This window comes from Gossypium hirsutum, chromosome D10, assembly GCF_007990345.1.
Source record: "Gossypium hirsutum isolate 1008001.06 chromosome D10, Gossypium_hirsutum_v2.1, whole genome shotgun sequence".
Classification (NCBI taxonomy): Eukaryota; Viridiplantae; Streptophyta; class Magnoliopsida; order Malvales; family Malvaceae; genus Gossypium; species Gossypium hirsutum.
Window position 1 is genome coordinate 7,676,091 of NC_053446.1, and position 144,179 is coordinate 7,820,269.

Below are 144,179 nucleotides of genomic sequence, written 5' to 3' on the forward strand. Positions count from 1 at the left end.
TCATACTATTTAAATAATAGGCATGAAGATTTTACTGGCACCCTGTGAACATCTTGTTTGGTGTTAGTTGTTGGTGATGTTGATTTACCAATAAGCTCATGTAGACGGCCTTTCGTATTTCAGTTTGTACCAATGAAAATTAGATCCAAGAGAACACCATCTCCTGGCTTAATTAAAAGCTTCTGAAATTACCAAGTGTTACTTAACCCCTTCCTCTTGATACTTATGCTTTAGCTGTACCTGTTGGTTACCTTGTTTTGACCATGACTGGAACTCGTAGAATTCACTCCACCCCTGCGCCCCTAACACCCCCCCAAAAAAAAATCCTTGTTCCTGTGATTCTGGCTTAGATATTCTAACCCGTGTTTACGTGGAAGGCCAAAGCACAAGGGTAACCAACCAAGTAAACTTAAACTCATCTTCACACTCTTTTCCCTCTTGTTTCATTCTGATTCACTTGTGTATAAAGATCGCAGCATCATGGAGTTGTAGCATTAAGTAATGGCGATCAGGATAAGCAAACTGCTGAACAGGCCAAACAAGCCCCATGCTTGTTTGCTCGGGGATGCAAGCATTGCAGAAGCATCCTTAGCTAAACGAAGTCAAATGAGCTGTAATGACGGCATGTGCTGGACAGGTTTGGAAGTTCAACTAATATTAGAAATACTAGAAAATATGGGTAGTTGATGTTGAAGAGAGTGAACTCGAATTTGATGGTTATAACATTGATGTATGGATATAATAAGATATGATAAATTTATGAGATGGAGCACATGCTGGTTGATTTATATTATTGAACAACAAGGATGAGGATAGGATGTTGTCTGCTTCCTGAGCTAGTAGCAGAAAATCAAAAGTATAGTAGATGGGTCCTGTTGGTCCTGATCGACAGTCTTTGGCAAGAGAAACCCAGGCTCATGTTGATGTGTCTGTCATGATTTGAGAGGGCGTGATGGATGCATGTGGGATCAGAATATTTTAACTGTTCAGGCTTGTCTATAAGTGAGTTTGGCCACGTTAGGGCTAGATGCTGCAGAGGCAAAGGAACTGAAATGCTAGCAGTTGCTGTGAGGATCCTAATTATGTAGAATAAATTGGTCAAGTAATCTCATGACTTGCTGCATATGGATATTTTTTCTGGTGACAAAATGTCTTAAGCTTCATCAGATCTATGCTTGTCTATACTTTGAAGTCACAATTAAGGGCAGTTCTTTATTGCTTAAAAAAACACTTCTAACTCCAAAAACACTTTTGAAAGAAAAGCTGTGAAGACAAGCTGCTTTTAGTTGAAATTTTTAGCTTTTCAAGAGTGCTTTTGAGAGCACATCTGAAAAAGAGCTGAAAAGGAGCTGCTAAAAATTTTAGCTTTTCCTCTTCCAAAATCATTTTTGGTGCTTAATTACTTTTTCACCCCTCCAATAACATAATATTTTTCTTTTTTTTTCTTGATGCTTAATTACAATTGTGTTAAAATCATTAATTAAAAATAAAAAAATATTTTTTAAAATACTAATTACAAATATTTAATGGTTATATTTAAATATTTAAAATATAGTTTATATATTCTAATTAAAATTTATAATTAATTAATATTTATTGTTTTAAAATATTTACAATTTATATTTCATATATTAAAATATTAACAACAAGTTATAATAATTTTTTATATTATTACTAATATATAATAATATTAACTAATTTAAATATTATTTAAATGCATATTTGTTACTTAATAATAACATGTCTAAAATGAACATTTTATTTCTCAAAAGCACTTTTTGACAGCAATGCTAAACACTCAAATTTTAAACTAAATTTTTCAAAAGTACTTCTCAAAAACACTTTTCCACAGCACTTTTCAAAGATAATAAAGAACTAGCCCTAAGTCTTCTCAGTAGCTAACGGATAAGACCGGGTGAGTCTATTCGGCTAAACAGAGGGGAGGTGAACGAAACCAGGGTTTGTGAGCTTATTGATGAGTTGAGTGTTGGCTGGAAGGAGGAGAGGGTTTGGGAGATCTATGGTGACTACATGGGGGACCAAATCTGCAAAATTCCCATTCTTCATAATGGCCCTGACGATCACCGTATTTGGTTTCATAATCCCTTGGGGTCCTACTCTACAAAATCCGCTTATTCCTGGATGACTCTCAAGCATGTGGGTTTCGGTCCCCATCGGGTCTTTTGGAGGCTTATCTGGAAACTTCATACCTTACCAAAAATCAAGGTTTTTTGCTGGCGTATTGGCCATGACATTCTGCCAACGTACGAGAATATTTCAAAAATCAGGAGGGATTTTAACTGCATGTGCCCGCGTTGTGGGATTGAGAAGGAAACCCTTATACATGTGCTTAAAGATTGTCCGTGTTGAAAAGACAAATTAAAAGGGGTGTTGAAAAGTCAAAAAAATGGGAGGTGCAAGTGGCACCGAAAGAAAAAAATGGTAGGCAAGTTGTTTAAAGTTGAATGGGATAATTGCAATTTTGGTCCCTAATTTTTAGGCCATTTGCAAGTTAGTCCCTGAACCTCAACTATAAATAGGCCTAACCATTTCTCATTTACACCATCCCAACCAATCTTTCTCTCTTAGTTTTCTCTCTTCTCCCATTTGAGAATTCTTAAGGAATTCTATTTGTTTGTAATATTTTGGAGATAGTAAAGTTATCATCTGGTGTTAGTGCCCGAGGACGTAGGTATAATTTACCGAACCTCGTTAAAACTCTTATGTTCTTTTTGTCCTATTTTTCTTTCAATATTTGAGGGTATAATAGTAGTATTTAATTGTGCTATTAAATTACGTTAGAAGGAATATTCTGATTAAGGAAAGACTTGGTATTTAAGAGATCCTTGTGATCCACCTCTCTTCCCTGGGAATTGAACTTTGTGTGATTTTTTAGTACAATAATTTACACGCTTCCGACCCTATTGGAACAACAAGTGGTATCAAGAGCCGAAGGTTAATCGTAGTATGCTCTGTGGTTGCAGTTTAAACTGATCTTCCACATCAGAAAAGATTTCCTTAGGTATATTGAAAGATTATGGAGAAAACGGTCGGTGTAGGAGCTTCAACATCGTCCATGTGGACAAGACCGACAATTGCAAATGCAAGATTGGCCGTGGAGATCTTTGATGGCACGGGCCATTTTGGTATGTGGCAAAGTGAGGTTCTAGATGCCCTTTTTCAGCAGGGTCTAGACATTGCCTTTGATGAAGAGAAACCAGATGATGTACAGGAGAAGATTGGAAGGCGATCAATCGGTTGGCATGTGGCACAATTCGATCATGCCTTTCTCGAGAGCAGAGATATGCTTTTTCAAAGGAGACTTCTGCAAATAAGTTGTGGGTGGCACTTGAAGAAAAATTTTTGAAGAAAAACAGTCAAAATAAGCTCCACTTGAAGAAAAGACTGTTTCGCTTCACATACGTCCCAAGTACCACAATTAATGATCACATCACCAAATTTAATCAGTTAGTCACTGATTTGCTGAATATGGACGAGACATTCAAAGATGAAGATTTGGCTTTGATGCTGTTGGGGTCACTTCCTGAGGAGTTTGAGTTCCTAGAAACTACTCTACTTCATGGCAGGAGTGATATATCTCTGAGCGAAGTCTGTGCGGCGTTATACAGTTATGAACAGAGAAAGAAGGACAAACATAAAAACTCAATCAGAGATACAGAAGCTTTAGTAGTCCGAGGTCGTTTATACACTCGGAAGAAAACTCAAAAGGGGAGATCAAAGTCAAAGTCCAGACTCGGGAAAGATGAATGTGCTTTTTGTCATGAGAAAGGCCACTGGAAGAAAAATTGTCCAAAGCTGAAGAATAAGGGAAAAGCTGCTGTAGATGCTTGTATTGCTAAGCATGATACTAGTGACTCTGAACTATCACTTGTTGCATCATCATCGTCGTTCCATTCAGATGAGTGGATATTGGATTCGGGTTGTACCTATCATATGTCCCCTAACCGGGAGTGGTTCTCTGATTTAGTAGAACTAAATGGAGGAGTTGTTTATATGGGCAATGACAATGCCTGTAAAACTGTTGGGATAGGTTCAATCCAATTAAAGAATCAAGATGGATCAACCAGAGTTCTGACTGATGTTCGGTACGTGCCCAGTTTGAAGAAAAATCTCATCTCATTGGGAGCCTTGGAATCCAATGGTTCAGTTGTTACTATGAGAGATGAGATTTTGAAAGTGACATCTGGCGCACTTGTGATATTGAAGGGCATCAGGAAAAATAACTTGTATTACTACCAAGGTAGTACAGTTATTGGAGCAGTCGCTACAGCATCCGGTAACAAAGAATTGGACTCAATGCAGTTGTGGCATATGAAGTTGGGACATGCCAGCAAAAAATCCTTGCAAATTCTGGCAAAACAAGGATTGTTGAAAGGTGCAAAGGCTTACAAATTAAAATTTTACGAGCATTGTGTTCTGGGAAAGCAAAAGAGAGTGAAATTCGGTACTGCTATCCATAATACAAAAGGTATTTTGGAATATGTTCACTTAGATGTGTGGGGGCCTTCCAAGACACCTTCATTGGGAGGAAAACACTACTTTGTTACTTTTGTTGATGACTTTTCCAGAAGAGTTTGGGTGTATACCATGAGAACTAAGGATGAGGTGCTTAGAGTTTTTCTTAAATGGAAAACTATGATCAAAAACCAGACTGGCAAGAAAATCAAGCGGCTTAGGACGGACAATGGAGGGGAATATAAAAGTGATCCGTTCTTCGATGTGTGCCAAGAGTATGGTATTGTTCGACACTTCACAGTTAGGGATACACCACAACAGAATGGATTGGCAGAGCGTATGAATCGAACATTGCTGGAGAAAGTTCGATGTATGTTGTCCAATGCTGGGTTGGGCAAGCAATTTTGGGCTGAGGCTGTGATATACGCTGGCCATCTTGTTAATCGTTTGCCATCATCTGCATTAGAAAGAAAAACTCCTATGGAGGTATGGTCTGGAAAACCGGCTACAGATTATGATTCCTTACATGTGTTTGGATCCACTGCATATTACCATGTGAAGGAGTCAAAGTTAGATCTGAGGGCAAGGAAAGCTCTCTTTATGGGAATCACTTCTGGAGTGAAGGGATTTCGTCTTTGGTGCTTAAGCACAAAGAAAATGATCTGTAGCAGAGATGTTACCTTTGATGAATCTGCCACATTGAAAAAGGTAGCAGATAAAGATATTCAGACGAGCAATACTCCACAGCAGGTGGAGTGTACTCCAAAACAGGTGGAGTTTGAGCAGATGGGGATTTGCCCAGTTAATAAGTCTAATTCTCCAGCCACAATGGAGGAATTAGAGGTTGAAGAGGTTCTGACCCAAAAACCACTAAGTACACCAGAACCAGTTGCAGTTGCAAGGCCACGGAGAGAAATTCGTAAACCTGCTCGATTTACTGATATGGTAGCCTACGCCCTTCCCGTTGTTGATGATATTCCTATCACTTATCAAGAAGCAATGCAAAGCTTAGAAAGTGATAAATGGAAAAGCGCCATGGATGAAGAAATGCAGTCTCTCCTAAAGAACAATACTTGGGAATTGGCGCAATTACCGAAAGGTAAAAGGGCAATCGGATGCAAGTGGGTATTCGCAAAGAAAGATGGATCTCCTAGCAAGAAGGATATTCGCTACAAGGCAAGATTGGTAGCTAAAGGCTACGCTCAGAAGGAGGGAATTGACTACAATGATGTATTTTCCCCTGTTGTGAAGCATTCCTCCATTAGAATTTTGTTGGCCTTGGTAGCACAGTTGAATTTGGAGCTAGCTCAACTTGATGTTAAGACGGCTTTCTTGCATGGTGAGTTAGAAGAGGAGATCTATATGACTCAGCCCGAAGGATACACAGATGCTGGTGGTAGAAATTGGGTTTGTAAGCTGAACAAATCGCTATATGGATTGAAGCAATCCCCGAGGCAGTGGTACAAGCGATTTGATAGCTTTATGAGAAGGCAGAAGTACACAAGAAGCAAATATGACAATTGTGTATATTTGCAGAAGCTGCATGACGGATCTTTCATTTATCTACTCTTGTATGTTGATGATATGTTAATTGCTTCGAAGAGCCAAAATGAGATAGATAAGCTGAAGGCTCAGTTGAATCAAGAGTTCGAGATGAAAGATCTAGGTGAGGCCAAGAAGATTCTCGGTATGGAGATAAGTAGAGATAGACCGAGAGGCAAGCTCTGTTTAAATCAGAAGCAATATCTGAAAAAGGTATTACAATGTTTTGGTGTAAATGAAAACACAAAACATGTAAGTACCCCACTTGCTTCTCATTTGAAACTTAGTGCTCAATTATCTCCGAAGACTGAAGATGAAAGAGAATATATGGCGAAAGTCCCATATGCTAATGCAGTTGGGAGTTTGATGTATGCGATGGTGTGTACGAGGCCTGACATTTCACAAGCTGTTGGAGTTGTGAGCAGGTATATGCATGATCCTGGAAAAGGACATTGGCAAGCTGTGAAATGGATTCTACGGTATCTTCGAAAAACCGTAGATGTTGGTTTAATTTTTGAATAGGATGAAGCACTTGGTCAGTTTGTAGTTGGATATGTTGATTCCGACTTTGCTGGTGATTTAGATAAACGTCGTTCAACTACGGGGTATCTGTTTACTCTTGCGAAAGCCCCAGTGAGTTGGAAGTCTACCTTACAGTCTACAGTAGCTGTGTCTACTACAGAGGCAGAATATATGGCAGTTACAGAAGCTGTTAAGGAGGCTATTTGGCTTAATGGATTGTTGAAAGACTTAGGAGTTGTTCAAAGTCACATAAGTTTATATTGTGACAGTCAGAGCGCTATTCATTTAGCGAAAAATCAAGTCTATCATTCAAGAACCAAGCATATCGACGTAAGATATCACTTTGTGCGGGAAGTCTTTGAAAAAGGAAAAATTCTACTTCAGAAGATTCCGACAGCATATAATCCCGCAGATATGATGACCAAGGTGGTAACAACAATCAAGTTTAATCATTGTTTGAACTTGATTAACATCCTAAGAATTTGAGCACCTTTAGGTGTATGGCGCTCGAGAGCGCATTTGGAGGCACTACAAAAGATAGCTTTATCGAATTTGGAGAGTTGAAGGAAGTATGTGAAGATGTGATTATCCTAATCAAATCTTCAAGGTGGAGATTGTTGAAAAGACAAATTAAAAGGGGTGTTGAAAAGTCAAAAAAATGGGAGGTGCAAGTGGCACCGAAAGAAAAAAATGGTAGGCAAGTTGTTTAAAGTTGAATGGGATAATTGCAATTTTGGTCCCTAATTTTTAGGCCATTTGCAAGTTAGTCCCTGAACCTCAACTATAAATAGGCCTAACCATTTCTCATTTACACCATCCCAACCAATCTTTCTCTCTTAGTTTTCTCTCTTCTCCCATTTGAGAATTCTTAAGGAATTCTATTTGTTTGTAATATTTTGGAGATAGTAAAGTTATCATCTGGTGTTAGTGCCCGAGGACGTAGGTATAATTTACCGAACCTCGTTAAAACTCTTATGTTCTTTTTGTCCTATTTTTCTTTCAATATTTGAGGGTATAATAGTAGTATTTAATTGTGCTATTAAATTACGTTAGAAGGAATATTCTGATTAAGGAAAGACTTGGTATTTAAGAGATCCTTGTGATCCACCTCTCTTCCCTGGGAATTGAACTTTGTGTGATTTTTTAGTACAATAATTTACACGCTTCCGACCCTATTGGAACAACAGTCCGAGAGCTAGGGCGGTCCTGATTTACGGGGGCCTTGATAACGTTTTGGTGGAAGGCAACTACCGTAGATGCGTGGACTGGATAGAAGATGCGGCGCGTTCGCTGGACAAGAAGGCACTTTCAGACCTTGTTACGGTGCTCTGGAATATTTGGAACAGTAGGAATAATAAACTGTTTAGTAACAAGGAGGAAAAGGCGAAGGTTATCTGGGATAGAGCTGCTTTGTTGAATAGGGACTTTCGTATCTTTAATCTTGTGGAAAAACCGATGATTCCCAAGCCGGTCGAAGAGAGAGGGTGGCAGAAACCTGGAGCTGGGGTGGTTAAAATAAATTTTGATGCTGCTGTTGTTGGGAGAATGATGAGCTTCGGGCTAGTGGCTAGGGATCACGATGGTTTTGTGCTTGGGGGGCGTGCAGGTGTTTTGGATATTAACACTGGAGCTAAATGGGCCGAGTTGCAGGCGTTGGCTGAAAGCATGGAGCTGGCGCGGGAGAAAAGGTGGCTCAAGCTGGAGCTGGAATCGGATTGCGCAAATTTGGTGAATCGGCTAAAAAGAGTGTCCGTTGACTTGTCTACCTTTGGTTTCCGTATCCGGCAGCTTTTAAATTCTTTTGACCCATGTTTTGTTTTTAATTTTGTTTGGACCCCGCGTTGTTGTAAATAAAGCGGCGGATCAGCTTTGTAAGTGGGCCTTTAAAAATAATTGTACTAAGGCTTTTGACATGGACTATCCGATTGAGATCCATGATGTAATTTTGAGAGATGCTATTAATTGAGCTTTCGACCTTGGGTCTTTCCTTCAAAAAAAAAAAAAAAGCTAACGGATAAGACAGGTTACCATAAGTTCTCTTCAATTGTTTCTCATTTCTGGAAACATTTGGGTAAAGAATATATTAGACTTTCAACATCTTGGCATATCATACATAATCCTTCACCTGCGCTTATCAGCTATAAATAGGTGGGTTATTGAATTATCGTCACATGGTGTGTGTTTTTGACCATCTTGACTCTTTTGTAAACTCCAGTTTATTCTAGATTGTGTCCTGTCTGAATGTTTCCATTGTTGAATAAACACCTCAATGCAATCTCATAAGCAGAAAATATAGCCCCATTGACTACAAAAGCTCGAGCGACAGCAGTTCCTAGCCCTCGCCATAGGACGCTATATCCTTCCTGTTTTACACTTTTGTGGAGGCAATCAATGATGCCATTGTACTTTTGTGGGGAGGCTGGTGACTGAGCCTGCAGTCTAGTCTTTACAACATCCAAGGGATAACAGCAAACCCAGCTAGCAACCCCTGCTAAACCTCCTGCTATTAGCATTGTTCTGAGGGTTTCTTGGCCACTCTTTCTGCACCCCGGATGAAGCTGTTCTCGCATGTACTCGTATGTCCAAAAGTAGAAGCCGTGAGAAGGCGCATCTCGAAGGGCGGTGATGGTAAAACCCCTGTATATCCCCCTTAAGCCTTCTGTTTTCAGTATGCTTTTAGCTACACTAATTGGTCCTGTATGAGCACCGACTGATTGAGAACCTGGGAAACTTGTGTTCTGCAATTGCAGGCGGATTTTTATTAGTTCTACCGGAGTGAGCATGACGCTCTGTAAGGCACCAGTTCCAACTCCTCCTAGAGCGACACCTTTGTAGGATGGTGGATCGGTGGCAGATACAGACGAGTCAAATGCTCGTGAAAGAATGGCGTATATCTGGAAAACCATAGCATTCTGCAATGCACAAATCACTCTGTCAGCGCTACCCTTATCCAGCTCAGGAACAATAGGAAAAAAAAAGATGGGAAACATCAACTTGAGCTTTAATGGTGCGTTTGAGCAGTCAAATTCTAATATACAGCGAAAGCCCCGATTTCCAATTACTTCACAAATAATTGATGTTTTCATGCAAATTTCTTACATACACTATGATTTGCGAGTTCCTTCCCCTTCTCTTCTGGTTTATATATTAGACTGTTCCTTAATGAAAAAAACTTGCAGAGAGATTAATTCTTGTAGGCAGGTAACTCTTTTTTTTTAATGATATCGACCTTATTTTAATTAAAACATCGGTCACGAGCAATGATAATACGGCCAAACTCCTTTAACGAAAGTGAAGTCAGTGTCTCATAAAGATCAAAATCCTTTAACGAAAATGATAATACGGCCAAACTCCTTTCATAATTTCTAGGCTATCAAGGGGGAAAAATTAAAGAGATTATTAAAAATATGATATCATATTTTATGAAAAAATAGACGGTTCAAAAACGTGTTACACCTAAACACTAATATATATAAAGATATTAAACGATAAGCTATAGGGAGTTGGGCATCGTATCAGGCCAAATTCATGGACAGTGACTTGCACCAAAAAGCAACAAATGTCTAATCAGCAAAGCACCACAAAACTTGAATAAACATAAAAAAGGAAATTTGGGGGAGGGCATAAGATTGACGATGAGTTCACTTGGTTAACAAATATTTCATCAGCTACATCCTGATAAGTGATAAGGTTCTAAGAACCCTCCATGTGATTCATTTTAATGCACTTTTTTCCACAAAAGAAGAGATCTTAAAGCATAAAACAACCACACCTAAATCATGAACAACAAATAGAAACCTTTAGATTGAAACAATTCATTGAATCACCAACACAGTAAAAATGGAGAAATGAGAAAAAGAACCTGAAAGGTGACTGATGCCAATGGCGCAGCCATGCCTCTATAGAGAGCACCGGGTCCTTCCGTGGCTACAACCCGGCGTAAGATCCTAAGGGCAGAACCTGAATCGGTGCTTTGTTGCCGGATTCTAAGGGTGTCAAGTGGATAACCGGAGATGATACCAGCCATTCCACCAAAACCTCCAGCCACAAATTCTTTTCCCCAGCTACTTGCAAGAAACTCTGGCCAAAAATCCATTATATGCTCTAAATTTCAATAATCCAAAACAAAACAATAGAGAATATCAAGTTTTGGAACCTATTCAGTTCCCTACTTTTTATAAACAAAGCCACTTGAACAAGACAACTCTAGTGTTCTTTTCTTGCACGACTTTGAATCTTCTGTCTCTGCTCCAGCTTGGAAACAGATTTTTCACCTTTTTTTGGTCAGGAAAAAGCTTTAAAAGGTCGGAAATTTAAATCATCCTCAAGCTTCTCTAACTCTAGTCTCTAAGATTACAAAAAAAGAAAAGAAAAGAGGCACTTCCTAGGCATAAAAAAAGGCAATATACCTAAGATTCCTTAAAAATCCGATTCTGTATCTTATCTGTCCCTTCAACTTATTTATCTGATCTCCTAAGTCCTACCAACCAGAAGTAAAAAAAAAAAAGAAATAGAAAATTTTCTTGATGTATCCCAGAAAGAGCAACACTAAAGAGAAAGAAAGTAAGAGGAAAATAAAAGAGAGAAAAGAAGGCAAATGTAGAGAAAGCAGGTTTTGGTTATGATGACGGGAACAAATGGCACCGGTGGCAGTTTTGTTGGGAGCGTCGAGTGTGTCCAGTAGGGGGAAACAGCCAAGCTCTTCTTTTCGGGTCCCCATTAGCGGCTTCTCCAGTGGCCCAACCATATCTCTACACGTTAACTTGCCTTGGCCTTCTTCGGTGCTGTTGGATCAGTATTCCATGAATCCTTCGTTACTTATTATTTGTCCCAAATACCAATGCAAATTGGTCTCAGTGGTGGAGTGACGCAACCCAATTCTTGCCCATATGTTTGTTTGATTTTGATTTGATAATACGGTGATTATGCACTACTACGTACATATAGCACAAGCACAAAATAGTTTTTTTAGATTTAAATTTTAGGTTAATACTATATATTAATGGTCGAGGCGAATTGCAGCCTGGCAGGTCTGCCGTTACTTAGAATGAATTTTTTTTTCATTTAAGTATTTAAAGTTTTTAAATTTTTAAATAATAAAAGTAAAATTATATTTGATTTTTTAAAAATGATAAATTTTTTATTTAATTTTTTAAAATTTATATTTTTATTATCATAAAAATTACATTTCAATTCTTTTAAACAAAATTTTTGGCTTCGCCCCTTAAATAAATTTTAATTTAATTGTTTTTTATTGTTAACTTTAATTGGAATATATTAATTTTTCTAGACGTCTTTATTACTCATATTTCGAGTTAAAATACAATATTATACTATTACTTAATTATGATTCAGACTTCTTTTATCCACCACACAAAAAGGCAAGGCAACATGACTCCAAATATGCTATAAACCTTAATTACATGCTAATTGTATCCTAATATTTCACTAAGTCTATCAAGAAAGATTATAGTTACGATTAACATATATCCATGAAGCCCATTAACACACACATATATATGTATACACATGTCATATAAGAGCATTTTAATACTTTTGTTTAAATTCATATTAATAAAAGCTTTATGAATATATTCTTTTTTTTTTAACATGGTTCACATAGGGAGCAATAAGTTCAATTACTAATAATATTTTCCAAACAATATTTGAGAAAGGTCGTAATGACCTCAAATTTAACCAAACTTCTAAATTTCATCACTATACATGTTTCTTCACTTCTAATATAGTTTTTAGTTATATGTTGATTTTATCGGCCACTTAGCAATATTGTTACATATTTATCAACACTTTTCACTCATTAATTAACACATTCATATCTATATATATATAATCATACAAACTGAATCATTTTCATTTTTCATCCCCTAGCAATTCACAACTTAATAGCCTTTATAATTATAGCTTATTTAGACTTGTTTCCCAACCAATTATTCTAACACATTTAGATTATGGAAATTACACGTAATCTTTTATCATCCATTTTCACATTTATTATATATTTCTAATCATTTTCGTATTTATTTTTAGGTGTTTTTAAACACAAAATTAATTCTTCATAAACTTAGACTCATCAATAACTTACCATTAAGTTATTATTTGTGCATTCAAAGTCGATATTAGCTTCTCTTGGTCATGAACTTTGAAACTCGAAGTCGTTATTTACTTATGAGTTTGTAAATGTATAAAAAAAACCTTCAATTAAGAGTTGAACCCCCAACACCCCAAGTATTGTTCTTAATGGAAGTTTTATTTCTTGATTTGCTAAGGTGAGTTCACAAAGTGGCTGTACTGAAAACTAGCACAAGTAGTTGCATTGTTGCTTATTAATTCCCCATAAACTATAGGGCAAGGGCAGAGCTAAAGGGCTAGTAGGGCCCTGATCTCCTTAAAATGAAAAATTTCACTTTTAGTTATTTTATAAATTTTAAAAATTTAAATTAATATATGATAAAATTACATTTTGTCCCAAAAAAAGAAAAAAAATTAAATTAATCTTTTAAAAATTATAAAGATATAAACTATTAAAATGATAAAATTTCACTTTTGTTATAATAAAAATATATAGCTTTATTCAGCCCTCAAATTTTTTTTGGCTCCACCCTTATTATAGGGTGCGAGTAACTCCTCTTCAAATCTTCTTTTCATACACTCAAAAGTTCCGAATAAACTTTATAAATCCAACGAAAACTGAAAGGCAAAATCCTCCATCGGGGTTGGAAATCCTACCCCCAACAAGTTCCATCTAAACATCCATGTTAAATTTTGTGATCATCCTGGTCATGCTCAGTCACGCGTTTTTGAAACTTTTACATTTTCTACAACATTCGAACTTAAGCTCTGCCGCTTAGTTTTAGTTGGCATGTGACTTCAATTAGTCAAGGTCGTCTCAATATTTTAGCATCTCTTGGTCAAAAAATAAATTGGTTTAATGGTCAGCAGTCTTCGAAAAGGAACCATGTGAGGAAAAGTTGACTCGGAAATTAAGGTATGTATGCATTGTAAGTAAAGTAAAACAAGACGATGTTGCTGAACATCTACTTAGAAATAGAAGAGTACGACGTCAAGGTTACAATATCTTTAGGATTGAATAGGTTGTATATGATTGTCTGTATCCTATAATGTTAACCAAAGTTAACGTCTTTAATTGATATAAGCCATCAAATATGAGCGAAATTTGTAGTATCTGAAAAAGGTAGCGAGCCAAAACTGGACTCTTCCTTAATGGCAAACACAACAAGAAATCTTCTTCTCTTTAGTCTTTCATGTTTTATCCCCTTGCTTTTTAGACCTACATGTTCTCAGATAGCCACGATATCCCATGGCCAACAGCTGAAACAGGATCAGCAGTTGGTTTCAACTTCTGGAATGTTCAAGTTAGGATTCAAATCTGTGCACAAGGATAATTCCTACTTGGGAATATGGTACAATGGGGAAGATGACAATCTACTTTGGGTTGCCAATCGGAACACCCCAACATTTGGCAGTACCGGGATTCTTGAGATAGATGATCGGGGCAGCTTGAAAATTTTACATCAATCGGCAGACCCTGTGGTACTGTACTCTGTTGAAGAACCAAGTAACACCAGTGCTACTCTAGAGGATTCTGGCAATTTCGTGCTACATGAACTGAATAGGGATGGGTCTATTAAGCGGCTTCTATGGGAAAGCTTCGATTATCCTACAGATACGCTTCTTCCAGGGATGAAACTTGGGTTTAACTCCAAGACTGGTCTCAACTGGGCTCTGACATCATGGAGAAGTGATGAGTCCCCTGCATCAGGGTCTTTTAGCCTTGGGTTGTACCCTAGTGATTCAACTCAGTGGGCTATATGGTGGCGAGGGGAAGTCTACTGGAAAAGTGGGTCTTTTCAACATGGGTTTCTCGAGGTCTTCTTATCCAATTGTTCCTACGATATCTTTTACGTTTCCAATGAGAATGAAACATACTTCAATTATACTGTGAAGAAAGCTGTTACCATTTTCCCAAGGTTGAAACTGAATTCGGAGGGTGAACTCGTGAGTTACAAGGCGGATTCTGTGGCTTCACAAGTTTCATGTACCAAAAACATGAGCATAGGGTGCATGAAACTGAACGTACCTAAGTGTAGTAGAAGCTTGGGAAATAACGTTTTCCAGCGGCATGTGGGTTACATGTCCTACACCGGGTTTAAATTCAGTGAGACCGACAACCTGTCTCTAATTGATTGTCAGGCCAAGTGCTTGGACGATTGTACTTGTGTGGCATATGCTTCGAAAAATGATGATGGGACCGGCTGCGAGATTTGGCACACTGGAGTCGTTTTTAGTCAATCATTTACCGGAGATAATGCGCCTGATGTCAAGCGTGAAGTATTCATTCTTGAACCAAGAGGTAAGACTTAATTTACATTGTGAAAAATTGGAGCATGCATGTCTTAAGTTTCTACTTATGTTAGGGGAATTAGCAGTTAACAGAGATTCTCAAGGAATCTGAATCCAATGATAAGTTGATACTTATGACACTACGAATTAATGTTTTCTCATTTCAGAGAACAAGTGGTGGATATGGCTGATCGCATCGGTTGGCGTAGTTATGATTGTACCCCCAGTATGCTCAATATGTTACACAATATGGGAAAACAGCAACAGAGGAGGTAATTATATCCTTAAAAGGGAACTGAAATGAGGATCTCAGTTCCTTTTATGCCTAAGTTATCAATGATCACCTGATGAGAACATCTTAAATTCCTGTAACTTGATTATTAGGGGTTGGAAAGATGAACCAAAGGGTGCTGTTTGATGAAATTGGAGGTGGTGCAATGGCTTCAACCAAGAATGACACTTTGATAAGTCGCAGAACAGATGGACATGATAACCAGTTGGCTGTGTTCAGCTTTGAAAGCATTGTTGCTGCTACAAACTGTTTTTCAGTAGGAAACAAGCTAGGAGAGGGCGGCTTTGGTCCGGTCTATAAGGTAATAAATGGTGTCCCGGAACCAAGTTTAATATTCATTTGCAAATTACTAATGAGATAATTTCAGGGAAAACTTGTGGATGGGAGAGAAATAGCAGTGAAGAGACTTTCAAGTCATTCAGGGCAAGGATTGGTGGAGTTCAAGAATGAAGCCATACTCATTGCAAAACTACAGCACACCAATCTGGTGAGACTTTTAGGATTTTGCATTCAAGTGGAAGAAAAGATGTTGATTTATGAATACATGCCTAACAAAAGTTTAGATTTCTTTATCTTTGGTAGGCCATCCTTACCACCTTAACAGTTTCATATTCGGGAATCCTTTAACATCTGCCATTTCATCACAATCATCATCTGCTGAATTGTTCTCTATATGACACAGATTCCGAAAAGAAATCCATGTTAAATTGGAAGGAACGCCTCAATATAATTGAAGGGATTGCTCAGGGACTAATTTATCTCCATAAATATTCAAGACTCAAAGTGATTCACAGAGACTTAAAGGCTAGCAATATTTTACTTGACCATGAGATGATCCCAAAGATATCTGATTTTGGCATGGCTAGAATATTTGGATTAAATGAATCTGAATCAAATACTAAAAGAGTTGTTGGAACATTGTAAGTATAGTGAGTAGGAAAAAAAAAACTATCTTTTCTTTTCTTTTTCCCTTTTTCTTTTGTGAATTTTCAAGTACTGAAAAGCATCCTCTGATTGTTTTGACCTCAAGTGGCTACATGGCTCCAGAATATGCCATCCACGGCATTGTGTCAACAAAAACTGACGTGTTTAGCTTTGGAGTCCTACTACTAGAGATTGTGAGTGGCAAGAAGACCAATAGTTGCTATCATCCAGAACATCCATTGAATCTTATAGGTTATGTATGTACACTTCTCATCTTTCTTTTTTTTTTTTCCAAAGTCGAAAATGAGCCATTGCGGAAGCTGCAATCGAGTTCTTCTTCAGTTTTCACGCATACATATATGTATATATGTTTCTGATTTCTATACAACGATTTCTATCAGGCATGGCAACTTTGGAACGAAGGTCAAGGTACAGTGCTTATAGATCCGATATTAGATGAATCCTGCAATCAAAATGAAGCACTGAGATGCATTCATGTAGGCCTCTTGTGTGTGCAAAACCATGCAATAGATAGACCCACAATGGCAGATGTTGTTTCAATGCTTTCAAACGAAACTGTACAGCTACCAGCACCCAAGCAACCAGCTTTTTTCATTTATGCAACAGAAGAAGAGGCAGATATACGTGAAACCAAGTGGAACAACTGTTCCATAAATCATGTTACAGTCTCAGTGATGGAAGCAAGATGACTATAGTTGTATAAATAAGAGTTTTTTCCCTAAATGAAGGTAGTTTATAATCTTATTTCCTTAAAATATGATTTCCCATGTTTCTCTTTAGGATTTATTTGAAAATTCTCTCATTTTAAGCTTCTTGATTTGGGATCAGTTTCATGTTCCAATTGTTAGTTTATTTCATTGCTGTTAAATAAGTGCGTATGTGGTATTGGGGAAAACTAAGTTTGACACTGATCAGGAATTGAGGAGAACCATGAACAAAGAAAAAGAAATCTCAATGAAATCCTAATAATATTCTCATCTCATATTGGTTAGTGCTAAAAGTACATCTTATTCTTAATCATGATTATTCAATGTTAATCGTAAATTTTATATTTTTAGTTCTTTAAATTTATGTTTTTATACTTAGTAGAGCATTTGGGAGTAAAATCAGAAAATCGAAAAATCGAAGTAAGATACAAGAGCCACAAGGGCTGACTTATTCGTCAAGATTGAAGATTTTCAGTTGATTTATTAAGAGATTATCATGAGTTTTTTTTTGTTTGTTTCGGTTATACGGTTTCTTTGATGTTTTTATTTTAAGTATGAACTAATTTTCTAAATAGCTACGGGGGATGAAATCTATGATGAATTCTGTCTTTTGATTTTTATTTTATGCAATAAATACTTAGATATTTTTTTCAATTATGTGTGCTTAATTATTGGTTTAATATTTTTAGATTATTGATCAATGTTTGATGAACTTAAATTAGAGGAGGAATAAACCCTGTTTAAGAGTAGGTCTTGTATAATTGAGTAGAGTTGCATGTAATCTTAAAAATAAGACAACATAAATCTACCAGATTAGAGTAAAATCTAATAGGGGAATCCAGAACTTGAGTTAATTCAATAATAAATGTTTTAATTAGAAAGAAATTTCAATTAATTAACTTGAAGTCAGTTGCTCTTAGTCATGAAAGAGATATTAGTATAATTTAGGGATTTTTACGGATCAATTTACTAAGTAAAGAAATTGCGTAATTTAGATTGATAATGACAGATTAAATCTAGGTGAATTCTTTCCTTCCCGGGTATTGTTTTGCTTATTATTTGTTAATCGATTATTTCCTTATTTGGTTTTTTATCGTGTTTGTTAGTTAATTAATTTAGTAGCTATACTATTAATTGGTAGGTACACTTGTCTTAGTCAAATTTTTAGTTAGCTCACGACTTATTACATATTGATAAAAATGAAATATTCTCTTAACTTACTACGTTTTATTTAGAATGCTATAAAGGTGTTCATGAACTGAGTTCGGGTCAGGTCTAAGTATGACATTAGTATATTTTATGCTTGTCCAAGCCCAGCTCGAAATATGAGCTTAAAATTTTACTCAAACTCGCTCATATTTATAAAAGACTAACCAAAGCTTATTTTAGGTCCGCCCATATTATTTTTAAATATTTTTAAAAAATATTTATATTATTTTACTTTAATATTTAATAATTTTATACTTTTTATTTATTAAAATTTTTTATATAGTCATCTTGACATTATTTTAATGTTTACATTAGAATAGTATTATATATTTAGTGTAAGTTTATTTTTTATTGTGTTCTAAATTACATAATATATAAAAATAACATAACATAAAGTATTATGAACTTAAAAATAAGTTGGGTCGGGTCGGGATCAGACCTTGAATGTTCAAGCCCGAGCTCGACTTATATTTTAAACGAGCCTAATTTTTTTCAACACATTTTTCGAGTCTAATATTTTTTCTCAAACCCTCTCAAATTTTGAGCGAGCCTTTAGGCCTAAATGGGTAGCCAACCCATGAACAGGTTTAGTGCCTTGTAAGATTTTGTTTTATTGAGCCAATTTTATTTATATAAAGAAATGGAGAAAAAATCAAGTAAATAAATTAAGTAATTGCATCTAAAAAACATAAATTAAGATAAAATAACATATAAAAAGAGAAAATAATAATTAATAAATCAGGAATTGTCGTGTCACCATTTGAGTGGTTCGACAATTGATTTTAACGGTTAATATGGTCAAAGATGAAAACAATTAACGGAGAGACTTAATTAATTATTTTTGTTAAAGACAAGAGCTCAATTAGGTGTGAATTTAGTGTAAGGACTCAATTGAATTTTTTTCGTTCTTTTTTTCTTAAGGCCTTTTGTACCTATAAGCTTTTAAATAAAATAAATTAGTTTAAATTGTGAGTGAAAATAAATTTAAATAGATAAATACATGTTACTAAAAATATTAAATGAGCTCCAATTTCTTTCTAGCTCGTATTGCCATTTTCTATAGCACGTTAAAATGTCATCATGTTAGGAAGCATTATCTAAAATTTTATCAAATGCCAAAATTTTTATCATGTTGATTGTTTCAAAATTTAACATTAAAAATAAAGTAATAAAATATTTATTTAACAATTGAATAATGGATAAAGTGATAATTTAGTTAACAAATTAAAATAAAATTTTGGTTGAAATGATAAAGTTGAGGTACTATTGATGCTGATGGCATGAGATCAAATCTTTTTATATGCAAATGTTTTATTAATTTTCTTAAAAATATAAAAAGACAAAGTATCCTCGTAATAATATAATATATTTTAAATATGAAGGGGTTAATTAGTAATTTAATCAATTGAGGCATGCAATATATACAAAATTAGAATAAAACAATCTAGTTTAAATTGTGAATAAAAATAAATTTAAATAGCTCAATCCATGTGATAAAAATATTAAATGTATCCTAATTGTTTTCTGACTCGGATTGTCAATTTTTTATAGCACATTAAAATGCCAATCATGTTAGGTAATATTATTTAACATATTATCAAAATGCCAAAATGTTATTATGTTGGTGAAAGAAAAATTTAGCATTAAAAATATAGTTGTAAAAGATTTATTTAAGAATTGAATCATATGTAGAATGTAAACTTCATTTAAAAAAAAAACCTCTCATCAATCTTGAGTTAGTTTTGATTCAATTTACGATATTATTAATAAAAAAATTATATATTGAGTGAAAAGTAATAGAAATTATTGAAAAATTAAAAATTAAAAATTAAAAAAATATTAAAAAATAGAAAAGAAAAGGAATTATTTGATGGTTAAAAAAGTGTTTAAAAATATGAAATTTTTAAGTAATTTCATTTTAATAAAAAATGATAGTAAATAAATTCTAAGTTGTTACCTATTGTTTAGGTGTTCACCTTTCGAATGCTTTGGTTTCGGAATCATTGTTGTAAAAAAGAAGAAGAGTAAAGCTAAAGGAATCATAATTAATATTAAAATGTACAAAATATATCATAATAAAGCTATGGTTGTAATAACAAATAATTTCTAATGTTATGAGTTTAAATCTTAATATTTTTTTTGGTTTTTATTTTTTTTAAAAAAGACAAAAACTAACACTGTAATAATATAATTTATTTAATATATGTAAAGTTATTTTCGTCATTTCATCATCTGGATTGGTATCATTTGACTGTGATATCAAACTCAATCACGACTTTAATCATAGTAGACATAGTATAGATGAGTTGGTGTCGCTTGACTTGTGACACCAAACTCATTTAGGGCTTTAATCATAGTAGAGATAACAACAATGTAGGTGAACTGCAATTGTAATAGGCCAATTTAGGCCTGGCTAAAAAAACCCATTTACATAGCTCAAATAATTCGGCCTAATAAGGCTCAAAATGCTAACCCTAATCTGTTAGCCCAAAAAACAAAAAAGGGTATAGCAAAAAACCCTAGCCGCATATTCCTTAGTAGCCACCAGCAGACCCCAATCGCCGCAGAACTCGGAGGGCCTCCTCCACGTACGCTCCACTAACACCTGCAAACACGGACTCAGAGAGCCCATTAGAGAAAATATAGTGAAAAACACAAAAAAGAAATCAGTTTAGAGGCTATAAAAAGGCCGTTTTGTTTTGTATTAAGGGATGACAAAAAGATATACAAAAAATAGAGAGAAAGACTAAGAATACAAAGAAATTTTTTGAAGGTGAATCGGGTTTCTATTTTTTTATATTTTCTATTCTTTTGATTTTTTTTATTTTATAAGGAAATAATATAAAAGAGGAGAGGGGTAATACCTTCGAGGATTCGTCGTTGAAATCACGTTCGCCTCGCTCAAATTGGAGCTTGGTGGAGCGCTGGGGATCGGCTCGCCTGAAAACGGCGACAATGAGGGCTGGGGTTGAAAACCCTAGCAGAGAGCATTTGTTTTTATTTTTTTATTTTTTTCTTGTATTGCAAACATTCTGTTTTAAAAAAAAAAACTGTTTTAAGTAACGTTGGCAAAACGACACCGTTTAAGAGGCCAGACCCGCGTGTCGACCCGACCTGCAAGCAGGGTCCGCGCGTTCTGGCCTAGAGGGGAAATTTGCGCATTTAGGCCCTCTCTTTTGCGATGCGTTTTAATCAAATTCATTGCCTTTTTTCTGGCCCAAATGTTTTACCCGCGTGTCATTTTAATCCAGTGCTGCGCAGTGTTTTGGGGAGCGGGATTAATTTCCCTTTTGGTCCTCCATTGTTGCTTGTGCATACAAGTTGGTCTTTTTTATTTATTTCGAATTTTCCCCCATTTTTTTTCATCTTTAGCTCAATTTAGTCCATCTTTTTGAACTATTTTACTATTTAATTATCTTTTTAACGTCATTATCATTATCATATTATACTATTACTTGTTTATTATTATTATTATTATTATTATCTACTATTACTATTAATATTATGATTGTTATTTTCATGTACATACATACATATTTTTTAGTATATATACTTTTATATTTTAATTTCAAAAACGATTTTTTACTTTTGTGAACATGTACATAAACATATACTTCTATATATATGCTTTTTATATATTATTCTTCATAATCTTTATAAACGTATATACATACACATTTTAGAATATACATATACTTCCCATATTTTATAATTTAAAATATACATTCATTTTCTATAGCATATATATATACATTTTTTTTAAATTATTATAAACATTTTTTATTGTTCTCTATATTCCATTATTTTATACATATTGTACATCCATACATATATTTAAATATATACATATTTTCATGATTTACCTTTACATATACCTATACATTTTTATTTTTTTGTAAATATATGTACATATACATACTTTTTATCCTATTTTCACAATTTTCACATACATAAATACATACATTTTTTTCAGAAATTATTATAAGTTTCTTTGTTTTATATATTTCATTTCTTTTCTTTCATATGGATACTTATATATATGTTTTTTAATATATGCATACACATATCTTCAAATTTACTTATATTGTACTTATATATACATATTTTTTAAATACATATACATATATAATTTGTATTAAAGTGTTTGTTTCATATTGTATATTAACATTTTATCATTTCTTTTTAAACAAGAAGATATATTTTAGTTTCGTCAAAACATTAAAATCATTTTTTATTCAAAGGCTTTTAAAATAAAAGCGATATTCAAGGTTCGGGATTTTCGAGGAAATTGAGCCCTAACGTATTGGGTTCCGATTTTCTTTGTTAATCCTAGATAACCAAGAATGTTCTCTATTTTAAATGCATAAGTATAAAAATCATTTTCGGGAACTTAACTTGTTGTGTCCTAATGTATTGGGCATGACATATTGCTTACTCGAAATGAAGATTTTCTTATAAAACAAAAGTGATATTCAAAGTTCGGGGATTTTGAGAAATTGTACCCTAACGTATTGGGTCTTGATTTCTTGGCCTGACTTGAACAATTGATTATCCTTTTCAGATTCCATCATTTGAGTTAAAAAAAATCTTTTTAACCCTCGACACTAAGACATTAAATAGTCAATTTGGTACCGATTTTTGGGCATTACGAGGGTGCTAACCCTTCTTCGTGCGTAACTGACTCCCAAACTCGTTTTTCTCAAATTTTGTAGACCAAAATAATTTTTAAGGTGAGCCGATCACACCTCAATAAAGGGTCGGTGGTGACTCCAGTTTTTTTTGTTGACCATTAAATTTTTGTTTTCAAAAGATGGTTTCGACAGATTGGCAACTCTGCTGGGGAAATTAAAGAGTCGAGCCATATTTTGATTAATTTTTTGTCTTTTGATCGAAAAATCAAATTTTGTTTTAAAATCTCGATTTCCCTTCGCATTCATTGATTTTCATCATGATATGTTTGCATTAATTTGTAGTTGCATTTTGCATTGCATTGGTTAGTCAAGTTTTACCCCTTTAAGTGGGAGCGAGAAACTAGTCCTTCGTGAGGTTTTCACCTCCGTGCAGGGTAGTGGACCGCTTCCGGGATACATCCGTACCTATGTCTTCGTGAGATTTTCATCTTCGTGCAGCCATAGGGAAATGTATTCCCCTGAACTGAACTCGATCTATATGAGCCTATAATGGGCGAGGATCGAGGAATCTGCTGGTTCGAGTATCTTTGCTCTAGAAACTAAACCTCATATAGTGAGCTTTAGGAACTTGCCCTAGGTAGAACTATACCAAACCCTAGTGGAATCCTGAAGAAGTGCTTTTATTATTTCATGTTCGTGCTGAATTATGACTTTATGCGTGATACTAACTTGGGTTTATTTTTCTTTGATTGCATGACATTACGACTACATAACATTTCATCCTAAAAGGCGTTAGTTCATATTCGGTTACTAGATAGAAAGCTTATCATGGAAAGGGGATTTCTTGATAAGGTGGAGGATAATGCGGCTGTCTAAACTTGGTCTGAGACAATACAGAAGGAGAAAGGTGACAATTTGGCTAAAGGATATGTGTCAGAGTTGTGGAACTTTACTCGTATTAGTGTAACCCATAATAGTCTACAGGAATTGAAAAAAATCTGGGACCAGTGGGATAATGAGGTCAAGCAGCTCTTTTACTCTAGCTATGGAGATCTACCTTATTTGCTTGACGTAAAGGTGGATAAACACTTGTTTCGTGCCCTCGCCCAGTTTTAGAATCCTGCTTACAGTTGTTTCACCTTTGGAAGAGTTGACTTAGTACCTACAGTGGAGGAATATATGGCCTTAATTCATTGTTCGAAGATCCAAGTAGATAAAGCCTACTCGAGAGCTGCTAATGTTCCAACTCTTTTGAAGAAATTGATGAATATTACTGGGATGAATGAGCAATGGGTTGCAGCACGAATCAAACAAAAAGGGGATAGCAAATGCATTCCTTGGAAGAACTTGAAAGATCTAATTTTGGCACACCCAGATACGAGAAAGAAAGTGGATGTCTTTGCCTTGAGTATCTACGGCTTAGTTGTCTTCCCCAAAGCCTTGGGGCATGTTGATGAAGCAGTCACTGATCTTTTTGACTGACTTGATAAGGGGGTTACACCAGTTCTAGTAATTTTAACAGAAACTTTTAGATCACTGAATGAATGCCGAAGAGCGGGTGAGGGTAGATTCATTGGATGTGCGCAACTTCTCTTAGCACGGTTTCACAGTCACTTTTAGAAAGTTGATAAGGTTTCCTATCGGATTTTTTATGAAAATTATTCACCCTTGAAAGAAATAGTGTCTATACCGAGGCAGGGTGATATTTCAGAAGAAAGATGGATGGAAATCCTTTAGAATCTTTAAGAGGAGGATATCAAATAAAGAGCTCCTTAGATGCTGTCAGATGAGATCTTATATAGGTGTGGAGATTTTGACTAGGTCCCTTTACTTGGGATTTAGGGAGCCATTGGCTATGAACCATTGTTTGTACTGAGATAGTATAGGTCAAGGCAGTTCGTACCTACAACCTAAGGATTAGCTCAATGCGAATTCTCGTATAAAGGCGACAGTTACAAGAAGAAGATTCGAGACATGACTAATGCTTGGAGACAGACTCGACGGATGAAGAGGTTGGCCGTAGGTTTGTCGATGACTCCTGAATATATCAAGTGGCTGGGCAGGAGAATCAATGATAATATACCTGTGCCAAGTCAGGGAGACAATCACCCAGCAGGAAAGCATGTACGAGTTGTCCTTTTCGAGCTAGAAATTATAAGGCAGGATTATGAAAGAAGAAATTCAGAGCTCAAAAAGAAGATAGAACAAATGGAAGAGGAGAAGATGAATCTGAAATTGGACATGGATGTTCAGAAGCTGGAAACTGAAAAACTAAGAAAATGAAAGCATAAAGCCGAGGAAGATTTGAATAGCTTGAAGACATATTATAAGAAACTACGTCTGTCGGTGAGAACTGCTGGGTTGAGAAAAATTTCAGAGCAGTGGTGTCAAGAAATTCAAGAAGAAAATATCAAGGCTGGTATATGGGAAAAGAAATTTCAGGAATCTCAGATGCAAAATGGGTCCCTTGAGAAGAGTTTGTCAGAAAGCCAAAATGAAAGGGATGAACTAAAGGCTAGAGAGGCTGATCTTGAGAAAAATGTTCATCAATATCAAAATCGTAATTCTGTGGTGGAGTTGAAAGCAAGCTTAAGCAGGATCGAGCAGATGAAAAGAACAGTAGAAGGATTAGAGATGACATTACAGAACTGTGAAGCCAAGATCGAGTATCTGGAAGTAAAAGAAGATTATCAAAGTGAACAGCTTCACTATTTCCAAAATGAAGTTGCAAAAAGGGATCATATTATGGGAGAAGCTATGGTTCAGATTCAAGAGGTAGCTGAGCAACTGCAGACTTTGGCAATACAAGCTGATATACTAAGTGTGAAGTACGAATTAGAATCAGATCGGGGGCAGAAGTTGGCCTCGTTAGTTAGGGAGATTAAAGTTCTAAGTATTAGGGCAAAGCCTTATTTATAGCCAGTTTATGAAAAGAAAATTTTTCTCTAGTAAAGTTTTCTAAGTGGAATTGAATTAAAATTAATGCCTTTCTTGCATTCATCTCATGCATCGCATCATATGCATTAAAGACCATTAAATGATTCTAATTAATTAAATCATTGCTCAGTTAACCTAGAAACCAACCAACCAACCAAACACCGATACGGCACTCGAGCAAAGACTAAAGACATGGATCAGAGATTGGAAAAGCTTGAACTATACCAGAAGGATATGCAAGACCGACTCCAGCTACAAGTACAAGAACAGTTAGACAAAATGTAGCAGGATATGTCAGAAAAGATGCAAGAATCCCAAAAAGATATAATGGCAAAATTAACCCAATTGTTAACTAAGGGAAGTGATAAAGGAAAAGGCCCCATGGCAAATGTCGAAGAGGGAAATGATGATGAACCTCTCTATCCTCTAAGCTTCACTTCTCCACATGTGCGAACTCAAGCTAAAGTATACCCGTACAAATCAACTATTACAATCAGGCCTCAACAGTTCTAGGCTGGTGCTTCAAACTTCCAAGCTAGATCGGGCTCTAACCCCGGAAACCATCCTACTAACTCTGCCATTCCTGACTTCGATGAAGTGGCTGAAAAGGAAAAAATAAAGGAAGAGTTACCAAAGCAGCTGAAAGAAAGGTGCAAATGGCTCGAAGAGAAGTTTAGGGCGATGGAGACCACTGAAAGCTATCATGGGATTGATGCTAAAGAGCTGAGTTTAGCCCCAGATTTAGTACTCCCTCATAAGTTTAAGATGCTAGAATTCAAAAAGTACAATAGGACAAGTTGCCCAGAGGCTCATATCATTATGTTCTGCAGGCGAATGGCCGGATATGTTAACAATGACCAGCTGTTGATACATTGTTTCCAAGATAGCCTTACAAGGGCAGCATCTAAATGGTACAATCAATTGAGTTGTACCACGATTGGTTCATGGAGGGATTTAGCACAAGCGTTCATGAAATAGTATAGTCATGTAACAAGTATGGCTCCTGATAGAATCACCCTTCAAAATATGGAAAAGAAGCCGAACAAAAGTTTTAGGCAGTATGCACAAAGGTGGAGGGAAGTTGCAGTCAAAGTTCAGCCACCGCTCTTGGAAAAAGAAATGACTATGCTGTTCATTAACATACTGAAAGCACCGTTCATTACACATATGTTAGGGAGTGCTACAAAAAGCTTTCCTGACATAGTCATGAATGGTGAGATGATCAAAAATGCCATAAGGAGTGGGAAGATCGATGCTAGAGAGAGTAATAGGAGATCGGCCCAGAAGAAGAATGAGAACGAGGTAAATAACGCAAGTATATACAACAAGGGTTACTCGAAGTTAATAATGGTGAATCAGCCAAGAAAGGTGGCTGCTAACCAACAAAGCCCGTCAAGACAGGAAGCTGGTGCAAGACAAAGCACCGAGAGCCCTCAATTCATGCCAATTTCGATGTCGTATAGGGAGCTATATCAAAGCTTGTTCAATGCACATGTAGTTTCCCCTTTCTATTTGGAACCCTTACAACCCCTGTACCCCAAATGGTATGACATGAATGCATAATGCGACTATCATGCGGGAATAATGGGGCATTCCATAGAAAATTGTACTGCCTTTAAGAAGTTGGTTGAAAGGCTCATTGGTATGACTGTTGTCAGATTTGATGATTCGACCAGTGCAGAAAACCCATTACCGAACCACACTGATAGTGGGGTAAATATGATAAGCGAAAACAGGAGAATTAAGGTAGACATTACAGACGTAAAAACTCCTTTGATCTGGGTCTAGAAGGAGATGGTGAAAAAGTGACTGATCGTTTCGAAAAGAAGTTACGAAAAGAAGGGGAACTACTGTGAGTTCCACCATGAAATAAGACATGAAATCCAAGAGTGTGTGGAGTTCAGAACTATGGTTCAATGTATGATGGACAACAAAGAGATAGAATTCTGTAAGGGAATTAAGGAGCAGGGACATGTATGCGCGTTAGAGTCAGCGTTGGAAGTTTCAAAGGCTAATTATCCTGTGGTCATCATTTCGTGACCTAAGAATAGTAAGGCTGGAGCACGAATAACACCAAAGGTTGTCATTCAAAAACCTACTGTTTTTGCTTATAAGGATAATAAGAGGGTTCCCTGGAATTATGATTGTAATGTGACAATTCCAGGGAAGGAGGATGTAATCTGCATTTCAAAGGAGGATCAGGATGTGAGCTCCTATACTCGTAGTGGAAAGCGCTACGATCAAATAAGAGCTCGAATAGAGCCAGTAAAAGAAGCTTTGGCCGAAAAGAAGGAAAACGTGACCGAACCTGAACTGATGGTTAAAGAGCCAATGAAAGAGGAAGAAGTTAGAGAGTTTCTGAAATTTCTAAAACATAGCGAGTACAGTGTTGTGGAGCAGTTGCACAAACAACCAGCTTACATATCTGTGCTAGCTTTACTTTTGAGCTCAGAGGGGCATCGAAATGCATTATTGAAAGTACTAAACGAAACCTATGTCCCGATGATAAATCTGTCAACCAATTAGATTGACTGGTCAGCAATATAAGCGCTGATAACTTTATCTTTTTTAACGATGACGAAATACCACCTGGAGGTATGGGGTCTACTAGAGCTTTGCACATCACTACCAGGTGCAAAGGGTACATATTACCGAGAGTTTTGGTAGATAACAGATTGGCATTGAATGTATTGCCCCTGTCCACAATCAATAGGCTACCTGTGGATAGTTCGCATATGAAGTCGTGCCAGAACGTAGTGAGGGCATTTGACGGTACTGAAAGGAGAGTCATGGGAAGAATTAAGATACCCTTGTTAATTGGCCTAGCTACCTATGAGGTAGATTTCTTAGTGATGGATATCAAGCTTTCCTATAATTGTCTATTAGGGAGGCCATGGATACATTCAGCGGGAGCGGTACCGTCATCATTACATCAAAAGCTGAAATTAGTGTCAGAAGGTCGGCTAGTGATGATAAACACCGAAGAAGATATCATTGCAGCTGTAGCTAATGATACGCCATATTTGGAGACAAGTGATGATGCAATTGAATGTTCTTTCCGATTTTTAGAGTTCATGAATGCTACATTCATTACCGAGGAAAACAAGATCCCGATACCGAGGATATCAAGGACCACAAAGATGAGTCTACAGTTGACAGTTGGAAAATGAGCCTTCCCAAGGAAGTGATTGGGGAGATATCTTCAGGGCTGAGTTGAAGCCCCAGTGTTGAAGGACAAGCATGACCGTTTTGGCTTAGGTTACAAGCTAGATATTAAGTAAATGAGGATGGAGCAAGAGAAGAAGCGAGAGAGAAGAAGGGCTCGGTTGACAGGTGATGAAGTTAAATGAGAACCTATGACCTTTCCTCACCTATCCAAAACTTTTGTATCGGGAGGATTTATTTATCATGGAGTGCCAAGAGGCGGAGGTATTAATGAGGAGTTGAAAAGTATTCATGCTGTTGGTGAAGAAGCATCGGAGGGAGGAACTTTGTTGGATATCCGCCCTTACGAACCAGGAAGTATGTTAAACAATTGGACTGCAGAAGAAATACCTGTAGTTTTAAGGACTTCCTTAGAGTAATGTCCAGAACACCCTTATTTCTTTTAGCCTAGAAGCGATAAGGATTCCTTTGTGAAATAGGCTCATGTCCAAATATCGTTATTTTAATAAAGTACATCTTTGCAATCATTTTTGAGTAAATTTTCTTTCTTTCCATATGAACAGTTGTTTTGAATTTTCTTTCAAATTATTCTTGCATCTCATTCATGACCAAATTGCACAAATAATTATTCCTAAATCCATATTGTTTTTCATACCTATAGCAGGTCCCTCAATATCAATGATATGAGTGTCGCTCTTACGAACTCAGAATCTCCTTTTGAACGAGACATGTGTTTAGAGGGATCGCATGATTTTGAAGATGACGAAGACTGTGGTTTATCTCCTGACTTGTTGAATATGGTAGAACAGACGGAGAAGCAAATCCAATCTCACAGGGAATCAATAGAAATTGTGAGCTTGGAGGAAGGAAAAGAGGTGAAGATCGGATCTGATATCTTTGCAAAGACAAGAAGAGGCCTCATTGGATTACTCTAAGAATTTAAAGATGTCTTTACATGGTCATACCAAGACATGCCCGGGTTAAGTATTGACATTGTAGTCCATCGCCTTCCTATAAGAGAAGATTGCAAGATAGTGCAGTAAAAGCTCAAGAGGATGAGACCTGATGTCGTGCTAAAAATAAAGGAGGAGGTCAAGAAGCAGTTTGATGCCTATTTTTTACAAGAGGTCAAGTATTCTGAGTGGGTGGCCAACATCGTACCAGTTCCTAAGAAAGATAGGAAAGTACGAATGTGTGTGGATTATAGGGATTTGAACAAGGCTAGTCCAAAAGACAATTTCCCATTGCCTCACATTGGCACATTGGTAGATAATACAACATGCTATTCGTTGTTTTCCTTCATGGATGGTTTTTCTGGGTATAATGAGATAAAGATGCATCCCGAAGACATGAGAAAGACTACGTTTATTACGTTATGGACGACGTTTTTCTATAAGGTGATACCGTTCGGATTAAAGAATGTGGGAGCGACATACCAAAGAGCCATGGTAGCCTTGTTCCATGACATGATGTACAAAAAAACTGAGGTTTATGTTGAGGATATGATCACAAAATCTAAAACAGAAGAGGAGCATGTGCGGGTCCTAAGAAAGTTATTCTGAAGATTGGGAAAGTTCCAGTTCAAGCTTAATCCAGCGAAATGCACTTTTGGGGCCAGATCAGGAAAGTTGCTAGGCTTCATAGTCAGTGAAAAGGGAATCGAGATTGACCCAGTCAAAGTCAGGGCAATACGAGATTTACCTCCACCTCGCACTCAGAAAGAAGTTCGAGGTTTCTTAGGAAGACTGAATTATATTGCTCGGTTCATTTCACAATTAACTGAGAAATGTGACCCCATATTTCATCTTCTGAAGAAAGATAATCCTGGTACATGGGATGAAGAATGCGAGGAAGCTTTTAACAAGATAAAACAGTACTTGTCTAATACTCCAGTGCTATCACCACCTAGCCCGGATAGGCCACTGATATTGTATCTAACAGTGTTTGATAATTCCATAGGGTGTGTGCTAGGTCAGCATGATGAAACAGGAAGGAAAGAAAGGGCAATATATTATCTCAGTAAAAAATTCACTGACTGTGAAATGAGATACTCGCCTGTTGAGAAGTTGTGTTGTGCCCTGGTGTGGACAACCCGGAGATTAAGGTAGTATCTGTTATACCATACGACTTGGCTAATTTCAAAATTAGACCCTTTAAAGTATATGATGGAGTCGACTGCTTTGAATGGGAGGATGGCTAGATGACAGATCTTACTCTCTGAATTTGATATAATCTATGTGAGTCAAAAGGCTGTGAAAGGAAGTGCGATAGCTGACTTTCTTACTACTAGAGCTTTGAAGGATTAAGAGCCATTGAGTTTCGATTTCCCGAATGAAGACTTGATGTATATAGCAGCTACTGAAGAAAATCCCCAAAAAGGTCACAATTGGAAGCTAAACTTTGATGGAGCCTCGAACGCTATGGGCAATGGAATTGGGGCAGTCTTAGTGTCCCCGAATGGTGATCATTATCCTTTCACTTGAAAATTGGATTTTGATTGTACAAACAACATAGCCGAGTACAAAGCGTGCATCATGGGCATTCATGCAGCTATAGAGCGTGAAATCAAAGTACTAGAAGTCTATGGAGATTCGGCATTGGTGATATACCAACTTAAAGGTGAATGGGAAACGAGAAATCCCAAATTAGTCAGTTATCAAAAGTTGGTCCTTGAATTGATTAAAGAGTTTGAGGACATTACTTTTTGCTATCTCCCACAAGATGAGAACCAGATGACTGACGCACTAGCTACTCTAGCTTCCATGATCAAAGTGAACCAACAAGAGGACATGAAGCCTATCCAGATGAGAATCTATGAAGGCCGGCTCATTGTTACAATATTGAGGAGGGAGAAATCGATGATAGTCATTGGTATCAAGATATACTACGATATGTAAAACAGCGTGAGTATCCTGACCAGGCAACTGAGAATGATAAGAGGACTCTGAGAAGACTGGCCATTGATTATGTCTTAGATGAGAAGATCTTATATAAAAGAGGAAAGGATAAGGTACTATTAAGATGTGTGAATGTCGTTGAAGCTAAGAAAATCTTGGAGGAGGTCCATAAGGGTATCTGCGGAATGCATACTAGTGGGTTCACAATGGCTAGACAGATTATGAGATTCGGGTATTACTGGTCCACTATAGAGGGAGATTGCATCAACTATGCCAAAAAGTGCCATAAATATCAAATTTATGGTGATAAAATGCATGCACCTCATTCGCCTTTTCATGTCATGACTTCTCCATGGCCTTTTTCTATGTGGGGTATGGATGTCATTGGACCAATATCGCCGAAGGCTTCAAATGGGCATCGTTTCATATTTGTAGTTATTGATTACTTTACTAAATGGGTAGAAGCTACTTCGTATGCTAATGTCACAAAGTCAGCGGTCAGCAAGTTCTTGAAAATAGAGATCATATATCGATATGGAATGCCCGAAAGAATCATATCTGACAATGCCTTGAATTTGAACAACAACTCAATAGCGGAAGTTTATAGTCAATTCAAGATTAGACATCACAATTTGTCGCCTTATTACCCAAAAATGAATGGTGCAGTGGAACCGGCCAATAAAAATATAAAAAAATTGTGGGGAAAATGACCGAGACTTATAAGGACTGGCATAAAAAAATACCGTTTGCCCTCCTTGCTTATCGAACATCAATCAGGACTTCCACCGGGGCAACACCTTTCTCGTTGGTTTACGGTATGGAGGCAGTTTTGCCCATTAAAGTTGAAATCCCTTCTCTCCGGGTGTTGGCTGAGCTAAATTTGGATGAAGCAGAATGGGTCAAATCTCAATACAATCAGTTGAACTTAATAGAGGGAAAGAGGCTAAAAGCTATTCAGCATTGTCAAATGTACCAAAAAAGAATAATGCGAGCCTACAACAAAAAGGTCCGTCCTAGAGAATTTCACGAGGGGGACCTAGTGTTGAGAAAAATTCTTCCTCTACAAAAGGATTTTAGAGGGAAATGGATGCCAATTTGGGAAGGACCTTATGTTGTAAAAAATGTCTTTTCTGGGGGAGCCCTGATCCTGGCTGAGATGGATGGAAGAAACTTGCCTAATCCAGTAAATTCAGATTCGGTCAAGAAATACTTTACCTAAGAAGGACGAGGAACCAAGGTGAAAACTCGCAAAGTGCGCATTGAGTTCAAAAAAAATGGAGAGGTTAAGGTGAAAACTCGCAAAGGGCACCTTAAGACCAAAGGGGATTTGAGTTGAAAACCCGAAAAGGGCAACTCAAATTATGTTTAAGGCATGTGGTGAGCTTGTTATACCTAAATCAGTAGGAAGGAATATACGACATCTTTAAGCATCAACAAAGTGCTGTGAATCTCCTAAGCACGTGTTGAACTCAGAAGGGTCTTCAGAAAGTTGTATAGAGAAATTCAAGCGGAGATATTTGGCGCACCTGTCCATAGTATTTATATTGAATTCGTTATTTTTAGAATACATCATTCTTTTTCAATATAAATATTCCAAGACAATTCCTCTATCATTGACAATTTATTGTGAGCTACGCTCCCAAATCAATTTTGCTTTATCCATCGTTATAATCTTTTCGCAAGCATGTTGCATTAGAATAACGATTAATGAACTAATAAAACTTTTACAAGGGAAGTTTTTCATAATACTCTAGAAATTTCTAAAAACCAGGAACCTGAAATAGGACTATTGTTTAGAATTTATCGAGTTAAAAGATTGGAGATATCTAGGAAGGAAAAGTCTAGATTAAGAATTTTTGAGTTTTGTCGAAGCGTTGTTGACATAAAGGAAGCCTTAATGACTAATGAGTAATAACAACTTCAACATTAATGAATCATTTTCATGACATTGCATTCAAATGTCATTCATAGACGTCTAGTTAGGAGCATTTGATTCATTTGATCATGACATCCTATTCATTAGGCATAATTAGGTTCATGAAATGAATCATACAGGTCATGTTTCACAGAGAACAGATCAGTGAAATCATAAAGCCTTATCTCCTTGAGCAACAGTAGAGCAGGTTGAAAAGCGGTAGATCTTGTCTCCCCATACTGGTGGCGAAGTAGATCGAAGATAACGGATCTTGTCTTCATGTATTGGCATGAAGTAGATTAGAGATAGCAGATCTTGTCTTCCTGTACTGGCAGTGAAGTAGATCAAAGATAACAGATTTTGTCTTCCCATACTGGTGGCGAAGTAGATCGAAGATAACAGATTTGTCTTAATGTATTGGAATGAAATAGATCAGAGATAACAAATCTTGCCTTCCTGTACTGGCAGCGAAGTAAATCAAAGATAACAGATCTTGACTTCCCATACTAGTGCCGAAGTAGATCGAAGATAACGAATCTTGTCTTCATGTATTGGCATGAAGTAGATCAGAGATAGCAGATCTTGTCTTCCTGTACTGGAAGCGAAGTAGATCAAAGATAACAGATCTTGTCTTCGCATACTGGTGGCGAAGTAGATTGAAGATAACGGATCTTGTCTTCATGTATTGGCATGAAGTAGATCAGAGATAGCAGATCTTGTCTTCCTGTACTGGTAGCGAAATAGATCAAAGATAACAGATCTTGACTTCCTATACTGGTGGCAAAGTAGATCGAAGATAACGAATCTTGTCTTCATGTGTTGGCATGAAGTAGATTAGAGATAGCAGATCTTGTCTTCCTGTACTGGCAGCGAAGTAGATCAAAGATAACAGATCTTGTCTTTCCATACTGGTGGTGAAGTAGATCGAAGATAACGGATCTTGCCTTCATGTGTTGGCATGAAGTAGATCAGAAATAGCAGATCTTGTCTTCCTGTACTGGCAGCGAAGTAGATCAAAGATAACAGATCTTGTCTTCCCATACTGGTGGCGAAGTAGATCGAAGATAACGGATCTTGTCTTCCTGTACTGGCAGCGAAGTAGATCAAAGATAACAGATCTCGTCTTCCCATACTGGTGGCGAAGTAGATCAAAAAATAGCAGATCTTGTCTTCCCATACTGGTGGCGAAGTAGATCGAAGATAGCAGATCTTGTCTTCCTGTATTGGCAGTGAAGTAGATTGAAGATTTTTCTTATCTCTCTGAAGTAGCAGTGGAGCAGACAGAAGTAACAATCCTATCTCCCTGAAGTTACAGTGGAGTGGATTAAAATCACAGATCTTATCTCTCTGAAGTTGCAGTAGAGCAGATCGCATCCAGTCTTATTTCCCTGAAGTTGCATTGGAGCAGACTAAAAAATAGCAAATTTTATTCTTGGAGAAGTTACAAGGTATTAGATCCTATCGCCCTGATGTTGCAGTGGAATGGATCGAAGTACCAATTCATACCTCTGAAGATGCAGTTGGATGGAATGAAGCTACTTGAAGGAAAAAGAGCCTCGAAGTTTAGCATGGCCAGACAAAATTGGCCATTTCTAAAGTCTTTGCTCCGTTCTCGTTACACAATAACGAGCAAAGAGGGGCAGTTGTAATAGGCCAATTTAGGCCTGGCTAAAAAACCCATTTATATAGCCCAAATAATTTGGCCCAATAGGGCCCAAAATGCTAACCCTAATCTGCTAGCCCAAAAAACACAAAGGGTATAATAAAAAACCCTAGTCGCATATTCCTTAGCAGCCACCAGCAGACCCCAACCGCCGCAGGACTCGGAGGGCCTCCTCCATGTGCGCTCTACGAACACCTGCAAACACAGACTCAGAGAGTCCATCAGAGAAAATATAGTGAAAAACACAAAAAAGAAACAGTTTAGGGGCTATAAAAAGGCCGTTTTGTTTTGTATTAAGGGGGCGACAAAAAGATATACAAAATATAGAGTGAAAGACTGAGAATACAAAGAAATTTTTTGAAGGTGAATCAGGTTTCTATTTTTTTATATTTTCATTTCTTTTGATTTTTTTATTTTATAAGGAAATAATATAAAAGAGGAGAGGGGTAATACCTTCGAGGATTCACCGTTGAAACCACGTTTGCCTCACTCAAATCGGAGCTTGGTGGAGCGCTAGGGATCGGCTCGCCTCGGAACGACGGCAATGGGGGCTGGGGTTGAAAACCCTAGCAGAGAGCATTTGTTTTTTTTTGTTTTTTTTTTCTTTCTATTGCAAACATTTTGTTTTTTTTTTAAAAACTGTTTTAAGTAATGTTGGCAAAACGGCGCCGTTTAAGAGGCCAGCCCCACGCGTGGACTCGACCCGCAAGCAGGGTCCTCGCGTTCTAGCCTAGAGGGGAAATTTGCGCATTTAGGCCCTCTCTTTTGCGACGCGTTTTAATCAAGTTCGTTGCCTTTTTTTTTGGCCCAAATGTTTTACCCGCGTGTCATTTTAATCCAGTGCTGCACAGTGTTTTGGAGAGTGGGATTCATTTCCCTTTTGGTCCTCCATTGTTTCTTGCGCATACAAGTTGGTCTTTTTTTATTTATTTCGAATCTGCCCCCATTTTTTCATCTTTAACTCAATTTAGTCCATCTTTTTGAACTATTTTACTATTTAATTATCTTTTTAACGTCATTATCGTTATCATATTATACTATTACTTGTTTATTATTATTATTATTATTATCTATTATTACTATTAATATTATGATTGTTATTTTCATGTACATGCATACATATTTTTTAGTATATGTACTTTTATATTTTAATTTCAAAAACGAGTTTTCACTTTTGTGAACATGTACATAAACATATACTTCTATATATGCTTTTTGTATATTATTCTTCATAATCTTTATAAACGTATATACATACACATTTTAGAATATACATATACTTCCCATATTTTATAAATTAAAATATACATTCATTTTCTATAGTATATATATATATATACATTTTTTTAAATTATTATAAACATTTTTTATTGTTCTCTATATTTCATTATTTTATACATATTGTACATCCACACATATATTTAAATATATACATATTTTCATGATTTACCTATACATATACCTATACATTTTTATTTTTTTGTAAATATATGTACATATACATACTTTTTATCCTATTTTCACAATTTTCACATACATAAATACATACATTTTTTTTCAGAAATTATTATAAGGTTCTTTCTTTTATATATTGCATTTCTTTTCTTTCATATGGATACTTATATATATGTTTTTTTAATATATGCTTACACATATCTTCAAATTTACTTATATTGTACTTATATATACATAATTTGTAAATACATATACATATATAATTCGTATTAAAGTGTTTGTTTCATGTTGTATATTAACATTTTATCATTTCTTTTTAAACAAGAAGATATGTTTTGGTTTCGTCAAAACATTAAAATCATTTTTTATTCAAAGAATTTTAAAATAAAAGCGATATTCAAGGTTCGGGATTTTCGAGGAAATTGAGCCCTAACGTATTGGGTTTCGATTTTCATTGTTAATCCTAGATAACCGAGAATGTTCTCTATTTTAAATGCATAAGTATAAAAATCATTTTCGGGAACTTAACTTGTTGTGTCCTAATGTATTGGGCATGACATATTGCTTACTCGAAATGAAGATTTTCTTATAAAACAAAAGCGATATTCAAAGTTCGGGGATTTTGAGAAATTGTACCCTAACGTATTGGGTATCGATTTCTTGGCCTGACTTGAACAATTGATTATCCTTTTCAGGTTTCATCATTTGAGTTTTTAAAAAAGAATCTTTTTAACCCTCGACACTAAGACATTAAATAGTCAATTTGGTACCGATTTTTGGGTGTTACGAGGGTGCTAACCCTTCCTCGTGCGTAACTGACTCCCGAACTCATTTTCTCAAATTTTTTAGACCAAAATAATTTTTAAGGTGAGCCGATCACACCTCAATAAAGGGTCGGTGGCGACTCCAGTTTTTTTTGTTGACCATTAAATTTTTGTTTTCAAAAAATGGTTTCAACAAATCCCCAGTGGAGTCGCCTATCTGTCACTTAGTATTGTTTTTTTTGTCGTTTAGAACTTGTTTTCCCTATGTCGTCACTCTCTTTTGATTATAATGCTGGCCATGTGTGATTTGGGTGTTGATATTGTGTCTATATCTCTTCGTAAGTGCCTTTGTACTCTTCTAAGGGTGTTTATTTATCGGTTCCCCGTGGGAGGTATGTAGTTGTTTGGTTTGGCTGATTAGTGTACAGATGTTAGGGTCTAATTGTTTTGTGTTTATGTTTAGGTGAGGAACGTGTGGCGCACACCCCTAATAATATTTTTGTGTTTATGTTTAACTAAGTATTTAATCTTTTTCTTTAAGGGTAAGTAACTGAATGCCCCAACCATAGTGATTGGTTTGTGTTAGCAATTATAGGGTCGAATGCCCTAATAATTATGTTTGAATGTTCTAAGTGAGCAAGGGCTAAATGCCCTAAATTGGTTTTGTGTGTGGATAGTAATTGGTTGGGGTTTGATGTGGTGTGCATAACATGGACTATTGTTGTAGTGCCGACATCCTGAAAGCAACTAGTTGTGTGTCCGTAATTTGAAAACTCGTAAAATGTGAGTGTAATCGAATGTGTGCAGACATGACACACGAGCGTATGGGCCCATTCCAAATGGTTTGTTAGGGTCGTGTTTAACCGAATGTGTATGAGTGTAACAATATTATTTTTGCTTTGTGGATATGTTCGATACCTCATAAACATAATCCAACATGTATGACATTATGTGTTTATGTTATGAAGGCATGTTAGTTCATGTAGTAATATGTACACTTATTCATATGAATGTGCGTACTAGCATTCTCTGATCTGTTATGTCTGTATATGAGTATGTTTGGTTTAAGTATGCCTAATTGTGTGATGACATATGTATGTGCATTAGGGTTGGGATAGGTGTATGGTATGGAGGAAGTTCTGGCAAACTACAATCTACGATTCTAGCAGTCTACTCACAAATTTGATTTTAGGCAGTTAATCTGCATTATCTAATTTTTGGTGGTACATTTGTGTTATATCTGGCAGCTAGTCTGTATAATAATTTAATGGCTTATGACCAAAATCTGGTGTGTTGGATGGATAGGTTCTTAGTAACTTTGTTTGGTGTAGTGGTTGGTTAAAGATAATGTGTAAGTATGATCCGATTTGTCTGATACTTTGCATTGCTAAGCATGCCATGTCATTTGATATTTGTTTTAATACAACATATATTTTTGTATATTGTGTTTTATTTGATATGCCACTATGTTATGAGGCACACTGGGCTTTTAGCTTACTTTTTTATCTTATTTTTTTTCAGGTAAACATTAGGATTAGGATTGGGCTCGACTCTCGGGAGCTTTGATTCGGATTCTCGTAATAGATTAGTTTTAAATGATTTCTTAAGTATGGACATTTTGAATGATGGTTAACATTTTGGGCTTATACTTTGGTATTTGGACTTTGACATTGGGTTTTAGTAAGTTAGATAAAAATGTGGTGCATGAATTCATTGTTAATAGATTATGAGACCGTTTTCAAAATTTGATAAGCTATTGATTTTTCCATTGCCAATAAAATCGCACGATTGAGTTTTCCAAAAATGCCTAAATTTAAAACATGGTTTCTAAAGTAACTCGACTTCAAAATAATGAATGTTTTGGCAATAAATTGCTTAACATAAGTTTTCTGGAAGCAAAATAAAATGGGTTTTCATAAGACAACTTCACGAGTTCAAACAATATTTTAGAAAGGCACGAGCGTTTTAGCCATCTCAGTGCCTAATGTAACCTCCATAATCCAGTCATAACGTCTAGGCCAGATTTGTCAAGGCCAAATTTGGGGTGTTATGATTGTTGGAACGCCGGCATCCCTACGGTGCAGCGGAAAAATAAAACACCCAATGATCCTAACCATGGATCCATGTGTGAAGAACGAATCGGGGTGAAAAAGGGTTTCGAAATTACCGAATAGTGATTCTGAGTAGATAGCTATGCCTCGGCAATGAGTAATCTGATCTACTATCGAACCAAGTCGAAATCTTTGATGATTCCGACCTCTACATAATCCACCCAGTTGGCTATGAACGGAAGGAATCCCCAAACAGTTTTGGAGAAGACTTTGCTTTGACGGTTGCTAGACCCACCAAGCAAAGAAAAACGAGATTTTATATCTTATTATTTTTTAGGGCTTTTGAAAATTAAATAAATATAATAATGTTTAAAAAACTGAAAATTATAATTACATTAATTATAATAAAGATTTCGGTAAACTATATTTATTTGTATACGAACCAAAATCATATTCTCATTATGTTTATAACAACCTTATACATATAATGTGTTCGATATTTGATTACCCAATTAAATTAATTCTATAATTAATTTAATTCATGCGACAACCAAATACAATACCAATTATGTTTTCTTCCGTTCATTTCAACTATAGGGTATGACCTTGTAGGTTCTTGTAACGTTAGCAGTAATGTTAGAACGACTCCAATGTTTCAAACAATGAGTAGCACCTAGCAATGCATCATTGCTACCTAAGTCACAAGAAATCATGATTCGACATAACATTTTTTATGATTAATCTTTTCATGCACTAATCCTTAAGTCCTTTATCTCTGGATTGAACACAAGTCATGGAATAGTCACACTTGTATAGTCCATTCCACGTTCCTTGATATCTTAAGTAGACTATGATATACAAATATGTATGATATCTCATATCAGCTTATTTGAGCATGGCCATGCATTTCTAGTCTCACTCAATCAAGTGGCCTAAGATATTACTCCAATTATGTAAAAGGAACTTATCCTATATCGATCAACTATATCCCTCTACATAGATTGTGGTATATCCAACATCAGCCTTTATAGAACAACCAGTTACGGTGTACGTTTGGCTGTATCAAAATATACAACTCACGATGTTGGGATTATGATGATCTCAAGTCTGAGGATCATATACATATTAATCACTATGAGTAATGTCGTGAAATTACATAATAATCCAAGAAACATACTCATAGCTGGTCAGTCCAATATGTTGTTCTCTAACACACATATTCATATATCGATTCTGACACTCCATATCAATGATAACTTTTTATCATCAATCAACTACATGTTAGTCTTAATGCATTATCGTTGTCCTATCCAACAATAATACTTGACTAAGGACATTTTAAGAATAATCATATTATTCTCAGGACATTTTTATAGAACAGTTTATTTATACACACAGAAAAGAAACTGAAATAATAATGGTAACGTCTTATATTAATAAACATGATAAATCAAGCATGTTATTACAACAATCTCATGATTGATCTTTGGGCATACTCTAACAATGATGATCGCATGCACGCGTGCATAAAAAAACAAATAATTTTATAGAACAATTTAAAAGTACAGTATTAACTGCAAGTGAACAATGTCAGTTGTAATATTTATAGTGTCAATGAAACACTAGAGTATTCCAAGGTTCAAACCCAATGGATTGCTGATAAATGTTTTTATCAAGTTAATTACAAGTTAAACAATTACTAATCTAATCGAGTCGGAAATTATTAGTGCAAATTCCAAAATAAATTGTTTATAAACTAAATTTTAATTGTCAATAAAACTAACTAATCTAATTTTCTTCCCTATTGCTTTAGAAATGGTAAATGATAAAAAAAAATGGTCGGTTGATTTGTTAATTGCTGGCTAAGCTAATAAACCTATATCGATTATATTGTTTGTCAGTTTTAGCTAAGAATTTCCTCTTGATCTTATCTTAGACTAAAAGATACCACCTAGGTTGTTCTCTTGGTCTTACCTAGGTATATAGATCCCCTTTCAGTCTCACTATTTGGCACAATTATATCGTACTATCTAATAATAAACTCTCCTCTTAGTCTCGTTTATCTAGATTTTCTACTTGAGGCATCAATTCTAGCATATTAAGCATTTCAATATAATTGAACAACTAATTAATCAAGCATAAACATGAACTTAAGCTAACAAATAACTAACCAACCAACCATCAAACAATTTAGCTTATAATCAAACTTAAATTCCAAACAATCATTTTATCAAACACATGGTAGACATAAAATAAAAGTAAAAAGTTTGAGAAAATTTTCATTTAATTGATTGGAATCCGATGAAGCCCAAAAGTTTTATCCTCTTTCTTTTACATAGTCTTCAACAAGAAGAAAGAAATAAAACAACAAAAAGAAAATCTATTCTAAAAAGAAAAGAGAAAATCTAATCTAAAAAAAGTGAAAAGAAAGAAAAACCCTAACCTAAAACTATAAAACCTAAGGAGAGTGTTCAGCCACCAAAATTTGAAAATACAAAGATTATAAAGTAGTATTTATAGTCTACTAACATTTAACCCAATATTGACTATTATGCCTTGAAATGAAAACAAAGACTTAAGCTTATTTGGACATAAAATTGCCCCTGCAGTGCTTTCACCCGTCAAGTCGCGGTAGTGTATCGCGATACCCAAAATAATCTTGAACTTGGGTGGCTTGGGGGTCTTAGTATTGTAATATCACTATAGTTGGCCTCAATTTTCCTCACTTTAGCACTATTAGTGGTATCACAACTTCTATGTTTCGATATCGTGATACACCTCTTCTAAGTGATGTCTTCTTCAAGTTTAGGCCATTATTGACTCCCTATACCACTCAAGCACATTGTTAGGTTTTCTATGGCATGTTTGGCCAATTTGGGTCTTAGAAGAGCATAAAACTCACAAAAAACAATTTATTAACAACAAAAAACTAAAAATTGATAAAAGTAAATAAAAGACACCTAAATTGCTTGAGAATAAAAAGTGTAATGGGGAGCCTAATTTGACGTATCAAATTATGCCAGATCAAATAACATATGCATTATTGAATTGTCAGGAGGTAAATAATATCAATGACTATTCAAAACATGTTATATGATGTCAAATAATCATATTAACATATTCATATTTGAGCATACTATAACAATAGGAAAATTAATCCAATTCACTTATCCACTACCTAACTTTAAACCAATTTCAATTTCAATACATTCAATTCTATTCTCATTTAACACCAATATATCGTTTAACCCACCATCTAATTGTTTTTTGGAGTCTATCGACTCATTCGTATTCATTCACCCCAAGGCTTATTTTCAATCGATACATATATTAGTTTACATACCTTATCTATCTTAACACACATATAAGCATATTGTATCAATTCATTAACATCCCATAACTTCTATATTATTCTTGTCATCCTAGGTTGCCCAGCAACGATAACTTTTGCTATAAAGACTCATTATACCATCCTGGATGGCTCGACAATGATGATTTATTCTAATTTAATATTCTACCATCTCGGATAGCCCCAAAACGATGGCTTTCACTATTCTTACAATTTACCATCTCGGATGGCCCAATAATAATGGTTCTCACAGTTTACCTATCCTACCATCTCAGATGGCTTTCACTACATACACATTGTACCATCCTAAATAGCTCGGCAACAATGGTTTTCTACCTAGGGCATGCCAACTAATTTGATAGTACTCGAGTCTGTTAACAAAGTTGCACTAAATTAGTAAACATCATAACCACATATTGTGCTTTAATCTCATCACCAATTCATCATTTCATCACATCATATAGTATATTTCAACACAAATTCTTACCAAATAACACATATCAATTCAATCATACTATGTTTTATTCTATTCAATTTAGTCCCTGTCTCTAAAATTAAATCTCAATCATAACAATTTAGTTCAAATATCCATTGATAACTCACCTAAATGTTATATCACACAAAAAAATCATAAATATGCAACAATTAAATTGATCCTGAATCATAGAAATACAAATCGGGGTACCACGTCACTCGTCGACAACTCTTGCTTTTGCTTTCCCTCTCGATGGCCCAGCATCAACGTTAGCTATGAATAATAATTCAATAGTAACACAATATCAAATTTCATTCAAATCAAATTCAAATAATAAGTGAATCATAATTTATAATTTATTTAATTTAGTCCCTAAACCCGAGACAAGCCTAAATTTCAATTCGTACTTTCGAATTAAAATCTAATTTCACATTTATTCATTAGGGACCTACTGCTTTCTATTCCTACCAAAATTTCATGATAGTTTTTCATTTTATTCAATTTGGTCCCTTATGTATGAAACCAACAATTAAGCTTTACAATTTAGTCCTTTTCATAAAGTAAGCTTAATTTCTATCAATTTCACACCTAATTCTTCAAGAAATCAATAGTGGAAATTTTCTAAAACTTTAAAAATTTTGCAAATTGGTATCTGAGCGAGCTAATCAAGCTTACATGACCTCAAATCCATAAAAAAAATACAAGAAAAGAACTTGAATTCACTTACCAATTTAAGGCCGAATATTACAAAATTTTCTTAGGTTTTTCTTCTTTAAGGGATGGCAAAGACAAGGATGAATGAAGAAGATGACTTCTCATCCACTAATTTTATTATATATAGTAGGATTAGAGTTTAATTAATTTAGCTTAATTAAGTTAAACTTAGTTTAATTAAATTAAACTAATCATTAAGCTTATTTAGTGGAGATGTTATCATCATCCACTATGCTATTGGAAATTGGTCTAATTTCCATTTAAGACCTTTAGCTAGTTACTAATTTAATCCTCAAGCATTTCATTAATTAAAAATCTATAAAGATTGGAATTTTACAATTTAGTCCCTAAGCCCTAATTAACCTAAATTTCGGCCAAATTACTTAATCGAATTTCAATTCATCAATATAATAACTCCGTAAATATTCCTATTTAATATTTACAGACTTAATTTACGGAAAGGAGATCTTGAAATCGTATTTTTTGACACCACTGAAAATTAAATCGTTACAATTTAAGGATCAATTTTATAATTAAACTGATAAAAACTTATTTAAAAGCTTATAGAAGAAAAAGATAATTCAAGGATTTGTTTCTAGCCAAAAATAAATCAACTTCAACTTTCCATAATGGTTATTTCAAAATCCAAAATCAAGGAGTATGGACTTCTTACTGTACTCATTATTCTTTAATAATAAGTTTGAAAACTTGAATTTAAAATTTAAAATTTGGATTTTAAATTATTATATAAATGGCAAGAATGAAATAAACTAATTTGTTGAGATTAAATCTAATATATATGTATATATTTAAAAAAATATATATAAAAACATGCATTTATCAAATCCAAAAATATTTTAAGAAGAAAATATGTGGATTTGAAAAATGACCATAAATATTACCATTCTAAATAATTTACTATTTAATTTACACTATTTTTAAAATCTAAATTCAAATTCTAAAATATTAATTTCCAAACGCTACTTAAACATTTCAACCCATTTTCTCTACTCGTAATGTATGTATGTATCAAACTCAAAATAAATTTTAGTGTAAAATCCTTTCAATTTGGTGACCGCTGTTAGAAAATATTTTTTATTTTAGTGGCGGATCCATTAATCCATAATGGCATCTGACGTGTCATACCATTTGTTGGTCAAATCCCATTATAAAATACTTTTTTTCACAAGTCAAAACTTTTTGCGCCTATCGAAAGTTTCTCCTCTTCCATAACCCCAGAACCTTCGCCTGCATATATTTGTTGAATCTATTAGCTGTTGAATGAAATTACATAAAATATCAAAATGACATATGATCAGTTTCATTAACTCACTATTTTATCCTTTGTCTTTTGGGGTTTCGTATAATGGGTTACCAAATACCAAAAGCAAACAATGTCCAGAATCTTTTAGAACAAGCCATAGAGCTATGGAGAAAGAAATCTCAAACAAGGTTAATTTGCTCCACCAAAGTGCTGAAGAATGTGAAGAGCAAGGGGTACTATTTATTTCTTCTTATCATTTTTGCATGCAAACAATATATATTTGCATGAAAGGTTCACATTTATAATACGTTCAATGCGAATTCAGACTTTGTTTTTATGTACTTTAATTGTATTTCATGTTTTCGGTGAGCATTGAAGTTAAAATTACGGCTGGGGTTCCCATAAAGAATGTTGTTCTATGAAGCGCTTACCTCAAAGGCAGCATGGGTTGTACTTGATAGGTAAATAGTTTGTGATCATCATTTGCCTTATAATTGTTTGTTTTATATTGAATCAATGAAAATGGTGATTCCTTCCATAATAAAGGTTTTCCATCTCTCCTCTACTTCAATACTTGGCCGTATGAGACTTGTTGATTTTGCTATTTCTCATATACGTACACATCTCCAGAATTGGTTAGTTTCAGTGAACCAGATACTGTACACTAAAAGATGTTTTACTCCATGTCCAAGCCTATACCTCTATCAAACTTTCACTTTATTGAATATATCAATCCTTCAGAAACCTCGTCAAGAAGATACTCTTCGACTCATAACTACAGGATCTGAAGAAAAAAGGACTGGTATGAATACATTTTTCTTTCCTTTTTCTTCACATCCTTCAGTATTGTTGTGTTTATAAACTATTTATTCATTTAATTTATTTTTCTGGTCCAGTGAGGGCTTCTTCACTGGCCAACACAGTTTGAGAGCAGGGAGTAAAGGGGCAGAAGGAAGGTGCGACAAGTTTTGTAGGCTAATCTGGTGTTGGAAAATTCCGGTTAGGAAAATAGTTTTCAGTTATAGAAGTTTAAAAATTTTGAAAATCGAATCGATTTGTGGTATAATAAATCTTTTTCTGAATTATTTTCAGTAAGAAACTAATTCTATTATAATTCCCACAAAATAGAATTTATTTTAAGCAAATAAATTTTGGTTACTTTATGATAGAATAATAATATATTAAACTTATGTTTTAATAGCTCTACCAATATCATTTGTTTATAGAAATATAGAATAATTCTAGTTGAATAAGAATAATATAAATAATATTTATTTAATAGAAAACATTCCCCTAATTTAACTAGGAGAGTGATGAGGGGCACACCCTATTAAATATTACTAAGGTTATCACCTCTAACTTATCATAGGAGGGGATTGAACTTCTCATGTATTGAGTTCAATTATATGTATTTTCTAGGTTTTTAACCTAACACTTATAATTTAATCCAATTCAATATTTGTTTTTTATTTTTCCAAAATAAAGATTAATTAATTAATTTAATTAATCAAATTAACTAAATTAATTTCTTAATTAAATGATTTTCTCAACCCAACTTTGATTCCGTTAAAATCATGACAATTTTACTATAAAAGAATATATGAGAAAATATATTTAATTTCCATATTTAACGGATTCATGATGACTAATTAATTTAATTTCATTTTCGAACTTCAATTATTTAATTATAATTAATTAAATAATAATTCAAAAATTTTAAATTAATTCTTAAGTCATATCTATACTTAGTGAGAAAACACATTTATTTGTGAATGCGACCCATTTCTCTAACGTCATTACTTCCATTTATTTTTGTTCATTTGGTTCTATATACAACTCATTTCTGGTTTCAATGAGCTAACGGAGGAATCGGTTAAACATATATAATTAGGACTTAAATAATTTATAATTAAGTTCCAACTTTTCACTTATTAGTTCTAAATTTATTTAATCTCGAAGACATACCACTATAGTATCGCAACTGAGCTCTCCCAATTACATACCATTACAAAAGCTACTTAATCAGTGATTGTCCAATGATTTTGTCAAAAGTGTATTACTCTCATAGGATATTCTTAATATTTTAGGATAAATTCATTCTCCCGATATGATCTTATTTCATCTCATCATAATCATTACATCTTCTTTCATAAAAAGTCAATTACTATCACAAAAACAAATGACTTCTGGTTGCGTTTACTTTTCATCTATCATGTAATGGCGATGAAAGGATATTATTTACCCATTAGTTTGGCTATGAATTCCACCATTGTGAATGATGTTACATATTGCAAAAGTCATATACCCAACGCACCAACTTTCGGTTCCTTATCTATTTCAACTAAGATTTTTATTTACATCAAAGTATATGAGTCATGCATACATAGTCCATTATTCATTTAGGATTAAGGTATGCCACGCTATGGACGTCACAAGTAAATAAATCCATAAACAAATATAATATTTATTTTACTTGGGTCATGTCTAATGTACTGTCATTCTATAACACCCCAAATCCGGTCTAAACATTATGACCGGATTTGGGGTGTTACATTTAGTGATATCAGAGCTTCTGTTTAGTCGGTTCTCGGACTGAACGTAGCATATATGAGTCCAGCTATACATGCCATATTATGACTCGTGATGGTGTGATATCTCCGGGATCTAACGAAATTATTTTGTTAAGACAGAGATGATTTTCAACTGAGCTATTTTCGATAATACTGAAAATGATATTGACATAAATGAAATATGCTCACGTTATGTTGGAATTTGGAAAGGTAAGAATAAAAATTCGTGATATGTATGTGTTCATGTATGAAAAGAGATGATCATAAGTTGAAAAAAAAGAAAGAAAAAAAAACGAAATGAAAGTTTATGTTGTGATAAGCTCATCCAAGTATGTTGGTGATTATATGATGTTATGTACTCAACATATTTGATTAAGTGAATATGGTAAGTGAATTTACTTAAATAGATGGAATGTGTGTTTATGTACATCTGCTTGAATAAGTGAAATCAGTACGTTCATAAGATAGAATCTTATATTTAATTGTTAAATTAGAGGTAATATGATGTTTTGTTTTATGTCTTTATTATTGAACCATGAATATTATAATAGTATGAAAACTAAATTAGAAGTTAAATTGAGTAGAACGCAGAAATGAGTACTTTCGTTCAGTGATATGTGATGAATTGACGAAAAAGACCATGGTTGGACCATGGCAACATGTGATATGTGATTTTCGTATAAGACCATATCCGGGATATGGCATCGATGTGATATGTGCTACTGTGTAAGACCATAGCTGGGCTATGGAATCAATATGTAAATATGTGTAAGACCATAGTTAGACTATGTCATAGAGAAAACAAAGTACTCAATTCTGTTAGACGTTCTCTTATTGAATAAATGTAGGTAAATAAAATGGAAGCTAAGTATTGGAATTCAATTAGATATTAATATTGAGCTCGAGTAAGTAAATTCATTGTGTGAAATTGTGGGTGACAGAAAATATTCATAATAAATAGATGTCTTAATTTGCTTGGAATGAACTACGTGGTTATGATGGTATTACATTGATGATGAATGCAAAGTCATATATATATGTATCTATGAGAGCAAGTTAAAAGCTTTATGACCTCACCATCACCCCCTTATCAGTATTGTTTTATGACGAAAATTATCTTGATGAGACAGATATGTTTTTCAACTGAGTTAATTCTGATAGTATAGAAGTAAACACTTAAATGTTTGAGTGAAAATGTATTGATTATGAGTTGAAACTCATAAAGGTATGGATCAAAGAGTATAACATTTTGTTATTGATAATGTTATAATTATATGAGCACATGAGTTATGACATTTGGATTATGATGCTATATAGAAATTTTGATTGTGAATTAGTGATTTGAGTTGGCATATGAATTATGTGTTGAGAACAAAAATGATTAAAAGCAAATGTTTATTAAATGCTTTGAGAATGTGAAATTAGTAATGAATTGGCTATTTGTGATAGTATGTGTTATGCGCATTTATGTGTAAAATAAATTTGAGGCTTTACTACACTCACCCCCCATATCAGTAAAATGTTACAATGAAATTTGTAAGATTTTGGTTGAATAAGCTTACGAGTGTAGTGTTACAGAAGTTTGTGTACGGAAGATTAATAATGTGGTTAGAAAAAGAGAATGAATTAGCAAATGAAGACAATATAAAAAGAGAGATATTGGATATTTCTAAAAAATACTCAGATTATGCAAAGTTACTGTCACAATAGAAGTTAAATCCGATTAAATAATTTATTCAGGTATGTTATTTAAAGAAAGAATTAACCGAAAGTTTTTCTGGATCGATTTCTGTTAGTAAAGAGATAATGTGAAAATTCTGATGACAAAATTAGACAATTGAGTAATGTTTGTATTGTATTAATAGCTGAGTATAGTAGCTATAGGGGTAATTACTATGATTCCTTTTAGACATTTTGTGTGTACAATTATCCTCAGAGGTATATGTGACTGTTTAGTTTCAAAAAGAATTCTTATCGTATGAGAAACATTAGCTAAACATATTAATAGATGAAAGAATTATTGGTTTGTTTGGGTTATGTTCGACATTGCCATATATTTTTCTGGTATTTATTCCCTTGTGTGAATATGAAAATCAACGGTAAAGTCTGAGTGAGGCTAATATTTTGTTTCTACTGGTTATTGTTCTATTGAATATACGTGAAGATTATATTGCTTCTTTACTTTAGATTCCATTAATTATGAGTGACATTGATCTTTCTAGACATTTTTTTTATCATCGGAATGGATATCATTCTATATGGATTGTAATTTTTTGATACTTTGTATAGCTTCAAATGCTGAAATATCGCTATCCTGATTTTCTTATGAATCTATGTGATTATCTATAAAAGATATGAAAGTCCAAAATCATGTGTGAATTTGAAATGTACTGTGTGGAAGCAAATCATTAATCTACTTTCTGGTAAGATTTTTGAGGATGAAAATCCCTAAAGGGGGGAGAGTTGTAACAACCCGAATTTGGGGCTAGTTGGAATAGTGGTTTCGGGACCACAAATTTGATGAGAAACAAATTTATTTTCATTATATTTTTATGGTATACGATTTCACAAAATGATTTCTTGAAAATTCCGTTCGAAAATTTTGAAGTTTGGGCACTCAATTTAGTCAAAATGACTAAATTGTAAAAGTGCAAAAGTGAGTTCTATATGTTAGATGTGTCCAATTGTTATGAAATTTTAAATTGGAGGTATTTATATAGTAATTAGACCATTGGTTAAGTTGATGGACAAAAATGGGTATGGTTAGGCATGTTTCCAAAGTTTTTCATTAAGAGCATTTTAGTCATTTAGTTATTAAAATGAATTAAAAACAAAATTAAAAGCAAATTTTTGTCCATCTTCAACCCCTAGGCTGAAAATTACATAGAGAAACCATGGATAGGATTTTTCAAGCTTCCAAGCTCGATTGTAAGTTCGTTCTATCCTCGTTTTTAATGATTTTTACGTTTTTAAAATCCTCGTAACAAGATTTACCTATTTTTACCATTGTTTTGAACTAGGGTTTGTGCTTTTACCCTACTTTTAAAACAAAAAGGAGGATAGTGACACATATAAGAGCGGCATTGAGGCAACGATACCATGATGATGGCATTACTAACAACAACTACACTAACAATAAAACCCTCTCTGATTCCTTCCTATCTGTGCCTTTATTTTGATTCTACGCCTAAATCAAGCTCTTGCATCAAATTTCAACTTCAGGCTGACAGTTTTACTTGCCTATATGTCTCCCATTGGCCTGCTTTTCGTCGAAATATTCTTACGACGAGGAATAGACATGTTTGCATGGCTGCCAAAGTAGAGAAAATGGCTCGTCGCTCTTCTCTCGACTTTCCTATAGTAACTCCTTTCTCAAATCTCTTCATTTTGCTCGTTTCTTTAAAAAAAATCTTTTCTTATTGGAAACAAAAGATTGAATTTATGAAGACCTAGCCCTGGAATATAACCACTTAAGGTGTTTGTGACCCGAAAGAGCAACTTCTAGTTGATGACATCAGATTGAGAGTAACACTAACTCAATTAAGGGTCTGTTTAGTAGTGCTTAAAAAAAACACTTCTGACTCCAGAAGCACTTTTGGAAGAAAAGTTATGCTAAACAAACTGTTTTTGGTTGAAATTTTTAGCTTTTAAGAAGTGCTTTTGAAAAGCATTTCTGAAAACGAGAAGCTAAAATTTTTAGTTTTTTCTCTCCCAAAAGTACTTTTGGTGCTTAATTATTTTTTCACCCCTCCAATAACATAGTACTTTCCTTTTTTTTTCTTGGTGCTTAATTACAAATCTGTTAAAATCATTAATTAAAAATAAAAAATATTTTTAAAATACTAATTATAAATTTTTAATGGTTATATTTAAATATTTAAAATATACTTTATATATTTTAATTAAATTTTATAAATAATTAAAATTTATTGCTTAAAAATATTTAAAATTTACATTTCATATATTAAAATATTAACAAGTTATAATAAACTTTTTATATTCTTACTAAAATATAATAATATTAACTAATTTAAATATTATTTAAATGCATATTTGTTACTTGATAATAACATGTCTAAAATGGATATTTTAATTCTCAAAAGCACTTTTTGACAGTAATGCTAAACACCCAAATTTTAAACTAAACTTTTCAAAAGCACTTTTTCACAACACTTTTCAAAAGTATTGCTAAACTAGCCCTAAGAGTTTTATTAATAATATAAATATATAGATTTTTTAAGGAATAAATATAGAATGAGATTTTCAATTTTAAATTAAATAATTGATATTTTATTTGTATTATTACTAAATTTTTATATAAATTTAAATTATATTTAAGAATAAACCATAAAATTTTTATAAAAATATTTTTGATAATTTTTTAACCTATAATTATTTAAAAAATATTAAAATATGTCATAAATCCTTGTACTCTTTTAAAAAAATTAAACTGCTATTATTTTAGGCATTACAAAAATATCTAAATTTTCACGTAGAATTTGAAGAATTGTATTTGGTGGCTATGGAAAAACACAAATACTCGGTTCAAGGTTAAAAATCATGACTGTCATTCGATTTGCTAATCAATTCCCTTCACGAAACACATGCTTGAGCTCAATTTTCCAATCACAAGCAACTAGTCTTTTTATGTTCCGTAGCACAACATTATCCTAACCTATCGTAGCCTTCATACGGATAAGATTGAAAACATGAGAGTATATATTGAATAAACAAAGAATGGCTATACCAACAAGTGTTGAGTGTTTATTTATAAAACACATTATACTTTAAAGAAAAAGTTTAAGCTCAAACTTTAGAGATAATATTGTTTGAAAATCAATCTTGATTCTCTCTTAGAAAACTTGAATGTCTCAAATTAAAAAGTTCGCGAGTTGTTTATGATGCTTATAATGCTTATGTTAGGCACAATTCTCTCAAATGATATCATACCCCATGATATGGTGCGATAAAACTTGCTCTATTTACATAATTAACATCAACCTTATAATATTTATGTTCACAATCCAAATAGTTCATAGTTTCAATTATAAAAACTTATATAAACTTAATTTGGAGAAAGACTTATACTAGGTTATATCTATTTTTATAACACGTAAATTAAGTAAAAGTTATAAAATTTATAATATATCAACTTTATAAAAAAATGTCTCATAACACTTATTATAAATAATATAATTTTTTGTCATAACTTTAGAAAATTACTTTTATAAATAAGTTATGATAAAAAAATTATAATGTTTTTTTATGAATAAGTATATTAACATGGACATATAAATAAATTAGGTCCAGATTTGGCTATAACTTTATATAAATAAATAAATTACAACATGTAAAATATTTTTATAATAAAATATTTTAGGATTTAAATAATATAATTTTTTTCTATAACATTATAAAATACATAATTTATTTTATAATATCTTTTTAGGATTTATAATATAAGATTTTTTTTTACTATAACCATCCGAAAGGCTCTTATGTGTTCATAACTATAATATAATTTTTTTAAAATAAACCTATAATATAATTTTTATAACTTATATAAAAATATATTTTTAAATTTGGATTTGGATGTAATTACTTGTGTAATTACTAATTCACACTCTCGCTTTAAAACTGAAAAGTGTAATTGAATGCTTTAATTACATCAAATTTAGTGAGATTTACCAATTATAATGTTTATCCAAACATATTAGTAATATGTAAGTCGATTGAGTCTTAGCTCGATTAGTATGGGCATTGTTGCCAGTATAGGAGGATTAGGGTTTGAATGTACTGAAGCGCATTATCCTCTTATTTAAGGGTTGGGGAGGGGCTATGGGTAGACCTGTCCATGGTTTGGGTTATATATATATTTTTTGATATTTTTAATATTTTTGATGTATTATATATATTTTAAAAGGGTAAACTACAAAAATAGTCACTTTTGTTTACCTCAGGTTACATTTTAGTCATTTATGTTTGAAATGTTACGTTTTAGTCACTTAAGTTATTATTTTGTTACGAAGTGATCACTCTTACGTTAAGTTCCGTTATCTCCCTAACGGTAATCCTACGTGGCAGTCTAACTAGATTTTAAGTGCCAACTTGGATTTCCTAATGGGATGAGAATAGATTTTTTAATTAAATAAATTTAATTAATTAAAAATTTTAAACCCTAAATCTTAGTTAAAAAATCGTTTATCTCCCCCTTTTTTAGTTTTCTTTTTTAGTTGACTAAGAAAGCTATTATCATCAGAATTTTTCATTCACCTACAAAAACAAAAGAGGATTCAATGGAGGGTCCAGGTATGTCTTTTTCACCGACAAATTTATGTTCTAAGACTTAAAATCAAGTGGTTGTCGACAAATTTATGTAATAAGATGAACTGCAATGACTGCAGCATGTGAAAAAATAATGTTCCAGTTAACATCCTAGAATGAAAAGCCAAAATAGTTTGTTTTAATGGCTGAACTAGCTTTTGTTCAACTTGGGGCTTTTTCCATTTTTATTTGACATGGGATTGTTTATTCAGAGAAAACTCAAAATTCCTATGTTTTGTTAATTTCCTATTTGATCTGGTTTCAGGTAAAAAAAGACAGAAATGGCAAACCAGCTTGGAGTTCTTAATGCATTGGATGCAGGAAAGACACAATGGTACCATTTCACTGCAATTGTGATTGCTGGAATGGGTTTCTTCACTGATGCTTATGACCTTTTTAGCATCTCTTTTATCACAAAATTGCTCGGTCGTATTTACTACTTCGATGCACTTTCTGAAAAGCCTGGAACTTTGCCTCCTCGTATTGTAGCTGCTGTTAATGGTGTGGCCTTTTGCAGAACTTTAGCTGGACAACTTTTCTTTGGTTGGCTTGGTGATAAATTAGGCTGAAAACGAGTTTATGGACTCACTTTGATGCTCATGGTGATCTTTTCCATTGCCTCTAGACTTTCCTTCGGAAAGTCTCCAGATGGTGTAATGGCAACCCTTTGCTTCTTCAGGTTTTGGCTTGGTTTTCACATGCTACAATCATTGCAGTTCATTTTATTACATAACTTTATCGACAACCACTTGATTTTAAGTCTTAGAACATTAATTTGTCGGTGAAGAAGACATACCTGGACCCTCCATTGAATCCTCTTTTGTTTTTGTAGGTGAATAAAAAATTCTGATGATAGTAGCTTTCTTAGTCAACTGAAAAAAAAACTAAAAAAAGAGGAGATGAACGGTTTTTTAACTAAGATTTAGGGTTTAAAATTTTTAATTAATTAAATTTATTTAACTAAAAATCTATTCTCATCCCATTAGGAAATCCAAATTGGCACTTAAAATCTAGTTGGACTGCCACGTAGGATTACCATTAGGGAGATAACGGAACGTAACGGAAGAGTGATCACTTCGTAACAAAATAATAACATAAGTGACTAAAACGTAACATTTCAAACATAAGTGACTAAAATGTAACCTGAGGCAAACAAAAGTGACTATTTTTGTAGTTTACCCTATTTTAAAATTATATAAAAAATAATATAAAAATTAATATAGGCGGGCCAAGTCGGGCCCGAGTTTTTACATTATTATCTGGGTCAGACATTGACAAAATTTTAGGCTCATTTTTCGGGCCGAGCCAGGTCCAAACCTGACAAATGGACTTAAATTTTCAATTGAACCCGACCCAGCCCATGCTAGAGGTGCTCATGGGCCGGGCCAGGCCCGAAAAAATTTTCGGCCTGCGTCCTAGGCCCGGGCTCGGGTCGTCCCGAAATATGGGCCTGAAATTTTGTCCAGGCTCGGCTCGGAAAAAATTCCTAAGCCCGAGCTAGGTCCATTTTTTAATAAACACTAAAAATTTATTTTAAAAATAAAAAAATAAAAAATAAAAAATAAAAAAATATTTTAAAAATATTTTAAAATTAAAAAATAAATATTTATTATATATTCAGGCTCGGGCCAAAAAAGTGGTGCCCAAAGCCCAAAAACGGGCCTCATTTTTTACCTAAACTCATATTTTAGGTCTATATTTTTACCCGAACCCTTGCATATTTTGAGGAGACCGTCGGGCCGGGAGCACCTCTAGCCCATGCCCTAATGTGAACTTCTAGAATAAGTAATGGAGAAAAACGATTAAATAAACTTCTAGCTAGAGTAAGTAAAAGGCGAAAAACGCTTTTTTGATGTTTTCCTTATTTAAGTCGATCATGCTTATTTTCTTCTTTCTTCAACTTCCTCGATGGCATCGAAAGCACGGCACCGCCTTAAATTATGATGGTTTTTGCCTTCCTGTTGAAGCCTCGTAAGTTATTTATGGAACTTCGCGTACAAAACCAGAAGTAATTGTTCAAAGAAAAGAAAACCCAAAGTAACAAAAAACAAAGGCAAGCCCCCCAATTCACACCTTCACGAACCACGAGCAAGAGCACACAGTTTTTATTTTATTTTTTCTTTTCTAGTTTGCTTTGGTCCCTGGTTGGTACTTGGAAAGAAAAAAAGAAACTCAGTCTGAATAAAAAAAAAAGCAATGGCGAAATCAATTGTTTCAGCCGTTTTGGAGAAGTTGAGTTCCTTCTTAATGATACCTGGAGAGATAAAACGCAACTTTGAGTTGGCCTTAGCTCTCGAAGAGGAAATTGGAAAAGTGATTGCTCATTTTCAGGATATTCAATCAGTACTTCAAGATGCAGAATCAAAACAGGTACATGTTGTCGCTATTCTTTTTTTTTTTTTTGAAGTATTAGTTTGTGGGTTATTTTTGTCTTGTGGATTATTATATATGGCTTTCTGAGTTGACTGTTTCAATCATGGGGCCCTAGTATCCTTTCCTCTCGTACATAGGATTTATATCTAACATGGAGAAGAATAAAGTTTGATTTTAAAATCTAATTCGGGCACCTTCCTCGAAATATCAGTGTAAGCGGAAAATAAAATGGATTATTGAATTTGAAATCCCGTGTTTAGGGTTTGAAATTTTAATTCTGGAAATTAAACGATCAGTGTTAGATTTGAGATCATAGTGGACTTAAGCGGGTTGAATAGTGGTATTCGATTAAGCGGGTTGAATAGTGGTATTCGATTCCTTACTGAAATTGTTGGAATTCAAGATATTAAATGAAATTTATGTTGCCCATCTGATTATCTTAAAGTAAATCTTATCTTACCTTTCAATAGGTAAAGGATGCGAATGTGAGAAATTGGTTGAAGAAACTGAAAGATGTAGCCTATGACGTTGATGATGTGTTGGACGAGTGGAATTCTGAGAAACTGAAATCACAGATTGAGAAAGAACAAAAAGAAGCCAGAAATTTCCCCTTGCTGAAGAAGATGCGCAATTCTATCTCTTCTTTTACCTTTCAAACTATTCTATACTATAAAATTGCATCCAAGCTAAACGGAGTAAATGAACAACTTGATAGTATAGCTACTGAAAAAGATAGGTATAAGTTCGGGTTAGAGAAGGTAGTTGAAGAACCCCGAAGGCTAATAACTGCCTCTTTCATAGATGATGAAGAAGTTTATGGAAGGTGTCAAGAGACAGAGATTCTAGTGAATGTGTTGGTGGGGGAGAATAGTAGTGGAGGAGGGTTGAAGCTCCCTGTCATATCTATCATGGGGATGGGGGGAATTGGGAAAACGACACTTGCTCAACTGGTTTACAATCACAGTGATGTTGAATGTCATTTTGATAAGAGAATATGGATATGTGTCTCAGACCCTTTTGATGAGATAAGGATTGCAAAAGAGATCCTTGAAGCATTTAAAGGCGAAAGTTTGAATTTAGTTGGAAAGGATAACATCTTGCAGGAAATTCGTAGCCATGTTTCAGGGAAGAAAGTACTTCTTGTGTTGGATGATGTGTGGAGTGAAGATGCAACAAGATGGGAGCAATTGAGAACCTCCCTCAAGCATTGCTCTCCTGGGAGTAGAATTTTGATAACCACTCGGAACGAAAAAGTTGCTATAATAATGGGAACAACATCTTCAAACTTATTTCTATTAAATACTTTGTCTCTAGAGGAATGTTGGTCATTACTTAGCCGTAGAGCATACTATGGGAGGACAAGAGAGGAATGTGAAAATTTAGATGATATTGGTTGGAAAATTGCTGAAAAGTGCCAGGGCTTGCCCCTTGCTGCGAAGATTCTAGGTGGTCTCTTGCGGTTCAAGAGAACCAGAGAACAATGGCAGAATGTATTGGATAGTGAAATGTGGGACATTGAAGAGGCTGAACAAGATCTTTTCCCTCCCTTATTTTTGAGTTATTATGAGCTGCCTTTGGCTTTTAAGCAGTGCATTTCATATTGTGCTGTCTTTCCGAAAGGTATGATCTTAAGAAAAGATGAATTGATCAAGCTGTGGATGGCGCAAGATTACTTGAAGGGAGTGCGGTGTGAAGAGATGGAGATTGTTGGTGAGGAATATTTTGATGAGCTACATATGCGTTCATTTTTTCAGGATTTTAGAGGGGATGAACTAGACAGCGGTATTATGAAATACAAAATGCATGATATAATTCATGATTTTCTTCTAGTTTTAATGAAAACCGAATGTGTGATGCTAGTAAACCATGATTCTGAAGAGTTAAAAGTAGACTTGTCATGTGAAAGTGCTCGCTATGGAACACTGATTCGTAAAGAAGCTGCACCAACAGAACCTAATATTTTCCGTTTCAGAAAGTTGCGTAGCCTCCTTATTGACTCAAGCTATCATGATACCTCATCACTAAGACTATATTTGCCCAGGTTGTTTGATCAATTGACTTGCCTAAGGACTTTAAATTTGAGTAACGGTTTATTCAGAAATTCAATTGAAGAACTTCCTGATGAGATAGGAAAATTGGTTCACTTGAGATATCTTAACTTGAAGAACAATAAAAAATTGAAAGAATTACCTGAATCACTGTGTGGGTTATGTAATTTACAGACCTTAAACCTCAAATGGTGTGATAGTCTTAAAGAATTACCGTGTGGAATTGGAAAAATAATCAACTTGAGGCATCTTGAGAATGATCAAACAAACTTGAGCCTGATGGCAATACCAAAAGGAATTGGAAGATTAACGAACCTTCAGACACTAAGTTTGTTTGTTGTAATGGGTAATAGCGATACATCTAGTCTTGGAGATCTTCAAAACTTAATTCATCTTCGAGGACTTCTTAAGATAAGTGGACTGGGAGCTGTGTGTGATGTGACTGAAGCTAAGAAAGCAGAGCTTGAAAACAAGAAAGGCCTTCGGACTTTGATACTAGATTTTACTATTTCGAAGGGGTTAATGTCAAATAGGTGGCAGAGAGATGATGGAAGACTCCTTGAAGCTCTACGACCACCTCCTTGCTTGGAAGAGCTAGAGATATGGTGGTACAATAGCCCCACCATCTCTGCCAACTGGATGATGGGCTTGACCAAGTTGAGCCATGTTTCATTGGGTTATTGCTTGCACTTGAAGTCTTTGCCTCCCTTGGGGAAATTGCCATCCCTTGAATCACTCTATATAGGGGGAATGAGCAGAGTGGAAAAAGTGTCAGTTGAGTTTCTGGGTGTAGAAAGAGAAGAGATATTAGCACCTTCATCATCTTTGGAATCACCTTCATTATCTGTTATTGCCTTCCCTAGTCTAAAACATCTTGAATTTGAATTTTTTGATTTGGAAGAGTGGGAGGATTGGATGCCATTAACAAGCAGAGAAGAACATATTAGCATCATGCCTCGGCTTTGTTCCCTAACTATTAATTCCTGCCCAAAGTTAAAGGCACTGCCCTGCTACGTTCTTCATAATACAAGTCTAAAGCAATTGAACATCAGTCAGAGTCCAACTCTTTCAGAACGTTGCAGAAAGGAGACCGGGGAGGACTGGCTAAAGATTTCTCACATCCCAAGCATCATGATCGACAGTGTACGCATACAAGTAAACTGCTCTTCTGTTGAGGAGTTCGGGGTATTGCAATTTCAACCACTACACAGGTGTTCTTATATTTCATTAATAACAATATTATTATTGTCTGTCCAAATTACAATACATTCAAATATATATTTGCTGAAATTTGTTGTTGGATTGTCTAAAAGTTTTCCAATATCTGAAACCGTTACTCCATATATGGCATGTGATAAGGATTTATCTTTCTGATGTGTTACGTTGTGCTAAAGATGGTACCCTTTTGATCTTTTAATAACATTTGAAGTCCATTCTTACTCCTTTTTCTTCTATTTTAGAGATGATTTTTTCGCTATTATATTTTAGGTTTAATAATGCCCTCAGTCTATGTGCTGCTTGAACTTTTGAAAGTTGTATTTTTAATTCTAGGTTTAATTTAAAAATTAAAGTCCAGTTGATAATACTATTAATGAATATACATTAGATTTGAATATGTGACATTTAATATTCGAAATTCTGAATTAAAAATCAAAGTTTAAATGATAACACGGGTTTAAATTTAACAGGAGCCTGTGTTATCAATTGAAATCAATTTTTAAATCAGGCAAGTAAAAAACTTCTTCGAACCATTAAAGTAGAAGGATCAAATTTCAAAAGTCAGAGTACATGGATTGAGGGCATTATTAAAATCTAATATTTTAACATTTGACTTTTAGCAAAATGAACTTGTGAATTTTATTGTTTTTGTCAGCACAAAAAGAAAAGAGAAGCTGTATTACATCAATGCCCTTATGCCTTTACCTTAACTAATTATCTCCGCTACTTGATTTTTTTGCAGCTCTTCGTTAAGTTCGAAAAATTTTCTCAAAGCGTTCAGCCAGAATTGATGTGTATTACAGGAGAGGTACGTATGAACTCTAGTTATCTTTATGTCATTTGTTGTCAAACGATAATAAAATTTTTGGAGTACATGATCTTTGTTTAACCCTTTCTTTTACCTTCTTAGCAATCAACTTGATGTTAATTTATAGCAAGAAAATCTAGTAACTATAGGAAACTTTTAGAACGTTTGTTTTGTTTTGAGGGCACATTTGTAAAATTATCAGAATGTTTTCTCGCTAACTTCTAATTAGTAGCATTTGAAGTTCCATGTAACATCAAGGTTTATACTTTTGATTTCCAAGCATGTGATGATGAAATTTCATTTGTAAACGCTTAGGTATTGCATGGAACATAGATTTGATAATAATGATATCTTAAATGTTAATGATAAATGGAACCAAGTGATTAGTAGTTTAAAGTTTAGGCATATTAGTTCCGAATTGATGTTCTCTAACTATTTGCCATATTGATGCTGTGAAGACAGGAACTGTGTTTTAAGGCAAGTTACATGGGATGCCACTGGCAAGAAGGAAGGTGACTGGAGCATGTTGTGCCCCTTTGTATCTCACCATTTTTTCTTAGTAGAGGTCGACAAGTTCGTTGTACAAAGGGTTATTGAACGAAGGTGTGATCGCTCATCCTTCTTGGAATTGGTCATTCAGCCTTGTATCTAAAATATTTCTTACTGATCACCTATTTCCTTTCTTCAAGTTACATTTAATTGGTCATTTAATTTTAGAGGACTAGGAATGAAGAAGCTTTAAAGGTGGAGATTACGCTTACACATGACAATATTATGTATTCGTATGTATTCCTGTTCATCCAATCCTGTTGGCGTCATTTTCAACTTGTATATTCCAAATTTTTATATTTAATCAGTTGCAGCACTAATTATTCAAATAGTTTCTCATTACTATTTTTATCCAATTAACAAAACCCATATATACTTTTGACACGAAACGTGAGAAGGGAAAAAGAGGTCATGATTTTCCCTTGGGTCATATACAGTAACCAAATTTCATAGAGTAAGCAAACAAAAAACCCACCTTCCTCTCAACAACACAAACACCTTTTCCTTGCGCGCTATTCTTTTTTAAGCTATGTACTCGTAACCTTTTTTAGAAGTGAAACTTCAACCTAATTTTTTCTGACGATGATATTTTTTATCCATGCGCTCTTTCATGTTATCACAGCTTTGTTTGCAAGCTTTGATCTCATCAAGGATGAATAGAACTTTAAGATTTTCAACTGGATTACAGAGGCGTTGGGTAGCAACAATCTCTTCCCCAGGTATATATATAGCGGAGTATCAGAAAATCTCATAATAAGTATCCCATATTCACATGTAGACAAACACCAGGATCTGATGAAAGGAAATGCTAAACCCGCATTTTGCTATAAAGCAATGTAATTTTCTATCAAAAACGTCACTTGACTCAAGGAAGCCAGTGAGCAATTTAATCTAAAACTGAATAGGTTATTTATTGGTATTAATAAAATATAGATGAAGACGTAGCAGAGCATGAGGTGAAAGTTTTTGAAGCAAAAAATTAAAGAATTATAAACTTTAGAAGGATAGTAGTCCAATAGATATGAGAGGAAAGGAAAGATGCGTTCCAATTTTCAAGAATTCAATGAAGTTGTTTGGAGAATTTCATCGTACATTAAGAGTGTCCAGATACCTGGAAGCACTGTTTTTAACCGGAACAAGTGAGAAAGTACTTTAAAAGGAAAGGAAAGAAAACAATAAAAGGCTAGAATTTTTCAGATACTCAAAGGGCGAGAGAAAAATTCTTTCTTCTAGATTAAGTGATTCATTTTTCTACTCATTGTAACCATCAGACCAAAGCCTAAAGCCAAATAATTCCTTCTGGCAAGCTCCCAATTTCCCTAATTACAAATCTCAGTACCACCAGCTATTGCATCTTTGTTATTCAACAGATCATCTAATAGTATCTTTCTTGCTTCACTATTATATACATAGCAATTCTGATACTCCTTAAGCATCCAGTTAGCGAAGGAAAATTTAAAAATGTCAACTTCACAACAATACATATTAAAACTCCTAATTTGTTGAATTGTAAACTCTGAATGACTAACTTTTGAATTTCTCAATCGTAAAAGGTAAGAAAAAGAACATGAGATTTTTTCTTTCTTTTCACCAAAGCTTTCGGTCAAAATAAAAGCCTCCTTCAATTAATTTCTCTACCTCAAGAATGATCACGCACTAACTTTAGTCCAACGTTTGATCTAGTTGAAGGCTTTAAGATTAATGGAGGTCAACAGGGAGAGAGAAAAGGAGGAGAGGGGTGGTGCCGAATGCTTAAGATTAATGGAGGTCCACGGGGAGATAGAGGGACTTAGGATGAATTGGGAGGGGAGTCATCCTACAATACTAATATTTTAAGTATTTATAGTTAAGTGATCAAAACTTTAATTCAAATAAATAAAAATATTAATTATTTGAACTAATTAATGCATAAGGATTCTCAACAAAAATCCTAGGCCCGTTATATATACCCACCTTTAGGTGTCCCTCCACTCGTATTTTGGCAGGCATATTCAAAATTTCTATCCTAAATAATTGTTTGTCGTTAACATTAAATCTCGTTTCCTTCCCCTTCCTTTAACGACAAAACAATAGTTAAAGTCCAGAGAGCAATTTTTTTATCAGAAAAAGAGGTTGAAGCCTAAACACAAGCACCAGACTTGTTCTTCTCCATCAGCATTCACCCTATATTTGTAAGAATCAATGAGTTATATACTATTTATCCCCCTTGGTGGCACCTATAAAACATACTTTTAAAGTCTCAAGAACATATTAGGGATGAAACGGCCTCTTACTGGGTTCCTCAAATCTCAATTACCCATTCGGCTTAAAGCAAGAAGGCGACGACATTAAATTTGCTGTTGACTACTAACTGGTAGGAAGGGTCAGGTTCCGATTGAAACGAAGAAGGAAACAAAATAATGAGAAGATGAAGCAAAGTTATGAAGTGGAAGCATTAAGTTAGATGATGAATAATAATCTGACTCTTCTTACCAATTAATGGCATTAGCCGAATTGAAAGCTAAGCTGATGGTGGCAGTTTTATTTGAATGCTGCAAACTGCATCAACTTTACGGATCTCTTTAATCTCTCTCACCTATATCTATACATATATACGTACACACACACACACACTTGAATTTCATCTCTAAATCAAACTTAATAAGCTTCTCTTTTCTTGCCTTAAAATAATGGTGGTGTCAACTTTAAGGAATTCTTTTCTTTTGATTTTGTTGGCGTTTATAACAAAGAAAGAAAGCAAACAGAGAATTAGCAGTATAACAAGTCTGCTCTCGTTTTCATTTCCTTCAAGCTTTACAATATATAAGAGTTTCTTAGCCAGAGAACTCAACAAACCCCACTATTATAATCCTGAAACTTGAAATATATTTCTTATACACAAGTAAATTAACCAAACATGTCAGTCATTACCTAAACACATAAAAATATCTACCAACTAAGATTAGTTTTACCGAAAACAAACACGTACTTATCATTGGTAGCGTGCACCAAAACATTTTCATTTTAACTGAGGATCAATTCGCAGACACATTTTGCGAATACACTCCGCAAGTCTTCAATCACGCCATACAGATTGCAGCTTTGTTCTCACTTGGTTAGTCCACCAGGGTTGCTGTGTATGACCCGTCTGCAATCATGGCTGTCCACATGATAGTTCGCATGATCACATAATGGTCCTCATAACTACAGTCCGTGAGACAATTCATCAGATGATTATCCACCAAGTAATTCACATTTGGACTGTTTGCCATTTGTGTGAGTTGTTGCATGGTTGGCCATCTCGCAACACTCCTCCTTGGCCATCATGCTGCGAACACCAATTTCCTTTCTGAGCCTTTCGAACCTTGCCCTTCCCAGAGGCTTACTTAGAATATCTGCTAACTGATCTTCACCGCTGTAATAAATCAAAGTCACTTCCTTACTCTATTCAACTTCTCTCACAAAGTGATACTTTATTTTGAAGTGTTTTGTTCTTCCATGAAAAAAGAGATTCTTCGCAATTGCAATGGCGGATTCATTGTCTCACAAAATATTTGTTGCTTCAGTCTGAACAATATTCAAGTCGCCAAGAAGTTTTCTCAGCCAAATAACTTGATTTATTGTTGCTGCTGCAGCTACATACTCCGCCTCAACTGACGATTGAGCAACAATCTGTTCCTTTTTGGAGCTCCATGAAAATACGTCAAATCCAAGTGAAAAGAGAGAGCTAAAGGTACTTTTCATATCATCCACCAATTCTGCCCAACCACTGTCGATGTAGCCAACTAGCTCAATGCTTCTACCTTTTCAAACCATTCGCCAATGTTGGCGGATCCTTTGATGTATCTTAGCACTCTATTAGCAGTCTTGCATCTCTTCATGCAAAACCTCTTCAAAATCTTCAAGGCAAAACTCTGCTGATTGATAAATATCCCTTCCTGGACTTGTAGCATCTCCATCCCAAGAAAATATCTCTTTTTTTCAAGATTTGACATCTCAAATACTTTCTCCATCTGCAGCTTAAACTTCTTCACCGAGTTATCACTGTTCCCAATTACCAACAAGTCATCAATATATAAAGAAACGATCAATGTTGTGACCTTTTCAACTATCTTCAGATATAGAGTTGGTTCACTTAGGCTTTTCTGAAATTTCAAGTTCTGTAGGTACTCAACTATCCTTGCATACTAGGCCCCTGGAGCTTGTTTTAGCCTGTACAAGGCTTTCCTAAGCCTGTAAACCTTCTCTTCATTTCCTCTAACTGTGAAACCAGGTGGCTGTTCCATATAAATCTCTTCTTGCAAGTAACCATTTAAAAAAGTTGATTTAACATCCAACTAATGAATTTTCCATCACATCTATGCCGCCAAAGCTAGAAGTAGTATGGTTGTATCCAATCTCGCTATTGATGCAAAGGTCTCCATGTAATCAATCTCATATTGCTGACTAAACCCTTTCATTACCAACCTTGCCTTCAACTTGTTGAGTGAGCCATCAGCATTGAGCTTGGTTCTGTTACAGTTGACGCCAATAACTCTCTTGTGTGATGACTTATCAACAAACTCCCAAGTTTGGTTTTTATGAATCATTTTCAGCTCAGCTTGCATTGCTTCCTTCCAGCCTTCTATTAATGCAACTTCTTCATAATTGATGGGTTTAAGAATTGCCATATCAGCCCTTTCATAAATTTTGCTGATAGGTTGAATCCCTCTTACTGAAAAATCATCAACATCGATCTCATCTTGTTCATACATTTCAGATTCATCAGTTATAACCATCTGACTTCCACTGTTTTGTTCTGGTTTGTCCCGATTCCAAGTGAAAAGTAATTGGTAACAAATTGTAGGATATAATTCTTTGTTCCCTATGGATAAATAGCTTGAAAAGCTCGCAGAAGTAAAAAAAGTGTGAGAGAGAGACAACCTTGTGACCATTCCATGCTAGTTGATACCAGCATGAAAGGGTCGGGTCAAAGGCAAATATAATAATGAATATGAAAATTTTGAATAAACTGATTTGTGTTCGCACAACCCCTACCAAATTTTAAGTTAGGAAAATAATAGCATACCTAGGATTTAATAATGAATATGACATAATTTTCATGCAGCATTCGTCAAGTATGTTTAAAAGCATATTTTTCAAGAAGCTCACAGGAAAAAAAAAAGTGGAGAAGTCCATCAGGCATCCTTGTGACCATTTCATGCTAATTGGTTTACAAATTAAAATTATATAAACTGAAACAAATCTATTAAGATTAGATGTCAACTAGTAGAATTAAGGTTTTTAAAATACTGAATAAATTTAACATTGTACATTTATTTTATTCGTAAATGTTTGGGTTTTGACAGAAAAACAAAGGAGAAAAGAAGCAAAGTAACTGATGCAAAGAGAATTGAACAAAATTGAAACCTGAAAACTGATTTCATATTAACTTTCATTAAGATAAAAACATATATGTTACATGACAGTTTCCTAATGAATAACTGCTCCCACTAATTGCTTGACTACCATAGCTTAAATTACACACAAAATAAAGCTGACTTATCAGCTATTACATCACATTTGAACATCATTCAAATCAGCAACTAATCTTACTAACTTTAAATACAAATTACAAAAGAACTAAAGCTAGTTACATATGAACAAAATGTTGCTGCTGTACTGGTTGAGCTTCAATGCTTCTCTGCTGTTGCATTGCAGGCCAAAGTTCAACAATAAGCAATAAGCATTAGAACATAAAGTCTACCTCACCGTGTTGTAATCCCATAAAGTCAAGCTCGTCAAATAAATTACGTTAAATAAATATTAAGATAAATTACACTATTAATTATTGTTACTTAATTTTTAATGTGTTTTTGTTTTGGTCACCAAATTGCAAAAAATTTTAATTTCATCACTAACGTTTTTAACTGGTTTTGCTTTAGTCGATCTTTGTTAAATCCTTAATGAAAATGATGATGTGGCATTTTTAATTGGTATAACAACACAATAAATTATGACAAACAAAACATAAGGGTGGGGCATATAAAGAGAGAGCATATCACTACGTTTAAACATACTTTACCTGGACGGGGTGATCATGGAGTCTCATGGCCTAGGGTAGTGAGTAGTGACATCCATTGCACTTGGGAGGAAACGATCTACACAGTTTCAGTAGGGTTAAAGGAACAAACCAAAAAAGAATAGAAGAATTATATCACGTTCTAATAACAGAGATATGTGCCTTTAGAACAAATATTATTCAAGTAAGGTTATGATAAGTGTTGAAGTTGGCCAGCATGCTGTCTCTGTTGGACCAGGAACAGCCCGAGCAAGTGAAGCTCTAGTAGCAAATCGAGCTACTATTTGATTTTGTTGATTTTGAACTAATGTTTATAACAAAACAAATTGTACTTGATGTTTTAGGTGATGATAAGATTTTGTAAGTAAGGTTTTGTAAGTTACAATGTAATTAGTGGAGTTAGGTAATGTTTTAGGTATGGATTTTACTTGTGCTGACCAGTTCATGTCTGGTATTTGTATTGGCTTATGCCATTGTTTATTTTTAATGAAATCAATTCAAGTTTCATCATCTAATACTTCTCTATTTCCTTTGTTTTTACTTTCAATTTCTGTTTTGAATTCTGTTTTGTTTCTTCTGCAAGTATCGAGCCTTGTTGCTCAAGTCAGCAGCTGAACTTGCTTGCATTTGTTCTTAACACCAACAATTGGTATCTAGAGCTGTAATATCAGTGGACCTGTTATAGTTCAACATTTAAAACGATGGCTTCATCTGGCTTCTCACCAGCTGCACCACCAGTCTTTAATAGAGAGGGCTATCACATATGGGTGGTCAAAATGAAGACCTACCTGCAGGCATTTGACCTATGGGAAGTGGTCAACTCAGATGTCAAACCAGAGCCACTTAGAGCTAATCCAACTGTGGCTCAAATCAGACAGCATGCTGATGAAAGGACCAAGAGGCATAATACCATGTATTGCATTCAAAACTCTGTGTCAAATGTGATCTTTACAAGGATCATGGCCTGTGAGACACCAAAGCAGGCCTGGGACAAATTAAAAGAGGATTTCTAAGGAACTGAGAGAACAATGTAGCAACAACTATTGAACTTGAGAAGGGATTTTGAGAACTTGAAAATGAAGAAGCAAGAAACTATTAAACAGTATTCAGATAGAATTATGGCTGTGGTGAACAACATAAGGCTCCTTAGAGAGCAGTTTAGTGAAGCAAGAACAGTGGAGAAGGTGATCTCAACCTTACCTAAGAGGTATGAAGCAAAAATATCTTCCCTCGAAGACTCAAGGGACTTGACCAGCATCTCATTGACAGAGCTGATCAATGCTCTTTATGCACAAGAGAAAAGAAGATCCAGTAGACTGGAGGAGCACTAAGAAGGTTCATTCCAAGCAAAAACTAAACCTGCCTCGAGCACCTCTGCCTATAAAGGCAAAAAGGCTTGGAGAGATAAGCCTAACTCAGATGCTGCAAGAAGAAGGGATCAACGCTGCAGGCATTGCAAAAGACCTGGTCATCCAGAAGCCAACTACTGGTTTAGACCAGATGTGCAGTGCCAACACTGCATAAAGATGGGCCTTGTTGAAAAGGTTTGCAGAAGCAAAGGCAGACCAAGACAGTATCAACCACAATAGCCAAAGGCTAAAGCTCGAGTAGTAGAAGAGGGTAGTGACCATGAAGAGCAAGTTTTTACAATTTCATGCTCATCTACAAAAGAAAAGGCCATAACTCATAGATAGTGGCTGCACCAACCATATGACACTAGATGCTGTCATTTTCAAATCAATTGACAGAAGCTTCAAAGCAAAAGTGAAAGTAAGTAATGGCCACTTCATCAAGGTAGAAGGCAGAGGGGATGTGCTGATAAGCACTCCCATAGGCAACAAGGTTGTTTCAAATGTGTTGTTGGTGCCTGAGATCAACAGAAATCTGCTCAGCTACTGGAGAAAGGCTATTCTGTTGTGTTCAAAGGCAAGGAGTGCCAAATCAGTGATCCAAGTGGATCCAAGCTCATGTCAGTCATTATGGCTGATAAAAGCTTTGTTGTTGATTGGACAAATAACTCAGACTCAGTCTACACAACTTCTTTAGATGAATCCAAGCTTTGGCACCAAAGCCTTGGTCATGCCAACTACAGATCGATGGACCAGTTAACCAAAGAAGATCTGGTTGAGAACTTCATCAACTCAGTTGAAAAGGAGGAGGTTTGTGAGGTATGTCAACTAGGAAAGCAAGCCAGGTTGCCATTTTCTTCAAACAAGGCCTGGAGAGCCTTAGAAAGGCTACGGCTTGTGCACACTGATGTGTGTGGCCCCATGAAGATTCAATCATTGAATGGCAGTAGGTATTTCATTTTATTCATTGATGATCACTCGAGATTTTGTTGGATTTAGTTTGCAAGCTCAAGACCTTAATGTCTGATAATGGGACTGAGTACACCTCAGTTTAGTTTCAAGTATTTTGTGATGAGGCAGGCATCAAACACCAGCTCACCAACATCTATACTCTTCAACAAAATGGTGTCAGTGAAAGAAAGAATAGAAGTTTGATGGATATGACCAAGTGCTTGATGTTTGATAAGAATTTTCCCATAAGCCTGTGGGCTGAAGTAGTTAACACTGCAGTATACATCCAAAATAGGCTTTCAACCAAGGCTTTGGCTCACAAAACTCCATTTAAGGCTTGGTTTAGGTTTAAACCATCACTGACTCATATGAAAATCTTTGGTTGCATATGTTATGCACATGTCCCAGCTGTGAAGAGGGATAAGTTGTCCAAAAGAGCTTAACCTGGTATTCTGGTGGGCTACAGCACAGTCAAAAAGGGGTATAAGATCTTGGATCCTTCAACAAACATGGTGATTTTAAGAAGGCTTGTGAATCAACCTATAAAAGCTTAGTTGGTTGTTTGCTATACTTGACTGTCACTAGGCCAGACATCATGTTTGCAGTAAGTTTGCTCTCAAGGTTCATGCATTGTTGCAATGAGAAACATTTTCAAGCTGCAAAAGGGGTACTCAGGTACATCAAGGGTACCCTGAGCTATGGAATGTTGTATAGCAAAGCTGAAAGCTAGAAATTGGTTGGCTATACTGATAGTGACTAGGCTGGTTCGATGGATAACATGAAAAACACCTCTAGGTATGCTTTCAACCTTGGTTCAACTATGTTTTACTAGATCTTGAAGAAGTAAATAGTATTTACTACTGAAACTGAGTATGTAGCAGCTGCAAGTGCTGTCAACCAAGCCATTTGGCTAAGAAAAATCATGGCAGATTTGAATGTGCACCAAAGGGAAGCAATAGAGATCTTTTGTGACAACCAGTCTGCTGTTGCAATTGCAAAGAATCCAATATTTCATGGAAGGACAAAACACTTCAACATTAAGCTTCATGTTGTTAGAGAAATGGATCAAGCAGATGAAGTGAAACTGATTCATTGCAGTTCTGAGGATCAATTGGCTGATATCCTAACAAAACCCCTTAGTGTGACAAAGTTTGAGCACTTGAGAATGAGTTTGGGAGTTTGCAGCATGCAAGCCAAGGAGAAGTGTTGAAGTTGGCCAGCATGCTGTCTCTGTTGGACCAGGAACAACCCGAGCAAGTGAAGCACTAGCAGCAAATCGAGCTACTATTTGATTTTGTTGATTTTGAACTAATGTTTTGTAGCTTGGTTGATAACAAAACAAGTCGTACTTGATGTTTTAGGTGCTGATAAGATGAAAAATCAGCTTGTCCATGAGTGCAAGTAAGGTTTTGTAAGTTACAATGTAATTAGTAGAGTTAGGTAATGTTTTAGGTATGGATCTCACTTGTGCTGACCAGCTCATGTATGGTATTTGTATTGTCTTATGCCATTGTTTATTTTTAATGAAGTCAATTCAAGTTTCATCATCTAATACTTCTCCATTTCCTTTGTTTTTACTTTCAATTTCTGTTTTGAATTTTGTTTTGTTTCTTCTGCAAGTATCGAGCCTTGTTGCTCAAGTCAGCAGTTGAACTTGCTTGCATTTGTTCTTAACACCGACAATAAGTGACTCTTGCTCCGTCCTATAAACTCCTCGAACAACTATTATGTTCTTCCGATGTGGGTGTCCATTGTTCCAAAGATGAAATGGTAGAGTAGTTTTAATGAGAGCTAGTGGGCTTATTTTTTAATGGCTTTGATTGATGTTTTTGTTTGGACTATATAATTAATTGGGCAAGGCAAATATCAGTTGGTTTCGATACAATTATAAGTATTTACCCCCCAAAAGGAGCCTCCCAGAAATTTCAAAATGGTCACAGATAAGACTAGAGGAGATAAAGGAAGGCATAAATTGTTTTTAGCTGAAAACAAAATAAATCTAATAATTCAATGTTGAAATATGTCGGTCAAAATAAAGAGATTTTAAGTTGTTGACAGCATCAGCTTCCAACTGATGAGCCCTCCATTTCCTATGAAGAGGCTACCTGTAACAACGTTTTGGACTCAAAGGCAAGTTGATAGCTGTCGGTTTTGTGGAACGTCACCGGACGGACAACTAGGCCTGCTCACTTCTACAACTTTCCTTGAACTGCTGCCAATACCATATCCAGAAGAACTGAGTCTTCTATTATCTTTCCTATCATATCCATCAAAGCAGCTACAATCTTTCTATTCAAAATTATGTCACCTACAATTGGGCTTTGAAACTCTTTTTTCTGAATAAACAATTAATTAATTAATTTAAAAATTAGTGTAAGATATTAATCCATAAGATGTTTTAATTACGGTAAATGTAAAATATAATATATTTTAAGAAATTGTGGACTTCAACAATTCCCAAAGTAAAGATAGAAACCTTTGCAAAAGTATACAAACAGAAATTTCTTCCATGTAATGTAAACCTTACAGTTTGCGACTTCTTCTTTTGTATTTAATAGCTTACCTGCCAATATTGCATAGTTGGAAAGATTGATTGCTTCTTCATCTTTTGACCTATATCAATCTGCAATAAGAGGACTAGTGTTATAATATCCAAAAATTTTCATGTGTAAATTCACCAACATGCAATGTGCTGTGCAGGAAAAATTATACTAATTTTGTCCATAGCAAACTAAAAGTTCCTTCTGACATAGTCCAAATCCCATATCGAGAGGGCAAGCCAAGGCTAAGGCAGAGATGCATTATAAAAGAAATATCAAGACGAGTTCAAGGTCATACCTTTCTCGGCCTTTTGGCTAAGATCAAGTGCAGTATCTGTTCTTATCAGTTCAATATCTGATACGTGGATCATTGATCCACATGATATTAAATCAATATTTTTAGGGGGAGAGCTCATTGACAATAGCTTGCTATTGGGGTCCTCGAGTGTCGTCTTTTTTTTGCACTACTGCATTCTTCTGGCACACCCCTCCGATTGTAGTTTTAACCTTTTCAACCAATAGAAGGTAGCTTCTTATTCTGATTCTATTAATAATTGAGGTGTAAATCTGTCTAAAGACAATATTACAAGGGTTAATGTACTTCAGGTTTAGTCCAAACCATAGGGCTATAATTTCTCACTATTCAGTTCCTGTTTGCCCTCCTTGATTAGGTTTTAATTGTTTAAAGTAATGGATGGTATGTAATCCGGCTACTAGTTTTAAATTTCTAAAGTTCATTGAAAAATTGTTGTTTCAATTTGTAGGTGGCGCATACATCATTGAAAATCTTATAAGCATATTGTTAAAATGGTAGTTAGAATTTTCACACTAATTAAACGCAAAGTTTACATATGCATACACCAAACTAGAGCAGCGAAATGTGTCGACTTTGACTTGAGTTCACAAGCCATGAAAGCCAAGTTTCAATAGATATCAGAAAGCTTGGATTTAAAAGCCAATTGAAACATAATGTCAATTTTTGCTGGCAATAGTGGGCACCGAAAGCTACACAGAAGATATCCTCTTTCAATTGAAAAGCCTTATTAAATGTGGCTGTTGACTTGAAGGTCATGTAAACTAGTATAAATAGGCTTTAGTTCTTAGCTATGAGACACATCAACTTTGAGAGTGAATTAGCTAGTGAGTGGCTAATTAAGAGCAATTGTATAATAGCTCTTGGGTATTTTTCGGGGGCGAGTTGTAAGCTTTTCAGATTGTGCTTTGAGTGTCAAAACACTTGTAATCTTCATCTTCTTGTTATAGTGAAATTTCTTGTTGTCTCTATTAATAGAGGTAGGCTTTAAAGCTGAACCACGTAAATTTTTATGTCTCTTTATTTATTCTTTTTCGCACATTATTTATTATGGTGTGTTCTATTTATTCTTGATAAAATTATTTGTGGTCGTATTGATGTAGTTTATCTGATCCATCTCAACAAACTAGTATCAAATCTCTATTTCGAGTATTTTTATGGTATTTGCAAAGTGGTTGTGCTCGTGTCTTATTTTTGTTGCTTCCATTGTCACTTTAAAAATTGATATGGCTACAAGTGTATCATCAACTAAATACCAAGTCTAGGAATTCACTAGGAAAAATAGTTTCAATCTATGGCGCATCAAGATACGGGCGATGTTGATTCAACAAGTATTGCTTAAAGCGTTGTCTGGTAGAGACAAATTACCAAACACGCTTTCGGAATAGCAAAAGGATGAGATATTAGAGAAAGAACATAGTGTTATTCTACTATCTTTAGGCAATGAAGTAGTACGAGAGGCAGTTGAAGAGACCACAACGTCCAGTTTGTGGCTCCGGTTAGAGAGCAAGTACATGACGAAGTCATTGATGAACCGACTCTACCTCAAGCAATGACTCTACACCCTGAAGATGGAGGAAGTTTCACCTATTTCACAACATCTTGACAAGAGGACATTCAAGCAAAACTCATCCTAGATCGCTGTCCAATAAAAGAATATAGTGTTATTACTTTAAGAAGTTTGGGCACATAAAGAAAGATTGTTTAAAGAAGAAGGACAAAGTAGAATCGTAGGAGCAGCAAAATGATTATGCAAATTTGGTTGATGTAGAAATTTCAAATGATGTCGAGTTCATTTTGGCAGTATCCGACTCCATGTTGGTGAAAGGTGGATTCTTGATACAACCGCTATATTTCACATTAGCAAATTCAAGGATTTATTTTCAGCATATGAGAAGTGTGCTGGTTCAGTGTTAATGGGAGATGACCATGCATGCCAAGTCATGGGGATTGGCATAATTTGTATAAAAATGTTTGATAGTTTTGTCAGAACCTTATCAGATGTTCGACATATTCCATAAATGAAGAAAAACTTAATTTCCTTGAGTACTTTAGACAAGAAAGGCTTTTGATACTCCGGTATAGGTGGAGTGTTGCGCGGAAGCGTGTAAAAGAGTAAAATTATTGTACTAAAAAATCACACTAAGTTCAATTCCCAGGAAAGAGAGGTGGATCACGAGGATCGCTTAAGTACCAGGTCTTTCCTAGCCAGAATATCCCTCTATCGTAATTTAATAGCACAATAAATCACTACAATCACACTCACAAAATATGCAGAATAAACAATAAAGAACACAAGAATTTTAACGAGGTTCAGCAAATTTTGCCTACGTCCTCGGGCACTATCAAATATATTTCACTCCAAAATACAAGTGAAAGTTTACAAATAGAGAGAGAAGAATGCCTTAAGTAGAGAATGGCATTTGTGGGATGATGAAAATGAGAAATAGCTAGGCCTATCTATAGTTGAAGCTCAAGGATCAACTTGCAAAGTCCCTATATAATTAGGGACCAAAATTGCAATTATCCCTAGCCAAATTTCAACCCAAAAATCTATGCCTTAAATGCTTAGATTTTCGGTGCCCAATTTTCTGACACAAATATCTTTAAAAAGTCAAAGATTGTAGGTTGCCAATAATCCCCACCTTGAAGATTTGATTAGGATAATCTTATCTTCACACAATTCTTTTTGCCTTCGACAACAATACTTGATAGTGCCTTCTTCAACTGTTAAACGTGCAGAATATTGATCAAGTTCAAACAATGTTCGAACTTGATTATTGTTACCACCTTGGTCATTATATCTGCGGGATTGTTTGCAGTCTTAATCTTCTGAAGACAAATTTTCCCCTCATCAATAATTTCCCGCACAAAATGGAATCGTACGTCGATATGCTTTGTACGTGCATGATAGACTTGATTCTTTGCTAAATGAATAGCACTTTGACTATCACAATACACGTCAATATGCTCCTGAACCAATCCCAAGGTTTTAACCATACCTTGTAACCAAATAGATTCCTTTACAGCCTCTATTACAGCCATGTATTCGGCTTCTGTGGTTGACAACGCAACTGTAGACTGCAGTGTAGACTTCCAACTTATTGGTCCTCCAGCAAGTGTAAACACATAACCGGTGGTTGATCTTCGTTTGTCCAAATCACCGGCATAGTCAGAATCAACGTACCCAATAACACATTTACCAAGTGTAGTACCCTGCTTGAACAGTAATCCAACATCCACGGTCTTCAGAATATACCGTAGAATCCATTTCACAGCTTGCCAATGTCCTTTTCCAGGATTATGCATATACCTGCTCACTATACTAACTGCCTGTGAAATGTCGGGTCTTGTACACACCATTGCATACATCAAGCTACCCACTGCATTAGAATACGGAACTTGTAACATGTATTCTCGTTTCGTATTCGTCGAAGGAGATAGTTGTGCAGAAAGCTTGAAATGAGAAGCCAACGGGGTACTTACAGGTTTTGTCTGCTCGTTCATATCAAACTGCTGTAGTACTTTATTCAAATACTGCTTCTGAGACAAGCTAACTTTGCCATGAGCTCTATCTCTACATATTTCCATGCCAAGAATCTTCTTAGCTTCACCCAGATATTTCATCTCAAACTCGAGATTGAGTTGAGTATTCAATTTCTCAATCTCAACTTTGCTCTTAGATGCTATCAGCATATCATCAACATATAAGAGCAAGTATATGAAAGTTCCTACTTGTAGCTTCTGAAAATACACGCAATGATCAAATTTACTTCTTGTGTACCTTTGCCCTTTCATGAACTGATCAAATCGCTTGTACCACTGCCTCGGAGATTGTTTCAATCCATAAAACGACTTCATCAATTTGCAAACCCAATTTTCTTTATCAGCAACCTTGAATCCATCAGGCTGAGTCATATAGATTTCCTCCTCTAAATCACCGTGTAAAAAGGTCATCTTCACATCAAGCTGAACTAGTTCAAGGTCATATTGTGCAACCAAGGCTAGCAAAATCCGAATAGACGAATGCTTCACAACTGGAGAAAACACTTCATTGTAGTCTATTCCTTCTTTCTGAGCGTAACCTTTTGCTACCAATCTAGCCTTGTATCGGATTTCATTTTTACCAGGAAATCCTTCCTTTGTATATACCCATTTGCATCCAATTGCCTTCTTTCCCTTGAACAGTGTCACCAACTCCCAAGTCCTATTTTTATGAAGAGACTGTATTTCTTCATTCATAGCTTGCTTCCACTTTACACCATCAGGGTTACTTATTGCTTCTGTGTAAGTAGAAGGAACATTATTATCTGCAATTGGAAGTGCATAGGCCACTATATCATCAAAGCGAGCAGGCTTACGAATCTCTCTTCTTGGCCTCCTATATGCAATTGAATCTTGTTGCTGTTGAAGTTCTTAGGTCGAAACTTCTTCATCATTTGTTCCTTCAGTATTAGCTGGATCATCATTAACTTTTCAAGCTCCACCTGCTGCAAAGCGCCACTGGTTTTGTCATCCTTTTGTGAATCCTTGTTCTTCATCATGCTTGATTCATCAAAAGTCACATCTCTACTGAAAACAATCTTCCTTGTATCAGGACACCAGAGACGGTATCCTTTTACTCCACCAGTTATACCCATGAATAATGCTTTCTTTGCTCTTGGGTCTAACTTAGATTCTTTTACATGATAATATGCAGTGGAACCAAAAACATGTAAAGAATCATAATCAGTAGCAGGTTTACCAGCCCACATCTCCATAGGAGTTTTTCCATTTATTGCAGCTGATGGCAACCAGTTAATCAGATGGCATGTATATGTAACTACCTCAGCCCAAAATTCCTTGCCCAATCCAGCATTGGACAACATACATCGAACTTTCTCCAGTATAGTCCGATTTATACGTTCTGCCACCCCATTCTGCTGTGGTGTATCTTGAACAGTGAAGTGTCACACAATGCCCTCATCTTGACATACTTGTAGAAATGGATCACTTTTGTACTCAGTACCATTATCTGATCGAAGTCGTTTGACCTTTCGACCAATCTGAGTCTTCACCATCTTCTTCCACTTCAGAAATGCATCCAAAACTTCACTTTTTCTTTTCATTAGATACACACATACTTTTCTTGAATAATCATCAACAAAAGTAACAAAATAGTGCATACCTCCTAAAGAAGCCACTTTGGTAGTGTTGGATCGCCGGCACCCCTACGGCGCAGCGAAAAAAATAAAATCGGCGACCCTAACCATGGATCCATGTGTGAGGAACAAATCGGGGTGATCAAGGTTACGAAATTACCTAATATTTATTCAGAGTAGACAACAACACCTCAACAACGAGTAGTCTGATCTGCTATCGAACCAAGCCGCAATCTATCGTGATCCCGGCCTCTACGTAATCCACCTAGTTGACTACGAATGGAAGGAATCCCCAAAACAATTTTGAGAGTTATTTTTCTTTGACGGCTGCTAGGCTCAAACAAAGAAAAACGGGATTATATATATCCTTTTTTAGGGTTTTTAGGAATTAAATAATATAATAATATTTTTATACCAAAAATTATAATTACATTAATTATAATATAAGTTCGCTAAACCATATATTTATTTGAATTCTTATGCTAACCAAATTCATGTCGTCATTATACATACAACAACCTTGTACATAATGTGTTGGAAATTTGATTACCGAATTAAATTAATTCTATAATTAATTTAATTCAGGCGACCCCAAAAACAATACCAACTATGGTTTATTCCGTTCATATCAACTATAGGGTGTGACCCTGTAGGTTCCGGTAACTTTAGCAGTAACACTAGAACGATTCTAATGCTACAAACAATGAGTGGCATCTAGCAATGCATCATTGCTACCTAAGTCACAAGGGATCATGATTCGACATAACCTTTTTTTTAATAATTAACCTTTTATGCAATAATCCTTAAGTCCTTTATATCTGGATTGGACACAAGTCATGGAATAGTCACACTTGCATTATTCATTCCATGTTCCTTGATATCTTAAGTAGACTACGATATACAAATAAGTATGACATCTAATATCAACTTATTTGAGCATGGCCATGCATTTCTAGTCTCACTTAATCAAGTGGCCTAAGATATTACTCCTATTATGTAGGAGGGACTTATCCTATATCGACCAACCATATCCCTCTACATAGATTGTGGTATATCCAACATCAGTCTTTATAGAACAACCAGTTACGGTGTACGTTTGACTGTATCAAAATATACAACTCATGATGTTGGGATTATGATGATCTCAAGTCTGAGGATCATATAAAAATTAATCATTATGAGTAATGTCGTGACAATTACATAATAATCCAAGAAACATACTCATAACGGGTCAGTCCAATATGTTGTTCTCTAACACACATATTCATGTAATGATTCTGACATTCCATATCAATGACAACTCTTTATCATCAATCAACTACATGTTAGTCTTAATGCATTATCGTTGTCCTATCCAACAATAATACTTAACTAAGGAACTTTTAAGAATAATCATATTATTCTCAGGACATTATTATAAAACAGTTTATTTATATACACAGAAAAGAAACTGAAATAATAATGGTAACGCCTTATATTAATAAACATGATAAATCAAGTATGTTATTACAACCATCTCATGATTGAGCTTTGGGCATACTCTAACAGGTAGGTCCCCACACGTCACTATGAACGTAGTCCAGAATTCCTTCCGTACTGTGAATTGCTGAACCAAATTTTACCCTCGTCTGCTTGCCCAGAACACAATGTTCACAGAATTCCAATTTGCAAGAATTTGCACCTTTCAACAGGCCTTGCTTCGTCAAAGTCTGCAAAGCTTTTTCACCAGCATGTCCCAATCGCCTATGCCATAACCTGGTAGCCTCTGAATTTGCATCTTTCGCAGAAGCTGTTGATGTTGATCCAATAACTGTACTTCTATTTAAATAGTACAAGTTATTTCTTCTAGTGCCTTTCATCACCGTCAATACCCCAGCTACTACCTTTAGTAATCCATCTCTCAAAGTGACTGTGAGCCCTTTAGATTCTAGGGCCCCTAATGAGATGAGATTTTTCTTCAAGCTAGGTACATAGCGAACATCTGTCAAGACTTGGATTGAGCCGTTATGATTCTTCAATTTGATTGTACCTACTCCCATTGTCTTACAAGCATTGTCATTGCCCATAAAAACAACTCCACATTCTAGTTCTTCAAGACTAGAAAACCAGTCCTTATTAGGACACATATGGTAAGTACATCCCGAATCCAAGATCCACTCATCCGTATGACATGCCATTGCCATACCAACCAAGCTAAAGTCAGACTCCTCATCATGCTCCGCTATACATGCATCAGAAATAGCCTTGCCCTTTTGTAACTTAAGACAATTCTTTTTCTAGTGCCCTTTCTCACGACAAAAAGCACATTCATATTTGGCGGGTCTCCCTTTAGTCTTGCCTCTTCTACAAGGTTTGTTACTATGTGAACGACCTCTTACTGCTAAGGCTTCTGCAGTTGCATCTCTGTGATCTCTTTTATCTTTCTTTCGAGTCTCAGATCTATACAACGCGCTGCAGACTGCATCAAATGTGATCGTATCCTTCCCATGAAGCAATGTGGTGGTAAGATGATCATATTCATCGAGAAGAGAATTCAACAACAATAATGCCTTGTCTTCATCTTCAAACTTCTCATCCAAATTTAGCAAGTCTGCTAAAATTTTATTGAATGAGTTTACATGGTCATACATCGACATACCGGGTGCATACGTGAATCGAAAAAGTTTCTTTTTCATATAAAGCTTATTTTCTAGACTTTTCGTTAGAAACTTTTCTTCCAGTGCATCCCACAACTTCTTCGCTGATGTCTCCCTCATGACAGAGTACTTTTGCTCTTTGGCCAAACATAGGCGGATTGTACCACACGCCTGTCTATTGATCTTGGCCCACTCCTTGTCATCCATCTTGTCAGGTTTTTCTTCAAGAGCTATATCCAACTCTTACTGACATAAGACATCCAGGATCTCACATTGCCACATACCAAAATTATTGGTACCATCAAATTTCTCTACTTCAAATTTTTTATTGGTCACGGTAGTCTTTGTTGATGATGATGCCTCTGCCATTCTTCTCCTCGATCCCAACTACTGTATACGTGAACAGTACCGTCTACGTGAATAGTGTCGTGGATGAACAATACCGTATACGTAAATAGTATCATAAACGGTCATATTCCCCAAGTACGAATCTAGCTCTGATACCAATTCTTACCCGAAAGCGTGTAAAAGAGTAAAATTATTGTACTAAAAAATCACACTAAGTTCAATTCCCAGGAAAGAGAGGTGGATCACGAGGATCACTTAAGTACCAGGTCTTTCGTAGCCAGAATATCCCTCTATCGTAATTTAATAGCACAATAAATCACTACAATCACACTCACAGAATATGCAGAATAAACAATAAAGAACACAAGAATTTTAACGAGGTTCAGCAAATTTTGCCTACGTCCTCGGGCACTACCAAATATATTTCACTCCAAAAAAATAAGTGAAAGTTTACAAACAAGGAGAGAGAAGAATGCCTTAAGTAGAGAATGGCATTTGTAGGATGATGAAAATGAGAAATAGCTAGGCCTATTTATAGTTGAAGCTCAAGGATCAACTTGCAAAGTCCCTATATAATTAGGGACCAAAATTGCAATTATCCTTAGCCAAATTTTAACCCAAAAATCTATGCCTTAAATGCTTAGATTTTCGGTGCCCAATTTTCTGACACAAATATCTTTGAAAAGTCAAAGATTGTAGGTTGCCAATATGGAGTGCTAAAAGTATTCTCTGGTGCCATGGGTGTCAGCATGGACATTTAGAGCGAAACCTTTATTTCTTGTATGGTTCCACAGTTACAGGTGTTGCAGCAGTGTCATCATCAATTAATCTAGATTCTAACACCACTAAGTTATGACATATACGACTTGGGCATATGAGTAAGAGAGGCTTATTTGTCTTTGAGCAAATGAGGTTTGTTGTTTGACTGGTGTACAGGGAAGTTTAATTTCTGTGAGCATTGCATCTTTGGAAAGAAGACTCGAGTCAAGTTTAGCACTGAGATTCACAAAACCAAACGTACGGTGGATTATATCCATTCTTATCTTTGGGGGCCCTTCTCTTACAATTTCAAAAAGTGGTTACAAATATCAATTAACATTTATTGATGACTACTCAAGAAAGGTTTGAGTGTATTTCCTGAAGCACAAGGATCAAATGCTTGTCAACTTCAAGCAATTTAAGGCCTTGATTGAAAATCAAACAGGAAAGAAGATCAAGCGGCTTCAAACGGATAACAACTTGGAGTATTGCTTGGGTGAATTTATTGAGTTCTATAAAAGTGAAGGAATAGTGAAACACCACATTGTTCGCCATACACCATAGCAAAATAGAGTTGCAAAATGCATGAATAGTACTCTCTTAGAGTGATCTCGTTGCATGCAATCAAATGATGGGCTCGACCAAGACTTTTGGGCTAAAACTGTAAATACTGCATGCTATCTAGTAAATAGATCTCCATCTACAACTATTGAGCTGAAGACTCCTGAGGAAGTATGGTCTGATTCTTACCATTATAGGAATTGAAAAAGTTAAAAAGCATAAGGAGGTGATTTTGAAAAAGCTAAAATAGAAATTTGGTGTACATTATAGGAATTGAGATGAGTTAAATGCTTTGTCCGCCTATTATGTCGTTCTTACCATTTTCACTATGTATGTATCGTTCATCCGTTCTTTTCCTTGGATTGAGCATTAAACTAACAAGGAGAAAAGGGCCAAATCATATCTAATGAATACCATTTTTTACTATATAGACTCTACTTCAATAAAATTTGTTGTTTAGGGAACAAATCCTTTTCAATCAATTTGTTCAAATAAGTACTTTTATTATGAATTAAGTAGGATTAGATAGGTTTATGGTGTTTCTTTCCTTGAAAAAGAGGTTGTATGATGGATTTATACACTTAATAATTTTAAATCGAATTTTATTTAAAAAAGATATTTTTAATATTAAATCACTTAATAATCTTAAATCGAATTTGATTAGAAAAAGGGGTTTCAATCTTAAATTAGTGACGAAGAAAATATCACTTGAATTCAAGTGTATTATACATGGTAACAATGAGTACACTTTTTATATTTATGGATATTTTAAAATATCGATATTTGATATTGAGAAGTATTTAACATATCACTATAAAATTAAGAACAATGTTGATAAAAAAAACTATTACTATTGACAGAAATTAAGATTGGGAAATGTTAATAATTAGTGTTTAGAAGTATTGAAAGGCAAAAATGTTCTAAATCTTTATGCCCACAATGCAACCTGAATCCCACATTGCTAGCGTATGGTAAACAAAACATAAAGGGTGGTGTATAAGGAGAGAGGATAGAGCAACATTAAAACATACTTACCTGGACGGGGTCAATGAGTGATCAGGAAGACTCATGGCCTAGAGCAGTGACCTCCATTGCACTTGGGAGGGGTGCTGCTTTAAGGTCTCCCCAAGAGGGAGAGCCTACGTCATAATTTGTGGCAGTGGGGGCTTGCGTTCACGCAGCCCCTATCAATTTCAAGTGAAAGTAATTGATATCAAATTTTAGGATATAATTCTTTGTTCTATACGGATAAACAGCTTCAAAATCTCGAAAAAGAGTGTAGAAAGTGTGTGAGTGAACATTGTGACCATTCCATGCTTTAGTTGATACCAGCAGGAAACGATCCTCTACAGCTTCAGTAGGGTCAAAGGCAAATATCAGTTGGTTTCGACTGTCAAGCATACTTAAGAACACCTAAGTAGCCTCCCAAAAATTCCAGGCGGGCAGGTAAGAGAGAGACATAATTTCTTTTTTAGCTGAAAAGAGAATTAAGATAATAATTCAATTCAGAATGTTCACAAATAAATATGTTTACAAATCTACCTTTTGAAAATTATGTCATAGTAACGATACCACTGCAATTGGGCTTTGAAACCCTTTTTTTTTTCTTAAAAATTCCTAAAGTAAAGATTGAAGCCTTTGCAAAACCATACAAACAGAATCTAATCCCTTCACACATTACATTTTGCAAATTGTTGTTTTATTTAATGGCTTACCAATACCATTGCGTAGTTACAGGTCTAATCGACATGCTTCTCCTGCTTTTGATTAATTCAAAATTTTCGATCAATTTAACTTGTACTACAGATAACTTTTGTTCACTCGGTTTTTGTTAATTTCTAATTAACCAAATTAATCATTGCAGACTATTACTTACGGAGGTCTGATTAGAGCGGAAGCCAAATAGTGTGGCAACAGAAATAAGCCAATACAGAGAAGAGAAGAAACCAAAAGCAAAAATTTCTATCACTTGGAATCCGGATCTCTTAAAAATAGACCAGTTTTTCGAGAAATAAAATGTGACCTAATAAATATTTAGAACAATTTGTCAATAAAAGGCATTGCGGTTGGTTTGCAAGTTCAATGAAAAGTTGTTGGTAAAAGGTTATTTTAATATCGAAAATTATAAGAAAACAGAAAGAGCTGGCCAGGGATATCATACTATCAGTGACAACATCTCTGCAACTAAGGGTGGATTTGGATGGGCGGTGAGTTTACCTGCGGTTAATTTAAAAACAGCAGTGGCGGTGAGATTAGATACTGTAGCGATACTATAGTGTGAGATAAAAAGTAAACTAAATGCACCGCACCCATTCGCCCATCCAAATCCACCCTAAATTAGCTTGACGCAATGTATGTTTTTTTTTGAATCACGGGTGTTCTTTTTTTTTGTCTAACTTAATTTTTGAGACCTGATTTATTTTTTTAAATGTTGAAGACCTCTAAAAAAGATTGAAAGGACGTTTGTATAGCCTGACAGATTGACCAGTCTTGTTCTTATTTATTCCTTCTCCTTATTTTGATTTAAAAAAAAATCAAACATAATAAATTATTATAAATATAAATAATTAATTACATCAGAAGTTAATACTTTGTAGGGGCAATTTTTTTTGGTGTAAAGAAATTAAATAAACTAGCTACAAAAAATTAAACCATCCCTTTTAATAGGGAGATCTCAAACAAGCTTAAACCATTTCGTCTGTCTTGTACCAATTTAACCAGGTTATCAACATCCTAGTTAGGGGTGTTCAATCTATTAACGGATCAGTTAACCGACCCGAACTATCATTAATTGAATTAATCGACTCTTTCAAACCCTTAACCGTTAATCAAACTAAAATTTTTTCAAAAAAAAAAAACTGAACATAACTTTTTCGGTTAATTCGGTCGGTTAATTGAATTAACCGAAATTTATAGGTTTTTTGCTTTTTGGTTAAAATAAGTATAAAACATATAAAAAAAATTAACCGAATTAACTGATCGATTGATGTATACTTCTAAAAAATCAACCGAACCGACCGACCCCCGACTGAATATTGTAATATTATTTATTAAGTTCGGTTAACCGACCGATTTCGAATCGAATTAATCATTAACCGAACTTCCAAAAATATTAAACCGACCCCGACCAAATTAATTCAGTTAACCGAATGATTAACCGAATTCGGTCAGTTAACTAATTAATTCGGTTTTACCCAAAATTTGCACACCCCTAATCCTGGTTATCTTCTCTAGAGATGCGGCATATACTCCAATGCCCAATCTGCACCAAAAGTTGATGAATTCTTCTGATTAAAGTAGATTTGGAACTCTTGGAAGAATTCTCTTAAATGGCCGCCTTAGTCGCCTCAAGATTATCAGTTTTAATCAAGATATTATCATAACCCCGATCGATTAAGAGTACCAAACCATCTAAGATGCACTACACCAAAACAGGCTTTTAGCGGCGTTTTTAGTGGCGTTTGGATAAAAAACACCGCTAACGATCGATCATTAGTGGCGCTTTAAGGAAAACGCCACTGAAAATAAGCATTAGCGGCGTTTTTGAGAAAGCGCCGCAAAAAACCTAAGCCCAACGACATCGTTTCCCAAGCTTTCGGGGGTTTAGTGGCGTTTTTAAGAAAGCGCCACTAATGCTCAGGGCTTTAGCGGCTTTTTTGATAAAAGCGCCGCAAAAAAACTTAAGCTCAACGCGCCGTTTTGTGAGCTTTCGGGGATTTAGCGGCGTTTCCTCAAAAACGCCGCAAGAAATCCTAAACCCAATGACACCGTTTTGTTAGCTTTCGGGGATTTAGTGGCGTTTTTTAAGAAAGCGTCGCTAATGCTAGGGCTTTAGCGGCGTTTTTGAGAAAGCGCCGCAAAAAACTTGAGCCCAACGACGCCGTTTTCTAAGCTTTCGGGGATTTAGCGGCATTTTTAAGAAAGCGCCGCTAATGCTCAGGGCTTTAGCGGCGTTTTTGAGAAAGCGCCGCAAAAAATTCTAAGCCCAACGACGCCGTTTTTTGAGCTTTTAGGGATTTAGCGGCCAAAAATGCTGGGGGCTTTGGCGGCATTTTTGGAAAAGCGCAGCTAAAAATATTTTATCTTAATTGGTTTATTCATATTAAATAAAATTCAATTTATTTCTAATTGAATATTTAAAATCTTCAGAAAAAAATAATGACACGTAGAAATAATTTGAAATAAACACATGGAAAAATTAAAATACTATTATTTAAAATAATTGTAAAAGAGATAAAATAAATTTGTTTAGGGTTTTTGGTTTAGGGTATATGATTTATTTAAGATTTAAGGCTGGTTTAGGAGTTCATATTTTAAGGTTTAGGGAAGTATGGGTTTAGGGATTATGGATTAGGGGTTGGGATTTAAGGTTTAGGGGTTAGAGGGTTAGGGATTTAATGGTTAGACATGCTAGGGATTCAAGGGTCGAGTTAGGGTTTTGGGTTTAGATTAATTATTTTTTAATTTATATTTTAAATATGTTCTTATATAATTGTAAAAGAGATAATAATAAATTTGTTTAGGGTTTTTAGTTTAGGGTATATGATTAATTTAAGATTTAAAGTCGGTTTAGGAGTTCATATTTTAAGGTTTAGGGAGTATGAATTTAGGGATTATGAATTAGGGATTATGGTTTAAGGGTTGGGATTTAAGGTTTAGGGATTAGGGGTTTAGGGGTTAGATGTTAGGGGTTAAGAGTTAGGGATTTAAGGTTTAGGGATTCAGGGATCGAGTTAAGGTTTTGAATTTAGATTAATTATTTTTTAATTTATATTTTAAATATGTTCTCATATAATTGTAAAATAGATAATAATAAAGCAAATATATTGAAATTATGAGTATAGTTTAAATTATTTAAGAGATATATAATAGATAGACTTTATATGTGTTGAATGGTTAATTTAGAGGGTTTAAGGTTAAGGTTTACTTGAGATTTGTTAAATGATAAAATTTTATACAATTAATTAATGCTTTTATATTTAAAAAAAATTTAATCTAAACCATTTGATATATTTAAATATTAGTTTAAATAGAATTAATAAATAAGTTAAAAAAAGTAATAGATTGATATGGATATTTATGTAAAATTATTTATTTTAGAGAGGACCAAATTATAAGAAAAAAATACAAAAATAAAAATGAAACGGATATATAGGTAATTATTTAATTTAGATAATTCTAACTTAATAATTAATTACAATCATTTTATCATTTATTTTCTTATTAAAATATATAATATTTATTTTGAGAGTACTTGTTTTTTTTTTATTTTATAAGAAATCAATTTATAAAAATAAAAATAAAAAATTTTTAGCATAGCAAAACGGCGTCATTTTGTTCAAAATGAAAAATTTTCTGCGGCGTTTCTCATAAAAACGCCGCTAAAGGTAAGCAATAGCGGCGTTTTTTTAAAAAACGCCGCAAAAAATAAATCAATTTATAAAAAATAAAATAAAAATTTTTTAGCATAGCAAAACGGTGTCATTTTGCTGAAAATGAAATAGCGGCGTTTTTTTTATAAAAACGCCGCAAAAAACAAATCAATATATAAAAAAATAAAATAAAAATTTTTTAGCATAGCAAAACCACGTCATTTTGTTCAAAATGAAAATTTTTTTGCGGCGTTTCTCAAAAAACCGCCGCTAAAGGTAAGCAATAACGGCGTTTTTTTTAAAAACGCCACAAAAAATAAATTAATTTATAAAAAAATAAAATAAAATTTTTTTAGCATAGCAAAAAGGTGTCATTTTGCTGAAAATGAAATAGCGGCGTTTTTATAAAAATGCCGCAAAAAACAAATCAATATATAAAAAAAATAAAATAAAATATTTTTAGCATAGCAAAACGACGTCATTTTGTTCAAAATGAAAAATTTTTTGCGGCGTTTCTCAAAAAAACGCCGCTAAAGGTATAAAAACGCCGCAAAAAACAAATCAATATATAAAAAAATAAAATAAAAATTTTTAGCATAGCAAAACGACGTCATTTTGTTCAAAATGAAATAGCTAAAAACGCCGCAAAATTTAAATCAATTTATAAAAAACAAAATAAAATTTTTTTAGAATAGCAAAACGGCGTCATTTTATTCAAAATGAAAAAATTTAAAAACACCGCAAAAAAATTATATAGCAAAACAGTATCATTTTATTCCAAATAAAATATTTTTTTGCGGCCCAAAAAAATATATTTTCCTTTATAAAATTAGCACCATTTTATAAAATTTCCTTCCCACCGAAATCCTCAATCTTCCCCCCTAAAATCCCTAATTTCCCACCTCCAAGAAAAAAATCCAAAAGCTTATTCAACTCTGTGTTTCTTTCCAACTTGTTTGTTCTTCGTCTTAAAACTCTCAAATGGATAAAAGAGGTCCAAAATCAAAGAACCCAGAACCAGGAAATCAAGGAAACGATTATCTCTGTTTGTTCTTTGTTCTTCGTCTTGAAACTTGCATTATTTTTCCCACTCTTATTCAACTCTGAAATATTCCTTGTTTAATGCATAATCTGTTTTTTTTTTCTTGACACTTTTAGCTCTGAATCTCTGAATCTTTGACTAAATGGATGCGATTATCTCTAGTAAATATTACTTTCTTTCTTTTTTGCTTTATTGAAGCGAATAAATTTTGGGATTGTCAATTTATTAAAAGTTTCATATACCTAAGGATCCAATTATAGAGCCGAAGCACTTAGGTTTGAGACTAACCTGGCTTTTACCGTCTTGCGGGATATTGCTTCAGGAAGAGATCTTAAGAAGTTCCTCTATGTATGTTGTTACTCTCTAGGGCAACTTTGCAGTTCATAAATTTGAATTTTGGATTTTTACAGTTTGCTTCTTGTAAGTAAAAATGATGTTTGATTTTTGTTTTTGGTTCCAAGGAAAAGAAAAAAATTACATCTTTCAGTGTTTATAATTAATATGTTTGATTTAAAGCTTGCTCCTTGAAGCATATCTGCCATGTGTGATGGCTACTCTGTAGCTATATGCCTGCCTTGTTCTGATTTTTTACCATGGTTAGTGTTGTATTCTAGTTCCTTATTTTATTTCATGGAAATGGAGCGCTTTATGCAAAATAGTCTCAAACATTTTATTCACTACTCATCTTCTAAAATGATGAGTGTTTATCCTTTTGCAGTATCGGAGTTTAGTGTGAGCTTCTTCAGCATCAGGATTTAACTAACCAGTTTGCTGTAAGTGATTAAATCTTTGCATGCCTTATTTGTCTTTTAGCCTTTCTTTGATAATCCTTCCAACTTATTGATAAACGGAGCCTGAAGTCTGTATATTAGAAATGCAGTCTACTGGATTGACAGAGGAACCTGTTACCAAAGGTAACTACGATGGTTATGTTTCTGACTTATGGCATGTGGTCTGAAGAAGGGGAAAGAAATTATGTTATCTACTGACAAATGTGAATATCATTTCAAGTTTGATTTATAGATGAGACAATTCCTTTATTTTATCTTACTCAGGTGAAATGTCACATGGTCGAATTATACAACAAGACACAAAGACTTCCAAGTCCTTCCATAAATGCATCAGCTCCTTTTGGAAAGGTAAGTATGAAGCAGAACTATCATAATGAAATAAGGTAATATTTGATCTCTGCTCTTTGGGAGAAGCAAAAATAGAGAAAACCAACATGATATACTCTCAAATTCTAACATTTTATTATAAATTACATGTAATTTAATGCTTAATGGTAATCGTGAACTTTGTTAACTGTGTGTCTTGCATTATTGGTTCATTCAAGCAATATATGTGTGAACTTGGTAAATGATTCTTACAAAAATTGAAGTGAAATTTTCATCCAAGTGAAAAATATCTAGAAATTAAGTACTTAATGAAAAATGTAAACAATTCATGCAAGTATGTGGCCACTGGACTTGCACCACAGCATGGAATTGGTTAATCGATTTAATTATTATTTATGTTTGTTAGTTGCATTATTCAACCTTCAATTAGTAGCTGTCTGTAAGATTTGAAAGGAAAAAAAGAAAGAAAGTAGTAGCTGTAAGCAGTAAGTAGGTATGAAAAAGTAAATTGTGTTTTATTGGGTGACTGGCTCACATGATTAAAGAAAAACTTTTTTATTTAAAAAAACTTTTTTTATTTTATATGTTAATATTTTTTTTAGTTTTAATTTGTACTATTTTATATGTTAATTATACATAATCAGTGAAGCTCAGTTCCTTTGTTTGAATTCTTATGCTTTAGGTAGATAAGGGTTTCTCTGTACTGCCTGAAAACATTTTGTACTTCAAATAATAATATGCCATATGAAAATAAAATATTTTACCAATAAAATAAAATAAAATAAAAAACAAGAATCGAATATCAAAAAATTCGAACATAGAAGAAGTTTAATCAATTTGCTTGCAAAAACTCTTCAAGGTCTATCTCTTTTCATCTTCTTAATTAATTGTTAATCTTCCCAATGGCCGCCTACCAAAGAAAACAAAGTTTTGCCAATCAAACTAGGTATCTGTTTTCTTGGTTTTTTATATATATTCTTTTCTTTTGACAAAGAACTTGAGGTTTAATTAAATTTGACTAAAGACATGGGGTTGAACTAATTTGATTCTTGTTTTTTAATTTAATTTATTTTATTGGCAAGAAAGATAAAATATTTTATTTATCAAATAATCTAAAAGATTTTGAATTCTTATGCTTTAGGTAGATAAGAGTTGTTTTTTAATTGTTTTCTTAAATTATTTATGATTATATTAGTTGCAATAATGAAAAAATAATTTCATTTATGTACTAGTAGGTTAAATGGTAAATTCTTTTATATAGTTGCTTTGGCTCGTAAGCTTACCTAGTTATGTGGTAACTTGCACAGATTCTAGTTTTTCTTTTTCTGAGAATAGGTAGATCGTTTTACATTAGTCAATTATGTATGCCCCTGGGTAGTTTTACCTTAATGATTTGTTTTATTTGTACTCCATTACTTGAAATCAGTTTTTGAGCTGGTTTTCTTATTTTCAGGTCAGCAACACGGATCTTGAAGAAAAAAAAGCTGAAGATCAATGTTCATAGGCCTGTGGGGACAAGGGTTGTCTTTGATGAGGAAGGCAACACACAGGCTCCACTTGCTATGTTGGCTGACAAGATGAGCGGCGATATACTGCTTGACCAAGGTATAATTATTCCTTCTGTTGGCCAATGTTGCTACGATTTTTTATGTTTCTTGAAATACCTGAGTCTGGCACCAATGTTGGAATCATGTTTGGACATGATGGGTATAGAGTTATGACCCTTCAGATTCATGGAAAAACTTGGAAAAATTGAATATATCAATGATCAATTTAATTATTATGGTGTTCTTCTTTTTTCTGTGCCTTAGTTCTCTTTTATGCTATATAAGACATTTCTATATAGCGTTAAACAACAGTAGTGCTGCATGTTTCTGTTCTGTTTTTTGCAAATTAATTCTATTGTTCCTTGTTAAAAAATTGAATAGTTTAGACAATCATTAGAAAGAATGCCTATTTGTGACACATGGAAGAGCTATGATTGAGATTGTTTGTTAGTATGGTTCAACCTGCTACTAAAGCTGCACATAATTGTTTGTTATATTTATTTTTTGAGCCTTAATGGCTATATATATTTTTTATTTTTAACATCTCTGTTGTTTGCCAAGTTTGTTGGTTTATCTGATCATTTGGTTTTGCATCCTTTAGATATTGAAGGTGTAGTGGAGGATTCAATCTCTTCAAGCTGGAAAAGCCAAGGCTTAGCGCTTCTTCAAGTAGAGTGTTATTTAATGTTGCATTCCATGGTCGTTTATCTTAGTTGGAACTTGAATTAGGTGTTATTGAAATAGGGTTTTGTAGCTACCTTGTATACTAGCTTCTTTAACCATGATTGTTAATTATTACTTGTTTTGAACTTCTTTTATATTTGGCCGAGTTAATATAGATCATATGAGTTTGAACATAATATTTTAATTCTAAATTTAAATTCATTAATTTTTATATTTACCTTTAAAGTTAAAATTTTAATAGAAAATTTAATTTAATTAATTTTTTTTATCCTTAAAAGTATATAGTTTAAATTTTAAATATAAAAAATAAAACAGTATATAATATTTATCAAAGAAATAAATATTATTTAATTAAATTTGTTTTAGAAGTTATGTTTTTAGTGGTGTTTGTGAAAAAGCGTCGTTAAAAGTCATTTTTATAGCGGCGTTTGTAATATAAGCACCACTAAAAAAGTTATGACTTATAATGGCGTTTGTGGTAGAAGCGCCGCTAAAGAACATGATATTTAGCGGCGTTTATGGGAAAAGCGTCGCTAAAGGTCATGGTCTTTAGCGGCGTTTGTAGGAATGCGCCGCTAAAGATGATGGTCTGTAGCGCGATTTTCTCACAAACGCCGCTAAAGGTCATGATCTTTAGCGGCGTTTATTTCTGAAAACGCTGCTAAAGTTAGTGACGCTTTCATTAGCGGTATTTTTTGCGGCGCTTTTGAAAGCGCCGCTAAAGGCCTAAAAAAGCGACGTTAAAAACCTGTTTTGGTGTAGTGATGCCCCAAAATTCAGCATAAAAAAATAGAGCAGTTCCTCAAATACCTGTTAAAGCCAAGAATTTACCTCCTATTTTGATCACAAACAATTCCTCCTGCTGCAGCAAAACCTGTTTCATTTCTGACTGGCCTATGCCCACAAACACCACAAGTCGTATCATGCCCAATTCCCTGACGTACTCTTTCCACATTGGTAAGCAAACGCTGCTTAAGAGCGAGCCAAATAAAGAACCTAATTCGTTGGGGTTCTTGGAATTCTAGAGGATCTGCCACACTATCTCTTTTAGGTTTCACAATCTTTCCCGAATTTTCCCATAAGCACTTTTAATAGAAAAAGAACCTGTCAATATACCAACTCAAATGATCTTATCTCCCTCTATAGCCGAATGGGGTGGAGGAATTGTGTAGCCACAAATTTTATTGTTGAGATTAATAATCATAAAGTTAAATTCAACAACCACATTTAAATGCTTTTGCAAATGTTTCACAATGGCATTTAAAGCTGATACGACTAATAAACAAACAAAAAAAATTATATAACGATATTTTATATTTATCATTAATATTATAACATTTAACAACTTATTTATCTTGAAAAAATAGCTTATTTTATCTATTATGTATAAAATTTAAAATGTGTAACGACAAAATTTTATCATTGAGATAAGTACCCACAAATCATATCTAGCAGCAACATCTAACATCTACTACAAATATTTCAGTTTTACACAATTACAACTAATATTGTTGAAAGAATTCACAACAACAAGAAATGTGGTTGCGAAATTTGGATTTGCCCATTTTTCTTGTAAGGACAAGTTCCAAAGAAAATACGTATAACTGTGTTCAAATTGAATTCATTAACGAAAAAAAAAATGTCATTTCGCTTTTCTATTTATTGATCAGATGTTTGAAGGTTTAGCAGGTCGTAAGCACTACTTCATTTAGAGGGTTACTAAAATTTTCACCAGCTTCCGGTAGACTTGTCTGTGTGTTATTTATACTAAATGTTTTACGATTGCTAATCTTAAATTGAATATATTAGAGTTGTGTGATCTGAATCCCGTTTGATCCGATTTAAAAAATTCGATATATAATTCAGTTGTTAAAGAAATAAAATAGAGGCAAAATTGGGGATCTGGGGTGGGTACGACCTCGAGTCGAACCACTAATTTTGACCGAAGGTTCGGGGGCGGAGCTCTTGCAGTACGGACCTGCCGCACAAGTTAAATTCGTATAGGGGTATACTTTTTACCCTAACAAACTGTGCATAGTCGAAAACCTCTTGTATTTTTTCAACAGTGAATTTCTTCTCCTCTGCCTATGATTTTTCCCAATAAAAATTTTTGTGTGTTCTTATTTTTCTTTCTTATTTTTGTGTGATTACTCTTGCTGTCATTATCGACCTATAATATAACAGAATATGATTAAAAAAACAATTAAATCTTTCAAGAATTACATAAGAACAGTCTATTTAATTATTTAAGATGAAAATACCATTTAAATTCAATCGTATTATACATAGGAACTATGAATTATATCTACAGATAATTTTAAATAAATTTAGGGTAATTTATTAACCAGTTGAATCAACCAGTTGCAATTTAATTTTCGATTATTTAAAAAAAATCGATTTATTCAAGAAATATATAATTTCTATAAATTTAGTGTTTAAAATTGCTAGCTGAATAGTAGGAAGAAAATGTACAACATGATAGAAAAGATAGAGCGGAAGCCAAAATCTAATAAGGGAGAAATAAAATTTTTGAATTGAAAAATAAGAAGAAAAAGGAGTGTTAAACCGATATTTGTTTTATGGGCTGAAGTACGAAAGTTGTGAGCTGGTTAAGTAAGGTTATGGCAATGAAACGTAAGAAAACACATTCTGAGTTAGATGATAGTTGGGATTTGTGTTGAAATCTGTTTTTACAAAAGCTTGGTTTTAGTTCACTTTCATAAGAGTCACAACCCCTTTTCCTCTTCATCGCTTCAAATTTTCTACACGTTTGTTTTGTTAGGGAATATAGGGTTTTCTTCTTTAAAACATAACATCTCAGCTTTGACGAGATCCCTAACCTTGTATTTCAAACTACAACAATTCTTGGTTGAGTTCTATAATTTCTGTAACGATGGCTACAATGCTAATTAATTATACTAGCTTTGATGGAATAGGCGTTAAGAGGCGGTTCTGAAGAAAATACGGTAGAAACTCTATGTACATCATAGGAATTTAGATGATTTGATTCCTTATCCGCTCATTATGTCATTCTTATCAATTTTACTATGTATATCTTGTTTATCTACTCTTACTTTCTTTGGATTGTCACAAAATTAGATAGTTAATGCGAAAATAGACAGATCATGTCATATGAATACCATTTTTTATTATGCCATCTCTACTTTAATAAAATTTGTTGCTCATGGAATAAATCTTGATCAATCAATCTATTCAATTATGTACTTTCTATTATGAATCATATGACTTGTACTAAATAAGATTAGATAGGCTTTCATTTCCTCCTAAATAGACGTTGGATGACGGATATAGATATGACTAAAAAGATTTCAATCTTTCAAATAAGATCAATCCATTTGATTAGATAGGATGAAAATACCACATAAATTAGAGTGTATTAAACATGGAAATAATAGGCGTAATTTTTATATTTACAAGCACTTTGAAAGATCAATATTTGATATTGAAAAGTACATCTTTACAAAATGAAAAACAATGTGCGTATAAGCACTAAATGTTAAAAATGTCCTAAACCCTTATGCCCTTAACCTGAGCCTACATCCCTACCACAAACAAAACCTAAGGGTGTTCTGTAAGGAGAGCATATAATAACAGCTTTTGAAGCTGTTTACCCATATGCAAAAAAGAACTATATCCTACAATTGATTACCAATGACTTTCCATAACTTGAAATTGTAGAGGCTGCGCGAACGCAATCCCCCACTGCCACAAATTTTGACGTAGGCTCTCCCTCTTGGGAGACCTTAAAGCAGCACCCCTCCCAAGTGCAATGGAGGTCACTGCTCTAGGCCATGAGTCTTCCTGCTCATTCATTGACCCCGTCCAGGTAAGTATGTTTCAATGTTGCCCTATCCTCTCTCCTTATACACCACCCCTTATGTTTTGTTTACTATATATTAGCAGTGTGGGATTCAGGTTGCATTGGGGGCATAAAGATCTAGAACATTTTTATCTTTCAATGCATTTAAACACTAATTATTAACATTTCCCAATCTCGATTTCTTTCAATAATAATATTGTTTTATTTTATTAACATTGTTCTTAATTTTATAGTGACGCGTTAAATACTTCTAAATATCAAATATCGATCCTTTAAAATACCCATAAATATAAAATTATGTCCATTGTTGCCATGAATAATACACTTGAATTCCGAGTGATATTTTCATCTTAAGTAATTTAAGATTGAAATACATTTTTTAAATCAAAGTCGATTTAGAATTATTAAGTGTGTAAATCATATCTATATTTATAAATCCATTGTACAACCTCTATTCCGAAGAAAGAAAACCAAAAGCCCACTTAATTAATAATAAAAGTACTTATTTGGATAAATTGATTGAAAAAGATTTATTCCCTAGACAACAAATTTTATTGAAGTAGAGTCTACATAGTAAACAAAAATTATATTCATTAGATATGATTTAGCCCTTTTCTCGATAGTTTAATTTATACATGGATGTGCTCAATCCAAAGAAAAGAACGGATGAGCAATGCATACTAGTGAAAATGGTAAGAACAACATAATAGGAAGACAGAGCATTAACTCATCTCAATTCCTATAATGTACACCGAATTTCTATTCTAACTTTTTTCAGACTCATCTCCTTATCGAAGCCTTGTAAATTTCCCTAAATTGGTTGACTGAGTTGGTGTCACGAGTCAACTTGAAATTAACTTAGTTGTGAAAGTACTAAAATACCCCTACTTTAAAGGTAATTAATATTATTATCAGGGTATTTTCATACTTTTTTATAATCTCCAAATAAAACAACTGAAAAATATTATTTAGGAATTGAACACAAGACCAACAAATTTATATAAAAACTCCTTGCTGCTCACAAATAATCATTTGTGGATATATTTTTAGGGAAAATATTTAGTACACTGCTAATGAAGTTTTTAGACTCCACAAGTAGGATTAAGAGGTTGACAAGTGTTCTATAGGGGTATAGCAAAATATTAAAAAAACTTAAAAATAGAGAGATACGTGGCAACTTTTTAAGGCTACTTATAAAATAAAAAAAGTACACTGCTAGTGTATAAAATACTAACTCATATTTTTATAGTAATGTTTTAATTATCAAATATTTTTATTCACCCACATTGTGAGTACGATAAAATCTAACAATATTAATAAGCATTGTAGCTATCATTATGAAAATTATCGGAACTTAGCAAACAATCATTCTATTTTGAAATACAAGGTTAGAAATCTCATCGAGGCTAAAATGTTATATTTTTAGAAGAAAGATCCAAATTCCCTAAACAATCAACCTTTAAAAGAGTCTGAAGTCATGAAAACAGGAAAATATGGTGTAACTCATATGAAAGTGAATTGAAACCAAGCTCACTCCATCCATATGTTCCCAACCATACTCCATCCATATTGCAGCGACCTAAAAATTTGGCACGGGCGCTAGTCGAAGTGATTATTGAAAATTTAAAAATAGAGTCTTCATTTTTTTTTAAAAAAAGAGGAGTTGCCACCGATATTTTTTCTAGGTGTGATCGGACACCTATTAAATTCTCTTTTTTTAAAAGAAAAATAATCTTTTAAAATTTCTTTAAAAAAGAGTCGTTTTTAGGTCTACGTCAAAATCCAGAGAAAATTAGGGTTCAGGAGTCGGTTACGCACGAGGAAGGTATTAGCACCCTCGTGACGCCCAAAATTAGTATCTCGTTAAGCGCGCATTGTCTTAATTTTTAAAAATACGAGTTCAATTTAATATTTAATCGTGATCCGTTAAAAAAAATGATAAGTTACATATTATTATATATCCTTTAAAATATAATTTGATATTTTACAAAATAAACATTTTATTAAAACACAAGGATTTTTGAATTTCTCGATTTTCTAGAAGGGTGCCCCATATTTAACACGAGCCAATGATATTCACCCAACATAGCGATGAAATCAACGGCTTAATGTCAAATCGATTCGCTGCCTTACTTGTTAAAATTATTTAAATTTAAAATTATAAAATGAAATAAACAAAATAATATTTCAAAAATGCCATGAAAATGCTAATTTAATTAAAATGGGATAATATTTAAATACAGAGACTAAATAAATAAAATAAAAAATATCGAGAGTTTATCGAAAACCCAAAGTTATGGTTTTGACTGAATCGAGCTACACTACTTGAGCTTTTTTTTCTTTTTCTTTTTTTTCTTTTCCCTTTTTCTTTTTTCTTTTTTTTTCTACTGTTGGACCTGCTGAACCAGCCCGCTCGGAGCTGCTGGGCCTGGCTGCTGGGGTGGGCTGGCTGTGCTGTTGGGCTACTGCAGTTGAGCCTGCCGAATCCGGGCTGCTGTTGTTTTTTTCTTTTCTTTTTTTCTTTTTCTGCTGACAGGCCTGTTGTTGGGATGCCTACTGCTGGGCTGTCTGGCCTGCTTGCTGGGTGCTGGCATGTTGTTAAGGACTTGGGCTGTTGCTGGACAAGCCTGCTGGGTCTGGTGGATTTGGGCCTACTAGGGGTACTGCTGGCTGCTATCGGGTCGAATCCTGGTCAGATCCAGGTCGGATGGGTTGTGTCGGGTCGACCCGACTGTATATTTTTATTTTTTGCTCTTCTTTTTTCTTTTTATTTTTCTTTCTTTCTTTTGTTTTCTCTCTCTTTCTTCTTCCTTTTTCTTTTTCTTTTTTTTCAAACCCTAGCCTCCTTCACCGCCACCGCAGTCTCCTTGGCCTACGGTGCTTCGGTCGCCAGTATCCCCTTCTTCCCTCCCCCTTCTTTTATTCTTTCCCTCTTTTTTTCTCTTTTCTTCTCTCCCTTTCTCTCCTATTTTGGCAATCCCAAAGTGAAAGGTGCCGCTGTCCGTGCTCATCCTCAGTGGTCGTGGCTCCTCCTCCCTTTTTTGTTTTATTTTTTGGTTGTTCTTTACTACTCTTTTTTTTCTTTGTTTTTTTTCTCTATCGTGGCTTGGTTGCTTGGTTCGGTGATGGTGGTGGTGCGACGGTGCAGACGACGAAAGAGTGATGGTCGCGGTGGCGGTGGCGTGCGGCTTTTGGAGCTGTTTGTTATATATATTTTTTGCTTTTGCTTTGTTTTTATTGATATCTGACCCCTCTCCCTCTTATTTTTTCCTTTTTTATCTTAATAATTTGTCTTCTTTTTCTTTGTCTTTAGGTGGCAATGGAGGGCATCATGAGCCTAGGCCGACTGTCGGAGTAGCTGAAGGTGCCAGTGCACGCCCGGATGCTGATTGGGGTGGTTTGACATACCTAGAAGGACCAAACTGTAGAGGACACAAAACTTTTGAGGTCAAAATGTAATTTTAAGAAAATTTAGGGTCAAAATATAATTTTAAGAAAGTTGAGATGTCAAAATATAATTTTAAAAAGTTAGGTGGTCAAAATGTAAATTTTAAATTTTATATTTTTTCTGATTATTATTATTAAAATATAAAAACCAAAAAATTAATGGGCTAAAGCTTAAAGAACAAAACCCAATCATAATGGGCCCAATCATTGGGCCCATATGAGACCAGCCCGGCCCGTAATTTGGAAATTATCATATGAGGGGATTGAACTTCTCATGTATTGAGTCTAATTATATGTACTTCCTTAACTTTTGACCTAACAATTTATAATTTAATCTATTTCAATATTTGTTTTTTATTTTCCAAAATAAATATTAATTTAATTAAATCAAATTAACCAAATTAATTTAGTGATTACGCATACTATCCAAACTCAAAGTGTGTATTCTTACACTTCATTCCTGTAACCTTATTCAACTAGTTTATTATAATCTCTATAGTTGCGTTTAATACCTCATCAAGTTTTTTGATTAAATCAAGCTCACAACATTCTTATCATTGGTGAAAGAGGTTTGTTACCCCTGTAATACTTATTATTCTTTTTGTTCTTATGTTTCAATTCTCAATTTTTATTAATGCTCTTTTACTAATTTTAGTTTCTACTTTTTCTATTCTATTATGTTGTACATTTTCTTTTTATTATTTCTCTAGTAGATAGTAATTACCTGGTGTACAGTTAATTAAACTTATATATTTCATTAATTGAGTAGATCGAATTTTGTGAAATGATCAACAATTGAATTGTGAATGGTTGGATCAATTACTTAATAAATTACCCTAAATTTAATAAAAAATTATCGGTAGATATAAAATTGTACTAATAGTTGCTACGTATAATACGCTTGGATCAACAAGTTTCAACCTCTCATTATTGTGTCGAACACTTGCTCAAGAATTTTCGGTATGTATTTTTAAATTCAAAAATCTAAAATAAATATTAAAATGCTAAATCCTTCAAATATTTTGAACACCTTAATTTCATAAACAAATTGTTCCATCTTAATTTTAAGGGGAAAAAGAAGAGCAAAGTAATTAACTAGAAATTGTAGGGTTTTACCCCGAAGGGAACCCTTCCAGAAATTCTCAAAGGCCAGGGCAGAACCCAGGCCTAAGAGGGGGTCTGGAAATAGTTTTCAACCAGCAATAGACGCGCCTCGGTTAAAACCTCACTAGCTGCGTCATTGCCCCAAGCGCAAAGATGGCTTGACCAGATCTTTTTAGCTCCATTTTATAGCAGGTGCAAGATTTGTCTGAGTTATTGTCCGGTACATGTGGGATATAATAGCCTAATTTTGTGTATTTTGTTGTATCCTTGTTTAGCTTCTAGTGTAGTTTTTTTTTTTTGTTTAACTTCACAAGAAAATTAAATGAATAAATGTGTAATTAAAACTTTTTACCTATATTAAATAATAATACTATAAAAATACGATACATATGATTTTTTTTTACTTGTCTTCTATTCAAGTCAGCCACTTTTAGTGGTTGAATTATTTTGAAGTTTCAATTTTTCTAAATAATTATAAGTACAAAGTAAAATGCTAAAACATGATTTGAGTAAAAATTAAATTTAAAACATAAATATAATAATACTTTATCATCAATTAAAAATATATCAAATATGGAGGTCATTGCTGATGCAAATGAGTTGAGGTGGATGTTGAACGCCATGTTTAGTACTTCAAATTGTAAAAGAAAATGTTTTAAGAAATTGAAATTTAAAGCCTGGCATTAAATTTTTTTTACTACTTTTTTTGCTCGGCCATCAAAATGATTATATTAAAAATAAAACAACCACTGAAAACAGTGGGATTACAAAGATAAAACAACATAAAAAATAACCCAACCAAAAGGATACACCAAAATAAAACCAGAAAACACCAGTAAACCATATAAAACAAGCCACATAAAACAGCTCTAAAAGTCAACTAGAAAAAAATCACCACCACACGAGCACGATCAAAACTCGGCATTAGCCATGCTGTTGGCGTTGCGGAACAACACCATAAAGACACTCGTTGCCTTCAAGTCTTCCTCTGAGATTAGTCAAGCATTTATCCAACTCCAATACCTCCGAGTTTAGAACCCTAAGTTCACTCAATTGATGAAGATCCTCCATCAGCTTCACAAAGACAACAGCCTTAGTGTACAAGTTCCAAACTCCATCTCGATTACGTGGTATTTAATTGAAGAACACGGCACCATGTGTGTGAAGCCATGTAAATGTTATATACAAATAGTAAGCATTGTTTCTATTATCGTAAAACAGTGAAAATTTAAAATCAAATAGCTTCTAGGTTCAATTTAAATGATTAGAACGTAGAACTGAAAAGCCAATTAAATGATTGAACGGCAATTCTATGCGCCAACTACAAATTGAAACAACAATTCTTCAATGAACTTCAGAAATTAAATTAGATACCATCCATTACTTCCAACATTTAACTAATCTAGAAGGGCAAACAGCAACTAAGTAATGCAGATGAAAATAATGAGAAATTATAGCCCTATGGTTTGGACTAAACCTCAAGTACATTAACCCTTAAAATAGTGTCTTTAAACAGATTTACACCTCAATTATTAATACAATCCGAACAAGAAGCTACCGTCTATTGGTTCAAAGGTTAAAACTACAATCGGAGGGGTGTGCCAGAACGATGCAGCAGTGCAAAACAAAGACGACACTCGAGAACCCCAATAGCAAGCTATTGTTAATGAGCTCTCCCCCTAAAAATATTGATTTAATATCATGCGGATCAATGATCCACGTATCAGATATTAAACTGATAAGAATAGATACTACACTTGATCTTAGCCAAAAGGCCGAGAAAGGTATAAGCTTAAACTCATCTTGATATTTCTTTTATAATGCGTCTCTGCCTTACCCTTGGCTTGCGCTCTCTATATGGGATTTCGACTATGTCAGAAGGAACTTTTAGTTTGCTATGGACAAAACTAGTATAATTTTTCCTGCACAGCACATTGTATGTTGGTGAATTTGCACATGTAAATTTTTGGATATTATAACACTAGTCCTCTTATTGCAGCTTGATATAGGTCAAAAGATGAAGAAGCAATCAGTCTTTCCAACTATGCAATATTGGTAGGTAAGCCATTAAATACTAAAGAAGAATTCGCAAACTGTAAGGTTTACATTACATGTGTTGAATTTAGTTCCCATGCAAGACATGCAAAGGTGGCCATGCAAGGAGAAGTGGAAGCAAGCAGTCGAGCTATGAAGTGCAGAAACTGGAGCTTAAAGTTGCCTAACTACTTGTTATGTTTTGATTGTATTTTTAATTATTATTTTGTAATCTAGTTCATGTTGAACTAAGTTGGTAAACCTTATGATGTTTTTTGTTGATTGATTGACTGAAAAAATCAGCAAAGAAACTTAAGCAAGCTGATTAACAATTTCCAATGTAAATTTAATGGTGTTAGGTATGTCATTAGGTAAAGACTTGTTCATTTTGTTGTTGTTATCTATTATATGTAATGGCATTATGCCTTCTGGATTTGTTAATGAAATATCAGCTCTTTTCATTCAAAATACTCTCTCTCTCAATTTCTTTTGTTTTTCATTCGCATGTGTTTCTGTTCTTGCTTCTGAGTTTGTTTCTTCAGCAAGGCTCGAGGCTTGCTATACAAGCAAGATTGAAAACAGTCTGTTGTTGTCTCTTTGCACCAACAATTGGTATCTAGAGCTTCATTCTTAGTGGACCTGTTTTATCAAACTAAGAAAGCTGAATGTCTTCCTCAAGTTTTTCACCAGCAGCCCCACCAGTCTTCAATGGAGAAGGCTTCCACATATGGCTGGTCAAGATGAAGACTTACCTACAGGCCTTTGATCTGTGGGAAGTTGTCAACACAGATGCTGAGCCAGCACCACTGAGGGCCAATCCCACAGTAGCTCAGATTAGGCAACATACTGATGAGAGGACCAAAAGGCACAAAGCCATGTCCTGCATTCAGAATTGTGTGTCAGATGTCATCTTCACCAGAATTATGGCCCGTGAGACTCCAAAACAGGCATGGGATAAGCTTAAGGAGGAGTTTCAAGGCACTGAGAGAACAAGGCAACAGCAGCTATTGAATTTGAGAAGGGATTTTGAGAACCTAAGATGAAGGAAGAAGAAACAGTGAAGCAGTATGCAGATAGAATCATGGCAGTGGTTAACAGTATAAGGCTCCTTGGTGAGCACTTTGATGAGGCAAGGATAGTAGAGAAAGTTCTCTCCACTTTGCCTGAGAGATATGAGGCCAAGATATCCTCTCTTGAGGACTCAAGAGACCTTGCTACCATCTCTTTGGCTGAGCTAATCAACACTTTCTATGCTCAGGAACAAAGGAGAGCTAGCAGAGCTGAAGACCACCAGGAAGGTGCATTCAATGCCAAGGCCAGAGAAGCCTCAAGCATCAATGCTCCAAGAGGTAAAAAGCCTTGGAAAAGCAGGCCTAAGCCTGATACTGCAAGGAGAAATGACCAGCCCTGCAGACATTGCAAGAGGCCAGGTCATCCAGAAGACAGATGCTGGTTCAGGCCAGATGCAGTATGCCAACACTGCAAGAAGAAAGGCCATGTTGAAAGGGTTTGCAAAAATAGAACCAAGTCAAGGCAGAGTCAATTTCAACAACCAAAGGTTGAAGCTCGAGTAGCTGAGGACAGTAGTGATCAAGAAGAGCAGGTCTTTGCTGTTTCTTGCTTAGCTGCTGAGAAGAAATGCTCAAAAGGCTGGTTATTGGACAGTGGTTGCACTAACCACATGTCACAATGACTGACAAATGCTTTGAGGTCCACTGGCCAAATGACTCAAAGTCTGCATATACAGCCTCTGTTGATGATTCCAAGCTTTGGCATCAAAGGCTTGGGCATGCCAACTTCAGATCATTGGCTCGAATGGCCAAAGAAGGCTTGGCAGAGAACTTTACTAGCTCAGTGGAGCATGATGATGTGTGTGAAGTTTGCCAGATGGGGAAACAGGCAAGACTGCCATTTCCTACAAATTCAGCTTGGAGAGCTACTGAAAAACTGCAGCTGGTGTACTCTGATGTATGTGGCCCGATGAGGACTGAATCACTCAGGAAAAATAGGTATTTCATCCTCTTCATTGATGATTTTACAAGGTTTTGCTGGATTTTCTTCTTAAAACACAAGTCTGAGGTAGCTCAAGTGTTTGTGAAGTTTAAAACTGCTGTAGAGACAGAAACAGGTTGCAAGCTGAAATCGATAAGGTCAGACAATGGCACTGAGTACACTTCAGCTCAGTTTCAAGCCATTTGCAATGATGCTGGTATCAAACACCAGCTTACAAATGTCTACACACCTCAGCAGAATGGGGTATTAGAAAGTAAGAACAGAAGCTTGATGGATATGGCCAGGTGCCTGCTGTTTGAGAAGAAACTGCCCAAGACCATGTGGGCTGAGGCAGTAAACACTGCTGTCTACCTTCAAAATAGGCTTCCTACCAAAGCTCTTGCATCGAAAACACCTTTCGAGGCTTGGTCCGGTTTCAAGCCTTCCTTGGCACATCTGAAGGTGTTTGGTTGCCGTGTTATGCACAAATACCAGCAGCTAAGAGAGACAAGCTCCCTGAAAGGGCTCAACCAGGTGTTCTAGTAGGCTATAGCTCAGTTAAGAAGGGCTACAGGTGCTGGATCCTTTGACAAACATAGTTCAAGTGAGCAGAGATGTCATCTTCGATGAGAAGGCTTGCTGGAATTGGGAAAAGAATGAACCAGAAGCTGCTTCAGAAGACCTGGTGCCTAATCAAGCTGAACTTGAGCAGCTAGGACCTGAAATGGATGTTGATGATGTGCCTGTGAGAGGCACAAGGCCCCTAGATGATATTTATGAAAGGGCACAGGTTGCAATAGCAGAACCTAGCAGTTTTGAAGAGGCTGAGGTAGATGAAGGCTGGAAACTAGCTATGGTCGATGAAATCAACATGATTGAGAAGAACCAGACATGGGAGCTAGTTGATAAACCTACTGGAAAGAAGACCATTGGAGTAAAATGGGTCTATCGAGCAAAACAGAATGCAGATGGCAGTCTGAACAAGCTAAAAGCCAGGCTTGTTGTCAAAGGTTTTAGCCAAAGGTATGGTCTGGACTATCTGGAGACATTTGCACCAGTAGCCAGGCTTGACACAGTTAGAATGATAGTTGCCTTGGCTGCTCAACATCAGTGGACCATTCATCAGCTTGATGTTAAGTCTGCATTTCTAATGGTTTCCTGGAAGAAGAGATCTACATCGAACAGCCTCAAGGATTTGTGGTCACTGGCAAAGAACACAAGGTGTACAGACTGAAAAAGGCTTTGTATGGCCTGAAACAGGCTCCTCGAGCTGGTATGCTCGAATTGATTCTTACTTGCTCAGTTTGGAATTCGAGAGAAGTCTCAGTGAACCAACATGTATGTGAAGAAGAACCAAGCTGAAACTCAGCTTATCCTGTCACTCTATGTTGATGATTTATTGGTGACTGGAGGAGATAGAAGAATGCTGGAAGATTTCAAAAGAAAAATGATGGAAATGTTTGAAATGTCTGATTTAGGCAGAATGAACTACTTCCTTGGAATGGAAGTGAAGCAAACAGCAAAGGAATCTTTCTTAGTCAGAGTTCTTTTACTATGAAGATCCTGGATAAGTTCTCTATGAAGAACTGCAAGCCAACAAGCACACCAATGGCTGTTGGAGTGAAGCTTTCGAGGCAAGGGAGTGGTGAACCAATTTGCGAGACTATGTACAAAAGTCTCATTGGTAGTCTGTTGTATTTGACTGCAACAAGACCCGATATCATGTTTGCTGTTAGTGTGCTATCCAGATACATGAATTGCTGCAATGATCAGCACTTTCAAGTAGCTAAAAGAGTGCTTAGATACATCAAAGGCACCATTGATCATGGTGTATTGTTCAAAAGGGCTGAAAACATGAAGCTGATAGGCTATGTTGATAGTGACTGGGCTGGATCTTGTGATGACATGAGAAGCACATCTGGATATGCCTTTAGTCTTGGCTCAGGCATGTTTTGCTGGAGTTCTAAAAAGCAAAGTCTGGTAGCACAGTCAACAGCAGAAGCTGAATATGTTGCTGCTGCATCTGCTGTAAATCAAGCCATATGGCTTAGAAAAATCCTAGCTGATTTAAATCAAAATCAAGGAAAGGCAATAGAGATTTACTGTGACAACAAATCTGCTGTTGCAATTGCAAAGAATCCTATCTTTCATGGTAGAAACAAAGCACTTCAACATCAAGCTACATGTCATAAGGGAGATGGAGCAAGCTCATGAAATCGAGCTGGTTCATTGCAATTCAGAAGAGCAAATTGCTGATATCTTTACAAGGCACTCAATGTGTCTAAATTTGTTAAATTAAGAAGGCAATTAGGTGTCACTAGCATGGAAACTAAGGAGGAGTGTTGAATTTAGTTCCCATGCAAGAATGCAAAGGTGGCCATGCAAGGAGAAGTGGCAGCAAGCAGTCGAGCTATGAAGTGCAGAAACTGGAGCTTAAAGTTGCCTAACTACTTGTTATGTTTTGATTGTATTTTTAATTATTATTTTGTAATCTAGTTCATGTTGAACTAAGTTGGTAAACCTTATGATGTTTTTTGTTGATTGATTGACTGAAAAAATCAGCAAAGAAACTTAAGCAAGCTGATTAACAATTTCCAATGTAAATTTAGTGGTGTTAGGTATGTCATTAGGTAAAGACTTGTTCATTTTGTTGTTATCTATTATATGTAATGGCATTATGCCTTCTGGATTTGTTAATGAAATATCAGCTCTTTTCATTCAAAATACTCTCTCTCTCAATTTCTTTTGTTTTTCATTCGCATGTGTTTCTGTTCTTGCTTCTGAGTTTGTTTCTTCAGCAAGGCTCGAGGCTTGCTATACAAGCAAGATTGAAAACAGTCTGTTGTTGTCTCCTTGCACCAACAACATGGAAGTTTCTGTTTGTATACTTTTGCAAAGGTTTCTATCTTTACTTTGGGAATTGTAGACGTCCACAATTTATTAAAATATGTTATATTTTACATTTACCGTAATTAAAGCAGCTTATGAATTAATGTCTTACACTAATTTTTAAATTAATTAATTTTTTATTCAGAAAAAGAGTTTCAAAGCCCAATTGCAGGTGACATAATTTTGAATAGGAAGATTTGTAGCTGCTTTGATGGATATGATAGGAGAGATAATGGAAGACTCAGTTCTGCCGGATATGGTATTGGCAGCAGTTCAAGGAAAGCTGTAGAAATGAGCAGGCCTAGTTCGTCCGTCCGGTGACGTTCCACAAAACCTGCAGCTATCAACTTGCCTTTGAGTCCAAAACGCTGTTACAGGTAGCCTCTTCATAGGAAATGGAGTGGCTCATCAGTTGGAAGCCGGTGTTGTTAACAACATAAAATCTCTTTATTTTGACCGACATATTTCAACATTGAATTATTAGATTTATTCTGTTTTCAGCTAAAAACAATTTATGCCTTCCTTTATCTCCTCTAGTCTTATATGTGACCATTTTGGAATTTCTGGGAGGCTCCCTTTGGGGGTAAATACTTATAATTGTGTCGAAACCAACTGATATTTGCCTTGCCCAATTAATTATATAGTCCAAAAAGAACCATCAATCAAAGCCATTAAAATATAAGCTCGCTCTCATTAAAACTGCTCTGCCATTTCATCTTTGGAAACAATGGACACCGACATCGCAAGAACATAACAGTTGTCCGAGGAATTTATAGGACGGAGCAAGAGTCGCTGGTCATAACCTTACTTGAACAGTATCTGTTCAATAGGCACGAATCTCTGGTCATAACCTTACTGAAGCTGTGTAGAGGATCGTTTCCTCCCAACTGCAATTGAGGTCACTACTGTCTACCCTAGACCATGAGACTCAATGATCACCCATCGACTCCGTTTATATGCCGCACCCCGTACAGGGATGTTTAAACATTCTGATATGCTCTCTCTTTATATGGTCCACCCTTACGTTTTGGTTATCATATACTAGGGATGTGGAGTAATTGTGTGGTTATATTCTTTAAAAATTTCACACCATCATTTTCATCATTTTCATTAAGGATTAAACAAAGAGTAACTAAAACAGAATCAATTAAAAACGATAGTGATAAAATTAAAAATTTTTGTAGCTTGATGATCAAATAGAAATATACTAAAAATTAAGTGACTAATAATGTAATTTATTCTAATATTTATTTGACATAATTTATTTGAGGCTTGGCTTTATGGGATTACAACATGGTGAGCTAGCCTTTATTTTCTAATGCTTATTGCTTATGAACAAAAAATAAATGTACAATGTTAAATTTATTCGGTATTTTAAAAACATTAGTTCTACTAGTTGACATATCCAATCTTGTTCGGTTTATATAATTTTAATTTGTAAATCAAATAGCATGAAATGGTCACAAGATTGCCTGATGGACTTTGCCGCACTTTTATTTCTGCGAGCTTCTTGAAATATATGCTTTTAAACATACTCGGAGATTGCTTCATAAAAATTATGTCATATTCATTATTAAATCCTACGATTGACATACAATTTTTTATTAACTTAAAATTGGTAGGGGTTGCGTGAACACAGATCCATGCTGGTATCAACTAGCATGGAATGGTCACAACTCACAAGGTTGTCTCTCTCTTACACTTTTTTCACTCCCGCGAGCTTTTCAAGTTATTTATCCGTACGTAACAAAGAATTATGTCCTATATTTTGTTACAAACTACTTTTTACAGCTTGAAATTGGTAGAGGCTGCGCGCACGCAAGCCTTACTGCCACAAATTATGACATAGGCTCTCCCTCCTGGGGAGACCTTAAAGCAGCACCCCTCCCAAGTGCAATGGTGGTCACTACTCTAGGCCATGAGTCTTCATGATCACTCATTGACCCTATCCAGGTAAGTATGTTTTAATGTTGCCCTATCCTCTCTCCTTATACACCACCTCTTATGTTTTGTTTACCATATGCTAGCAATGTGGGATTCAAGTTGCATTGGGGCCATAAAGATCTAGAACATTTTTACCTTTCAATGCTTCAAAGCAGTAATTAACATTTCCCAATCTCAATTTCTGTCAATAATAATATTGTTTTATTTTGTCAACATTATTCTTAATTTTATAGTAATGTGTTAAATACTTTTCAATATCAAATATCGATCTTTTAAAATACCAATAAATATAAAAAACATGCTCATTGTTGCTATGCATAATACACCTGAATGTAAGTGATTTTTTCTTATTTACTAATTTAAGATTGAAACATTATGATTTCATTTAGGATTATTAAGCGTATAAACAATATCTATATTTATAAACCCATCGTCCAACCTCTATTTCAAAAAACCGAAAACGTATGTTATCCTAATTAGTGTAAGTCATGATTCATGACTAAAGTACATAATATAACACATTGATTGAACTTTATTTGTTCCATACGCCACAAATTTTATTGAAGTGAAGTCTACATAATAAAAAAAATGGTATTCATAAGACATGAGTTGGCCAATGCATTCGATGCACCATTAAAGCTCATCTTCCATGATTTCTCTTTTGACAACTCACCCACTTTTTCTGAAATGCACATCAAGTCTTCATCCGGGAAATCGAATCTCAAGGGCTCGTATTCCTCCATTGTTTAACTTGCCAAGAAGTCAGCTATTGCGCTTCCCTTTATCGACTTTTGGCTCACATATGTGATGTCATACTCAGTAAGTAGGATCTATCATCGTGCCATTCTCCCTGAGAGTGCAGATGACTCCATCATGTACTTTATTAGGTCTAGTTTTGAAATTAACCATGTCGTATGATACAACGTGTATTGTTTGAGCCTTCAAACTGTCCAAATCAATGCACAACAGAATTTTTCGATTAAAGGGTACTTTGTCTCATACTCTGTGAACTTTTTGCTGAGGTAATAAATTGCCTTTTCTCTTCTTCCACACTCATCATGCTGCCCCAGTACGCAACCCATTGAACTTTCGAACACTGTCAGATACAATATTAAAGGTTTTTTGGGTATCGGCAGTACTAACACCGGGGGACTAGATAAATATCATTTTATCTTGTCGAAGGCCATTTGACATTCCTCATTCCACTCTCCCGGATTATGCTTTCAAAGGAGTCGAAAAATTAGGTCACATTTGTTGGTAAGTTGAGCAATAAATCAAGTAATGTAATTTAACCTTCCTAAAAATCCTTTAACTTCTTTTTCTGTGCGCGAGGATGTTAGTTCTTGTATGGCTTTTATCTTGTCTGGATCAACCTCGATACCTCTCTCGCTGACAATGAAACCTAGCAATTTTCCCGAGGTAGCCCCAAACGTACACTTGGTTGGGTTAAACTTCAACTAGAACTTTCTTAATCTTTCGACAGCTTCCTGAGATTCCCAACATGCTCTTTTTCTTCCCGAGATTTGGCAATCATATCATCGACATAAACTTCTATTTCTTTGTGTATCATATCATAGAACAGCGTCACCATGGCTCTTTGATATGTTGCCCCAGCATTCTTTAATCCGAACGACATTACCTTATAGCAGAACGTTCCCCATATTGTTACGAATGTGGTTTTCTCCATGTCCTCGGGAGCCATCTTTATCTGATTATAACCTGAGAAACCATCCATGAAAGAAAACAATGAATGTTTTGTCGTATTATCCATCAAAGTATTGATGTGTGGCAAAGAAAAGTTATCCTTGGGGCTTACTCGATTCAGATAACGATAATCTATGCACATTCGCACCTTGCCGTCTTTCTTCAATACTGGGACTATGTTAGCTACCCACTCTAGATATTTAGAGACTTGTAAGAAGCCATCATCAAATTGTTTCTTAACTTCTTCATTTATCTTCAACAACATTTCAGGTCTCATCCTTCTTAACTTCTGTTGAACAGGTTTGCATTCTGGTTTTAGTGGGAGCTTATAGACCATAATATCTGTGTTTAACCCTAGCATGTCCTGATAAGACCAGACAAATACATCATTATACTCACAGAGCAAGGCGATCAAATCCTGCTTGGTGTTCTCTAAAATGGAAGTCTCAATCTTCGCTTCTTGTTTCTTTTCTTCATTCCCCAAGTTCACTACCTCAACAGATTCTTGATTGGGTAGGATCTTTTTCTCTTCTTGTTCTACCATTCTCAGTAAGTTAGGAGACGAGACACAATCCTCAGCACTTTTCTCGGCCTCAAATTCTCCTAAACATATAGCCTTCTCGAAATGGATTTCTGGATTTATAATGGGATTGTTCATGCTATTGATATCTGAGCGCCTGAAAGGTGAATGGAAAATAAAAGCTATAGAGGAGCATCAAGGTATTGGAATCAACGAACACAATGTCATGAAATTATATGAGATACATGCAAGAAAAGGATATAAAGAGAGGGAATAAGTATGAAGTTAATGGAAATAAAAAATCATGACAATATAAAACAAAATGCATCTTCATTAATGTTCATTGAAATGATAAAGAGCAAACATAAGCTCTTACAAAAGGAACCCCACTGCTTAGAGACACACACAAAATGAAGGGTTAACATTGGGAATTACTCTGAAGGGGACTTAAAAACTACAAGATGATCCACAGCAATCCAATTGTTCAAAGCAAATCCAGGAGGACAAGGGCGTATTATTGAAATATTCTCAATTGCATCATCCTCATTGTCAATAGCATTTAAGTTGATATTCTGAAGACCTTTTTCAATCAACAACAAAGTGTTCTGCGGATTGTCTTGCCCTAGGTACATCATTCCCGCAGATGTGAAAGTTTTTGACAAAGGAGGATACTTCATTGGCTCACATTCTAATTCCCGACCTGAGGTTTTTGTGATTCTTCTTTCGTGATTTTTCTGTAATTTTTTTCTTCCTTGACGTATATTTGGCTTGAACCCCAAACCGCATCAACCTCTGTGGTGCGTTGGTTATAAAGCTCTAGCCATCCATCGCTGATACTTTCCCAAACCTTTCTTTGTTCGAGCTCATTTTCCCACAGTTAGCTTAATTCCCATCTAGGTATTCCTTGACAGTTTGGGTATGGGGATTTTATTCCCTTCGGCAATAAATGTAGTATTGATAAATTCAAAGAAATGAAAGGAACATTCCACAACATCTTTGTTTACTTCAATATAAGGTACATCAGCAGAGATAGATGCGACGATGTCTTCTTCACCAGCGACAGTAATCAAGCGGTTATCTACGATGAACTTCACTTTCTAATGGAAAGATGAAGGAACTGCCCCAGCAGAATGGATCCAAGGCCTCCCTAAAAGGAAATTGTATGAATGCGTGATGTCCATGACTTGGAACTCAATATTATATGCATATGGGCCTACCTCTAGAGGAATTTGGATCTTTCCCATGACCTCTCGTTGTGTCCCATCAAATGCCCTTGCAGTAGAATGACAAGGCCTCAGATAAGACATATCAATTGGCATCCTAGAGAGTGTGGCCAAAGGCATGAAATTAAGTGCAGACCCGTTGTCGATGAGCACATTCAGTACTATGTAACCCTTTTAACTGGTTGTGATGTGTAATACTTTTACAGAGCCCCTACCATTCAGCGGTACTTCATCATCACTAAAATAGATGAAATTATCCGCATTCAAATTATTTATCCACCTATCAAGCTTTTCCATAGATACATTGTTTGCCACATAAGCTTGATTCAACACTTTTAGCAAGGCGTTTCGATGTGGCTCCGAGTTCAACAATAGAGATAATACCGAGATTCGTGCCAGTTGTTTTTTAATTATTCCACGACGCTATATTCACTGTACTTAATAAACTTCAAGAATTCATGTGCTTCTTCCCAATTCACAGGTTTTTTTAACTTATTGCTCAAATGGCAGTTTAACATCGACCTCAACCTCATGTATTAGTGCCTTCTATTTCTAGTTCGAGTGAACAACTTTCTTCTTTGGTTCAACTGTCTCGGGGGAATAACACCTTCCGCTGCAAGTAAAGTGTCCTACTCATTTGACACTTTCACTCGTAACTTTCAACTTTTCACCTTCAGGTACAACGATATTGACATCATATTTCCATGGTACCACCTTATTATCCTTGTAAGAGAAAGGAGCAGGCACTTCAACTATCACATTTGGTTTAACTTCTCGACTTACTTCTTCCTTCTTTGCCTCGTAATAAATCACCAAAGGCCTATCGGTGCTATAAGGGAAAGCCAATGATTGGTTATTAAAGGCACATATTTCTCCTTCCTCATCCTCCTTTTGGTCAAAGATCTTGACCTCCTTGTTGTCCATCATATCATGAAGTAGTTTTTTAAATTCCTTACAAGATTGGATGTCATGTCTTTCGACGCCATGGAAATCACAGAAACCTTGGTCTTTTATACTTTCTTCTTTGAAAATTCTTTTGAATAGGCATAGCAAGCCCTTTTCAACCATCATCTCCCATACCTTCCACAAATGTGTCCTTACTTCGTCAACATAGCTTTTGGCTCGCCAATCGTCTTCATTAGTCACCGTATTTTCATTCCCATTAGTGTGGTTAGGGAGAGGATTTCCAGCCACATTACTAACACCTTCATATCTAGAATGCCAGCATCGATGAGACCTTGAACTCTCCTTTTAAAGATAAGGCAATTTTCTATAGAGTGCCCCTGATTTCCAGCGTGATACATGCAACTAGTGTTAGGATCATACCACTTTGGGTATGGAGGCTTCGGGTTGCCATATAATGTGTGGATATTAATTGCTTCTCTAATAGTTTTGGGTATAATTCTCCATATGTCATAGGAATTTAGGTGAACTAAGGCCTTTCAGAATTGGGTCTTGCTAGTCTTCGTTCATTTTTGGGTTGGCTTTGTGTAGGCATAGTATTTGGTGGGAACATGGTGAATGGTCTTTGGTTATTCGCGGCATAAACAAAGTAAGGGGATGGTGCTTGACAATAAGGAGTTGGGGGAGAAAAGTAGAAGTTTGAAGGTGGGCGATAATGAGGTCGTGATTGGGATGGGTACGGATTAGAGGTATAGTGGCTCTGAGTTCCAACCATATGGGTTTCTACTTCCCTTTTCTTTACGGATACTGCCCTTTTTAAAGTCTCAGGGCCTTCCATCTTCCCACTCTTGATGGCATTTTCTATAAGCTCCCCGGATATTACAATGTCTGCGAAGTCCTTCTTGGTGCTTCCAACTAACTTATCGTAAAATGGCGCTTTCAAAGTGTTGATGAAGAGGACCATTATCTCAGTTTTAGTTAATGAGGGTTCTACTTGAGCCAAAATACCCCTCCATCTTTGTGCATATTGCCTCAAAGTCTCCGTCGGCTTCTTTTCCATCATTTGCAAAGTTAGTCGATCAGGCACCATATTCGATACATGCTTGTATTGCTCACAAAATGCTGATGCTAAGTCCTTCCATGATCGAATCCTTTCTCTGCTAAGTTGATTATACCATCGAAGAGCCGAGCCAACCAAACTATCTTGAAAGCAGTGTATCAACCAAAACATGATAAGATGCACCTTTAGACATCTTGTTCCATCATATTTCTCAAAATTTGGTGCCTTGAATTTTGGGGGTAGAACTAGATCAGGTACCAAATTGAGCTCTTTGGCACTCAAAGCAGAGAAAACTTTAGTACCTTCTACTGCCTTGAGCCTATCTTCCAGGATCCTATACTTATCCTGAGCATTTATAGTCATCAATTTTCAACCTTGCTATTTCTACAGGATCATCTAAATTTGGAACAATTGAATCTGAAAGATTAGCCCCGGGGTTTAATACGAACATTCCTTGCCCTAGGTGAGTAGGTTGTACAGGATGTTGCCCCAAGACCCCTTGGGGATATCCTCTTTGAGTTATATGGGCATGAGGTGGAGTGAATCCCGGAGGATAAAGTGGATCTTGATTATTATTAGCTCTTGACTGGGGTTCTATGGTATCAGGGCTCTGCATAGGTCTCTTTCCTTTTACCAAGGTTGTCATCATCTCCATCATTTTGGCCATTTGATCCATTTGCTCGAGTGATTGTTCTCGATATCTTACCATCAAATCTCTCGCCTCTTACTGCGACTTAGCCAACTGCTCTTGCAACTCTCTTTGGGCCCTTTCTATCCTTTCCATTCTTTCATTAAGTTCGGCATCCATAGCTCTAGCTCTTAGGTGTGTCCTATAAGAATAACGCGATTCCACACTCGTAGTGTCGTAACTGTGAATTAGACGGTTTTAGCCTTAGCGAGTGATTAGGGTGATATGGGCATGCAATGAATAAATGAATGAGTAATTAATGAATGTTAGTCATGCATAAATATGCAAAAATAGGTGTTGATTCCAAAATGGCCCCATACTTGGGCATTTCATTTATCAAAAGAGTCCATGACAAAACATTTTGCCAGCTCTGATTTAACAGTTACACAAATTTCCTAGCCACGTCGCCTTGTTTCTTTACACGTTCTAGGAACCCCAACATGCTTAATCTTTGGCTTAGAGGGAATTGGCAACTGAGAGCTTCTGCTTCATTTGATAATTGTGTTATTTGTATAGCCGCCTTGCGAATTTCATTGATCAAACCGCCGAGATGCATATCCTTTTCTTGGAGGGATTTTCATAAGCACGAATTTCTCTGTCATGCTGACCATGCTTCTCTTCTAGAACTTTTAGGAGGTCATCTAAATGTTGCTGATGAGCTTGCAGTGTATTTTCTAGACTTCAGATTTTCTTTTTTGCTCTCGATGATCAGACTGACTAGTCGTTAATTCTACAGACATAGTTTCGTATTCAACATTCTTCTTCCTTAACTCTATCATAGCACGTGCAGCTCTTTCCTCCTCCTTCTTCGCTTTCGCTTTTCAGAATCCCATCCTACCTTTGATATTACTTATTTCTTCCTTCCATTCTGCCGATGATTTGCCTAGTCCACTATTCCGTATGGTGCTTCGTAATTTTTTATTTTCCAAATAAAGATCCCGTAAATCTTTTCTCGTGATCTCGACTTCTTGTTGGAATTTTTCAGTTCTGGATCTTTCAATTTGAACGTCAATCTTCAGTTGGTAGTTTTCCTCCTAAACAGAACTAGTATCTCGCATTAGCTTGGCTTTTTCACATTCAAATTCATATTTTTCCATCTCCAACTCGAATGGCATCTCTTCTGAGAACGGATTCTGGAAAGCATAGTCGGCCGGTGGGGTTAGTTGATTCTTCACTTGTCGTTGCCTCCATATGTCATAATCTACAGTGATAGTATCAACATAGAGAGTCAACTCCATTAGGTAGATTTTCCTCCAAGAATTTGCAATATCTTAGACCTTGTTTTATGTAACTCTCACTCGTAAAGGAAAACTCAGACTGTACCAATCCATCGGTAACTGGTACAAACTGTCGCGAAAGCGAACTGTCTTTGAACCATCAACGGAGCATATCCAACTCCTCCCCATAATCCTAGTAAAGGCACCCAATCTTGGTTTCCACACTTGTATAACAGAACAGAAGGACGAATCCAATGTGCTCTCCAAGTTATATCTTCAGCACGAAGGTTCTAAAAAATCGAGACCTAGTGCTGTTCAGTGACATCCTTTGGCCAATCTTTCTCAAGGTATGCTTCCAACGGAGTGAATGTTTTTGAAAACATATGGAAAGGTGTGCGGTCCACTTTCCAAAAGTGGGTAAAAATCCAAACATTAAGTAACTGAGAGCATCCGATAAAAATTCCTTCCCCTTTTCTCCTACAACTATTTAGAGATCTAAAAGTCTTAGCCAAGATAGTAGGGACGGGGTTGATTCATTGCCTCGACTTTTTGAAGAAATCCACTACCGCAACTTTAATATGCCCGAGAACCTTTGGGAAGACGATCAGTCCGTAAATGGCTAAGGCAAACAAGTCTACTCTCTTAAGAATATCGGGATGATTCTAAACTAAATCTCGAAGAGAATACCACGGAACACAACTAACTTCATTCCCCTTCCTTATCTGTTTTTCAGCCCATGTGTTAGTCATCCCTATCAACTTCATTAGTTTTTTCTTGAAGGTCATCAGTTTAGGCTCTTTCACATATATCTTGTTGAGTTGTATATTGTCAATGCGAAGCAGGGCGACATACTCTTTTATGGTCGGAGTCAGGTCTTCTTGATTGAAAGTGTAACACTGATAGGCTGGGTCCTAGAATCGAACCATGGCTTGAATTAACTGCTCGTTCACATTGATTGCTATCAAGTGAGCTATATCCCTGTACTTTTCAGTGAAAATGCCTCTAGTATTTGAGTCCCAATATTTCTAGATCCTAGTCAAGTTTTCAAGATCGTTTTGACGAGCATTCTGTAACACGCAACACCCGACCTAGACGTTATGGCCGAATCTGGCGATGTCACATGGAAAGGGATTTGAGGACAAGATTGTCGAGTTTAAAAACCGTTATAGTAAGTTAACTTTTATTAAATTCGAAAAAACCAGTATAAAGTCCCAAATTTAAAGCCAACCAGTCCATAGTCTATAATATACATAAAAAAACCCCAAATAAGTAATAAATTCTAGGCATTAATGGAAAATAGTCTAAAATTTACGTTTGGCCACCGTCGTGTCCCCCACTGTACCGACCCGCTAAGTCTGGGGATTACCTGTACATATTAAATAGAGAAAGGGTGAGTTTTCGCAAACTCAGTCTGTAATCCCCACAAAAAACATACATATAGATAATCAACAAAATCCAATTAGATACAGTCTGGGGCACGTGCCCATCACATAATCAATTTGGGCCTTAGCCCATTTAGATACAGTCTCAAAATACATTAGGGCATTGGCCCATATCAGATACAGATGCAGATACAGTAAATCAGAATCCTACCCACCATCCTTTACACACCATCTCCGTCCAACCCTACACACCATAATGGGATTAAATCAACCCACCTATCCCTACACACCATGCTGTACCGAAATGCGGCATAAAATTAGAAGGTTACAACTGAGCTTTCAGATAACAGGCTTAATAGCCTTTCAGACACTTCCTCCAAATATCATTAACCCTCCCCGATGCAATGCAACATACAAAATATGTCATGCCATCATGCAATTAATAGTACATACATTCAGATATCATAAGTCATGCTCGGTATAAAAATCAGACAGACAGATCAAACATATAAGGGTCTAAGTAAAGCTTACCGACCCTATAGTAAGTCCATAGTCGACTTGGACGACCCGTGTAACCTAACAAAACTTTTTAAAAAATGGGCTCACATGCCCATGTGGCCCACTCGGCCCAAATTGGCTTTGTACACATGATCCATTTTTAATGTAACCCATGCTAGTTAATTATTTATATATGTTTTCACTATTTACTTATATGTTCCTTCAAAGCTATCTACTTGAGTCACTGTTACTAAATTATTTATATCTTGAGCTACAATTTTAATTAAGATCCGCTTGGTGTCTTTGAAACTAGACTCAAACATGTTTCAACCATAAAATTTTCAGAATTTTTGGTTTAGCCAATAAGTAGAATAAAATCTTCAAATTTACCCATGTTCTGCTGTCTAACAGCTTCATCCCTTATTTGCTAAAAATTAATTATCTCTTAGTACAAAATTTGGATGATGTTTCCATTTGTTTCTATTAAAATTAGACTCATTAATAATTTAAACATGTAAAATTTAACCCCTTATTATTTTCTCCAATTTTTGATGATTTTCCAAAGTCAGAACAGGGAAACCCGAATTCAATCTGACCTTGTCTCACAAATTTTATTATGCCTCACGATTTACAATTCCAGTACTTACACCGTTTTGTTTATGAGAAACTAGACTGAATAAGATTTAATTTCATATATTTTCATCCTCTAATTCGATTTCCACAATTTATTGTGATTTTTAAAAATTAGTCAACTGCTGTTGTCCGAACAGCAAGCAATTTCGGGTTTTCGCTGAATCTTTTTTTTTTTTGCATTTCGGGTACACATCTAGTTTTGTTTGATGCTAAAACAGTCCCTGAGCACTCTAAAGCCTATAATCAAGATACTTAACATCAATTTAACGGATTTACAAGTGAATTGAGAACCAAGAATGAACATAAACCCAACTTACCACCAACGATAACCCTCCGTTTAACTATTATTAAGATGAGAACACTGAATTCACTAGTCCAAGCCTCCCCATATGCCCAAATTGGAGAGAAAAAAATTACCAGTTCAGTCATTAAGAGATTCATGACAGAAACGAAGAGAAACACTTACCAAAACTAAGCGAGCACTAACCGCGTGTGAAAAGGAAGAAAAATAAATGGATTGGGGAAAAATCAAGAAGAAGAAAAAGAAGAGAAAGATGGAAAAACTCAAAAAAATTTGGCAAGAGGAGATGACGAAGAATAGACAGCAGAATTGTTTTTGGAAAAGAGAGTCAAAATTCGGTTATAGGAATAAAATAAAATAAAATCCGACAACCCTCAAAATCCCTTAATCTTCTCCCCTAATTCCCACTACACATCCACTACTCAGAATCCCCCTATTACACAACTCTATCCTGAAATCTGAGCAAAAAATAATACCCTTGCCTACATAGTGATTCGAACACAAGACCTCCACTATAATAACACACCATTTAACGACCAGACCAGCAGGCCTATTCTGATGTAATTTACCCAACAATCAAATAAAAGCCTATTACGAAAGAGTAAGGCCTACTTCATTCAAAATACCAAAATTCGCCCAAGCGAAGGCTTGAACTTGGGACCTCCTAAACACTCACAGAACACATAACTACTAAAGCTGATAGATATTTGTGTCATATTTTCACAATAACGAAATTAGAAATTTTGGGGCGTTAAAACTCTACACCCTAAAAGAAAATTTTATCTTCAAAATTTTACCTGATCAGAACAGATGAGGATATTGTTGATGCATCGCATCCTCAGTCTCCCATGTGGCCTCCTCAGTACTATGATTATGCCACAGAACCTTCACTAAGGGAATAGACTTTTTTCGAAGGACCTTTACATCATGCTCCAGAATCTAAATCAGCTCCTCCTCGAAGGTCAAGTCTGGCCTAACCTCAATCTCCTCAGCAGAAACAATATGCATGGGATCAGAGCAGTAGCGCCTCAACATCGAGACGTGAAAAACATCATGAATACAGTCCAACTCCGGAGGTAACTCCAACTGATAAGCGACAGGTCCCACAATTTCATAATGTGGTAAGGTCCAATAAACCGAGGGCTCAGTTTGCCCTTGCAACTGAACCTAGAACCTTTTTCCATGGCGAAACCTTGAGAAAAACTAAGTCCCCCACAGAATACTCGATCTCATGCCTCTTCAAATATGCATACAATTTTGCCTATCAGAAGCCGCTTTTAAATGATCCCAATCAATCTACCTTATCCTCTGTCTAGAGACCAACTCAGGACCCAGAACACATCGCTCGCCCAACTCAGTCCAACATAAAGGAGTGTGACACTTACACCGTACAATGCCTTGTAAGATGCCATTACTCCTCCCAATTAACTCGAAATCAATAACACAGCTCTTCAACATGTTCTCCAGTATCTGAATCACCCTCTCGAACTGACCATCTGTTTGAGAATGGAAAGCAGTACTGAAGTCTAATCTTGAATCAGAGCTCGTGAAGCTTCTTCTAGAATCGAGACGTGAAACGAGGATCCTGATCGAAAATGATCAGATAGGTACCCCATGCAGTCTCACTATTTTTGATATGTAGAGCTTAGTTAATTTTTGAAGAGAAAAGTCTATCCTTACCAGGATGTAGTGAGCAAACTTGGTCAACTAATCCACGATGACCCAGACAGAATCTTTCTTAGTGGGTGTTAGAGGCAACCCACTAACGAAGTCCATCGTTACTCGCTCCCATTTCCATAACGGTATCTTAACCAGTTATAGCAGACCCGAAGGTAACTGATGCTCAGCTTTAACCTGCTGACAAGTCAAACAGCGAGCAACGAAGTCGGTAACCTCAGGCTTCAACCCTAGCCACTAGTACAATTCCCGAAGATCTCGATACATCTTGTTCCCACCAGGATGCATAGTATAGGGATACCATGTGCCTCTCTTAGAATCAACTGCCTTAAATCCTATCATTCGGTACACAAATCGACTGCGGAAACAAAGTACCCCATCACTATTTATCCCAAAATCAGTAGTGCCACCATTCTCAACCTGATAAAACGCAACCTAAGAGACTTATCCCCCAATGTTTACCTCAAATCTATTCAATTCTTGTCAGTTTGACTTGAAGTTCTGCCAACAAACTTCCATTGTCGAATAGGCTAAGTCGAGCGAACATCGCTCTCATATCGGTCAAGCCCTACGGCTCAACGCATCGACACCACATTGCCTTGTTGGGATGGTACTCAATGGTACAATCATAATCCTTACGCACCTCAACCCATCTACACTGCCTAAGATTTAACTCCTTCTGAGTGAGGAGATAATTGAGGCTCTTATGATCAGTGTAGATAATACACTTCTCACCGTACATATAATGCCTCCAGATTTTCAATGTAAAGACTACGGCGGCCAACACCAAATCATGAGTCAGATAGTTCGCCTAGTGTGTCTTAAGCTGACGGGACGCATATGCAACCACCTTACCATCCTGTATTAATACACATCCCAAACCTACATGCGATGCATCACTATAAACCGTGAACTGCTTTCCAGGTTCAGGATGTACCAAAACTGGAACCTCAGTCAGTACAGTCTTAAGCTTCTCAAAGCTCTCTTACTACGCATTAGTCCAGTCAAACAGTACATCTTTATACAATAGCTTAGTCAAGGTACTGTGATTAGTGAAAATCCTTCCACAAACCGTCGGTAATAACCTGCCAACCCCAAAAAGCTGTAAATCTCAAACACATTCTCAGGCTGCTTCCAGTCCAATACAGGCTCAATTTTTTGAGAATCGACTCGAATCCCCTCAGCAGACACCACATGACCCAGAAATGTTACTTCGCGTAACCAGAACTCGCACTTGCTGAACTTAGCATAGAGCTGTTTTTCCCTCAAATTTGAAGAACAATCTTAAGGTGCTCTCATGCTCATCCTTAGTCCTCGAAAAACCAATATGTCATTGATGAATACCACACAAACCGATCCAAGTAGGGCTAAAACACTCGTTCATCAGATCCATGAAAACTGTCGGTGCATTAGTCGGTCCAAATGGCATCACTCGGAACTCGTAGTGACTATAATAAGTCCTAAATGTCGTCTTATGCACATCAGCTTCTTTAACCTTCAACTGATGATACCCAAAATGCAAGTCAATTTTGGAAAACACAGACGCCCCTCAAAACTGGTCAAACAAATCATCAATCTTTGGAAGTGGATACTTGTTCCTAATAGTTAATTTATTTAGTTGTCGATAGTCGATACACATCCTCATGGATCATCTTTTTTCTTGACAAATAGTACCGGTGCTCCCACGGGGACACACTAGGGCGGATGAACCCAATAACTCCTGAATTTGAGCCTTGAGCTCCGTAAGCTCTTTCGGTGCCATTCTATAGGGAGCGATAGACACCGAGCTGTACCAGGGAGAAGCTCAATCCCAAACTCCACTTTTCGATTCAGAGGTAAACCCGGTAGCTCATCAGAAAAGATGTCTAGAAAATCTCTCACAGTTTTGATGTCCTTAAAAGCAGAGTTCTAAGAAGCGAAAAACTTACGTAGGCCATATACGCCTCACATCTATTGTGAACTAATTTTTCAGCTACTAGTGCAGAGATCACGTTAGCTAAGTAATTCCGATGTTCCCCAATCACAACTACTTCATTAACCCATTTAGTTCTCAAAACAACCCTCTTAATTGCACAATCCAAACTGACACGATGCTTGACCAACCAGTCCATCCATAATATCATATTGAACTCCCCAAACGGAAGCTTTATCAAATCAGCCAAAAATACCGTCCCTTGAACCTCTAAAGGAACATCCCTATACAATTTGCTAACTCTAACAGATTTCCTAGCGGGCTCAGTACAATCACCTCACTAGAAGTACTCTCAACCAAAATTCCTACGTTTTTGGAAATAGAACAGGCAACATAGGAAAACATAAATCCTATATCTATCACGCAGTGTAAGGCATATAAAATAAGAAACGTACCCATGATAACGTTCGAAGCATCTCTATCCTCTCGACGATGAGCAGCATAAACTAGGGCCGACTGTCTCGCCTCAGCCTGTCCAGCATCTCTGCCCGGTGTTCTTTGTCCCTGACTCATACCATTACCACCCCTAGCCTGACCACAACCCCTAGGCGACTACTGAACTACCACGGTGGCTGTGCAGCACCAGAATCCGTAGCTTGCACCTGATCGGCCCTCAGCGGACACTCTCGAACACGGTGCTCAGTAGACTTACATCTTAAACAAGCCTCAGTCATCCTCCAACATTTACCCGGAGACGTCTTCTACAATGCCCATAAAGCGTGATCCTAGCAGGAGCAACAAGGGCCCCAACTCTAACTGGCCCACCAGATCTAACCTTTTTTCTTAGCCTCATCGTAGAACTCGATGGATCTAAATCCCTTTTATTCTTTCCTCTCTCCTTATCCCAGTTTTGGCACTCAGCGCGCTTCACCTCCTCAGTGATCTTTTCCTTCTCTACCAGTGCTAAAAGTCACGCTCCCTCTGCGAAGCTATCAAAACTCTCAAACTATCCTTGATTCATCATCACAGTGGATACAACGCTTATATTCAGTGGCCACCATGCATCGTGTATAGCGGCTTAATCTTAGAAACTCGGTATCATACTCGGCCACTGAATGATCCCCTTGCGTGAGATTCAGAAACTCATGTATTCTAGTGTCAATGTAGCTTGCCCCCACATATTTAACTTGAAAAGCAGGCTTATAAAAATCCCAAGTCAGTCGTTCAGGCTGAGTGCCCTCCTTAACGGTCAGCCACCATTGGTATGCTTCATCGCGAAGTAAGGAAACAACCCCTTTCAATTTCTATTCAAGGGTAAAGTTTAGATCATCCACGATTCTTTCCGTGGCCTCCATCCAGTACTCGGCCACGCTAAGGGCGACTCTAGTGACACCCCTAAATAGCTCAGCCCCATTGGATCAGAGTTGTTCCGTAACCGACCCTCGGCCCCTAGATCCAGTGTTGGGCCCAACAACCCTCTCTAATCTCCTCAGCATAGCCTGGGACAAGGCGTCGTCCCCAGCCATGCGATCATGAGACCCAATCTCTGTAGCAGGTGAAACCGACGTCTCGCTTGTATCTAGATTTGACATGTTGCCTAACTACGAGGACTCAGCTCGAGCCCCTCTACGGCTTCTACCTCGGCCTCTAGTACTCTATCTGCGGATACCTCGTGCACTCATCATAGAATTTGTAGCTTATATGTGTTAACAATTTTATGAATCAGTTACAGTTTTGATATCTATTAGTAGATATTTTATGTAAAACAGTATCAGAAGTTTTAGAGTTTGTTATCACGAATCGCAATCTTACTACAGTTTTCTGTTTTGCTACTATTTTCAATATATACTATCTATAGTGTTCTCAATACAGTGTATTACCTATAGTAGTTTTAGAGTATGCTACTCATATTTTTAAAAACTTATCAGAGTTTTTAGAACACTTACAGAATCGGTGCCGGAGACTCGGTGTATCACATACTCAGTCAAAAATATTTCAAACCATTTAAAAATTATATCTTCAAAACCAAGTTTTAAAACCCAAATCCACAACTGAGTTTTGTAACCTAGTTTTGATACCACTAAATGTAACACCCTAAACCCGGCCTAAACGTTATGGCAGAATTTGGCGATGTCACACGGAAAGAGATTTGAAAATAAGATTGTCAAGTTTAAAAATCGTTACAATAAGTTAGCTTTTATTTAATTCAAAAAAAACTAGTTCATTTGCTTTAAAAATCATCTCTTCGCGAAATCTTTTGTAACTAATTAATTTCAAAAAAATCGTTTCTATTTACGAAAAACCTTAGTTTTTGGAAAAAAAACTGTGTTTTGTGGAGTTGCAGTTTTTAAAAAATCATAAAAAATAGTATAAAGTCCAAAATGTAAAGCCAATCAGTCCATAGTCTAGAAGATACATCAAAAACCCCAAATAAGTAATAAATTCTAGGCATTAACAGAAAACAGTCTAATATTTACGTGTGGCCACCGTCGAGTCGTCTACTGCATCGACCCATCAAGTCTGGGGATTACCTGTACAAATTAAACAGAGAAAGGGTGAGTTTTCGCAAACTCAGTGTGTAATCCCCACAGAAAACATGCATACAGATAAACAACAGAATCCAGTTAGATACAGTCTGAGGCCTATGCCCATCACAGAATCAGTTTGGGCCTTAGCCCATTTAGATATAGTTTGAGAAATACATTAGGGCCTTGGTCCATATCAGATACAGAACGCGGATACAGTAAATCAGAATCCTACCCACCAGCCTTTACACACCATCTCCGTCCAACCCTACACACCATGTGAGGATTAAATCAACCCACCCATCCCTATACACTATGTTGTACCGAAATGCGGCTCATAATCAGAAGGTTGCAACTGAGCTGCCAGATAATATGCTTAATAGCCTTTCAGACACTTCCTCCAAATATCATCAACCCTCCCCGACGCAATGCAACATATAAAATATGTCATGCCATTATGCAATTAATAGTACATATATTCAGATATCATAAGTCATGCTCGGTATAGAAATCAGATAGACAGATCACACATATAGGGGTCTAAGTAAAGCTTACCGACCCTACAGTAGGTCCACAGTCGACTTGCGTGACCCGTGCAACCTTACAGAACTTTTTAGAAAAATGGGCTCACACGCCCATGTGGCCCACTAGGCCCAAATTGGCCTTGGCCACGTGATCCATTTTTAATGTAACCCGTGCTAGTTAATTATTCATATATGTTTTCACTATGTACTTATATGTTCCTTCAAAGCTATCTACTTGAGTCACTGTTACTAAATTATTTATATCTTGAGCTATATAATTCTGAATTAAGATCTGCTTGATGTCTTTAAAACTAAACTCAAATACCTTTCTATCATAAAATTTTTAGAATTTTTGGTTCAGCCAATAAGTACAGTAAAATCTTCAAACTTACCCCTGTTCTGTTGTCTGACAGCTTCATCCATTCTTTGCTAAAAATTAATTATCTCTTAGTACAAAATTTGGATGATGTTTTCATTTGTTTTTATTGAAAGTAGACTCATTAAAAATTTAAACATGTAAATTTTAACCCCTAATTATTTTTTCCAATTTTTAATGATTCTCCAAAGTCAGAACACAGGAATCCAAATTCAATCTAACCTTGTCTCACAAAGTTTATTGTACCTCACAATTTACAATTTCATTACTTACACCGTTTCTTCTATGAGAAACTAGACTCAATAAGATTTAATTCCATATTTTGTTCATCCTCTAATTTGATTTCCACAATTTATGGTTATTTTTCAAAGTTAGCCTACTGCTGTTGTCCAAACAGCAAGCAATTTCGACTTTTTGCTAAATCCTTTTTTTTTTGCGTTTTGGGTACACACCTGGTTTTGTTTGATGCTAAAATAGTCCCCGAGCACTCCAAAGCCTATAATCAAGATACTCAACATCAATTTAATGGATTTACAAGTGACTTGACAACCAAGAATGAACAGAAACTGAACTTACCACCAACGATAACCCTCCGTTTAACTATTGTTAAGATGAGAGCATTGAATTCACTAGTCCAAGCCTCCCCCTACGCCCAAATTGTAGAGAAAAAACATTACCACTTCTGTCATTAAGATATTCATGACAGAAACGAAGAGAAACACTTGCCGAAACGAAACGAGCACTAACCGCGTGCGAAAACGAAGGAAAATAAATGGATTAGGGAAAAATCAAGAAGAAGAAAAAGAAGAGAAAAATGGAAAAACTCAGAGAACTTTTACAAGAGGAGAGGGAGAAGAATAGATAGCAAAATATTTTTTTGGAAAAGAGAGTCAAAATTTGGTTATGGGAAAAAAAGAAAATAAAATCTCGATACCCCCAAAATCCCTTAATCTTATCCCCTAATTCCCACTACACATCCACTACTCAGAATCCCCCTATTACACAACTTTATCCTGAAATCTGAGCAAAAAATAATACCCTTGCCTACATAGGGATTCGAACACAAGACCTTCACCATAATAACACACTATTTAACCACCAGACTAGCAGGCCCATTCTAATGTAATTTACCCAATAGTAAGACATACTTCATTCAAAATACCAAAATTTACCCAAGCGAAGGCTTGAACTTGGGACCTCGCAAACACTTCCAGAACACATAACCACTAAAGCTGAAAAATATTTGTTATATTTTTACAATAACGAAATTAGAAATTTTGGGGCATTACACATTCAAAGTTACAAGCTCGGGAAGATTGGAGATGTATCCTTCATTTGAATTGTCCCTTTTTGTTTTCTGGGTCCTCAAAGACCAGTCTCAGACTACAGCATTTTTCTCGGTTACTTGCGTAATTGACTCTTCCATTAGAAACCCTTTTTTTGGCAACCAACCTCTAATCAACACCTTCCTAATAGGATGCCTATGAGGCATGATGAGAAATAAAATGAAGACAAATAACCTTAGGTAGTACTCACAACAAATATAAACGGAGGAAAAACCATGATAAATCTAATAAACTATTTAATCATGCATTTTTTGGAGAAACTGACCCATGTTTTTACCCTATCATGCTCTACAAAACAAACCTACCCCACATACTTATCAGATAATCTACCCGATCCCAAATCTATTACACGGACCGATTCCTTCGCAAAAATGTAAATGTAAAAGAAAAACAAGGTAGAGGACAACGTTCCCGTGTACTTATTTGGTAACTATCCAATAGACGGAGGTTCGGTATGGCTCTAATTGGGTGGCTTGTACGATTCACTATATGTGGTTTTGGTTCTAGAAAGGTACTCGAATTGTCCATACTGTTGCCTACTAAGGCTAGTACGGAGCCTCAATCATCACCCATCACAGGCTTACGAGTTCAATTCAAGGGATTACATTTACTTATGCCTATGCGAAGGGACAAGTTAACTCACAAAAGCATAAGTCATATGTAACTCGGAAGTATTTCACTAGCCTGTGAGAAGGGACAAGTTAACTCATGAAGGCGTAGCGTTTACTTCCACTTAAACGGACGGAGCTCGGGTAGAGGGCTCATGTTATGCAAGAATGCAAGTGCACAGTGTGTGGGGAGAAACTCATAAACCTTTTGTTTTTTTATTTACTAAAAACCAAAATAGTAAAATTTAAAGCTAAAAAGCAAAAAGATAAAAACAAGTTAGAAAAATATTTACAACATGATACAGATGCATGACTTTTCAAAAACAAAATTCAAGGATCACGATTAAAAGTTAATTTGAACAAGGAATTTTTAAAATTTTGACAACAAACATTTAACATCAGACTCGACTCTAAAAGAAAAAAGGATGTCCCCAGTGGAGTCGCCAGCTGTAGCGACCTAAAAATTTGGCACGAGCGCTAGTCGAAGTGATTATTGAAAATTTGAAAACAGAGTCTCGATTTTTTTTAAAAAAAATATGAGTCGCCACCGATTTTTTCTAGGTGTGATCGGACACCTATTAAATTCTTTTTTAAAAAAGAAAAATTATCTTTTAAATTATCTTTAAAAAAGAGTCGTTTTTAGGTCTACGTCAAAATTCAGAGAAAATTAGGGTTCAGGAGTCGGTTACGCACGAAGAAGGTATTAGCACCATCGTAATGACCAAAATTGGTATCTCGTTAAGCGCGCATTGTCTTAATTTTTAAAAATACGAGTTCAATTTAATATTTAATCGTGATCCGTTAAAAAATTTGATAAGTTACATATTATTATATATCCTTTAAAATATAATTTGATATTTTACAAAATAAACATTTTATTAAAACATGAGAATTTTTGAATTTCTCGATTTTCTAGAAGGGTGTCCCGTATTTAACACGAGCCAATGATATTCACCTAACATAGCTGTCGAAACCAATTTTAAATTTGAAAAACAGGGATCGACCTTTAAAAATAAAGTGGGAGCCGCCACCGGTCTTTTATTAAGGTGTGATCGGTTCACCATTAAAATAAATTTTAGGTCTGCGAGATTTGAGAAAATAGGTTCGGGGGTCGGTTACTCACGAGGAAGGGTTAGCACCCTCGTGATGCCCAAAATTAGTACCGAATTGATTGTTTAATGTTTTAATGTCGAAACTTTTGAAAAGATTTTAAAAAATACAACCCTTTTTAATTTCAAATTTTAATAAACCAAGTTGAGCAATAAGATGTACTCGTTTCGCAGAGATAAATTGCCACACTCAATGAGTTAGGGTATAACAATTCAATCTTTGAAATTAGATTTGTTCTCTTTTTTAGAAAATCACGTGATTTAAAGAGGAGATTCGATTATTTAAGTCAATCGAGAAATTCGAACCCAATAAGTTAGGGTTTGATCCCTCGAAATTCTTAAACAACCGACATTGCCTTTATTCTTTTAAAATCGAGATAACAAAATGTCATATCCAGTAAGTTAGGATCTAACATTTTGAAATCTTAAGAATTTTATTTTAATAATTGGAGGTTTTTTTATTATAAAATGGGCGCTTGATTATCTAAGTTCATCGAGAAGAATCGAAGCCCAGTAAGTTAGGGCATGATTCTCTCGGGAATCTATGAACGCCAAGCCCCTTTTTTTAGGATCATAAAACGATTATGAAGCTTTAATAGAAAATCAATTCTTACAAAAAGAACATGATTAAACAACGATACATATAATGCAAACATATATATATGCTACCTAAATTAAACAACCCATAAGATCATAAGAATAACAAAGGTATTTCCAATACGTATATATATAAAACTATAAAGCATTATTAAAAAAATTTTAAAGTTTATTATATATATATATGCGTTCATGAATGAAAACAAACAAAAAGGTATGCATAAATATATTGATCTTTCAAAGTGCTTGTAAATATAAAAATTACGCCTATTATTTCCATGTTTAATACACTCTAATTTATGTGGTATTTTCATCCTATCTAATCAAATGGATTGATCTTATTTGAAAGATTGAAATCTTTTTAGTCATATCTATATCCGTCATCCAACGTCTATTTAGGAGGAAATGAAAGCCTATCTAATCTTATTTAGTACAAGTCATATGATTCATAATAGAAAGTACATAATTGAATAGATTGATTGATCAAGATTTATTCCATGAGCAACAAATTTTATTAAAGTAGAGATGGCATAATAAAAATGGTATTCATATGACATGATCTGTCTATTTTCGCATTAACTATCTAATTTTGTGACAATCCAAAGAAAGTAAGAGTAGATAAACAAGATATACATAGTAAAATTGATAAGAATGACATAATGAGCGGATAAGGAATCAAATCATCTAAATTCCTATGATGTACATAGAGTTTCTACCGTATTTTCTTCAGAACCGCCTCTTAACGCCTATTCCATCAAAGCTAGTATAATTAATTAGCATTGTAGCCATCGTTACAGAAATTATAGAACTCAACCAAGAATTGTTGTAGTTTGAAATACAAGGTTAGGGATCTCGTCAAAGCTGAGATGTTATGTTTTAAAGAAGAAAACCCTATATTCCCTAACAAAACAAACGTGTAGAAAATTTGAAGCGATGAAGAGGAAAAGGGGTTGTGACTCTTATGAAAGTGAACTAAAACCAAGCTTTTGTAAAAACAGATTTCAACACAAATCCCAACTATCATCTAACTCAGAATGTGTTTTCTTACGTTTCATTGCCATAACCTTACTTAACCAGCTCACAACTTTCGTACTTCAGCCCATAAAACAAATATCGGTTTAACACTCCTTTTTCTTCTTATTTTTCAATTCAAAAATTTTATTTCTCCCTTATTAGATTTTGGCTTCCGCTCTATCTTTTCTATCATGTTGTACATTTTCTTCCTACTATTCAGCTAGCAATTTTAAACACTAAATTTATAGAAATTATATATTTCTTGAATAAATCGATTTTTTTTAAATAATCGAAAATTAAATTGCAACTGGTTGATTCAACTGGTTAATAAATTACCCTAAATTTATTTAAAATTATCTGTAGATATAATTCATAGTTCCTATGTATAATACGATTGAATTTAAATGGTATTTTCATCTTAAATAATTAAATAGACTGTTCTTATGTAATTCTTGAAAGATTTAATTGTTTTTTTAATCATATTCTGTTATATTATAGGTCGATAATGACAGCAAGAGTAATCACACAAAAATAAGAAAGAAAAATAAGAACACACAAAAATTTTTATTGGGAAAAATCATAGGCAAAGGAGAAGAAATTCACTGCTGAAAAAATACAAGAGGTTTTCGACTATGCACAGTTTGTTAGGGTAAAAAGTATACCCCTATACGAATTTAACTTGTGCGGCAGGTCCGTACTGCAAGAGCTCCGCCCCCGAACCTTCGGTCAAAATTAGTGGTTCGACTCGAGGTCGTACCCACCCCAGATCCCCAATTTTGCCTCTATTTTATTTCTTTAACAACTGAATTATATATCGAATTTTTTAAATCGGATCAAACGGGATTCAGATCACACAACTCTAATATATTCAATTTAAGATTAGCAATCGTAAAACATTTAGTATAAATAACACACAGACAAGACTTGTGGTGACCAATGTGGAAAGAGTACGTCAGGGAATTGGGCATGATACGACTTGTGGTGTTTGTGGGCATGGTTTCAAAGATATACTTTATGTCATTATGGACGGTTCTGCAACAAGGAGTATTTGGGATCGGTTAATTCTAGTAGATCGGCAAACTTGATTTTATTCTAGTAATTTGCATGAATGGCTTATATCAAACTTGCAGAATCAACATGTCAAGTGCTTGGGAGATGTAGACTGGAATTACCTTTTTGGGATCATGATTTGGCGCATTTGGAAGAATCAAAATCTTTTTTATTTTTCAAGGCGTGTCTTGGAATATTAGTGATATTACCAGGGTGTCCTATACTTGGGCAAAACAGTATGTCTCTTTTAAAAGGGATTCCTTATCTGAGACACGAAGATCGGTTCTAACCTCATACTTGACAGGTAATTAGGTCTATTTAAACAGAAATGAAACAAGTTTTGCTGCAGTAGGAGGAATTGTTTTGATAACCTCATACTTGACAGGTAATTAGGTCTATTTAAACACTGATGGGCCAGTCAGAAATGAAACAAGTTTTGCTGCAGTAGGAGGAATTGTTTGTGATCAAGATGGGAGGTGGATTCTTGGCTTTAACAGTTATTCGAGGAACTGCTCTATTTTTTTATGCTGAATCATGGGGCATCTTAGATGGTTTGGTACTCTTAATCGATCGGGGTTATGATAATGTCTTGATTAAAAATGATAATCTTGAGGTGACTAAGGCCATTTAAGAGAATTCTTCCAAGAGTTCCAAATCTACTTTGATCAGAAGAATTCATCAAATTTGGGTGCAGATTGGGCACTGGAGTATATGCCACATCTCTAGAGAAGATAACCAGGATTAGGGGTGTGCAAATTTTGGGTAAAACCGAATTAATTCGGTTAACTGACCTAATTCGGTTAATCGTTCGGTTAACTGAATTAATTCGGTCGGGGTCGGTTAATAATTTTTTTGGAAGTTCGGTTAATGATTAATTCGGTTCGAACTCGGTCGGTTAACCGAACTTAATAAATAATATTATAATATTCAGTCTGGGGTCGGTCGGTTCGGTTGATTTTTTAGAAGTATAAATTAATCGGTCAGTTAATTCGGTTAATTTTTTTTCTATGTTTTATACTTGTTTTAACCAAAAATCAAAAAACCTATAAAATTCGATTGGTTCAATTAACCGACCGAATTAACCGAAAAAGTTCAGTTCAGTTATTTTTTTTTTGAAAAAATTTCAGTTTGATTAACGGTTAAGGGTTTAAAAGAGTCGGTTAATTCAATTAATGATAGTTTGGGTTGGTTAACTGGTCAGTTAACAGATTGAACACCCCTAATCAGGAGGTTGATAACCTGGTTAAATTGGTACAAGACAGACCAAATGGTTTAAGCTTGTTTGAGATCTCCCAAAAAATTTGCCCCTACAAAGTATTAACTTCTGATGTAATTAATTATTTATATTTATAATAATTTATTATGTTTAATTTTTTTTAAAAATCAAAATAAGGAGAAGGAATAAATAAGAACAAGACTGGTCAATCTGTCAGGCTATACAAACGTCCTTTCAATATTTTTGTAGAGGTCTTCAACATTTAAAAAAAAAATCAGGTCTCAAAAATTAAGTTGGACAAAAAAAAGACCTGTGGTTCAAAAAAACATACATTGCGTCAAGTTAATAATTATGTTAAATTATCTTTTATAGCATTATATATTATGATTTGAGTAAATTCATATAAGAATATTGATTATTAAGAATTTTATTAAATTATATATTTTAATTAAATATATTTAATAATAATTATGTTAAAATATGATTAAATTATTTATTACTGATATTAATAATCTTATTAAAATTTAATAACAATAACAATAATCATTTACCTAAACAAATTTATGCTAAGGGTATTCTAGTCATTTTAGTTTTTTCCCTTATGCTATTACACCTCCATTCCATTCAACCAAACACAAGAATACTATTACGCCTCTATTCCATTACATTCAACCAAACAATTGATTTGTTATTACGCCTCTATTCCATTACAGCGAACCAAACGTGCTGTTAGTTGCGGAGATGTGGTCACTGATAGTATGATATCCCTGGCAAGCTCTTTCTGTTTTCCTATAATTTTGGATACTAAAATAACCTTTTACCAACAACTTTTCATTGAACTTGCAAACCAACCGCAATGCCTTTTATTGACAAATTGTTCTAAAAATTTATTAGGTCACTTTTTATTTCTCGAAAAACTGGTCTATTTTTAAGAGATCCGGATTCCAAGTGAGAGAAATTTTTGCTTTTGGTTTCTTCTCTTCTCTGTATTGGCTTATTTCTGTTGCCACACTATTTGGCTTCCGCTCTAATCAGACCTCCGTAAGTAATAGTCTGCAATGATTAATTTGGTTAATTAGAAATTAACAAAAACCGAGTGAACCAAAGTTATCTGTAGTACAAGTTAAATTGATCGAAACTTTTGAATTAATCAAAAGCAGGAGAAGCATGTCGATTAGACCTGCAACTACGCAATGGTATTGGTAAGCCATTAAATAAAACAACAATTTGCAAAATGTAATGTGTGAAGGGATTAGATTCTGTTTGTATGGTTTTGCAAAGGCTTCAATCTTTACTTTAGGAATTTTTAAGAAAAAAAAAAGGTTTCAAAGCCCAATTGCAGTGGTATCGTTACTATGACATAATTTTCAAAAGGTAGATTTGTAAACATATTTATTTGTGAACATTCTGAATTGAATTATTATCTTAATTCTCTTTTCAGCTAAAAAAGAAATTATGTCTGTCTCCTCTTACCTGCCCGCCTGGAATTTTTGGGAGGCTACCTAGGTGTTCTTAAGTATGCTTGACAGTTGAAACCAACTGATATTTGCCTTTGACCCTACTGAAGCTGTAGAGGATCGTTTCCTGCTGGTATCAACTAAAGCATGGAATGGTCACAATGTTCACTCACACACTTTCTACACTCTTTTTCGAGATTTTGAAGCTGTTTATCCATATAGAACAAAGAATTATATCCTAAAATTTGATATCAATTACTTTCACTTGAAATTGATAGAGGCTGCGCGAACGCAAGCCCCCACTGCCACAAATTATGACGTAGGCTCTCCCTCTTGGGGAGACCTTAAAGCAGCACCCCTCCCAAGTGCAATGGAGGTCACTGCTCTAGGCCATGAGTCTTCCTGATCACTCATTGACCCCGTCCAGGTAAGTATGTTTTAATGTTGCTCTATCCTCTCTCCTTATACACCACCCTTTATGTTTTGTTTACCATACGCTAGCAATGTGGGATTCAGGTTGCATTGTGGGCATAAAGATTTAGAACATTTTTACCTTTCAATACTTCTAAACACTAATTATTAACATTTCCCAATCTTGATTTCTGTCAATAATAATAGTTTTTTTTTATCAACATTGTTCTTAATTTTATAGTGATATGTTAAATACTTCTCAATACCAAATATCGATCTTTTAAAATACCTATAAATATAAGAAGTATACTCATTGTTACCATGTATAATACACTTGAATTCAAGTGATATTTTCTTCGTCACTAATTTAAGATTGAAATCCCTGTTTCTAATCAAATTCGATTTAAGATTATTAAGTGATTTAAGATTAAAATACCTTTTTTAAATAAAATTTGATTTAAAATTATTAAGTGTATAAATCCATCATACAACCTCTATTTCAAGGAAAGAAACACCGAAAACCTATCTGATCCTACTTAATTCATAATAAAAGTACTTATTTAAACAAATTAATTGAAAAGGATTTTTTCCCTAAACAACAAATTTTATTGGAGTAGAGTTTACATAGTAAAAAATGGTATTCATTAGATATGATTTGGCCCTTTTCTCTTTGTTAGTTTAATGCTCAATCCAAGGAAAAGAGTGGATGAACAAAGCATTAACTTATCTCAATTCCTATAATCCACACCAAATTTCTATTTTAGCTTTTTCAAAATCACCTCCTTATGCTTATTCAACCAAAGCCTTGTAAATCTCCCTATCCAAGCTAACATCTATCCTAAAATACCCTTACCTTAAAAGGGTAATTAATATATTTTCATATTTTCATATAATTTGTTGATATATTTTTAGGGAAATATTTGGTATACTGCTAATGGCGTTTTTAGACTTCATAAGTAAGGTCAGGAGGTTGACAAGCGTCCTACAGTGGTATAATAAAATATTTAAAAAGGAGACATGTAGCAATTTTTTAAAGCTACTTGTGAAATAAAAAAAAAAAGTATACTACAAGTATACCAAATACTAACCCATATTTTTATAGATATGTTTTAATTATCAAATATTTTTGTTCACCCACATTGTGGTGCGATAAAATCTAGTAATATTAATGAGAACTATAACTATCATTATTGTAACACCCTATACCCGACTCGGTTGCCGAGTTCAAATTGCAATGTGCCACATTCGTTGCCGAAGCAACTACGATCAATCATAATCAAAACATACCATTTAATGCTTAAATTCAACCAAAAACATATGTTCAATACAATATGCAATCATTTACGAGTCTTACACTAACTTTCTAAAGTTCAAATAGTAACTTGAGGTCAAAGGACCAAATTGTAAAAGTTTCAAAATATAGGATTGACGTCGTGACATTAACATTTGAACGTCGTGATGTCACTAAACAGTTTGTCACATCATGACGTTAGACCACTTAACATCACGATGCCGCTTATTGTGTTGGCCTCATCGAGACAACGAGGTCCCTCATATTGTCGTGACATTATAGGTCTTTTCTCGTCGCGATGACATTCAAACGACATCGCAATATCACACACTGTTTTTGCAATTCCTAATGGGCATCAACCTACAATTTCTTTACAATCATTACCATACATGTTCAAGCCATCAATAGTCAATATCAATACCATTCAAGCAACTTCTCAAGTTCATTAGTACGTTAATAATTAAAATATCTATGCCATATTACTTATAAACTATCTACCTAACACATTTCATTCAACTACATATAATCCACGTTTACCATTAGCAAAATACCAAAATGACTCTACTAGGTACATGTCATATAACTAACAAAAGAGGTTCACCAACATTGTTGAGTCCAGGATTTTTGGTTGGATGTTGAAGTCGATGCTTGGGATCTTGAATTGTACCTAGTCTACGCACGAAAAACAAAACCGTACATTGAGCGATAAAGCTCAATGGTATTTTTATAATTCAAATCAAAATAACACACTAAATAATCAATTGCGTACCAAAATTTCAATTCTGAATGAATTGTATAAATACCAACTTATAAAAAATAATTATGTCACTTTTCATTACCAAGTCAAATGATACATTCCAAACCTTACCGAATTGACTTTCTGGCTAGTTATTCATTTTGCGTAACCTTTTATATATCTCGACATTTAATGTCGTATAAAAGTGCTTGTAATCCAACTTAGTAGCATATAATCAATTCCAATCATCTTTCAACAAATTTGCAATGTATATACATATTATTATTCCCTTATTAACCTGACTCGGGCTCGAACAGATACATGGATCTAACCAACACACCAACTTAGCATCCAATACCTCATTGGAAAATCTAAAGTAAATAAATTGTATCCAGCGCTCATCGGTATAATCGAAGTAAAAGTTGTGTCCAACGCTCATCAACACGTAGTTGAAGCAACCCATACTTAATCTATCCTATGGGATGTCAGCTAAATCCAACTTTGCACGAATAATTAATAGGGTAACCAATTATCCAAATCATAATATAGCTCAATTTATAACTCATCATTTTCAATTCATCAACCAATTCATCAATTCATATATATATCATAACATGAGTCAAGCCAATTTCGTATTTTCATCAAGTGATATTATTTTTAATTTTATTCAATTTTACCTTTTATCTTGATAATCAACCAACATCGTATTAGTTCAGTTTGATTAATCATTTTTAACTCACCTCATTACCATAACATGCAAAACAAGGTAACCATGCAACAATTGAAATTAATCAAATCATAGAAATACAAATCGAACACTCGAGTTACTCGTCATCGGCTTTCATCTTTCCTCTCCCTATTGACGTTCCTGCATCGTATTTTGCTACGAATAATAACCTGACAATACATAATATTAAATTCCAGCTCAAATCACAAATAATTACAAAGTCACATATATTTTACAATTATCCAATTTAGTCCCTAAAACCGAGACTAACCTAACTTTCAATTTAAAGCTCCAAATTGAAATCTAATTTCACTAATGCTTATCAGAGACCTCCTATTTCTTATTTCTACTGCCAATTTAATATTTTATATAGTTTAGTCCCTAATGTAAAAAGTTATAAATTAACTTTACAATTCAGTCCTTTTTTCACATCTAAACTTAAAATCTATCAATTTAACACCTAAAACTTCAAGAAATCAACAATGGCAACTTTCTAAAACTTTAACAGTTTTACAAATTGGTACATGGGTAAGCTAAATCAAGCTCCCATGACCTCAAAAACATAAAAATTACAAGAAAATGACTTGATTGTAACATCTAATTAGTGACCAAAACTTTGAAAACCCTTGGAACCTTTTGTTTTTCTCTTCATGGTTTGTAGGTGGAAGATGACAGAAAGTTTCTCTTTCATTCCACCAAATTGTCTTATTTATAATAGGATTAATTTGTAATTTAGTTTAATTACTTATGTTTTAACTAATTTAACCGTAATTAACTTAGGTTAGTGACTAAATAATCTTACCGTTCACTATTTTTCATTTAAATATGATTTAATTGCTATTTTGGATCTTTGGTTAATTACAATGTCAGTCCTCAAGTCATTTCTTAATTAAAAATCTATAGTGATTGGACTTTAGAATTTAGTCACTAAACCTTAATTAAACACAATTTCGACTAAATTACTTATCCAAAATTCAATTCACTTATATAATAACTTTGTAAGTATTTAATAATATTTACGGGATTGGTTTACGGAAATGGAGTCTCAAACCCGTCTTTTTTGACACCACTAGAAACCGGATCGTTACAATTATAAAAATTATTGAAACTCAACAAACAGTCGTTCTACTTTGGAAAACAAGGTTAGGAATCTCATCGTGGTTAAAATGTTATGTTTTCAGAAGAAAGACCCAAGTTCCCTAAACAAACAACCTATAGAAGAGTATGAAGCCATGAAAAGAGGGAAAAATGGTGCAACTCATATGAAAGTGAATTGAAACCAAGCTTACTCCATCCATATAATCCGAGCCATACTCCATCCATACGATTGAATTTAGAATGTGTATTCTTACACTTCATTCCAGTAACCTTATTCAACCAGTTTATCACAACCTCTCATAGTTGCTTAACACCTCATCAAGTTCTCACAATAAATCAAGCTTACAACTTTCTTATCATTGGTCAAGAGGTTTGTTAGCCATGTAATACTTATTATTCTTCTTTTCCAATTCTCAATTTTTATTGCTCTTTCATTACTTTTAGTTTCTGCTTTTTCTATTCTATTTTACGTTTTCTTTTTATTATCTCTGGTAGTAATTACTATGTTAACTCAGTCAGAAATTTTAAACACCGAATTTATTAAAGTTATATATTTCAATAGACCGAATTTAAGTGCTATTTTCATCTAACTTAGAAGGTGTATTCCTACACTCCATTTTCATAACCTTGCTCAACAAGTTTATCACAATCTCTCATTATTATGTCCAACACTTCATCAAATGAATAAATTTGATTATTTGAATTGCTATTGTCTGTATTTTTAAACACTAATCTCTTACAAATAAAATAAATATTAAAATGCTAAATCCTTCAAATATTTTGAACACCTTAATTTCATAAACAAATTGTTCCATCTTAATTTTAAGGGGAAAAAGAAGAGCAAAGTAATTAACTAGAAATTGTAGGGTTTTACCCAGAAGGGAACCCTTCCAGAAATTCTCAAAGGCCAGGGCAGAACCCAGGCCTAAGAGGGGGTTTGGAAATAGTTTTCAACCAGCAATAGACGCGCCTCGGTTAAAACCTCACTAGCTGCGTCATTGCCCCAAGCGCAAAGATGGCTTGACCAGACCTTTTTAGCTTCATTTTATAGCAGGTGCAAGATTTGTCTGAGTTATTGTCCAGCACATGTGGGATATAATAGCCTAATTTTGTATATTTTGTTGTATCCTTGTTTAGCTTCTAGTGTAGTTTTTTTTTTGTTTAACTTCACAAGAAAATTAAATGAATAAATGTGTAATTAAAACTTTTTACCTATATTAAATAATAATAATATAAAAATACGATACATATGATTTTTTTTTACTTGTCTTCTATTCAAGTCAGCCACTTTTAGTGGTTGAATTATTTTGAAGTTTCAATTTTTCTAAATAATTATAAGTTACAAAGTAAAATGCTAAAACATGATTTGAGTAAAAATTAAATTTAAAATATAAATATAATAATACTTTATCATCAATTAAAAATATATCGAATATGGAGGTCATTGCTGATGCAAATGAGTTGAGGTGGATTTTGAGCGCCATGTTTAGTACTTCAAATTGTAAAAGAAAATGTTTTAAGAAATTGAAATTTAAAGCCTGGCATTAAATTTTTTTTTACTACTTTTTTTGCTCGGCCATCAAAATGATTATATTAAAAATAAAACAACCACTGAAAACAGTGGGATTACAAAGATAAAACAACATAAAAAATAACCCAACCAAAAGGATACACCAAAATAAAACCAGAAAACACCAGTAAACCATATAAAACAAGCCACATAAAACAGCTCTAAAAGTCAACTAGAGAAAAATCACCACCACACGAGCACGATCAAAACTCGGCATTAGCCATGCTGTTGGCGTTGCGGAACAACACCATAAAGACACCATGACACATTCACAAGAATGCCACCATAAAGACACTCGTTGCCTTCAAGTCTTCCTCTGAGATTAGTCAAGCATTTATCCAACTCCAATACCTCCGAGTTTAGAACCCTAAGTTCACTCAATTGATGAAGATCCTCCATCAGCTTCACAAAGACAACAGCCTTAGTGTACAAGTTCCAAACTCCATCTCGATTACGTGGTATTTAATTGAAGAACACGGCACCATGTGTGTGAAGCCATGTAAATGTTATATACAAATAGTAAGCATTGTTTCTATTATCGTAAAACAGTGAAATTTTAAAATCAAATAGCTTCTAGGTTCAATTTAAATGATTAGAACGTAGAACTGAAAAGCCAATTAAATGATTGAACGGCAATTCTATGCGCCAACTACAAATTGAAACAACAATTCTTCAATGAACTTCAGAAATTAAATTAGATACCATCCATTACTTCAAACAATTAACTAATCCAGGAGGGCAAACAGCAACTAAGTAATGCAGATGAAAATAATGAGAAATTATAGCCCTATGGTTTGGACTAAACCTCAAGTACATTAACCCTTAAAATAGTGTCTTTAAACAGCTTTACACCTCAATTATTAATACAATCCGAACAAGAAGCTACCGTCTATTGGTTCCAAAGGTTAAAACTACAATCGGAGGGGTGTGCCAGAACGATGCAGCAGTGCAAAACAAAGACGACACTCGAGAACCCCAATAGCAAGCTATTGTTAATGAGCTCTCCCCCTAAAAATATTGATTTAATATCATGCGGATCAATGATCCACGTATCAGATATTAAACTGATAAGAACAGATACTACACTTGATCTTAGCCAAAAGGCCGAGAAAGGTATGAGCTTAAACTCATCTTGATATTTCTTTTATAATGCGTCTCTGCCTTACCCTTGGCTTGCGCTCTCTATATGGGATTTCGACTATGTCAGAAGGAACTTTTAGTTTGCTATGGACAAAACTAGTATAATTTTTCCTGCACAGCACATTGCATGTTGGTGAATTTGCACATGTAAATTTTTGGATATTATAACACTAGTCCTCTTATTGCAGCTTGATATAGGTCAAAAGATGAAGAAGCAATCAGTCTTTCCAACTATGCAATATTGGTAGGTAAGCCATTAAATACTAAAGAAGAATTCGCAAACTGTAAGGTTTACATTACATGGAAGTTTCTGTTTGTATACTTTTGCAAAGGTTTCTATCTTTACACATGTTGCAAATTGTTGTTTTATTTAATGGCTTACCAATTCCATCGCGTAGTTGCAGGTCTAATCTACATGCTTCTCCAGCTTATGATCAGTATAGGCTGCAATAAGTGAACTATAGTTATATTATCCAAACATTTTCACGTGCAAAATCACCAGCATCCCATGTGGGGGTGCAGAAAAATTATATACATTCTGTCCATAGCAACAAATGTTCAGACCTACTCCAAGACCCATATCGAGAGCACAAGCAAAGGGTGAGGCGAAGGTACATTATAAAATATAAATCTAGACATTTATTGATCCTTTTCTCGACCTTTTGGCTAAGATCAAGAGTAGTATCTGTTTCTATCAGTTTAATATCTGATACGTCCCCATTGCGTTCGCGTAGGATATAATTATTTTTTCCATATGGGTAAACAGCTTCAAAAGCTGTTATTATATGCTCTCTCCTTATGCAACACCTTTAGGTTTTGTTTGTCATGTGGTAGGGATGTAGGTCCAAGTTGTTGGCTTAGATTGTGTTCGGGCATAAGGGTTTAAGATATTTCTAACTTTCAATGCTTATAAGCACTAATGAACATTTTTCAATCTCGATTTCTATTTATAAAAATTTTATTTTAATCAATTAGCATTTTTCTTCATTTTATAAAAATCTATTAAATACTTTTCGATATTAAATATTAGTCCTTTAAAGTGCCGGTAAATATAAAATCCATCGTTTCCATATTTAATACACCCCAATTTATGTGGTATTTTCATCTTATCTAATTAAATGTATTGTTCTTGCATGATTTTTGAAAGATTAAAATATCTCTTTAATCATATCTATATATATATATAAATCTGTCATATCTAATCTCTATTTCAAAGGGGTTGAAAGCCTATCTAAATCTATTTAGTGTAAGTCATATGATTCATAGTATAAAGTACATAATTGAATAGATTAATTGATCAAGATTTATTCCATTAGCAACAAATTTTGTTGAAGTAGAGTTGGTATAATAGAAAATTGTATTCATATAACATGAATTGTCTGTTTTCGCTTTGAATGTCTAATTTGTACAGGAAATGTGCTCAATCTGAGAAAATAGGAGTAGATAAACAACTTTACTTCAATTCTAATTATTTTAACTAAATCTTTTAAGTAATAAATGTTAATTAGATTATAACTATTTTCATTATTTAGTTTTATCAATGGCGATAAACCTTTTATCTGGTCTAAAATAGACTCGAAAATCATAAAAAAATTTAAAATCTGAAATTAATCAAATTCCAAAAGTTTATTTACCTAAATAAGGTGATAAATTAATTTTAGAAACAGACGCCTCACAAAATTATTGGGGTTGTATTTAAAAGCTAGAACAATAAATAAAGAAGAATTAATATGTGGATATAGTTCGGGGAAATTTAAACCAAATGAAATTAATTATGTCATATATGAAAAAGAATTATTAGCAATAAAGAGAGGAATAAAAACACTTTCTTATATATTTAGCATCTGAAATTTTTATTATCAAAACTGATAATCAGGCAGTTAATCATTTTCTTACTAATAAAAGTGGTACCTCGAAGAATTAGATGATATAATAAATTATGTAATTTTAATTTTGAAGTCTTATACGTCTAAAGGTACTAACAATATTATTGTTGATTATCTTAGCATGCCATATGGATAGAGGTAAAAAACCTCTAGAAAAAGTCGATAAATGGACTACTGTTCATAAAAGGCCCAACAAAGGGAAAACATTCAAATCGACAAATCCTAATCAAGGATTTGTGACAATACCTTCTCAAGTATCTTTTTATCCTAACCAAGGATTCTATATCCAATGGTAAGACAACCAGTTGGAACTCATTTATCATTTACACCACAACCGGTAAAGTCAATTCCCTTAGTCTCAAGATCCAAATTCAGCATATCAAGCTGGTTATACTGAAATTATAAAGGAGCAGAAAAATTTTGTGCATCAGAAAATTTGTTGAAACCACAACAAATTCAGGAAATAAAATCTTTTTATAATTTAGACTTACCATCAGAATTATATAATTTTATTAATGATATATGGAAACCCATATTACTGAATAAATAGCTAATTTCAGGAGAGCTCTTACTAAGCTTTCACAATTTCTAGTTGAAAAAATAACTAAAGAATAAGAAGGTCATGATTTATTATTAAAATCTATTTTATATCGAGATTGGGAAGAACTAGAAATCAGTTATTTAGATATTAAGGAGATAAACAATCTTCTTGATATATGTCAGTATTTTATTAATAAAGGAACAAATAGCCCTATTATGAATAAAATGTTTAGGTTATGTTTATATAATAAGGCTAGAAAAATTTTACCAGTGGAAATATTTACAAAAATAAATGGAGCTATCTGCAAACAGCAAGTTCAATTTCAAAAAGCTTTTTCAGAAT

General features: G+C 34.9%; 5 protein-coding genes, 9 non-coding genes and 1 pseudogene across 45 annotated transcripts; 6 read left to right on the top strand and 9 right to left on the bottom strand.

Moving 5' to 3' along the window:
- Window positions 1–8,564: 8,564 nt before the first annotated feature.
- Window positions 8,565–11,428, bottom strand: LOC107932637 (mitochondrial arginine transporter BAC2). 2 transcript variants are annotated; one of them, XM_041102996.1, is made up of 3 exons: window positions 10,713–11,427; window positions 10,403–10,620; window positions 8,565–9,452 (listed from the first exon to the last, which is right to left on the bottom strand). In XM_041102996.1, exons 2-3 carry the CDS (start codon window positions 10,565–10,567, stop codon window positions 8,757–8,759), a joined length of 861 nt encoding a protein of 286 aa, XP_040958930.1. In that variant the 5' UTR covers window positions 10,568–10,620; window positions 10,713–11,427; the 3' UTR covers window positions 8,565–8,756. The 2 variants fall into 2 exon arrangements, with proteins under 2 accessions (XP_040958930.1, XP_016720190.1); XM_016864701.2 differs by having other exon boundaries at window positions 10,403–11,428.
- Window positions 11,429–13,248: 1,820 nt separating this feature from the next.
- Window positions 13,249–16,926, top strand: LOC107932648 (G-type lectin S-receptor-like serine/threonine-protein kinase CES101). Its single transcript, XM_016864709.2, has 7 exons — window positions 13,249–14,932; window positions 15,090–15,194; window positions 15,307–15,515; window positions 15,582–15,792; window positions 15,897–16,134; window positions 16,245–16,395; window positions 16,540–16,926. The coding sequence occupies exons 1-7, from the start codon at window positions 13,783–13,785 to the stop codon at window positions 16,846–16,848; spliced, it is 2,373 nt and encodes a 790-aa protein (XP_016720198.1). The 5' UTR covers window positions 13,249–13,782; the 3' UTR covers window positions 16,849–16,926.
- A 39,159-nt stretch (window positions 16,927–56,085) lies between these two features.
- On the top strand, window positions 56,086–61,574 carry LOC107932694 (putative disease resistance protein RGA3). Of its 2 annotated transcripts, none has more exons than XM_016864755.2 (4): window positions 56,086–56,619; window positions 57,093–59,881; window positions 60,631–60,696; window positions 61,159–61,574. In XM_016864755.2, exons 1-3 carry the CDS (start codon window positions 56,446–56,448, stop codon window positions 60,677–60,679), a joined length of 3,012 nt encoding a protein of 1,003 aa, XP_016720244.1. In that variant the 5' UTR covers window positions 56,086–56,445; the 3' UTR covers window positions 60,680–60,696; window positions 61,159–61,574. The 2 variants fall into 2 exon arrangements, with proteins under 2 accessions (XP_016720244.1, XP_016720243.1); XM_016864754.2 differs by having other exon boundaries at window positions 56,087–56,619; window positions 61,155–61,574.
- A 4,008-nt stretch (window positions 61,575–65,582) lies between these two features.
- Window positions 65,583–66,002, bottom strand: LOC107932659 (uncharacterized mitochondrial protein AtMg00820-like). The gene has a single exon (XM_016864718.1). The coding sequence runs from the start codon at window positions 66,000–66,002 to the stop codon at window positions 65,583–65,585; it is 420 nt and encodes a 139-aa protein (XP_016720207.1).
- A 6,417-nt stretch (window positions 66,003–72,419) lies between these two features.
- Window positions 72,420–72,616, top strand: LOC121222966 (U2 spliceosomal RNA). The gene has a single exon (XR_005920336.1). It is a non-coding gene; the product is annotated as a U2 spliceosomal RNA (small nuclear RNA).
- Window positions 72,617–82,910: 10,294 nt separating this feature from the next.
- LOC121222651 (U1 spliceosomal RNA) lies at window positions 82,911–83,071 on the top strand. The gene has a single exon (XR_005920007.1). It is a non-coding gene; the product is annotated as a U1 spliceosomal RNA (small nuclear RNA).
- A 5,031-nt stretch (window positions 83,072–88,102) lies between these two features.
- Window positions 88,103–91,822, top strand: LOC121203082 (DEAD-box ATP-dependent RNA helicase 32-like). 30 transcript variants are annotated; one of them, XM_041103002.1, is made up of 6 exons: window positions 88,103–88,893; window positions 89,016–89,070; window positions 89,158–89,211; window positions 89,353–89,471; window positions 90,869–91,020; window positions 91,564–91,822. In XM_041103002.1, exons 4-6 carry the CDS (start codon window positions 89,365–89,367, stop codon window positions 91,689–91,691), a joined length of 387 nt encoding a protein of 128 aa, XP_040958936.1. In that variant the 5' UTR covers window positions 88,103–88,893; window positions 89,016–89,070; window positions 89,158–89,211; window positions 89,353–89,364; the 3' UTR covers window positions 91,692–91,822. The 30 variants fall into 30 exon arrangements, with proteins under 30 accessions (XP_040958936.1, XP_040958949.1, XP_040958937.1 ...); XM_041103015.1 differs by having other exon boundaries at window positions 89,353–89,436; XM_041103003.1 differs by having other exon boundaries at window positions 89,170–89,211.
- A 3,519-nt stretch (window positions 91,823–95,341) lies between these two features.
- On the bottom strand, window positions 95,342–95,501 carry LOC121222756 (U1 spliceosomal RNA). The gene has a single exon (XR_005920127.1). It is a non-coding gene; the product is annotated as a U1 spliceosomal RNA (small nuclear RNA).
- Window positions 95,502–100,042: 4,541 nt separating this feature from the next.
- Window positions 100,043–100,193, bottom strand: LOC121222652 (U4 spliceosomal RNA). Its single transcript, XR_005920008.1, has one exon. It is a non-coding gene; the product is annotated as a U4 spliceosomal RNA (small nuclear RNA).
- Window positions 100,194–101,629: 1,436 nt separating this feature from the next.
- Window positions 101,630–101,826, bottom strand: LOC121222964 (U2 spliceosomal RNA). Its single transcript, XR_005920334.1, has one exon. It is a non-coding gene; the product is annotated as a U2 spliceosomal RNA (small nuclear RNA).
- A 6,928-nt stretch (window positions 101,827–108,754) lies between these two features.
- Window positions 108,755–108,914, bottom strand: LOC121222801 (U1 spliceosomal RNA). The gene has a single exon (XR_005920172.1). It is a non-coding gene; the product is annotated as a U1 spliceosomal RNA (small nuclear RNA).
- Window positions 108,915–134,711: 25,797 nt separating this feature from the next.
- LOC121222762 (U1 spliceosomal RNA) lies at window positions 134,712–134,872 on the bottom strand. The gene has a single exon (XR_005920133.1). It is a non-coding gene; the product is annotated as a U1 spliceosomal RNA (small nuclear RNA).
- A 4,694-nt stretch (window positions 134,873–139,566) lies between these two features.
- LOC121222975 (U4 spliceosomal RNA) lies at window positions 139,567–139,717 on the bottom strand. Its single transcript, XR_005920341.1, has one exon. It is a non-coding gene; the product is annotated as a U4 spliceosomal RNA (small nuclear RNA).
- A 1,473-nt stretch (window positions 139,718–141,190) lies between these two features.
- Window positions 141,191–141,387, bottom strand: LOC121222846 (U2 spliceosomal RNA). The gene has a single exon (XR_005920216.1). It is a non-coding gene; the product is annotated as a U2 spliceosomal RNA (small nuclear RNA).
- Window positions 141,388–142,055: 668 nt separating this feature from the next.
- Window positions 142,056–142,220, top strand: LOC121222968 (uncharacterized; annotated as a pseudogene).
- Window positions 142,221–144,179: the final 1,959 nt, after the last annotated feature.

What these genes read in the sequence shown, in the direction of transcription:
- LOC107932659 (XM_016864718.1), bottom strand. Translation starts at nt 66,002, where the DNA reads ATGGTTATAACTGATGAATCTGAAATGTATGAACAAGATGAGATCGAT.
- LOC121203082 (XM_041103002.1), top strand. Translation starts at nt 89,365, where the DNA reads ATGGTCGAATTATACAACAAGACACAAAGACTTCCAAGTCCTTCCATA. An exon ending in AACTATCATAATGAAATAAG is followed by an intron (nt 89,472 to 90,868) that starts GTAATATTTGAT and finishes TCTTATTTTCAG; the next exon opens with GTCAGCAACACGGATCTTGA. An exon ending in CGATATACTGCTTGACCAAG is followed by an intron (nt 91,021 to 91,563) that starts GTATAATTATTC and finishes TGCATCCTTTAG; the next exon opens with ATATTGAAGGTGTAGTGGAG.
- LOC107932694 (XM_016864755.2), top strand. Translation starts at nt 56,446, where the DNA reads ATGGCGAAATCAATTGTTTCAGCCGTTTTGGAGAAGTTGAGTTCCTTC. An exon ending in AAGATGCAGAATCAAAACAG is followed by an intron (nt 56,620 to 57,092) that starts GTACATGTTGTC and finishes ACCTTTCAATAG; the next exon opens with GTAAAGGATGCGAATGTGAG. An exon ending in CAATTTCAACCACTACACAG is followed by an intron (nt 59,882 to 60,630) that starts GTGTTCTTATAT and finishes ATTTTTTTGCAG; the next exon opens with CTCTTCGTTAAGTTCGAAAA.
- LOC107932648 (XM_016864709.2), top strand. Translation starts at nt 13,783, where the DNA reads ATGGCAAACACAACAAGAAATCTTCTTCTCTTTAGTCTTTCATGTTTT. An exon ending in ATTCATTCTTGAACCAAGAG is followed by an intron (nt 14,933 to 15,089) that starts GTAAGACTTAAT and finishes TTCTCATTTCAG; the next exon opens with AGAACAAGTGGTGGATATGG. An exon ending in TTTAGATTTCTTTATCTTTG is followed by an intron (nt 15,793 to 15,896) that starts GTAGGCCATCCT and finishes TATATGACACAG; the next exon opens with ATTCCGAAAAGAAATCCATG.
- LOC107932637 (XM_016864701.2), bottom strand. Translation starts at nt 10,636, where the DNA reads ATGGATTTTTGGCCAGAGTTTCTTGCAAGTAGCTGGGGAAAAGAATTT. An exon ending in TGGCATCAGTCACCTTTCAG is followed by an intron (nt 9,453 to 10,402) that starts GTTCTTTTTCTC and finishes TGTGCATTGCAG; the next exon opens with AATGCTATGGTTTTCCAGAT.